Below are 144,179 nucleotides of genomic sequence, written 5' to 3' on the forward strand. Positions count from 1 at the left end.
TCTTTTTCTATATGAACACAGCCAGTATTGCATTTAACAGCTTACCAGACTCTCACGGGAACCATAGACATTTGCACTAGCACCGATTTGGACCCTGAAATTTTGTATACTACACGCTGCAGATAATACCATAGCTGAGCTGCTGCTGATTATAGATAATTATAGATTGGCCAGATAATTTCTATAGCAATTTTTAAGCTTTCACAGGAGAAGAAATGGAATAATTTCTTCTCTGAGCAAATGATATCTATTTGTATGCAACTGTGTTAAGGGTAGCTTTGCATCCAAATTAGTAGCTTGAATACAGCCTGAACTACGAGGCAATGTGAGGGATGGCAGGATGCTAGCCCAGGGAACAAAATTACATTTCTCTTTCCTTTGCATTTTACCCAGCAGTGTAATGTCTCTTACCCAGAGAATGTAATGTCTTATTCTTCTAAACAATATAGGCAAAGAAATTGCTATAGTCTGACTATCCATAGCAGATTATCTTTTGCAACTGGTCTGTGTCAAGTAGTGTACCTAGAAATTAAAATTAACCTGTTACAAGCACTTACATAAGTCAGACCTGTTTACTAACAATATGCTGTGTCTTGTCACCACACGGGTGACTCAGCATGGCATCACCTGAGAGCATCAGTATGTAAAAAGAGGAAGCGACGGGGGCAAAAAAGACGTGTCAGATGACATACTTCTGTAGGAGCATTTGCTTTTGGTCACATAAAATGTGTGGGTCAGCACGTGCGTAAACATTTCTGACAAAAGAATGCTTCTGGTATACTCATTTTTTTCAGCGCCATAATTTATTCTGAAATATGACACAGAGTCTGTATTAATGCAGAATCATCCTGGTTGAAGCTGAAAAGTTCGCACAGGAAAATTTTAAAATATCCAATACTGTTTTAAAAGATGACTAAGTTTCAAAGGAGATTGTGCATGAAATAATACCCAGGTTATAACTTACGTGCCTATGACAAAGTGGAAAAAAAGTTATGGCAGAATGGTTCGTTCCTTTCTTTCTGTGCTCCTTCGGGAGCACGGGGCAAATACCAGCAGCGGGATGTGCTGGGAAGCAGCAGAGGTGAGCACGGGATCGTGTCCTTCCGCTGCATCTGTTATCAGAAGATCTGGAAACCCCAGTTTGTGTCATTTAGCAAGCTCCAACTTCTGCTGCAGCCTTTAATTCAAATTCTTGGTGAATCCTGATCTCAGTAGCCAAAAAACTCTAGGGACACTCTTGGAATAATCCTCAGGCTGTAGAAAACTAAAGGACAATTCTTGGCAGCGCGCTACTGTATTTTAAGAGAGCCTTTCCAATATGCACAGTTTATTAAAGAGAGTGAAATTGCTATATGTTCCTTTTCCTTCAAATAATATACCTCCACATCTCTTTATAACAACTCTTTTATTCCCGCAATGATGAGGCTGTCACATAAATCACACACGTACAAGTAGGATTAATTATAACTCCAGAAATATGCTTGCCCACATTCCCACTCCTCCACAGCCCACAAACCCCTGTGGCCATTAAAATATGTGGATTATAGGTTGCTTCCCTAGGGTCACTGGAAAGCTAAGGACAGATGCTTGAATCTTCTTTTAGTCAGTAATGCTGCTGCTCTCTTAGGCATTAGTACCAAATAAATAAATAAATAATGCAGGGCCAAGTTGGTTTTACTACATTTTGAAACCTCTTGTTGATGCAACAGGACCTTGCAGTGCTGCAACAGGCCTGTGTTTGAAAAAAGCCACAGAAGTTTCACCTCATCTCAGTACCAGTCAAAGCCACGTGAAGTTCATGACCAGCAGATGTTTGGTGCAGCTCCCGAACGGGAAGACCTGCTTGTTGTGTGTTTGCCCTGGGTGCCCTCCGCACGCCTTCAAAGGGATGGGAATGGAGGACGATGAGCAAACGTTCCATGCCGTTAGAGAACATTCATACAGGGAGGGATACAAGGTAGTGGGTTTGCAAATGCAGCTGGAAATAATGGAGCACAATTAAGAAAAAGAAATTGGGTTAAAAAGTTACGGAATACTGAAAGATGAAGAATATTTTTCCCATGATAAGTTCCATTTCTTGGAATCTTAAAATCAAATTTACCCTACTATGTAGGGTCAACCTTAAAGTCACCTTCATCTTCCTGAGATGCCTCTTTTGCAGTTGTATAAGAGTTTCTCACAAGTAGGGAAGACCTCAGTGGAGGAGTAAGGAGCTTATCCTGCACCTACGTGGTAAATTGCAGGGAATTCCTGAGGTTTGTCTCTCTTTTTTCTCTACCCCTTTCTCTTCCCTCTGAAAATTCTCTCTCTTCTGGCAGCCATGTGAAGAGTGAATCGATGTCTTTGAGCCAGGAAGGGTAAAGGAGACCACAGGCTGCAAGCTTAGACAATACACAGCGTAGCCGGGGCTGACTGCCTGGGTCACATTATTGCAGGCAAGAAGGGAACAAATTCTGAAAATCTTGAGAAACACTGAATTGTAGATTGTCTCTTTCTGACAAGGAACTCTTCTAGGATTTATTGTAGAAGTTATCGTTCTTGCTTTATGGGAAGTTCAGCAATTCAGAATTCTGCAGTTGCAGATGTTCTAGTCTTGAAAGAAGTTGAAAAACATTGCGTGAAGGCGGCCTGGGAGGTGATTCAGATAGGGTTTGCTCTCAAACCCAGGCTTCTCTACGATTGTCTCGATTTTAACAGACTGGAGGAATTTACTTTAGGATCATCAGAAAGTTTAGGTCGAGGACATACTTAATATTAATGATCAGTACAGACTAAAGATACATTAAACAAATTTTAATGTATCTTAATAACAATTTTACTGTAGAAAGCAATTCTGTGTGGGCTAACAGTCCATTTTACCCCTTTTGTCTCTTTTTATGGTTGTAAACATTGTAGCACTAGTTTCGTAAAACGAAGGTTCTGGCCACTTGCACGAAAAAAGCCCTCCTAGAATTAATGATGTTAACACTGTCCCTAGTCGGTTTAAAAATATTCGTTCTACTGTGTCTGCTTTTATTTTCCTCCCTTCTTCCCTTCTTCCTGGAAGACTTGCTTTGCTTTATTGCCAATAGGAACTGACTGCTACTGGAAATCCTTCTCCCCAAAGTGGCTGCAAACAGGTAGTAAATTATGAACCCCCTTGGCTTCCATAGGGTTGCGTGTCCTGCTAACGTCCCCAAAACACTGTGTACCGCAGTCAGACCCAAATGGCATTGGATCCTTTTGCTCAATGGCACTAGACAGATAGTGCTGGAGTATCTCTGAAGAAAGCCAGTACCTTGGCACCTCCTTTTTGTTTTGGCTGTACAGTGATAAGATAGAGCAGACTCCTCTTTTTCTTCCGAAGCGAGTTGATGTCGACTCCCTCCTTTCTTCCCTGGCAGTTAGAACCTGCTAATCCTGAGCACATCCTGCCTCACAGACCTGGAATACAGATCACACCTCTCAACTGTTCTGCTCAAATAGCAGTTAGCAGCCTGAGCCATGGTGTCCCGAGGTGCAAATAGAAGTTATTATATCCGAGGTAGTAAAGTTCATGCACTGAAGTTATTTACGTATATTGGCATTATTTAACTTCGCAGGAATGCCACAGAGACTAAACAGTTGAGTTTGCCTTGAAACTCTGATATGTGGAAGAAACACTGGTGAGATTATCTGCAGGGATATTCTGTGCAGAAATCTAAATTACAGTGATGAGCTCCCGATCCTTCCTAATCCTAAACCTCTTATTTAAAAAGTGAGAGGGAGAAATAACCTGAAGAGCGTTTAGCCTTTCAGCAGCTGTCACGCGCGCGGTTATTTTGCACACCTCTGAAAAGACTGCAGGTGTGTAAGCAGCAGAGAAGCTGGCACGGGGGGTCTCGGACCACCGTTCCAAAGCCCATCTCCGTTTGTACGACACGGTCTGAACGGGGCCACTGCAGTGCTGCATCCGTGGCTTCGGAGCTGGGACCCAGGGGAGGATTTCTTTCCTCTGAAACCTAACGCAACCTGGCTATTTCAGTTGTGTGTTGAGAAAGGGATTACCTCCTGAGAATGAGTTCAAACCCACGAAGTTTAGGTCTTTACTCAGCACACCACATGTATTTTTCCACAACCACGGTTATCATTCCGGCAAAGACAGTACGTTCTTTTTTCACACCTTCCTTGCTGAAGCAGGAGGAAAGGTCACACTCCAGATTAGAAACACCTGGGGACTGATACAGTTTAGCAATTCCTGACTGTTTTTCTAGCACATTAGGAGATATTTCTACTTAAATTTGCCATCCATGAAAATAAGTATGGACTTACGTGGGAAGATTTTGATTTAGAGAGCATGGGCTCACCTCACCTCTCTGTTCTGATTCAATGTCATTTGTAATGTAAAACCAGAAACAACAGAAGGCAGAAGCAAGGAATTAATTTTGTGTGAATACCTGTCATGTTTCAATTGATGTAATAATTCCCCAGTGACAAAAACAAATGATGGCCCTCAGACCCTCTAGAGTTGCTGTTACATGAACAAACACAAGACTCATTTATCAGATGTCATGGAGTGGGCTTTTCTATGGTTCAGAATCTGAACTTCTGCCATTACTGCTGGTTTGGGGTTAGAGAGGTGAATGAACAGTTAAATTCTGTCCTTAAGAGCAGTTTTACTTTAATCCACGTTTTCAGAGTTTTTCCAATTTGCTGCAACCTGCATACAGACCATGAGTGTGCATTAGAAAGACTTTTCAAATCCCTGCTGCTTACCTATGAGACCAGAATATCCCTTATGGAGTAAGGAGGTTTATGGAGATTTTAAATATGCATTATAGATATTTAATAGGATGAAGGAGTAAATTTGCATTTAGATAGATTCTACTATTCCTATGAATACATAATCATTTTTAAATGAATTTTTGTAAAATAATTACTTTTAAAGGATTTTAAAAAGGAATTATAAGAAATAATATGACTTAAATAACAGTACCATTCTCTATTAATATCAAAGTAAGTGGTATGTAAGTGGCTTCATTCTGTTTTGCAAATAGGGGTACTGAGTAAGTGAGGTGGTATTTGCCAAGTGCATGTCAGAATGGGGAACAGGACCCAGTATTCACATTTGCAGTCTAGCATCCTGTCTGCCCCAGACCGTGGTGCCTCTAAATAGCCTGCTGGAAAGGTGTCAGAAATGTGGCATTTCTGAGAAAGTCCATGGGGAAAGTATATGGACCTTGCATAATAGTCAGTTGCTGGTTTATTTATTCCAAGTATTCAAATCCAACCACGAGTCATTTTTAATCAGACAGTGTTGACTCAAGGGATTCATACACCCATTGCAAGAATTGATGCAATCGTGCTACGGTCTTGCAACGGGTTGTGTTAATCGTTTGTGCTCCCAAGGCTCTGCATTAATGTACGTTACCGACATCAGGCTGTCATCGGATAACCATGCCATTAATATATATAGTATCCAGCACTCTCAAACCCTAAGATTTTTGCAGGAATCCACGGAGATTTACTTTGCATGATTTCCATAGCAAGCAACGAGGACCGATACATGCATACGACTTTACCATGTGTTTGAGGACAACAGGCACATAGGTTTATGTGTATAAGAAGTTATTCCAACTACAGACATTGCAGAAACGTGGTGGGTTTTTTTGCCAACTACAAGCCTGGCAAACTTAGCTTGGGTTCTGGAACCCAAGGTAAGGGTCTTTTGGGTTCCTTGCATGTGTTCCAAAAGTATAAAGTTCTAGAGGTCAGATTAGGCCCTCAAATTCATCCATGCTGTGCCTGGTATCAATGTCCTCAGGGCCCCGCTGTCACTTACAATGACTTTGTATAGGTATAATTGATTGAAAGTCAGTAAACAATTCTGTTTGAAATTTCAGGAGATGACTGTAATTAGATGTTCACTCACTTGGAGTTGTGTTAACTCTACAGTACGAGGAGTGAAAAAAACAAGTTTTTTGACTGGTCAGCTGATACGAACAAAGTACAACTCTACCAAAGAAGGCGCCCTGTGCACGCTGTAATTTCCAGAGCAGACTTGCACTTAATTTAAACCAAAGAGCATATTTACCAAAGATTATGTATGCATCTCAGGGAATTTCTCGAGCATTAACCAATTTAGTCTTTCAACACTTCTGAAAGCTAGATGACATGATAGAGAGTGTTCTGTTCTTTAATAAGGTAACGAACACTTTATGCTAACTATATCAGAACTACTTTCTCTGTTGATGTGTTGATTCAACAAGATGGGAACAGGAGGGAGAAGTAGTGGCTCAGCATAAACTATAGTTTGGTAAACAGTGTTGGTGAACACAAATACCTCCAAGAGCAAAGGAAAATCGTTCATTTAAAAGCTGGGTCTCTTGGGTCTCTCAATTTAGAACAAGGTGATAACCCACTCAGAAAAACTGCCCAAACAGCCCAGCAGGCATCTAAAAGATCTAATTCTGTCTTTCACCGGCTGGTTACCAGGTTGTCATCTGGTAATGTTAAATGTTTGGTGAGAGACTTGTTGTGAACAATTTTATCTATCACACATTGAGACTGATATTTTTGTTTTAAAAGGGGAGCGTGCTTATAGTGCCCACCACCCATCGGACTTCCGAAGGGAACAAGACTAGCTGCCAAGCAGTTCTGCTGTTAGATCGACAGGCAAGTTTACAGATGAAAAGATGAAATTCCAGCTCCACTCTGAATCTCAAAGTACTGCAAAATTCAACCCCAGTAAAATCAAAGGCATGAAGCTTAGAAACGGAAAGATGCTTTCAGAAAGGTAAGAGAAAGGACTCAGATGTAAGGCAGCTTCATAGCCTTGGCAGATGGCTACTGAAAAGTTGTTTCTGGCAGAAAGTTAAGCTGAGCCACAGTGAGATGGATGAGTTGACACCAAGGGTTCAAGTGTGTGGCAGTTTATTTAGCGTGCAGACGCCTTGATTTTCAGCCTGCTGTCTCCATCTATACGGCTCTTGTGACTAAAAATAAACCTCCACCCACAGTAAAGAAAGTCATTTACTGGCAGTTGGGCCTGATTTAAAAATTAAAAAAGAAGTCAATGTTAGTAGCATTTCTGTAGAACGCACTCAATGAGCAAACCAGAGTTCCTTTCAATCCTCAGTATGTTTAATTCTTCCTTTTACTAAGCAATCTTCCCCTTCAAGCCTCAATAATTTGTTTCCCAACAAAAGACAGAAATAGTTTCAGAACAGCTTTTACTAATGTTTACTGTGGCGTATCATGCTTATAAAATCTTTTTAATATGTAACCATTTAACTTCTCTTGGCAAGATAAATTCATGGTGATACAGATATTTTGTAAATACCATACCAACTTGGCATCTGAGTCAGAACAGATTATAAAAGAAAATAGCATTTGAAATAGACTTGAGTTTTCAATGTAGTAAAGTATATTAAGCAAAAATTTTAAGATGAACTAGAGTTGAGAGTTCAGCGTGTTCTTTATGGCGCAGATGGCTACTGTGTGCCCTGGACTTCTGTGAGAGTACTTCTGAGGTCATCAGCTATCCCATGGGGCAAATGAGTCAGCAAAAGCGTAAACGATTTCAACACCTTTGTTATAAATTCCATAGATTAGTAATACGAACTTCACAAAGGTTTTGCTAATCTGGGACCTGTGAGACTTTCCACTGAGTAACTTTCGCTTTAAAAAATTACCCGCACTGCCACAGTATTTGCATTAAAGCAGCGTTAAGGATTCGAGCAGGAACAAGATTTTGCTTTGCTGCTCTATGGCTGCGTTAGAAAACGGTCCCTGCCCTAGAAAAGGTTAAGACAAGACACAAGTAGCTATTGCAAGCTGAGTGAGGGCAGAACATTAAGAATGAGAACTCTTACTCTACTGAGATAGAAACATACAGCTATTTATACCACAATTCAAAAGTCATAGAACATTTTTTACAAAGGTAGATGTATCTAAAATGCTTGTATCAGTAAGCTTTACTAATTGGAAAGCTTATACCTCAAGGTGAAAAGAAAGCTAAAGAAGCAGTTTTCAGAAAAAAAGGTATCACAGACCTCTAGGATCTGGTGAAAGAGTATGGAGAGCAAGCATGGTTTAAACTGTAACGCTCTTTAGAAGTAAGCACAGAGATTGGTGTCTGAAGGCTGAAGAGAATTATGTTTTCAGCCACCAGTAATATAGGCAGTGAAGTTCAGATGTCATTACATGACTGTGGCCTGTTAAATGCAATGAATATCTCTTTATATGACTGCAGAATTAGAGTCCAAAATTTCAGCTACCCCCTGACAGCAACTTGCATGTAATATGAACATGTGCAAAATGCAAATATGAAATACGTGTGTCCTGGAGACCATCCATTCACAATTTTATTCTACTACCATTCTCCAAATGATTAAGTTCTATGTATCAGCGCACAATGATTCTCTGTTCACCCTGGGTGGACAGTGGTGTGACAAACCAGGAAGTTTTATCCCATTGTTCTAGGCAGCCTGTATATTAAGCTCAAACAATTATATCTAGAACAAACTGAGTACGTGTAAGTTGTTCCAGGCCTTCAACACTTTAAAAAGCACACATGTGAGCCTTCTCAGAGGTGTACTCATCAGGGTGCTCTCTGGTTACAAGCGATTTTCCCAATCCAGGATCCAAATCCACAATGCAGTGCCCTAAAGGCACTTAGCAGAACTGTGATTCTCCTATGGGATTTTGTGGGTATAACACAATGAATGGACCATATTCATCTTTAGAGGTAGTTTTCCATCTGTGACAGGTCGAAGATGTTGAACAATTCAAACATCCCTCATTTTTCTCTAATGTTTCAGGACACAACAGGATGGAAATCACTTATATGAAACATGATAAATGTTGAAAGCCAATACATTTTAGATCAGTAAATTAAGTGTGTGATTTTTATCCACTAGTGTCAGGAAAAGGACGTGAGAAACAAGATGTTTATGTATAATTTTGCTGGACATTTAAGAATATGTGTATGATTTATGTGTTTCTATGTATTGTTTTACAAATCCGAACACCAATATCTAGTAGTCATGTGACTGTCAATCAGCTTCTTCCCTTGTGATACGAAATCCAATCATGTCATAAATCGCACAGCAGGTTTCATAACACGCCGCAGCGCGATGACAAGATTGTTCGTATTCAAACACGGCCACCCATACTGCTTGGCCACATGCCTCTCTTCTGGATTTATATAAGGAGCAAAAGAATTGTAGCTTGTTGTAAATTTTATCATGTGTGAAAATAACCTCGCAGAAACACACAGTCAGGGCTCGGCTTGGCTGCTAAGACAGCTGATTTTTACTTTGTGGCAACTGATGTGCAGAAGCAACCCTGAGGCAAAAGCACAGCGAAGACCAACAACTTCAGTTCAGCCTTGAGTTAAACACACCAAGGTCAGCTCCAAGTGTGAGCTTGGATAACAGCACAGTTACATCATGGTGAAAATACAGCGCTTAGTCTTCTCGTTTTACTTCAGAATAGTTCCGACAGTTATTCATTCCAAGGTGTAAAAGCCTGCGTTCTGAGCAACAAAAACAAAGCCTTCTGGGACATGGTAGCTTCTGTAGTGGTTCATGCATTTCCAAGTCAAGTGCCACGTCAAATGCCACTCTTCCAGAGGTAATTTTCAACCTACAGCACATCCTCTGAGATCCGAAGCATTGTTGACTGGTTTTACTGCTCAGAAAAGTCCCGACCAACCGGTTCTCTCCTGTGCCAACCTCTTCAATTTGCTCGTTTGTTGTTCATATCTTATTAATATGTTCATCCTAACACAGTCACTTCTTTCAGTGACCGTGCTCATGATCAGGGTTAATATGCTTAAAGTTTTTCAATTCTTAACATAATGTAGACAGTCTTTCTGCACCATTTCCTTTTTTGCCCCCAGATTTCCAAATCATGCCTTGCTGACAGAGCCCTCACTACTACATAATGTTTACATTCCATTTGACAGACTTAGTATCTTCCCATAAAGACTACTTTAGCTGAAGTAGCGTGCCCATAATTCGCATGGAGTTTTAAAAGGCCATCCTTCACTTACCTGTCCTAGCGATAACTGGTCAGTCGACTGCGCTATGAAAGGCGTCTCCTGGATAAACCAACTATTGGTAAACTACCTCAGAACAACAGCATTGGGGTTTTGTTCAACGGATGTGAGACCAGTCATTTCTGAAGGAGTGGTAATGATCCCAGTTTTCTGCTGAGTCTGTTTTAATGACAACGATCAGGAGATAGACAAGGACCAGTGAAGCCTATGTCTCCAAGCCCGATGTTTACCTCTGAAACTTTGGTGTCTATGCCAGAGACCTCTTGTGTAGCTAAGTCAGTGCAGAACAACCAGGTGAAGATCACACATCCTCCCCAACTCCTTCAAATATATGAGATGTATGTATCCTCAAAGCCCAAGCCCCAGTAGCCTCCGTAAATCTAACCATTCTCTCCAGTATCACTGTCCTTTACACAGCTTGACAGATGGAAACAAGATTTCCCTACTGTTTGCACTTCCTTTACGAGTTATTTACTTTTTATTTTTTTAATCTGAAGCCTGGATTTCAAACACTACTGTGCCCACAGTTATAATCCTAGGGAATCCAGTTGCTAGCTGTTTGTACCTTACTTCTTGTTTAAACAAGCCCCCACCATGTTATGACTATGTGTCAAGAACTAGCCTGTTTGATAAAGTCTGGTCTATCCTTCAGTGGCAGAACTATCCTACTTTTTTAACACCATCAGGCCAAAACTTGCTGTAGTTACTGCGGTTGCCACAACAGAACGGGCAAGGCCAAAATAGGTTAAAGTACTTCTGTTAAGAAGTCTAACGACCTCTGAAAGCTCTTTGTTGTACTTTCTTTCAGAGTCTAGTCTAAGGGTTATGTACTTAAAAAGCAGCCCTTTGGTTTTAGGATTCGCTTTTTCATGCCGGTGGCAAGCCTGGTCCTATGGATCCAGTAACAGATGTGTGATAAACCTTTAGCCCAATGTTCCTTATGGCTGAGACACCAAAAGAAGCAGAGCCCAGCAGGTAATGGGGAAACGAAAAAAAGGATTTAATCTACACTTGAGTTCAAAAGGTACAGAGAGAGGTAATGAACAGAACACAGGAAGGGCAGGGACAAACGAGCCAAGGAACTATATAAAGAAAGTACAAATGAGACACCAAGCCATTAGAAGTTGTTCCCTTGGTTTATGATAGGTAATTGTTTGCCTTTGTGTGCTTGTAAATGCATTTAAAATAAACAGAACATTTCCTAGTATAGGCCATGGCACTGTTTTTTTCCCTGGTAAAAGTTTTAAGAATACCATAGGAATATTAAGATGCTGACATGCAAAACTCAACAAAAGAGCTACAAACCTTTTCCTGTTATTAAACAAACGGAAAGTAAATATTCGGGATTGGGATATATTCTGTAAGAGGATGTTCTGTTTTTTTTTTTTTATCTAAAAACGTATATAGTTTTGGCAACAAATTGATTTATTTGGTTTATTTCGGTTCTTAGAATGTGATGATTTAGGGATTTATCTTGATTTGCTTGTTATTTTGTCCTTTTGTCAGTTATGACACATGAACCTAGCCAGCACTTAGGATGAGCTCTGGGACACATTGCAGATAATATCTGAATGCAGTAGGATTGGTTATGCACTTCAAGGCAGACAGCCACAGTAAAGCACATTCCTGGATCAGGCATGGTCCAGATCAAATGGAATGACACCCAATTTTCATTTTGTGATATAATAAAAATAACGTATCCTGCTTCCTTCACATTGTAAATGAGGTAAAAGTGTTGGAGACAAATTCAGTTTTAGATGTTATACACATCTATGGGAATTATACATCACTAGTGCCTCGTTTGCATCTGGTCCTGGAAGCTGCCTTAAAATGGTCTGGTACATAGCGTTCGCTAAAACCTTTACTATTTCCTTGCTGAAAACGCCTGGGAAACCAGAAGAAAAACAGTGAAAAAAGTCTCTCATAGGTTACTCCTAGAACAGAATTCAGCTCGGGATAAACCGTGATCTTGAATAAGGCCTTCATTTTAGCTCCTTGGCGTTCCCTAGTATTTGAACTAAATCGCTGGTCTCTGACCTGTTATCAATGAATGGGTATGCAAACCACAAAAACACCCCAGAGGACACGAACCGGTACCTCTGTTCGCAGTATTACAGGTAACCAAGGCAGTAAGACTGTTCCCAATTTAGAATCATAGAGTCATAGAATGGTTTGGGTTGGAAGGAACCTCAAAGATCATCTAGTTCCAACCACCCTGCCACGGGCAGGGACACCCTCCACTAAACCAGGTTGCTCAAAGCCTCATCTAACCTGGCCTTGAACACTTGCAGGGATGAGGCAGCCACAACTTCTCTGGGCAACCTGTTCCAGGGCCTCACCACCCTCTGAGTGGGTATATCTAACCTAAATCTCCCCTCTCTCAGTTTAAATCCATTACCCCTTGTCCTATCACTACTTGCCCTTGTAAAAAGTCCCTCTCCAGCTTTCCTGTAGGCCCCCTTTAAGTACTGGCAGGCTGCAATAAGATCACCCTGGAGCCTTCTCTTCTCCAGGCTGAACAGCCCCAACTATCTCAGCCTGTCTCCATAGCAGAGGTGCTCCAGCCCTCGGATCATCTTCGTGGCCTCCTCTGGACCCGCTCCAGCAGCTCCATGTCCTTCTCGTGTTGGGGACTCCAGAGCTGAATGCAGTATTCCAGGTGGAACGTTTGGCAAGATGAAGATGACTCTAGAGCTGCTGGAGTGACGAGAGACACAGAGAGCTGTCTAGAGCTGTGGGCTGGCACTCGCCGTGCCACCGCACTCGCTGTGCCACTTTGGCAGAAGGTGAGCACACGCTTCAAGCGGAGTGCAAACCTCGCCCTTTCCCATTCCCAGAAGGCTGCCTCACACAGCCAGAGCAATGAAAAGCATCTTCAGCCAACGATGGCCAAGGCCAAAAGGCTTCCTACATACAGCTGGTTTAACATCGTCAGCATAAAAAAGATGTGCTCAGTTACCTATTTCAGTGCACACGAGCATAACTGTCCTGTCCAACACTCGTTAGATTCCCAGAAAAGTACGTAAATATTAGTCACCAATATTTGAACAGAAGTGCAATGAGCAGAGCGATTATTTAACGATTATGCAGGCTATGCAAAAAATCTGAGCCAATGGTTTAGGATTCTGCACACATCTGAGTGCAAAAAAGAACTGCGCATAGAAAACCAGACACCAAACTGCTAAAAAACCCCACTACAAATCTTGAGAGCTTTTTCCAAGTATTTATTCATACCAGTTAATAAAAAGCACATAATAATTTGAAAAATAATAAGAAAGGCACGGCTGTAAGCAACCAGAGAGCCAATATTCCATACTGCAAAGTCTGCCAGCCTTCAAGGACCTTTTTCTGAGAGCGTAAGATGTACAAAGCGAAAGGTGTTTTCGGAGTGCTTTCTGCTAGATTCAGTGCCTTTTGACACAAAAAGCCAGGTGCACAACTGCACTAAAATGAAAATCTATCTTGTATTTACATCTCTCAATGGAGCACGGCATTTTTCGTGCATTTTGCGCAGGGCAGCTACCTTCACTGAAGTCAGAATCGAAAATTGCTGAAATATGGACATCTAGTGGAGACACCTAATTATTACCATTTTCTTTCCAATGGAAATACAAGGGGAAAAAAACTGAAATGGACTTTTACTGATTATCTTACAGGAGCCTGGAGTTTTGTCCTTGCATTTCAGTGCCTGGCCCATTGCTTAGTTGCATGAAGTGAAGGTGACAGAGTCAGAATTTGGCAAAACAGAAGCTGTGCGTCATTTAACGACTTACCTAGGCGACTGATGAAGCAGAAAAACTAATGGCCCATGAAGGAACAAACGTTTCTTAAACAAAAGGTAAATAAATCTGATACTGGAGCTCAAGGGATGGGCAAAAATCAGAGGTTGTAAGTGCTCTTAATTTCCCCTGAAATTGCAAGCTTGGATTTTTGGCATTAGTTTCCATGGGGAGAAGGGAAGCGGCAAGTTTGGGGGTGTTGAAAGCCTCAATGCGGGGAAAATGAATGTTTACATCCTTTTCTAATGCATATAGTTTGTAATACAAATGGAGAGCTAGGGACAGGGACAAACAGGTGGCACCGTGCCCCGCGACATCGGCAGAGAGCCCTCGTGGCACACACCAACGCGACGGGACCTCGGTGGGACGAAACGCTTCTGTGAGAATTCCTCATCCAAGTGCGTTTAACCTCCAAGAACACAGCATTATTTTCCATGTCTGAAGTTTGCGAACTACATATTCATTTCTAATGCTCTCTTTTCTCATGCTATTCACTTTATTGCCATCCACCTCGGGATTTCTGCTATTATGGGATTTCTTACTGGGTTGATGCTTGGCCAATATTTGTCTGACTTCTCTTTTTTTGTCTCCTGTGAAAACCATCTGAAACTAAGCAGAAACTAACCTTGATTTATTTCTTTAATAAACAAAATTAAGATACTGCATATTAATAAAAATGAAAAGTATTCCCTAGTTGTTTTTTTTAAGAGTTTCCAAAAACAGACCCATATCTCTGTCAAAGTTAATGTAACCAGAATTTTCATGGGAATTTCTGTCAGTCTGGGGAAACTGGAACTGGCTAATGTAAATAACTACAGCCCGTCCTCCAACTACTGTTCGAATCACCTTGTGAGAAAAGAACGGGCTTTATTTAAAAGGAAGCATCATAGTGTTTCTTTTGCAGGCTACAACTAGGATGGGATAAGAAAACTTTGCAGAAACATTCAGTGGAAAACAGAGACAGAAATGAATCTAATGACAAACCATGACTTGAATTTCACAGGATTCTCTGCAATCCAAAATTACCTAAAGACACTACAAGAACAGGTCATTCTTTTACAATTTTACGACTAACTTCCTTGAGAGTGTTACACAGACAAATAGTTTTACAGGATGACGTTTCTATTTCTTTTAATAAGCCTAAGAATGTAAAATATGTATTTAAAGAGTACCTGGCCTGCGTGTTTTGGCTGAGATAGGACTGGGAATTAACTTCCCAACTCCCTGTAAAAGTCCCCAAACATCCAGAAAACAACCATCATGGATAACAAAACTCCCTAGCACTTTCCTGCATATGGCAACTTAATTTTACTGGCAGCAGAATCTTCACAGCATGAAAATCAGTTAATATTAGATATTAAATATTAGATAATACAATATTAAATGAGCTCTTACTTTATAACGGAACATTTCATCTAAATGATTCCAGACAAACTTTCTAATATAAGAGTTACTGTGGAAAGACAATAAACAGCAGAAAGGCTGAGTATAGGACTGTAAATGTTTACGTAGATTTTAAAGGATATTACCACCTATGTGGTCACAGAAAGAGCTTAATAAGCCTGATGGTGAGAGCATGCTTTTCCACTGTATCTGTTTTTCAGCTCTCTACCACCGACTGAGAAATCCTGGAACAACACAGAGCAGAAGCTAGTGACTTCCCCCTGGAAAGACATTGCCAGATCAGAGGGACCACTGTACATGTCGTAGTGACCCCAAATGGGACAACACCACAGGAAATTCCAGGTATGGCAATGTAAACATCAGGGCATCCAGAGTCAGGAAAGGGACAACTGAAAATTTTGCAGCAAAGGCAACCGTGTCAAAGTTTAAGGCGATGCATTTCTAGAACTGAAGGGTTACGACCAAGTTGTTCTCATCATGATTTGGAAAACAGGGTCGTATCAGTCTTTGCAGAAAGCTGACACTGGTTTGGCCCTTAATTTAATAAGGAGTGACGGAATAATTCAGCCGAGTGTCAAGAAATAGTAAGTAAACAAGGAGTCTGCATTGGAAGCAATGAATCAGCCAGAGGCAACATGAAACACTCTCTTCTCATAATCACATTCCTGAACTGAAAGACTGTGAAAGAGAAACGGAAAGCTGAAGGATGATTTAACAAATGCTGCGGGCGTTCAGCCTCTGTAGGGCAGTACAGAGTATTGCATTTTCTGCCGCACTGCAGAGATCAGAAAAGCTCCTGAAAGGATAAATCCTGAAAAATCCCCTGAAAGGGATCGTCAGTGCTTTCAATGCAGTCCCTTGTCTCAGGGCAGGATCAACTTTATTTGAACTGTTCCCGAAAGACGTTTGTCTAACCCACTCTGAAAATTTCCAGTAACGGACACAATACAATCCTCCTCGGTAAGGACAGCGTTGTCGTCACCTCACAGGTACAATGCTATTTTGCAATATAATCTCCTCGCTCCTTCTGTTATTTTCCAGTGGTCAGGCAGAACAACGTCTGTCTCCCTCTTTGCAGTGGTCTCTTTTGCCCATTTTACCTTCTCTAGGCTGACTTATTTCAGTCTTTCCTTATAGGTCACTCTTGTCACTCTCTTCCCGACTCTCGACAGCAGTATGACATTTCTGACTCACTCTGTGATTCACCGTAATCTTGAGGGTTTACTTTTCAGAGCCACGGCCTAGCCATTTAGCTGCCACTTTGCCATTTGCTGTCTCATCATAAGAAGGGAGATCCAGATATTTGTGAAAGTGTCTGTACAATTACTGATATTCTAAAAAAAAAAAGGGCATGACTCATCTTAAAGACAGCTTGTCCTTCAGATAGCAAAATTTCTGGCTGAAGCACAATCTGGGCTTATAATCGGAAATGGGAGCAGATATTTGGTTGAAGAAATGTGTGGTTCAGTTAATTGACTGAACGGCGCACGCTGCGGTTTCCCTCTCAAGGCTGTATGAAGATAAGAGCTGTGAAGGCAAGCAACTGACCTATAACTTTTTATGTTTTGTCTACTTCTCACTGTAACCTACATCTCATTATGTGTCTGCACAATGAGAGAATACAAGCGTATCTAGCCTAGATAAACTCTACCTCCATTGAAATGAGATGATTTGACAAATTTGGAAGTTTTGGAACGGAGTGACATCTTTCATGCTGGCTTGCTTTCGTGTGGTCACCCAGAATACTTTAACTCACGGGCATTTTAACACGAACCTGAAGTTACCAGGGCATTGCTGTGTACTTTGGTGACAGGAATACAACAGGGTCCTTGGTGGCTTAGCTTCAACACTTTGCATGTGACTCAATGTTCAAAATAAATTAACGCTCATTAGACGGTATATAAAGTGGACCTCTGTAGGAATTTACTGTCAGAACACCAGCTTAGTATTCCCACGTTTTGAGCTACATTGCCCGTGTGGTGTTGCCACCATTAACTGCCCTCTCTGTGCCTCACCAGCCTGTCTGGAAAATCGGAACAAAACACCTCGTAAGAATGATGTGCTTTTACAACTTTTCAGCAGTGACTTCACTGAGAGTCTGCCTCCCTGGAGCCAAAACGCCTTGATCCCTTCTCGGATAGCGGTACCTCCCAGCACGACCTCAAAACAAGCAAAAGTAGTTGCACTGTAGTTACACGTATGATTATGAATTTGATGAACACGGCTGAAAATGGTAACGGCTTCACTGCTTATCGAAACAGGAGCTATGTTTGCCCTCGCTAACTAGTGAAAATGCTTTGCATTGCATTCAGGTACTTTTTTTTAAAAAAAAATTGCACCACCATGTCCTCCTGAATGCAGCTCTGGCAGTAAGCTGCACAATTACCTGTTAACAAGTTGTGTAAGTACCAGCTGCATTAGAGAAGATATAGATAGATAGATAGATAGATAGATAGATAGATAGATATAGAGATATATAAATATATGTATCTCAGGCAGTTTCGTGAGTCACAGCCGTGTCAAGGGTTTGCTTCGGAGCCAAAACCAACCGCCTCGAGCTGAAAATTCCCTCTCCGCCTCACGTCCCACAGCTACGACATGGCACCCACCCGTGTACCTCAAACGCCCCTCGTTATTTCGGGATGGGTGTTCCACACAAAACGTCATTTTTCTCTCACTTTTACTGTTTTTAATGGCCAGCACCGGCTGCTTTGCCGTCTGTGGACACGAGTCCCGAGGGAATCCGCCCGCTCCCGCCTGGGAGCGACCTCCGCGCCCCTCACCCGCGGCGCGTCCCGCGGCCGGGGGCGACGCCACACACTGCCCGGCTGCCACGGCGGGGCGGGGACACCGCGTCCCGCCGCACCGGGAACGGACAGCCCGGCTCAGCGCCGCCCCGCCGCCCCGGGGACCGACAGCCCGGCTCAGCGCCGTCCCGCCGCACCGGGAACGGACATCCCGGCTCAGCGCCCTCCCGCCGCCGGGGCGGGGCGGGGCTACCCGGCGAGCGCGCGCGCCGGTGCCGTGCGCAAGCGCGGCCGGCTGCCGGCGGGGCGGGGTTTGGCGGCGGCCGCCGGCGCGCGGCCTCCTCACGCGGCGGTGACGGGTGCGTGCGGTGGCGGTTGCTATAGCGACGGGCGAGCGGCCGGGGCCGCCCGGTAGCTGCCGGGCCGGGCCGGGCAGCGGTGCCGCGCTCCCCGCCCGGCTCCCCGGCACCTCGCCCCAGGCGGGGCTGGGGGCGCCGCTCTGCCGGCCCCGGCCGTGCTACGGGCCTCGGTCCGCGGCCGGTCTCGGTTGTCGTGGCGCGGCCGGGCCCGGCCCTGCGTGAAGGCGGTTCCTGGGCCTGGGCGGCCGCGGGGCTTATCCCGCTCACAGCTGCACCCGCGGGCAGGGCCTGTGTGACCGTGGGCGTTACTGGGCCCCTGCACCTTCAGAGAGCCGCGGGCTCTGCCCGGGTTCCCCGGGAAAAGGGCCCCCTGTTTAAAGAGGAGGAACCCGCCAAGCCCCTGTGCTTTCTTCAGGGTTTATTCCCGTTATTATTCAAAAAGTTTATATTTAGGCACTTGTGTGCTGTAGTTTCTGCTGTGCTACACATCCCTCTGTTTATTCTTGAAATGTTTTCGGGAGTTTATGTACTTACCGTTCATCTTAAGTTTACTTTTTATATAAACTCTTAGCTAAGAACTGACCTCACCTGGGCTTCGGGGGATACTGCAGACCCCAGGAGAAAGAGATTCGCAGGTAACACCAGTGAATCGCTGCTTGTGCTTGTCTGGCATAATGGTTACGGAATGAAGCTTGGCCTGTACTGTAGGCTTTATTGCTGATTTGCTGTTGGGATGGGAATATTGCTGAAACGTGTGAAAATGAGTGAACTGTAACTCCTGAACTTGAAATGTTTTGTTTCCACTTTTTAGGAGGAAGCGTTAATATTAGGAAATGGCAGAAGCAGTTTTTCATCCCCCAAGAAGGAAAAGAAGAGTTTTTGAGACATACGTGGCTCCCTTTCCTGTGGAAGTGGGTGGGAAGGATTTCCGAATGTGCCAGGCTGAAATCATTAACAACAATGTTATTGTAAGGAACCCTGAAGACATTGAACAGCTTTATAACAAGGTGCTGTACCCTCTTTGCACAGTAATTTTAGTGTTTTAAATGCAGGTAAAGCATAATACTTGCTAAAATCTGCCTGCAGTTATGTTCTCCTTCCCCTTTAGCCTCCAGTAATTCTCCATATCTCCCTTCTCTCCTGAAATCAGGACAAAACATATATTCTGTATCAAATGTGGGAAGTATTTCATTCTTATACCAGGAAATAATTTTTGGAATGAAGTGACATTGTGAGCTAAAAAACAGCTGCAAAGACTTCATGTTTGTTATATTTACTTCTCTTTTCAACATTTTATGCAACCTTGAAAAAGCATTTTCCTGTTTTTAATGCTCAGGAGGTTGGAATATTAATATTTCATAGATGCTTGCAGAATTCTTTTGACTTCAGAGTGATTTCTTTCTGAGTAAAATAAGCTACCTTAAGCCTCTTATGCCCGAGTACCATTTCACCACCATTCGTATGCAGTAGCTTTACCCATCTTTTTGTTTTCTATTATGCAAACACACAGGTGTTTTCTTCTGCCTCTGCTTTCAAAAGTCTGCTTGGAGATGTCGACTGACAAATATTTAGAGCTGAGGAAAAGACCCAACACCCTCCACTGGTGAAATCTTTGAGTGCAGCTGTTTAGTGTTGAGCTAGTTGTCAGAAGCTAAGGGCCAAGCTTTAGGCAAAGCTTAAATGCTGCAGAATTTCAGTAATTTTTTTTTCAGCTGATCTTGGCAGTAAACATTTTATATTTGGAAAGTTCATTTTGTCTGGTGATATAATAAGGATTTTTCCTTTTCTTTGAAGGGCTATTTTGGAAAAGGTATCCTTTCAAGAAGTCGACCAGTGTACAGCATTTCAGATCCTTCACTGGTTGCTAAGTGGCAAGGTAAGTTGTGCCAGTTTGTGCTTCCGTCACTGTTCTAGTAGTACTTTTAACTTCTCTTGCCTCATTGAAGATGTATGTTTACAAATTACAGAAAAATAATCTCTCTACTGGGTCAGATCAAGGATCTCGCTCCTTCCATACCTTGTCTCTGATGATGGCCAGTACCAGGGTCCTAGGAAAAATAGAACAGAAAACATATGTCAGTAGCTCTGTAGTGCATTCTCCTAGCCTTCGGTGATTTGTTTTGTAGGAAGTCTGTAAGTAAAAGCATCATCCTTGGACTTTTCTTTGTGTAGCTGGCCAATTTTTCTTGGTTTAAATATGTAGATTTAATGTCAATGAAATCGTGGAGCAAGGATATGTGAAATTTTTAATCTGCTTGTAGGCAATTACATCTAGTCTGCTCTTGGTTGTTTATAGAAAGATTGTCATTCTTTATTCATCTTTTCCATGGCAGTTAAGTCTCAATAGACATCGATGGATTTTATATCCCTCCAAATTGTCTTTTTATGGGCTGGAGGAAAATACTGTGTTCAGTTGTTCCTCTTGTGCAGGCTGTTCCCTCCATACCTTTTCTAGTTCTGCTGTGTCCTTGAACACAAGTGGGACCAAAGTGGCATAGAGGAGTGAAAATGAGGGTAGTTACTAGGCTGCAGATTACCTCAGTGATCAAAATCACGTGTAAATATTTTTATATTGATGAAACAATGTATGATTTTTCTTTATACAGGTGCTAACTTAAACATGCCTATAATTGCATCCAAAAAGTAAGTTAATTTACATTAATTTGTTCTTGTTTTTTTATGAAACGGATTTTTCTATTTCATATTTCACTGGTTTTCAGATTGGTGGCTGTATAAATGCTGATGACTTGCTTCTATTTCTTTTAGTTGTATGTAATTTGTAAACCACATTATAAAAGCTAGAAATAGAGTAGGTGATATTCAGCATAGGTTTTTAGGTAAGCTTGCAGGTATTAATTACTGAAGAGAAGCCAAGATTGAGTGCATGTATGGGTAATTAATTCATAATAATATCAAGCATAAGGTTATATTTCTCAGCTAAAGAGTAGAAAGAGAAGTTTCTGTGGCAGGCTATTTAAAATAACTCAAATTTCCTTATTGAATTATTATAATGTGGGCTGAAGCAGCTCTTGAACTTGTATAATACATAAGTGTTTTACTTTTTGTTTTCATAGTCTCTATTAACATTTCTAGTTAGTACATTTAGCAAAACAGAGTGTTTGACCACATATTTATTTTGTTCCACTTCAGTAGTATGTGAAAGAACTGTAAGAGTATGCAAGTTAGTTACTGTTTGCTTTAATCTTATGATAGCTCTAAAAATTTCACTTTATTTGAATTTAAAAGTTATGTTCCTTCAGTCCTCAATTTTAGGCAAGACAAACCGTAGCAATCTTACTGCTGCTGCTACTACAGTTGTTGCTACTTGCAGAAACATTTGTCATTATTTGTCTGGTTCATGACTGCTTGATGTGCCAGCAGATACAGCTGAGTGTCAGTGAAAGTGTCGTTACGTTGGTGCAAAAGGTGCATCGTGATCTGTCTCAGTAGAGATCTGTAAGTGCCAATTATATGGTAATTAAATCGTAGGACAAAGACGAGTCCGTTTTTTGTAACCAAAAGTACAGCACTGAATTGTATAGTTTTGTTACGAGACGTCAGAGGGACTTATGTTTTGCATTGACAGATGAAATTTGCATTTCAGTGTCTTTGGAGTTCTTCATTACCTGGTCTGTAATTGCCGTGTTAGGATTTTGGTTTGGGAAATAAAAAATACTGTACTACAGTTGTCCATGTTTGAGTAAGGACAGCTGCACTCACCTACCTGTAACTTCCACAGAATGAATGTTAATGTCTTCAACTGCATATTAATGTTATCTTCCAAGGAGAAATAATTGAAGGAGCACAAAAAATTCTATCATGATTGAAAAATATTAGATATATTTACAGCATTCAGCTGCTATTTCACCGATAGAGTTATTTTTGTTTCTCAGGGATGTGTGGGTTTTGATTAAAACTGAAAGTTGTTTCTGCTTAAGATTTTTACACTGGTGTTTTTGCTGTGCCATTGCTGTTTCAAAGCCAGTTAAAACTGAATTTTGAAGATAGCGTTCAGCTGTATAATAGATGAAGTGTGTGAGACCTCTACGTACAAAGTCTTGTTGCATATTTTAATCATGCAAGTTCTCATACCAAGAAGTTTTTGTAGGGAATTCAGGCTTAAGGCTTCTGTGGGAGAAGGGAGTTTTTTTCCTGGTGAAATTCCTGCTTCTCGAAACTGTATAGCAGCAGTCCTTGTCCAGCATTCAGTAACGGTGTTTGTAGCCACAGAAGTCTGAAAGGCAAAGCACAGCCAAAGAAAGCAGCAGCATCTTGGTGCTCCGTAATGCCATCTGCAGCTTCCTGGAGACGGGAGTCCTGTTACATTGCACATGGTGTTACTTTGCATGGCAGTTATTGGCATGTGTGTTCAGATTTGTTTCGTGAACTGTGTTGAATCTTCTTTTTTTAAGATGCTTGTTTTTAAGATGTTAAATAAAGGACGTGACACCCTAGAACTTCTCATTTATTTCACTTGTTTACTAGGTACCAGTATCATGTTCAGTGGGCTAAAAGTATTTTGCAAAAGCAAGGATTTGATGACTGCTCTGTTACCAGAATTCTTGAAAATTACACTAAGCCTCTTGAGCTGCCATTTTTGGAAGAGGATGGAGCTGAACAAACTGGTAATAGTTGCAACAGAAAGGACCGAAATACAGAAAACACAGAACTTTCTGGACAATCTTCTACAGATACTGGAAACGTAGTAGCCCTGTGTCCTGAGGATCAGAATGAAGGCTGCAGGAGAGCCTGTCTGGAAGGAGATCCAGCGTTAGATCCTGTGGCCACACGTGGCTCTAAAGAACAGGAACGAGGTGATTTGAAAGAGCTCTCTGAAGGGTCTTGCCAGCAGCATGGTTTCCTGGTGCACTGTGGCTGCAAGGCTAAGGAGAGCACTGGGCAAAGGTCTCGGGAGGTGACCCAGTCAAGAGAGTGTGCTCCAGAATATGTACTGGTGCAAGAGGAGGAAGAAGTTAGCTTATGTCCTGAAGATGGCTCTGCTCATGGGCAAGAAAATGTAAGGATAAAGAGTATCCTAATCTTTTAGAAAAATGATATCATAACTGCTCTTCTGAGAATTCAGTGTTTTTTTTCCAGTTGAAAGTTTTAGTAATACCGTGTATTTTTCTTGTAGGTTGTCAAGAAGGAGAAACTAGTATGCAGAAGAAATCCATTTAGGATTTTTGAATATTTACAACTCAGCTTGGAAGAGGTATGATTCAAATACAGTACAAGTTGTTTTACTTTTAATCTGAAAAATAAACATCAATCTATGTTACAACATAATTTAATACCTGTTTCTGAAATACAGATTCTCTGGTATCTCCAAAATATTTTGATTTCCTTAGTCATTAAACTAATTTTTAATAACCTGCGATAATTACATGATATGGTTAAAAAAAAAGTAAGGTTCAATCCTATTCACTTCATATGAATAATGCCACTGACAAAGAGACTAGTGATAGGACTTAAGTTTAGAAATACCGGAATGAAATATTTATATAAATCCTGCTTATAAATATATTCATGTGTGTTAGTTTTAACACAGTGCCTTCAGGAGTCTGCAGCACATGCCTAGATTTTTTTGCACTGCTATGTGTTGAAATGTAAAGGTCATGAAGACAAATCTCACAACAAACTCTCAGGCAACTTATTTGTCTTGACGACATTAGGATTCTTGTATAAAATTAATTTGAGCCTTTGTTCTTATGTGGAATATAAACTACAGGAACAGCGTAGCTATCAGTTAAAATGCCTCTGTTTATTTTTTCAGGCTTTTTTCTTGGTATACGCTCTGGGATGTTTAAGTATTTATTATGGTGAGGTAAGGATTGGATTAATTTTGGATTACTGGGGATACCATTAGTTTGGATATGTTGTGGTCTAAAATTTTTACCCACTATGGCAGTATTTTATGCTGTTAATTCTGAAGGATGAAATACCAAACAAAGTAATTGGGAAGTTTTTCTTGTAAGTAATGATAATTCTATTTATGAAATACTAGTCTGAAAGTTTTGCATTTTCCAAGGCAAATACAGCTAAGCACAGTCTTTCCGTAGAGAAAGGTTTTTGTTGTAACTTAGGCAGGAATTACGGGAAAAGTATGGGAGGAATAATGTGGTGAATGCTCTCCCTTTCTTGAAACAGGAAAATTCCATGGAGTTTTAAGCACTAATTTATAAGTATATCAAGCTACAGGTAATGTAATGACAAAATAATTGAAACCTGTGCTTCTAGTTCAAGATTTATCAGATTTCCCTTTAAACAAGGGTGTTATGGGACTGATTGTGAGATGAAAAAAAACCCACCTACATGGAGCAACACGTTTCTGTCTTATATTTAGGGCTTCTGTATTTTATTGCCTGAAGTTCCTGCTGTTTGTAGTGGACTCTGGTATTTGGTATTCGGCTGTTATGCTCTGCTGCACACAGTATTCTCTATCTGCTGTAATGTTGTACAGTCATGTTACTGCCTTTGGTTGCAATTTTTAGGAGCCCCTCACTATTTTGAAGCTGTGGGAAGTTTTCAGCGACGTGAAGCCCAACTTTAAAACTACTTACATGGCATATCACTACTTCCGCAGTAAGGGCTGGGTCCCCAAAGTCGGGCTGAAGTACGGAACTGATCTCCGTAAGTAGCTTCCTTAAAACATGGAACAATTTGCCCCTGACTTCCTTCCGGATGGTGCAAACTCCCGTGCCAAAGATGAATTCAGTTGAGGAGCTGCCTGACAGGAGCAGGCTTCGCTACTGCAGTTGGCAAAAACACCTTTGGCTAGACTGTGTCAGCAGTAAAGTTACATCCCATACCCACTAGCTAAAGAGGGAGCTCAAAAAGCCTGTTTTGCTTCGTGACGTTAATAATTAATAGAGGATTGCACTGAAATTCCCTTCCCAAGTTTCCCTATCTCCTCTAAACACATTTTCTGTGGTATTAACATGACAGTCTCTGGAATAGCAGGTTTGCATCTAGATCCCAATTCACATCAAGTCCATGCATCTCATGATTCATCCTGTTTAATGGAAGCTGGACTTCTGCTGAACTTACTGCTAAGACTTGTTTCTCTGTATGGTTTTTTTTGAGAGGGGAGGACAAGGAAGGGACTTGCTTGTTTGTTAATGGTAGGGTTTTTAATCTTACAGAAATAATCAGTAATATCCATAAACCCTTTCTAAGTAATTCAAGAACTACATCCAGCTCACATCATAAACAGTAGAGTAATGCCTGTCATTACAGGAAAATGTGCCCAAAGGGAGGTATTTTTTAATGTGTGCATACAAACCAGCAGGTGTTTAGTACTGCTGCAGCAGTTTTATAGTTTTGGGGTTTGTGTATTTTGTATTTGAGTCTGCTGAGGTGGCGCTGAGCTAGTCCTTTAGATCAGAGTGTCAGTTTGGCTGAATTCAGCATCACTGGTCTGTACCCTGGGTTGTAGGTGGGGTTTTGCTATTGATCACCTGACGTATGCGTGAAATTGGTATTAGTTTGTTCACCGTTCCTTTGTGTTCTGGCCTTAATTTGCTGTTTAGCATATCACTGCCTTTGGATTGGTGCCAGACAAAGGAAGTGGATTAGTTTAAGGCCAGTAGGAGTTCTGCCTTACTCCTCAGCTCCTCTAGCTTCTTGTTCTTTGGCAGTACCTTCTTAGAACTTATATTACTGCCATTGCTTCTAGTGGATAATTTGCACATCATGGTTGTCCCTGGAATGAAATGCTAATAGGAGAACCTGCGCAAGTTGAAGCAAGTCCCCTCTTACAAGCTCATGACAAAGGGCAGAGAGGATACATAACCGCTTAGCTCAGGTACAGCAGGCCAGCTGCCACGAGTCTTGTGTGCTCTTGGATAGAGAAGGAACTTCTAGTGGGTCTGGTGAGCAGTAGGTAAGAACTTGTGCCCTTTGCCTCTCCTAAAACTTCAGGAAAATGCTTGCTTAGAACAGAAACTCCATGGCTTATTGTGATCTTTTACTTGAACTCCAGTGGCTCAACTTCTGTTGCAAATACAGTGTTAAAAGCAGGAGTCTGTCGCAGAAAAATTCTGTCCTAAACTTCTTCCCCCAGCAGTTGCTAACTGTCCGTTGGCTCTTCTACTTTATCTTTTACCTGCCACTCCGCTGACCTGAGTCACCCCGCTGCTCCCGTGGTGTTTTTTTCTCTTCCCTCTCTCTCCACTTGCTGCAACAACATAATTTGGAGCAGAATTCAAAAGTGTTGAAGTTTTGTTTTGTGTAATTAAAACTTAGAAAACATTTGAAAAAATTTGTGGACCCCGGTATTAAACTCAGCTGGAAACTTTGATTAATTTTATTTATTTATTTATAATTTATTAATTTAATTAATTAATCTGTTCCTCTTTCATTTCAGTGCTGTATCGAAAAGGCCCCCCCTTCTATCATGCAAGGTTTGAAGCTCGTGTTTCTGTCTAATTTCTTAGTTTTGAAGTAGTAAATTTCTCTCACACAAATTTAATATCTTCACTGGTTGAGCTCACATACTTCACTCAAAATACTTTGCCAGATGCATTCATATTGGGAATGCAAAAATCCTTTTAGCAGAGGTACTAAGTTACACAATTTCATTGAATTCATACAACAATAGGAAAACATTAAAATGAAAAGTTTCAATGAGCATATTTAGCATTCATATGATGAACGCACGCAGGAAAGTAATTTGATTTAGTCATACTGACTTTTAAAAATACATTGTGTGGATAATTTCTGTAATTTGAGAGAAGAAACTTTGAAGGGATGATAATTGTCTTTATTCGTTTGCTAGCCAGCTTGAGCTCCTAGATAATAAATTGGTTATAAATGTCAGGTTGGCATTCATAAGAGAATGCTACAAACATCAGCAGAAGGGTGGGGAGGGAAGGTGCCAGTAAGCATATTCACAACTTCATCTTTTCTCCTCTTGCCCTAGTAGAAAGAGACTTCAGTTTCACAACTTGCTTACTGCGTGCTGGCGTATTGTATAACACCAGTTTTTAGGCTCTAATTCTTAAGTTCCATGATCTTCCTAAAATGGTAATTTTCCTTCTGTGAATTGTCCTGTCTGCTTTGTTTTCCAGTTACTCAGTCATTGCTGAAATGGTTGATGATAATTTCGAAGGTTCTCTTCACAGACCACTCAGCTGGAAGTCCTTGTCTGGGTTGAACAGAACAACTGTTAATGCTTCTAAGGTAAGTGTAAGACGCTAGTTTTAAAATAGCTTTAAAATTATTAATGTACAGTTTGGTTCCAAACGGCAGGGACTTGGAGTGAGGCTGGAGAAAACAATCTTTCTGTTTCTAGTCCGCTGAAGAACATGTTGAGTTGCCAGTAGGCAAACAAGTTTCCTTTGTCAATATCCAGATGAATTCTGGAAGAAGCTTATTAAAGTTGTCGCCTGTAGGAATGTTAAAAGTGGTGTGAGGATCAGAAGAAGGACCCGAGGGACGCTTCTTTCCTGCTTGCCACTTCTGTTTTTAAAGCCCTCTCCATCTACCAGGATTTTCTTTTGAACGGTGAAACGGAAAGTTTCCAGAAGATTTTTCCCTGTGATAGAGCCTCCAACATAGTGCTGCCATGCTCATAGTCATGGTGCGCAGGTGCCCTGTTGTAATTCCAGTTTATCTTACAGCAGTTTTATGCTTCGATAAGGAAAAAGAGATCTGTGTGTGTTACACAGCTCTCCCCAGCCTGGTTTGCAGAAGACATCTTGTAGGAAACCTGGTGTCTGCGTTCCTAATTAATCTAAAACTCGCATAGAAAGAAATCAGTTGAAATTCATGTTTTCTGTTTACCAACAGGAACTTATGTTGTGCTATTTGATTAGACCGTCTGACATGACTGAAAAAGAGATGTCGACACCAGAATGTATCAAAAGAATTAAGGTTCAGGTGAGAAATTACTTCTCTCCTTTGCCTGGGCAGCTGGACAGCCAGCTGTAAGGGCCCCCTTGCACTGTTTGCTCTTCAGCGTGCTTTGCTTTTTGCACACCTAGCTGCAGTAAAATAAACTAGATTCTTTTGTGCCCCAAGGCACAATTGCATTGCAGGCTGTTTAAAGACTTAAGATCATCTAAATTTTTAATGTTGCTGCTACTGTGAATGTAAGCATTTGCATGGGGAAACAGGGATACCTGTGGAGACTGTAAGGTTAATGTATGTTTAAAAACGAAGGGAGAAAAACATTTTGAGAGACTCGCTCGCTTCAGGAATAAAAGCAGTCGTCTGCTAGAATTTCTCAGTGGTCTCGTAATATATGTCAATTTGCTGAAGGCTTAATCCCTGTCCCTCACTGATTGCTTGTAGTTGTTTTTTTTTTCCTTCCCACTTCCATAATAGTTGCTGTTTTTTATTTCAGGAACTGATTGTGACTCGGTGGGTTTCCTCCCGTGAGCGCAGTGAGCAAGATGAACTTTAACTGACTGTATAGGAAAAACTTCCTGTTCTTAGAACCACGTCTTGTTGGTATTTACCTGATCTTCTCATGATGAATCATTGCCTCAGAATGGTTTCTATCGACATACACAGTTGGTATGTATAAATGCTATTTAAAATGAGGTATAGTCTGTTTACTGGAGATAATTTTGTGTTGAAAAACATAACTGAACTATAAGAATGCATATGAAGGGGGGGGAAATTAAAGCTGTGTCCCAACTCAAAATACTTGTTTGTTTCCTTAAAACTTACAAATGTGTATCTTTGAATGGTGGCTAGACTGCAGTGATTAGTAACAGAATTTTTAATATTGTGACAGACCCAGGCATTAGCACTGTGTAGGCACTACAGCCTGCAGAGCCACTCAAGTCCAGAACTTGGATATCTGCCTGAAAGACAAAGCAACAAGGGGTCAAACAGTTTCTGGGAATACCTCACAGATTCTTCAGAGCTGAACTTAGGAAGTGTAAGGCCAACTGCCTTTTGTAGCTCAGCACAGCATCCTGCGTTTCTTCAGAAATGAGGACTTTAACTCAATAATCCTCAAGTTTTAATGCTTGTTTTTAGCTAGTTAAAAGCCAACAGTAATTAGAGCGAGTCAAATAACCTTTTGGGATACCTGTGGTATCATTCTTCTTCAACTAAAACCTGACTTCATAGCCTTGAGGAAGTTGCACAAACGTAGATTTGGGAGAAATCTTTGGTTGTTGTGATCTTGAGCATTGCAACACGTTGTTAGATGCCCAGGCCCTGGAATGGAGTGGCTTTATTTTCACAAGCACCGCTCAGAATTGAGGAACTCTTCCCAGAACGTGCGAGGATTTAAACTAATTCTGAGGTCTGAGCACCTACCAGCTCCATTTGGGTAAGATGTCCTGTTCCCTTGGGATTTGCAGCAGAAGATTCCTCCATGAAACTAAGGACCTGATCTTGCCCCATGACAGCAAGATGCCCCGGCCGCAAGTTAATGCCCTTTACTTTTGTTGAAGATAAGTTACTGTGCAGAAAATGATGAAGATTTGCTGAGCTAGTGAGAGGAAGGCAGTCTCTCTAGCTTGGCAAGTATAGATCTCAGTTTCTTTGCTGTTTTTTTCTCTTTTATCCAGCAATTTTAAGTCTCTACATTTATTTTCATAGTGCGCTCGTAGCTCTCTGCCCTGGCCTGCCTGTGTTGTAACACAGACTGGGAGACACCGCTGCGTTTTGTACCGCGAGGCGTAGGGCACTGCTGAGCAGTTCTGCCGTGCTGCACTGAAGTGCTGCTCTTTTCTAACCCTTCTGTAAGATTTAATCTGGATTGCAGGTTCCTAACAGGAGGTTTGCTATTGCTAAGCCATGTTGGAAAAAAACAACCAGCCAACCCACCCAGCAGGTATTCAGCTGTCTTTCAAGTAGAGCCAGGAGGTTGAAGTATCACCTACCCTGTGTTTTAAGTATTGCTGATTTATTCAGGCATTTGAATTCCTTCTTAGTGTTTGAACAATGGGCTTCCTTGCTCCCCCGTGCTGTTGAGATTTTTATTTTTTCCACCCCCGTTGTGAGAGAACATGTTTGCTACAACAGCCAGGATACATTATAGCTGGTGACAATGACACTGTTTTGGGTATTTTTGTGCTGCTTTGGGTCACTGTAAAAGGAGGTTTGCCTCCTGGTCACAGGAAATTTTCCAGGGCTGGTAAAAATTCTGTCAACTTGGACTGTTCCCACCAAACACAAAACCACAGTCTTGTTTACTTCGGCAGTTTAGTCACGAATGCAGGAAACAAGACACAAATCAGAAGTGGAAGATCTTCTAGTCTTTGCTTTCATTTAATGTGACTTCTGCTAGAAAGATGTAAAGTGAGAATGTTAATTGCATAGTAGCTTTTTCGAGCTGAACAAGTATGTATGCAAGAAGTGGAAGAAAATGGAGGGGGGAAGTGTGTTAAGTGTGGTGTGTGCAGCTAGGGAGTGTTTTGGGGGGGCAGGGTTAGTGCAGTTTGTGTATAGATGCAGACAAAACCCCCATCGTTTATGGTTACTTCTCCATCTTTGAGAAAATAGGACTTACCTCCAGACTAAGAGCAGCTTGCTTTGCAGACATTAGGAAGGAAAAAAAGCTGAAATTATTTTCTTAAACTAGAATGTAAGTAAATAAAGTGAAATTGCAGAAAATTATGGACTGCACAATTTTTGACCTCAGCATACAAATGTACAATAGGTAGAAGTGCTGTTGGAGGATCTTTTAGATTTTTTTTTTAACTGAAATTTCTTTTTGTTAAGTTCTAAAGTTTTAACTCCGAGATAAATCCTGAGAAGTCTGTTGCTTATTACAGATACTAACAGATACAGATGCTAAATTCTTCTCTTTTAATACTACCCATCTGTCTTGGTTTGAGGAATAAACGTGCAAAACTGAAGAACAGAAGAACTGCAAAAGAAATATATCTGGCAAAGAGGCTGGATTTATTTGTTGTTGTATTTATTAGCAATTAAAGTAAAGGAAAATAACTTTGCCTGTAGGGAATCTGTATTAAGTCATGGACTTTGGATTTCAGCAGCACTCAAGCACAAATTCCTTTTTTTTCACTCATCAGTAAACAAGTGTGATAGGAAAAAACATTTTGGTTTGCTACAGCTTAGGCTACCACAGTTCATTTGTTAAAACCCTTAATTACACAGCAGTTACGATTTCTGGTGTTAAGTGTCTTGGCAGAACAGAGCATATAGTGAATGAAAATAGGAAAACATTTCTCCATATGAATAGTTCCCAGAGAAATTTTCTGTAGTGTGTGCACTGTATGTATGTTGTTTCATTCAAATGCACAAGTTCAGTTTCCCAATCCTTCCATAATGTGCAGGTTAACACGTAAAATTAATTGTGTTTTTAAATACATTAGGTGGATCATGCATCTTAAGCCCTGAGATTTGGAGTTGTAAGACTTGCTTCTCCTACTACATGTTGTAGATGTTTTAGGACAGTAGCTTGTCATGTTCAGCACTGTTTTCTCCATCAGGAAGGGGTACAATGTAGAATTCATTAGCCGTTAGCTCCTGATGCAGAGTGATGTATTTGGAAGCTTTCTTTGTCTGTGGGATCACAAATTTCTCTGTAAATTCGCTTTTACTCATTTGCCGTTTTCCTTGTGCCGTCAGGACACTGTTAATGAATGCCAGCGCGTACGTGTAGCAGTTGTGGTCATGTTCTTCATACCTAGGGAAAATACCTCGTTAATAAGAGTTAGCACTAATCCCATAATTGCTGTGCATGGAGGAATATTTACTGAGTGAAATAAGGAAGCCCATGCTCTCCAAGAACCATTGCCACTTTCCTTTAATGCTGCTGCTTAAATATATTCTGTTCATCGCAAGCTGTTCTTTCCAGTCAGGGATATTAGAAACTGTGAGCATGGAAAAAGAAAAAAAAAAAAAAAAAAAAAAAGGCTGCAGACTTTACAATAATGAGTTCTTAATTTTTTATACTTATTTGGCTTTTACCTTGTTAACCTTTGCTCTTCCATGTATTGTTACTCTGTTAGCAATCTTGAAAACTTCTTCCTGCAGCAGTGATGTTAATTGTGTGCCACCACGTGCACTTCTTCAGCGTGGCATTAACTTGGAAGCCTACTTAAGATCAACTAAATTCCATATCACTACTGTGTTGATACAGCTGCTCTACAGTGTGCCAGTCAGACTCCGATTGGCAATAATTTGTGCCAGTTGTGCAAGGACAGATATACTGAGCAGGAGGAGCAGCCATTTAAAACGTTCTTGCTGCTTTTTTTTTTTGTTTCCCCCCCCCACCTTAGGAGCACAGGGCACTTACCTTTCTTTTCACCGTTAGAATGTTTCTCAGATTCTCCCAAATGTTTCATGCTGGCCACTAACAGCTTCAGTAATTTATTCCATTCCTTCACCACACAGTGCTGCTTTTTCCACTGGCCCTGTGTAACTGCATTTGACGCAGACCTGCTCAGAAGCCCGTCTGCCATCTCCCCAGTCCTCAAGCTCCTTCTGTAACTGCCTCATCCCATGTCATTCCTCCCTGTTCTTCCTGGCCCCGTGACTCATTTCTTGCCTTGTGCTGTCAGTGGCTCCACAGTCTGTGCTGCCACAGGGGATGTTCTGCGAGGCTTGCTGGTCAGCCCTGGGAATTTACCCAGTGGTTTTGGAAGATGTGAGGTCTGTGGCTATCAAAAGCAACCCTGTCACCCTGAGCCCAGTTCGGGACAGCTCACTGTTTTCTTCAAAGCTCTTCTGGTTTGATAAGGGTGTCTGAAGTGGCCTCCGAGCTCCCATTTGCTAAGCAAATGATTTGCTACGGTGTACTTACTTTACCAAAATAATGGTTAAAGAAAAATAATTACGAGTAACTTCAGGAGTGGCTATCACCACTGTGCAGTGCAAAACACCTGGGAATGACACTGAGAAGGATGTTGGGTTCCCCAGCTCAGGGCTGAGTCTGCAGAGCGCCGCAGCACATCTGGGTAAACTGTGTGTGTGTACACAAGTGCTTTCCTGAATCAACTCCACGACTAAGCAAGGCGTGTTAAACCTCTCTTTTGTTTGCAGACTATCTTTGTATTCATAACACAAAAGATTCTGTAATACCATCTTATTACCATCTGTGCCTTCCAGTTGGCATCTCACTTTGGGAAGCATGTCTTTATATCCTGACAAGCAAACCCAGTATTTTCTGTAATTTAAGATATTGTTGGTCATGGCTGTGGCCACTGTTCTTTGCTGCTGTTATATACCATCCTTCCAGTAAATGCAAAGTAATCAAGAAAATTAGAATTAGGCTTGGCCTGAACCCAGAGGAATTACAGGATTAGTTTAGTGCAGTTTCCGTCCATTGAAAAAATAAACAGAGCTAATTTAACATCTTAAAAATAAATTTTAAAAAGTTCCATTTTTAGCAGTTTAGTGGTCACTGGTTTATTTCTGGAAAAAGCAGGTCACTGTCAGGAGGCGGCAGATGGAGGAAAACCAAAAAAAAAAGCTGTAGAAGAGACGCACACATCTACCCACCTTCCACCAGTGCTTCTTTGACACCAAGTTCATTTTAGCAATAACGTCAAGGCACTGGGATTCTATTGTGAACACAAGTTCCATAGCCATTTAAAGATGCTATTCTAGGTCAAATTCCTTCATCTCCTGGTGGTGGGGAGATAACGTGTTATCTCTGAAATGTTAATAGTGAAGCACATACTGAACTGCTAAAACCTGCTTTTGATTTGTTGAGGGGGTTTTTCTTTTATATGAGTGATGTCTGTGCTCATTAACTTGAAACACTTCACAGAACTATGCTCAGACAGGCTCCTTGTTACACGTGCTGTTACTGAGGAACAGTTCAAGGACTGGTGTTTTCTTGGAGAGCAGCTGCTTTGTGGTCGGCTGGCTGCAGGGATGTGGCAGCGCGTGTTTTAGCTGGGCTGCGTAACCGGTAACACCGTCATCAGGCATTGACTTCACGGAAAGCTACAACGAACTGAACGTTCTCATTGGAACATACTGGTTTAATTCAAAATACCTGGAAATCCTTCTGTATGTAACTGTCCAAAGCAATGCTACGAACCAGGCAGAAGAGCTGGGAATGAGCCCGACTGCTTCCTGTTTCTGATCACTGACAACAAAGTCGTCATCTGGATGTACGATCTGGGCCAGGATCCCATCAGTGTTGGCAGGCTTTAAATGCAAAAACACCTAAAACTGTTGAAACCTATGGAACCTAGAAGAAATAATTACAGAATTGGGCCTGGACTTTTCTATTCCTGTACTTAGCAGCGTACTCTTAAAGGTAATGTTTCATTGAACTGTTTTTTTTTCTACACAAAATTCTTTTGTTGAAGAAAACCTCCCTAAAATGGTCTCTCATATTAGAGCTTTTACATTCCAGCAGATGAATTGTTACTTATGACTTAAAAATACTGTTTAGCAAGGCCACTAAGTGTCAAGACAGTCTGGCAGCACTGTTCAGACTGGTTTGTTAGAAACACGTTCTAAAGGAGCGGTTCTGAATGAACACCAAGCCTTGCAGGATCCAAACCGGAATAGCCCAACTTATCATCCCAGGCTAAAACTCCTATTGCATCCAGCTTTTAAACTACGTACCTGTGAGGAAGCCACGCCTCTCCTGCAGAAAATTCCTCCAGGAGCTTATCCCACTGCTGAAGAAGCCCAAACATGTCTGGCGGTACTAGTGGGATACTAATGCACTGTTCCCATCCAGTGTCATCTCTGTGAATGCCTTCCTCGTTGTAGTGATACACCACGCCTGAAAACAAAGAGCAACAGATTGTCAGGAGGCACTGATAATCAGATTCATATCCTTTTTTTTTTTTTGTGTGGGTTTGTAGGGTTTTTTTAAGCGATGAAAGCTACTACTAGTTTTCCAACCTTCCCACTTTTTCTTAGGCCAGCTATACCATGGCGTCATCAGTGGCTGCCTGTGGCTACAGAGCAGGAAACGCAGTGCTTGCTGTTGTCAAAAACCTGTCCCCAGTTTTTCTGTGTAATTTCAGATGTCTTTGGATAATGACAGCAACTTAGGGACAACCAGGCTTCTTTTTTAAACCCCCAATTAGACCATCTTTATATTCAGTATCTCAAGTGAGATTTTGCAGAGTGGGCCTACTCTAGGAGAACTTGGTATGACTTTTTCATGTGGCTTTTTTAATGTTTTGTGCTTTTTTTAAAAAATTAGGGTTATTTTTAGAAGCAGCAAGAACTGTATTTCAGTCAAAATCAAGTCCAAAACTGAAACTGCTTTTAAAAAGTAGGCTGCCTAGCTTTTTATTTCCCTGTGTCAGGACGGACATGACCTGTGGCTTCTGCTCTGTGCTAAGCGGCGAGCGGTGCGCGCTCGCTGCCGAAGGCAAGAGGAATTCTTGGGATCCGGGTTTTTCTGGCCCTGCCGGGAGGCTCTTCAGCTCCAGCTGCGATACGCGCAGCTCGCCGCGGAGGTCCGCGTTCCGCACCAGCGAAGCTCAGGTACTTGGATGTGTCCGCCCGCGGTGTAACGGGTACCGGGTACCGCCACCGGGGAAGTGGCCCCGAAATAACCGTCGGATTCCCGAGGCGGGGGGTGAGGCTGAACCGGGCACGCAGCACAGACACGGGGCACGGCGGGTGCGCGGCAGTCTGTGAGGAACCACGGAGCGCTTTTTACCGTTGCTGTTGGTTATTCCGACGTGAAGATCGGATTTCCCGTCGTATCCCCTGAAAGAAAAACAGCGGTGTCGGCGACAGACGACAGCGCTGTCCCCGCGAGAGGCGGCGCGGGGCCGTTTCTCCCTCCGCAGAGGCGCCGCCGGTCCCGCGCGGCCCGACCCACCCGAGGAAGGTGCCGGCGCCGGGCCGCAGCAGGAAGGCGCGGGGCTGCCGGTGGCCGCGGCGGAAGGGGCTGGGCAGGCGCACGGGGGCGGCGGGCAGCGCGGCGCCGCGCAGGGGGCGGCCGCAGGCGGGGCAGCGCGCCGGCGCCCGGCGGCAGAAGATGGCGGCGCCGCAGTGCCGCAGCCGCAGGATGGCGGCGTCCGCCATGGCGCCGCTCCGCTCCGCCCGCCCGCCCGTCTGCGGTTCCGGCCGCGCGGCGCGGCGGTGATCAGCGTCCGTGCGGGACGGCGGCGGCGGCGGGGGGCGGTGCGCGGCCCCGCCCGCCTCCGCCCTTCCGCCCCGCGGCGCGGCGCAGCGGAACCCCGGCCGCGGCTGGGCGCGGAGGCGGCGGGGCGAGGATGAGCACGAAGCAGGTGACGTGCAGGTGAGCGCCGCCGCCCCGGCCCGCGTCTCTCGCGGCGGCCCCGCCGCCCCGGCCCCGCGCAGCCGCCGGGGGCCGGCCCGCGGCGAGGACAAGGCCGCCGAGGCCTCCGCGGCCCCGTGCCCCGGTGCGTCCCGCGGGAGCGCGTTCTCGCCCGCCCGGGGAAGGCCGAGCTGGGCGGCGGCACTTGGCCCGGTGCGTCCCGCGGGGGGCGGTGGGCAGAGGCCTTTCGCTCCCGGGGTGCCCCTCCTGAGGGGGCGGCGAGGTCGGGCGCGGGCGGGAAACGCTCCTCAGAGTTTCCTCTGCGGAGTAAACCCGTTTTCACGAAGCTGCTCTTTACCAAACAGACTGTTCTGACCAGAACTGCTCCCCCCCCCAGGTACTACATGCAGGGAGTGTGTCGGGAGGGAAACAAGTGTCTGTTCTCCCATGATTTATCCACCAGCAAATCCTCCACCATCTGCAAGTACTACCAGAAGGGACAGTGCGCCTACGGAGCGCGGTGCAGGTAAGGACCTGACTCTTTGGGACGGTGACTTCAGAAGAACTGGGACTCATAACCGTGTGCAGGCAGCTGTGAACTCCAGGGAACCGAAGATAAGATGGCAAAGGGAATGAAATAATATATTAAATATGCGGCTTATGGATGCCATGTTACAGTTGTACTCTGTCTCAGCTTCAGCAGTTGTTTTACTCTCTAGAAATTAAACTTTAGGCTTCACGTATGTGTTTCTTACTACAGTAAGGCCTATTAAAGGCAAAAACCGGAGCCTCAGGTGTGCAACTCCACATGAAATAGTGTTTGGTGGCATGGTTTGCTTTCCGTATTACCGAAGGGGCTGGAAGCAGGCGGTGTTTCGGCAGCGCCTCACTCCGTTCTCGTTATGTACGTTCTCGTATGTTCTCCTCCTTGCAGGTTCTAATACACAATTTCAAGATTTCAAGGACTTTCAGGTCTGTCTCAGAGCAAAGTGTTTTTCTTGCACTCCCCTAGGTTTGGTGGAAAGGTTGAACAGTACCACACCTTTTCCTGAAGCCTTCAAAACTCCTTGAGAAACACTCTAGTAAATGCTACGTGTTAGTTAACGTTGTGACGTTCCACCAGAGTTGTGCCACAGGGCAGCCCGTGGCTCCTTCATGGAAAAACTCTGGTGAGGGATGAGAAGTCTGTGTTTGTACCTTCACCTGACAAGGACGGGGGATCTCAGCGTTGCTGTGATTGCAGTGGCTTAATTGTTATATTTCCGTTCCTTTGCTTAGTTCCTGGTACCAAACTTGGATCAGGAGATTGAACATCAGTGATGCCAGCAGCTAATGGAAGCTGCAGAAATGGAATTAGTGACGTATAACGTTGCTGAGGGCTGTGTTGTTGACGGGGACCACGTCATACGCTGACTGGAGCGTAACGATGGCTGCAGAGCGTGTTGGTGTTTTACTCCAGCTTATTTGCTGGAGTTCAGGGCACTCGGTGCACGTAAGCGATTCGTGCTTGTGGCACATCTGTGGGCACTAAGTACAGCACCAGAAACGGATCTGGAGAATAATTTTGTTTGCTGCTTGTAAGGGGAAGCCGAAATCACGAAATGTCGCTCCTTCCTGCAGAGCATTTTGGTGTTGCTTGTCTGAGAAATGTCAGCAAACCTGTTTGTGTGAGGGGATGACGAAGACCTGATTTAATATGCACATGAATAATGTTCTTTCAGCTACACGGAGAGTCTCTGGAAAAGCAAGAATAGGTGTGCTTACAGAGGTGTTTATTTTCTGCGACCGAGAAACCTTTTCGTCTGGCTTTGAGAGAGACTGAGCAGTTCAGTCAGTTTGTCAAAACAATCCTTTAAAAAAAAAAAGTAGCTATTCAGTTTTATTTTGTCTAAACATTCCTCGGAGGAGCTGTCCCTCCACTGTACCAAGTTTGGTCTTTGTAAGGCTTGTTCTGTCTTCTCCCTTTGGCAGGTACGATCACACCAGGCTGCCCGCCTCGGGGGGTGCCGCGGCCCCCGCGCCGCCTCCCCTGCCGTCGGCGGCGCTGCACAGCCCTCGGCACCCCCCGGAGCACAGCGCGCCCGGCATCAGGAGCAAACTGCATGAGACCGGCAAGCGGGAGAAGAAAACACTGGTGCTCAGGGACAGAAGTGAGTGGGAGTGCTGCTGCTGGCTCGTCCTCCTTGATGCTTGATAGGAGTGGGGTAGTTTTTCTCCTTTTATTACTTGAGTTTTGTGGGCAGCTGGAGAGGTGCGGTCAGACTTCTTACCCGAGGAGGAATCTTTCCTGGAGACGCTTCTGCCCGTCACTAGCTTTTAATGACAGAGTTTCCCTGACTGGTTTTTAGCCTGGTGTTCCCTTAAGGATGGGTTTTGTTCTGGGGGAGTTTTTGGGCTGGTGTTGTGTTTGATTTGGGGTTTTTTGGTTAAAATATCTGTGCCCCTCTGATCTTTTTGTGCGTTTTTTTTTCCTCTAACGTGAGGGCGTTTGAAATGGTGAGAAACCTGGCTGCTTTGTGCCAGGGTCCCTGGCGTGTGCTCTGTGGGGGATTGTGCCAGCCCTTGGGAACACGAGCACGGAGATATCCGTCTGCCCCCGCTGACAGGCCGGGCAGGGGAGCCGAGCCCCGCTGCCGCCTGCGCGCCGTTCCCACCTGGTCTCGCTGTCGCACCGAATGGGCCAGTTGCCCTCGTGTGAAATGAGAGGATTTTTTAGCCTATTTGTAAACAGAAAGCAGCTGAAGAGACATCGAAATTGGACTCTTCAGTAGGTAGTTTGTGAAAATTCTTGTGATTTGTGAGCAAAAGAGGTTTAGAGATGAGATTTCATTGAGAAAAAAACTTTTTTTAAAAAAAAAACAACCTGGTAATCATTGGAAAGAAAGTATATGGAGCTTCTTGGGTTGCGTGCCGTGTCTTGTGCGGTTCACGTTACGTTTCTGTTTCCTAAGATCTGTGTGGATCAAACGAAGAAAAGCAGAAGCCCAGTGCCACAAGCGATGTGGTCTGTTGCAGTGACCAGAATGATAATCTGGAAATGAAGCCCCATTCGTATTTGGAAGCTATTTGCAGTGGACTGGAAGATCCGGTAGCCGGAAGCTCCTGTGCTGACGGAGAGCAGCTGTGTCCTTACGCTGCAGCGGGAGCGTGCCACTTCGGAGATCGCTGCCTTTACCTGCACGGAGATGTGTGTGAGATATGTGGGTTGCAAGTACTTCACCCGTACGACCAAGAGCAGAGGAAGGCTCACGAGATGGTAATATTAACGTGAAATCGGTGTGAGATGTGCTTTGCTCAGCATAGGATTTGATTTGTTTGCTCTAAAATTCAAGGATGTGTTTTGTAGAAGAGCCTGTTGCTCCAAAGAGCTTTTGTTTTACTGTTTACCTAGCTATAAAATGATCCTAAGAGAGGTACTTAATTGATAATGATGATGCGGATAGCCTCTTAAGCAACTTCTTTTTCCCGTTTCATCCTTATGGGAAACTTGCCTGCAGCATTCTCCCAGAACACCCTAAAACTCTACCAGAAAAATATCTTTTGTAGCTTACACAATGACTCAATGGCACATTATTTACAGTGAGGGAGAGGAACTGTGGGCTGCTGGTGCCTTCTGAGACCTGCTGGTCTGTGGAGACACCTCTTCGGGTGTCTCCTGTTGGTTGTGGCTGATGCCAGGGCAGCGTCAAGTAGGGACAGACTGAACGGAGTACAAGGATTTTGGAGCTGAGCTTGAAGTAGGACAGCCGGAGGGACTGGATGAGGAATTGGTTGGGTAAAGATGGGCTTAAGGGGCTGCTCTTCTCTCTGCCTGGCTACCAGATTTGGGTCAGAGCTGGTCAGGAAGAGGAGCTCTCAAGGCTGAGGAGGAGGAAGACCAGCAGCGTTAGTAGTTACTGAATCATAAGTGTCTCTAGAATCTGGAGTAGAATCCAAGGGGTTAAAAACCTCTGCTTTTATGCTGTCAGCATATACTTGCAAAACGTGCTGCTGTAGCAGTTCTGACTTCTCCCCGGAGCTCACTGATATCCAGCAGGGTGTCCCGCCGGGTGCTCAGCTCCAGAGGCAGAGGTGTGTGTTGGATGAGAAGGTGCAGTAGTCGGAGTGCTGCTATTAATGTGGGATTATTTTGTGTCCTGATTTTATTACTGTAATTTTAAAAAGTCTTTTAAATTTATTTTACTTGTCAGGTCCTAAGAGCTTTGAAAAGCAAGAGGTAAAACCGTGCAGGTATAACCACCAGCTCACCTCGTAGTGCTCTGAAAGTGTAAGCTGGTTGTTGATTGTCACTACTGGGGTACTGTGCTGAGAAAGGCTGTGGGAAAGCCTACAATGAGAGGCTAATTCCTTAGCTAGGGTAAAGCTTAATATCCATATTATATTATATTATATATACCCAGATTAATATCCACATGCAAGTGTGGCCCTAATGCTAAGCAGAGTTCCCTGTGGAGTGTGGCACCCATTCGGGACCCTAAAATAGATGGTTTTAGGAGCATTTGAAGCGTTTCCTTGTGCAGCACCTGTTCTGCGACAGAGACACAGGAAGGTGGAAACGAAGAGTGTTCAGGCAGCTTTACTTCTGATCCTCCTGAAACTGGAGAGGACATTGAAGGGCTGAAATATGTGATTGGACTTCATATTCTTAAAATTAAATTACGATGACAAAGGGTAAGAATGGTGCTTTTAATCAGCGTGCCTTATTTTTCCTGCAATAGATCCCTTTCATAGACAGGTTTGTTTTACAAGGAGCAGGCTGGCGCAGGGGCCGAAGTAACCAGTTCTGTCTCTCCCGTGACAGATGTGCATGGCGACGTTTGAGCACGACATGGAGAAGGCCTTCGCCTTTCAGGCAAGCCAGGACAAAGTGTGCAGCATCTGCATGGAAGTGGTGTACGAGAAACCATCGGCCTCCGAGAGGAGGTTCGGCATCCTTTCCAACTGCAACCACACGTACTGCTTGTCTTGCATCCGGCAGTGGAGATGTGCCAAGCAGTTTGAGAATCCAATCATAAAGTAAGTCGGTGTTAACCAGAGTGTCTTCTCTGCGGCCTGTGTCGGTGGGACAGGCTCTCCAGTGTGCTTTGGTACGGAAATAAACCGGTGACACGGGATTCCGTAGCTGTAAATATTCACGTAGCCATTCATAAGGTCTCTGCTCAGAAAATCCTCATCCAACTGCTGGCAAATTCCAGGGCATTGGAGTGTGGCTATGAGAAGAACCACCTTCAAGGTGAGTAGGATGCCTCGGGTACCCTTTGGTAACAGTTTGGTAATGTGCCGTGGTCCTGCCCAGGAAGAGCTTGGCCCGTTGTAAAGCCCTCTCTCGTTGCTGGTGGTGGGGCAGAGCTCTGGAACAGCTGAGGCCTTCTTAACCTCTGCCCTTCACAGGGTAGTTTTTGCCCTTCTCTGGGCAAAAATAAGAACTCCTTTTTTCTACACGTGTGCTTAATGGCTGAATTTCTCTCTAAATGATAGCTGACACAAGCTAAATGTCCCACTAACCACACGTTTATCTGAGTAATGCCTTCATCTTCTAGCTATATAAAAAATGCATTCCAAACATGCTCCTCCTCAGATGAGAGAATTTAAAACATCCAGTTAGGGCAATTTCCTTTTCTGAGCATGTGTTTGAAAACTCCCTCAAGTTACAAGCATACTGAGGAAAAGGTGGGAAATATTTTTCAGTCTTCTGTCAAAATACACTTCTCTGCATAATTTTCATTATAGATTTAATTGAAGTGAACGTTAGCTCATTAGGACATAACTGGTATTGGAGTCGAGCTCCTGTTGGACAGGTGCTGAGATGTTCTGCCTACAGCTGGGAGCGTGAAGGGCTTTTGCAGAAACAGCACCCTGGGAACTGGTCTGAGCATGGATTAAATACTAACACAGATTCCTCAAAGGTGTTTTTTATGTGTCTCTCTAATGGTGAACATACCAGTCGTGGCAGAGTTAATCGGAAGGAGGGACTTGGCTTAGTTCTAAAAGCACTGCCTGCTGCAGGCACGGTGTTTCCCGGGACTCACTTACTGGGAGGGGGCAATAAAGCCTTTCCTGGGCTTGTTGGGGTACCTGCAGTTGCGTATTTGAGTCTTGATCTTAGTTCCTCACGTAGAAATCATCTCGTGAAACCACGAAGTGAACAGCTTATCCCTGCTGGCGTTTCAGAAGGCTTAGAGACCTCCCGGTGTCTTTTCCACTGGTTGGGTTTTCTGCAGCACTTACGGAACAGTTACAGTTTATTTCTGCGTTACTGGGATTAGCAGATACCGTTTACTGCTGCCTTTGAGGCAATACCTGATACTTTTGCTCAAGTCAGAAACAAACGCGAGGCAGCACGAGCCCTGACTGGTCTGAACTGGGTTCTTGCAATAGAAGGGAGTGACAGACGTGTGCTGTGCTTGTCTCTGAGGAGGGCTCTGGTGCGACAGGTGACAAACATCTCCCTTTCCCTCAGGAGGCTGCTGTTTCTGGCAAATTTATTGAGGAGTATCAGTCTGGGAAGGTAACAGCCTTGCTGTTTTGTCTCCATCTGTTAAGGTCTTGCCCGGAGTGCCGTGTGATATCCGAGTTTGTCATTCCCAGTGCATACTGGGTAGAAGACCAGGAGAAGAAAAACGAGCTGATTGAAGCATTTAAGCAGGGAGTCGGGTAAGATCAGTAACCACCACTGTTTATGTGTCCTTGGATAGATACACTGAGACTTAATCACTCCCAACGCCTCTGCTTTTAAACAACCCACTCTACAGAGAACTCAATCTCTGTTAACACTTTTATTGAACTCTGTGACTGCTGCAGAAGGGTCTGTCGTGGGATTCTGGATCAGAAGTTATTCGGACTTGCTGTGCTCCGAAATGCTGATGCTGTTTCAGTTAACTGGCCAAAATTGGCTTCGCGTGTTTTCTGTTGATCCCTTGGGCATAATTGCCTGGAAGGGTGTCAGTTACTGCGGGAAACAAATAGGAAGGAAAATGTGATAGTCTCTCAAAATATGGGATAAAAATTCACGGGACTTTTGTAACATCTACTGGAAATGGAAAATACTACGTGACTGCGTTCCTTTTATTGTCTGGTAACGGTTTGCCTGGTGCTGGAGCACCGGGAGGGGTCTGCTGAGGGGCAGTTTTGCAGCAGCTTTGCAAAGCTGTGCTTGCCTGGATTGTGGGGGGAATTCCGTAGCTCCCAGAGCGGCGAGGTGCCGTTCCGTAGGGGGAACAAGCAGAGCTGTGCCTGACCCGCCTGAGCGGTGACTGTTTTGCTGGAGGTTGTGCAGCTTTATGCTGTGATGTGCACCAACCTCCGACCGTGCCCTGTGGAGTACAGAAACAGAACTGGCCTTACTTAAATCTGTGCGTAGCTGTTGGTAGTGGCTTTTCAGCTTCTTGAGAAGCTTTGAGTCCCTGAAGTCCTATTAAGACGCAGCAGAATTGTTGAAAGCAGTACTACTCCATTAGGTGTTTAATCCAGCGTCTTATTTTACAGTCAAACAAAATATTTCAATAAAATTAATCACTTTAAACTGAGGTTCTTCAGATGCGGGTTGTTCTCCATACCCCGTTGCTGTTGTGGGTTTTCATTTTAGTCCATGAGGACCTTGAATTGCGGGCAGTAAGTTGTGCACAGAAGCCTCAGCTTAGTGCAGTTTTCCAACGGCCGCGTTCTCCGTGAGGAAAGGTTGGTGGTGGTGTTGGAACAGGTGCCCGGCAGTGTTAGAAGGTGGATTTTTCTGTTGTACAGAAGAGGATACAAAAAGGGGCTTTGCTTAAGTGCTCAGCTAAGACCAGTACCTTGTGCTGTAGATAGAATTTCTGTACCAGAGAGGTTTTCATGGACAGCTCTCTTGGCAGGCAGGTCAGCTTGAGGATTTAGTGCTGCATAGAATGAAAAAGTGCTAATAAAGGGGAGTCTAAGCTAAGAGCAGGGGTCAGGCCAGCACAAATCCACTCTGTGGGTTATATGCCAGTGCAGGAGGGAGCAGGTCAGACCTAGAGACCTGGATGTCACAGACCACTTGAGTTCCAAACCAAGAAAAGTACATTCTGCTTTTAATGCACTGACTGGTTGGGGCTTTTTTTGTTCTTGTGCTTTATTCACCATTTAGTTGCTATTTGGTAGACTGTGTCTATGCCTTAGGAACCAGTTTCATCACTATTTGCCTATTAAGTTGACAAGTTCAATTGCAATTTCCTCTGTAGTTTCCTCTTCAGCTGTTTCTCATTGTAGAACAAACCATCATCACCTCCCCCCACTCCGAGTACTGTTGCACCACCTCTGGAAGGAACACCTTTGTAACCATTTGCTACACAGCCGGAACAGCTTGGTTCAACAACAAAGCTGGTGGAAAATTAAATTAACAAAAGTATTATGAACATCCTTCACTTTCCATGTCCCAAGATACTTTAATTTTGTTTTGTTACGATGTTGTTCTTTTATGTATTTCTTCATTCACTTTCAGTAATCTTCCCTGGCTGTTTTGACTGCTGTCAGTTTGGGACTGGACCAAAACTCTTGGTGTATTTGCATCTCCAGTAAAGATGAGACAATCAGCCACGGAGAGTGAACTGTACCTACTCCCTACTGGCTGAAGGCAATAACTCTCTCTCTTCTAATTAAATCAGGAAGAAACCCTGCAAGTACTTTGAACAAGGGAAAGGAACGTGCCCCTTTGGAGGGAAGTGTCTCTACCTTCATGCTTATCCAGATGGGACACGAGCTGAGCCTGAAAAACCACGGAAGCAGCTGAGCTCTGAGGGGACTGTGCGGGTAAGGGAATACTCCAGTCACGTGTGATTAAAACCATGTTTTGAATGTAAAGTGCACTGCTGACGTGTCTCGTACCACGCGTGGCTTTGGAGACGTGAAGAAGGCATCCCTCAACTTGCCTTGAGGCAAAGGTTTGTTATTAGGGAACGGAGAAGGCACCTGTTGTTTAATAGAAAAAATTTATTATCATTTTTTTCAACCCATCCTTCTCATGGCAAACCTTTCTTCAAAGGAATTCTGCCGTTAAAGCTTTCACCTGCAGTGTTAAAAGCTCAGCTCACCTGCCTGCATGTTACAATCACACATGTTACAGCTCGTTAGTAAGTCCTAGCATAAACCCAGCTTTTGAATCTCAACTTCTGCCTTTTTTTTTTGATGATTCTCTAAGACTGGTAAGGGAAAACACTTTGGTGGGACTGTGACAAGTACTGCTTCATGCTCAATCGGGTTTTCTTCTCTTCCAGTTCTTCAGTTCTGTGCGCCTGTGGGACTTTATTGAAGACAGAGAAAGCAGGACTGTGACCAGCACAGACGACGACGTGACAGAACTCGGAGAACTTTTCATGCACCTTTCTGGGGCCGACGAGGATTCTGCTACGACTCAATAACGAGAAGGACAGGTGCTGTGTTCCGTAGCAATCGAGCTATTTATTTAGCCATGCTTTTACTTTCTCCAGCACAGTTAGAATGAATGTGCCCTGTGGTTTACTTGTGCAGTCCTGGTAAAGTTTTCAGATAGTTTTTGTACGGCAACAAAACTACTACACTATAATTAAGAAGTTAAATTGATTGCATGGAAAAAACCATCCCTTAATCCCAAGAGGGTTTTTTCACTCTTTGGCCTAACATATGTTGTCTTGTGAGTTGAGTGGTGTTGTAAATACAGCTCCTCTCTTACTATTTAAAGCTTAAGCTGTTAAAAACTGTTGCTAAGTCTATTTTGGGTGCTTTTTTTTTCCCCCCCTCACTAAATCATCAAGTAAGCATACCTCTACAAAGACCCACTGGGAATAATGGTCAGTGTAGCTTTTCTTCCTTAAAAAGGAGATTTAAGAACTAATACACTATACCTCAACATAGTAGCTAGGGTTCAGAGGCAAGTTTACTGTATTGTTACAGTGAGTGTTTCAGGAGTGGGGCCTGGGCACTGCCTGGCTCTCACCGAGCGGGCAAGTGAAGCTCCTACCCTTGTTTTGACATAATTAAAGTGTAGAGTGGGAGAAAGTGTCCCAGAGCACCCCCTGTAAAGCAAGTACAACTGTACTGATTAAGATATGCAGGCAGAGCAATGCTGGAGTCACAAGGTATATAGATAAATTAAACTTGTAGCACAAACAGGATTTTGGAAACTGTAAAATGAGACTAAGTAGTTATTGCAACAGTAATAGCTAAATTTTTCTTCAATTTAACTAGTTCAAATGTATTTAACTGGAAGGGAAACCTCAATTCAGGTTAAATGAAGTAGCCAAATTAAACAAAGTATCAAAATACTCATCTCTTCATGTCAGTGATCTTGTAGAGTTGCAAACTATAACATAAATAATTTCAGTTAAAAAAGAAACAATTAGTTTTAGCTGCCACTTTTCTTAACTATGGCTGATACTTTGGCTTTTCCACCTCCATGTATGTCTTGCACAGTGGGAGACAGGTACCCTTCTGAAGCTCTAACAAACAGGGTCTCGGAGCAGTCCTATTTCCATGTACCTCCCAGCCCCAGCTGCAGCTGGCAGAGCATGGTCCTTTTCCAGGTGAAGGAGAGCAATGTTAGAGGCCCAGGGGCTGTGAAGTACCAAGGCACATCTCTCTGATGTAACGGAATCGTTACCTAATTTTATTTTTGTTAGAGATTTAATTCTTGTTTGTGTTGCAAAAGCTTTGAGTAAAATCAATTTGATTGTGAAATTTGATAGCAGAATTAGCTTCTTAGAAGTCATTTGTGTTATTGACTATTAATTAATCATTTGCAGTTAAACTAAAAATTCAGTCTGGACACAACTGAGTAATACTAGAGTCGAAGCAGAGTTCTCAAGCACGTTGATCATCCAATCTTAAAATAAGCAGAGGGCCAGTGTCACTGCTGGCTTGAGGACAAGACTGCACACCCCTGAAAGGTGCTTGTCTGCTTAAAGATTCGAGCGTTTCAGAAAGCTCCATTGTTGAGACGACAGAAATGATTTGTATTGTGAAGCAAAGCAGATTTAGAGACACTTGTGCAAAAAACCTTATGGCAGCATGGCAAACTGCGATGGGTAAAAACCAGGATCTGGGTCACTGTCATAAAGCAAACAGCAGGAACCTTCATTTGGGATTCAGACATTTTTAAATGGCACCAAGTTAGTGACTCCAGGATTATCTGCTTCATCTGCTGGTTGGCATTTCTGGGTCAAAACTGAAGCTGAGAAACAAGAGCCGGGATGAAAATACGACATTTCTGTATGGCTTCCAACAGAAGAGGGAGGACTGCCCCATCTCTGCTGGGCAACAGTGCCCTCAGATCTTGCTTGCTGTTCTGACCTAGGAAATGTACTTTTCCACAATTATTTCTACTCTGCAGTAAGCATTGTTAAAAATAACTTTAAAGTCAGGCCTTAGCTTGTCACTGTATCACCCCTTACTCATCAGCTTCTTTTTAAAACTGGCATACACTGAAGCTTGTTACAAGCTAGTGCTATACTTAGATTTTTTTTTTTCCAGAGAGAAATATTTTCAGTAAGAAAATATACCAAAAAAAGTCAATGGAGAGGACATTCTTTACCTTAAACAAGACATTCCTGATATACTTTGCCCCAAGACAACATGAACCAGGCAACAATAGTCTGAAATTAAAGACAACTTGTTTTTCAAAGCTACTTAGGGACAACATAAAAGAAGATTTAATGTAAGAGCAGGATGACTGAGAACTTAGACCTTTTCAGTTCTTTACGTAGCAGCTTTCATCTAATTTGACATCAAGTGCTGGTCAAAATAAGCCTATTTATCAAAAATATTTTAATTTTTCAAGAGACATATAACCTGTTTCCAAACTTAGGCGTTAATGGGTTCTTTTTGGAAATTATAGCTAAAGTAAAAGCAGCTTACCATTTCTTTTTTTCATAGATTTCATAGATTTCTAGGTTGGAAAAGACCTTAGAGATCATCCAGTCCAGCCATCCCTAATCTCTCGTTAAACCATATCCTTAAGTAGTTCATCCACCCTTTTCTTAAACACATCCAGGGATGGGGACTCAACCACCTCCCTGGGCAGCCTGTTCCAGTGGCTGACAACCCTTTCAGAGAAGAAATACTTCCTAACATCCAACCTGAATCTCCCCTGACTAAGCTTATGCCCATTTCCTCTTGTTCTATCACCCAACACTAATGTAAAGAGCCCTTCCCCCTTTTGTCCCTTCTTAAACTCTTGCTTATTAAAATGAAGGTAAAATGAGAGCTAAACAATGCTTAGAGAGGGCTGCAGTTAAAAATACCAAGAATATTATTAAAAGTCATGCAGAGCTACATGGAACAGTTTCCATCAACTGCCAATTTACTGTTTAGCCAGCAAATTTTATGGTCATGCTCAATGGATTAATATTCCACCTTTTTTAGAACGTTGTAAGATATTCTGAGGTATTATTTTTTACGTGTGTGTCTGGTTTGTATACTCCAAGTTCCTCTCTTCCCTGTCATAAGCACTCTCTGGGGGTTTTGCTTGCCGCAGGTAAGAAGCTGAAATGGCTATTGTGACATCATAGGCAGTTCAGAGTTGCACATGTCCATGTCAGAATTCACAGGAAAGTATTTTACCTATCAAATTTCAGGCAGCAGTTTGGATGGAGGTAACAGTGGTTACAGACATCTTGTCTCTTCCATCGCTAGACCTCCGCAATGTGTTCAGACAGAAGCCCTGTACTTACCTGCCTGCACAGAGAAACACAATCCCAAGCTTCCATTCCCAAGAACGGAAACTTGGCTTCCTTTCTTTCCCTAATGAACATATTTAAACAGAATGCTGTTCAAAAAATAAATTCTTAGATTAAAGCACCTATTTTTTTGTCACCTGCGGAGTTCAGCCAAGACAGCAGAACACTCCTGTCGAAGTAGAAACAGGTTCACAGAAAACAAAACGCAGAGGAAGAATGGTGCAGTGAAATAGCTCGACATACATCAGTGTGCGTATCTTAGTAAGTAGATGCTGCTGAAAGGTTATTACAGTAGAAGAAAAAACATCTTGTAAAGAATGTGACTTGAAACCTATAGGTTGTCATATCAACTGTGTTTTTACTTGAACTGCTATTACCTATCCCAGTAACTTTTAAAAAATTATTCAGAATGTCATTTTCTGAGTTTTTCAAATCTAGATGTACAAGTCAGAACTACGAATTACTACATTAAATGATGACATTGAATCTTAAACCTAAAATTTAATTTATTTTATTAAAATAAGATAATCAGAGGAACCTTGGCTTACAATAAATGCATTTTCTCAGGAGCAATAAAAACAAAATTAAAACCCAAATCAGCAAGAAAAACTGTATATGCTCAGTTTCCTCTTGATAGTGCATCTCTTGGACGACAGCTTCAGATGGGACGAAGACTCCGCTCACAATTCGCCTTTTCTCAGCCACGCAAGCCTGTCTTTCCGCGCTCACCACCTCACCGGGCTGCAAGAAACGAGTCAATAGTACCAAAGAAAGCTGCTCACACTACTGCAGGTGACCACAGCAAGGCTGGCTGGCTTCCTTCTCTGAGCAGTACAGTTCAGAATATATTCCATTCTTTTGCAAGAGTTTTTCTTCTATGTGCAAAACTATTGCAAAACTATTTTGTGTTGAATTAGCATTTGAACTTATTTCATTGGCTTGATGAAGGCTCTTCGGCAGGAGCTGATTTCCAGAGGTTTGGTTTGTTGTTTTTTTTTTTTTTCCTCTTCCCTCAGTCTTGTTTGCAGACGCCCATTTCAGGCAAAACTCCCCCAGCTTGAAGTGGCTTATGGCGCGGGGCAATCAAGGAGCACCATGACGCATCACCTTTCCTCAAACGCCGAGGCAAAGCCATCCTCGCGGTAAAAAACCCCCAATTCATCAACAGATTCAAATCAATCCAGAAACACTGCCAAAGAAACATCCATCACTTCTGTGTATGGGAAAAATAAGGCTCAAGTGCATCTATTAAAAAAATAGTAATAGATCTCTTGATTTGTAGTCTGTTAACTATCCCAGTAAAAGAAACTGTAGAAAAAGGCAATGTGGAGCTGTGTCCCTGCAGGATAAGGACTGCAGAAATCCTTAGCAGCTTGTTCTTAAAACTGGGACGCAGATAATCCTGCTGGCACTGATCCTGTACACTGAGGCATTAAAAGCACAACTTCTGTTACTTCTGTTCCTTTCCCATCACTGGAGAGAACGAGGGGAGGGGAGCACGATCCTAAAACACGGGTAGCCTGGTGGATGTTAACGTGCATGAATTTATGTCCTCTGTGTGGGCGGCGCGATGCAGAGATGGTTCCGAAGCACTCCGGTTGATTTTGGGTAAAGAATGTTGCAACAATTCAATGGACGACAGTATCTGAGGGAAACACACAAAACGCAAAGGAGGATGGTTAGAGCTGCTTGTCAGCCTTAAACCTGCGTTTAGTGTGGCTTTGAGCAAATCTGCGAGTGTGCAGGCACTGAAAACACCACTCTAGGGGTGTGCTGCACAGCCTCCTTGCTCTGAGGAGTCGCAGAGGATGGGAGGGTGCTCTTCAGTAGTTTCAGTTCATTATCATCAATTAACAAGCATTATGCAAATCAACAGAGTAACGGAAAGAATTGCATCTTCTGCCTAACTGCTTAGAACACATTCAGAAAGAACACTTAAACAACAAAAATTATACTTGATTGTAACAGCAAGAAGGTATTTTTCCAAAATCTGCTAATAGTTAGTTCCAGCTATTTAAGGAGTACGAGAAAGTACCTTCATCATCCTCATAGTGACAGGGAAAGGTAAAGTAGCCTTTGTAAAAATACCAAAAATTGCTACATGAATTTAAATCCCCCAGCGGATTTTGTTTGTTCATAGTTGTGGTGGAAGGAAAGGAGGAATGGTCTCTCATTTCCCTCAAACCTGCACTAAAATAAAATGCAAATACAAAGACAGATTTGGTTTTTATTGTGTTAGGGGTGGTTTTTTTGCTTATCTCTACAACAAGGCAGCTGTTGAAAGCAAATTGCTCTAGTGCTAGTCTGACACAGCTTCAGTCGGCCGCAGAATATTTTTAACGACTTTACAGGAACGATGTACAATCCGAATTACAAACCGCCCAGGGGAGCCGGGTTATGAAAGATGCACATATGAGTGAACACAAAGTAGTAAGCAGGCTACACTTCGTATAAATCAAAACTTACAGCTGTGTAGAATGTTTTGTGTGCTAGTGGCTATTTATAAAATGCTCATGAGAGTTAAATGCAGAAAACACTCTTACTTGTGGAAACAGAGGTCGTTCTTCCCTAACCTTCTTCAAACAATCTGCTACAAGCCTCTTCATTGCTTTGGGGCAGTTCTTGTACAATTTACTGAGGTCTGGAGAAGCATACCCTCGGCCGACCATGAAAATAATCTGAAAAAGAAGCAGCAAGTAGCAGAAGACCGAAGTTGTACAAGTTGTTTCACTGGTTGATAGCTTTAGTGTCGCAAAGTGATTAAACATGAGTACCAAAGGCAAACACACCAGCACAGCCTTCTAGATTTGTCCAAATTAGTTAACCGAAACAGGAAAAAAAAAAAAAAAAAAAACCACGAAAAGGGGTTTGGTTTGGTTTGAGACAAAAAATTAAAGATGTTATTGGAAAAAACAGTTTCTGTTTTAGTCCAAGCTAATATGGGCCTCACTTAGGATTTTCATCAGACTTCTCGTAACCTTAATAGTTGACTAGTTAGTATTGCTAAGACTATTATTATCTGGTAAAATGGTGGTAGGTTTGGTTGGTTGAGGGGAGTTTGTTTCTTTGAGGGTTTTGTTGGGAGGTGGGCTGGGGAGGAGGAGTAAAGAGAAATAACTGTGCTGCTGTTTCTTTTTCAACTACTGTTGTCTCAAAAAAAACCCAAATAAAACCTCAATATAATGTTGCTAAAATAAGGTCTCGGTGGTGTTCTCCAGAAAATATTCCCTGGAAAACTTACTTGAGGAGCAAGTGTCGCATGTTTTGCGACAGTAATGATTATTAAAGCTTGCATATCATTTCAATATTATGAATTAAAAGACATTCCAACATCCCAGTTTGTAGACAACCTTAAAAATAAAAAAACCCTTCCTTATCAGAACAGGCCCCTTCTACTCAGAATACAGACTATATAGCATAATAGGGGCTAAAATTTAGCAGTTTGTCCCCATACACACACACTGCTCATGATTAGATCTTAATTAAAAGCAAACAAACAACCAACCACCAAAAAACACAAACCACAACTGAGGATCAGCAAAACAGAGATCAAAGAGATCTAACAGTTCATGCCCTACAGATGAGTTCGCTCGACACTTGCTAAGCCAGAGAAAGCATCACATGAAGAGAACAAGCGAGGTTTCTGCGCTTCTTTAGAATTACTGGTTCACCGACTTGGTAAGATTACAACTTACCAACATTCAATGCTAAGAGGTTTGACAATAGCCACTGGTTTTTTCCACTTACTAAAAAGCACAAAATCCAATCTTGCTGATGGAAGAACAGCACGTTTAACATCAAACCAAAAATTTCACATAACAACAAATATATAAACCAAGATTTTACTGATGTAGCAAAAACTTTAACCCATAAATAAATTAACAGGGCACTTAAAACATTTATAGAAAAGATATTTTTTTTCCCTTGAGTAACTGTCACTGTCAATATTTAAGTAAACATTCAATTACACAGATTTACTGCTGGAACGAATCAGGTTGTAAAAAAACATTTCAATTTTTGTTTTGCATTTGTCTTTATCTTACTCTTGACAACAAAATGTACTACGCCCAGAAATAAAATGTGGTATTCTAGAGAATGTTCCTTACCTGATCGCGGTTATTTATGTGGGAGTATGGCAACTCCCCTGTCATTAGTTCATATAATACTATTCCATAGGAGTAGACATCTGACTGAAAACTAAACGGGTTACTGTCCTGCATCCGTATCACTTCTGGTGCCTGCAGAAGGCAAAAAGAAACAAATGAAGAGCAATCACTGAAACAGAAAGCAGAGTGAGCTCCACCAAGAACTAGCGCACAAAGGACACCACAAGACCTCTGATGACTTTTACCTAAGGCTCTAGAAAAGTCCAGTCAGTGCTACTCTACATCTTATTAAAAAAAAAAAAAACCCAATAAAATTCAGAGTACACAAAAAAGCAACACTTTAATTCAACAAGTATTTCACCATTAGAAAAATAGCTATTACTCTCATTTGCAATACGTACTGACTTTTGTTACGTCTTACACACAACCGAGTCTGAGCCTCTCGCTACCGGCTGCTAAACAAGTACCAGTGTTAAAGGGGAAAAACACAAAATCGTCATACAGACTTACTCTCTTGTGAAATTGATACTAAAGCATTTACATGAAATGTGAAAGCCAAATATGAAACAGCAAATACTGAAGATGAGGGAACAAACGCAAGAGCATTCTCCCATCTTTGCAAAACAAGGCAAAATTATGAAGCCAAAGAACTTAAAACAAACAGTGCTGAATGATTTAATAAAACAAGATAGAAACCATCAAAATATCTTTTCCATTGACTAAGATTTTTTTCCTCTGAAGAAGACCCTCAGAATTACTGAGAAAAGTGCTAGTTAAAGTAGGATAACAAAAACCCTGTGAGGATTGTAGCAACTTCCAAGGAAACCTCCCCTTCTACATAATGACAAGTCCGCAAAGATGGTCTGCAAATGATTAAAATTAAAAAAACTGCAAAGAGCAAAAACAAAGGGTTTTTTTCCAAGATCTGGTTCATGTATATAGGCATACCATTATGTAAGTTAGTTTTTAAATCCTTTTATGGAAAGCTGTAAAAAGCTTTGGCTTTTTCTATTTATTTTTTTTACAGAAAAAACTTTTTCTGGTTTTCTAACTTTGCTTCAGGCGATTTGTGTATTTTATAGGTCACAAACCAACCTTGGCCAAGTACCCTGATATTCTGAAGGAACACTGCCTGACTTTTCTCAAAATACAGAATCCTTGTGCAACAGTGAAGTCTGCAAGCACAGTAATAAACAATTTTTTAAAAGGAAAACCTGTTTCAAGTAACACCTGCAGCTCATTCAGTGCTAAATATCAAAAAATTTCAGATGTGCCAATATGCAGCATTTAGCAAGTCATCTTTATTTGGTTACGCTTCCCTGAAGTACATGCCACAAACGTTGCTGTATGCCCCATCCTGGGAGCTAGAAAATACTGGTCATCAGTGTACATGCTGAATTCAAGTAAACTGCATAGTATGAACAAAAATGGGTCAAGTGAAACTTCAACAAAATATTTTATTTTAGCACTCAAATAAGATGTTCTTGCATAATTTTAATTATGCGTTTTAACCTGGCAACAGGCACTGTTCCACTTTTTCCATTTACTTTACTGAAGTCCCACATTTGAAAAGTTACTTAATAGATTTTCTCCAGGTGATTTTTGGAAGGAAAATTGTGGAACTGCCTTGTAAGTTCTGGCAGAAGCTAAACATAAAAGCAATTGTTGGGAACCTCCTCTCAGACAAGGGCTTTGCAGTACCACTTCCAAAAGAAGCTCCATAAACTTTCCAGTAGAACTTGAGAACTTTGACACCTAAACTGACATTCGTCTGCTACAGTTCTCAGCTGCCTCAAAACCTCCTGCAGCAACCAGGTGCAGGGTAAGCAGCAGCAGCGGGCCTCACAGCGTGATCTCGGTACGTGTGGAGCATCTCACCACGGTGCCGAAGACATTCTCGTGCTTCAAGGACTCCCTGTCCTCCCTGCCGAAGCTGCTGAATGTGTGACCAGCAAGTGTGTGTGAGTGAGAAGGGCTGCTGCCAAGTCCCAAGCAAGGAGCAGAGGAAGAAGCAGCTGTGGTGAAGAACATAGTGAAAGACAGGGTCTCACCAATCTCACAAAGCCACTGTTAAGCAGATTAAAGCCGCTCTCCAGCCTGACAAACCCATCTGGGACAGGCAGGATTACTGTGGGAGAAAGGCTCTCTTCGAACAGCTCCTTGCAAATCCCACCGACAGCCCTGTCTCTGCCCCAAATGTTTAAAATAACTCCAAAAGTCACGAGGAGAATCCTTAGGTGAATGGTGTCTACTTTGGACAACAAGCACTCCAGCCTCTTCAATTTTAACTTACCCTACAACTGGAAGAAAAGTCTCCATGGTACTAACAGCATATGTTGATTCATTTAGATTTAAAGCTTTAAAATGTTGTTCATCTGACAAAACATGCATTAATAGAATGAAAGCCAGCTATTGAAAAGCAGTGAAATGTTTTGCTCACCATCCACAAGATTGAACCAGTGGGCTGCTCCACCTGCTGAGATCCACTCCACCTGGATTTGACAGTTGCCAGACCAAAGTCTCCTATTTTCACTGTGAGGCCTTCATGAAGAAATATATCTAAACATTTGTTAAAGAAATTCTGTAGAAAACTTGAGTAAACAAATCTGAACTTTCTGAAACGATGACAAGTGTCTGCAAGCCAACTATCCAAGAATATTGCCGATTTTTTTTTTTAAACCTGCTATAGAAGTTGTAGTTTAAACAGAAGAAAATTAATTTCCTCACATCCACGTTTACAGAATTAACATTTAAGCCTAAACAAGACCAGACATTTCAGCATTATTTGTACATTTATCTTTACGGTGAGTTCGGATAGAAATCAACTGTGTTAATTAACATCAATGACTGCAGGAACTTAAATAACTGGCGTCAACAGACACCCAGTGAGGCAACACAGAAGTCATCACAACTCAAAAAAAGAAAACTAGGAAAAAACAGTTACAAGCAGAAACAAATATAAAATCTATCTACATAAAGCTCTCTGGCAGATGTCCTGAGATTTAACTACGATGTAACTATTTCCACTGGAAATACACAGGTCTCTAATATTTGTAATCTATATATGTTTGCCTGTTCAGAGTGATAGCTAAGACTTTCTCTGTGGGGGTTATTTTAGGAAGGTATCACTTTACAATTTAATTTTAAAACGGTCTAAGTTCAAAAAGATAATTAAGACACACAAACATGACAAACTCCTAGTTTTCATTTCCATGTCAGGAGAAGAGTTAACTTACTTCACAAAAAGTTATCGTTATCAGGAATCACAAACTCCTGACCTCCTACATACTGAAATGATTATTTTTCCTGCTTAACTGAAAATGGGAATTCCATTCCATTCTGGAGCTACTGAATTTGGCATGGTTTTTTGTGATGACACTGTGTTTGCAGCTACAATTTATGCTACTAGCTCAATGGATGCTGCTCTTGGCAATTTCAAAAGCAGGCATCTTCAAAGGCCAAAGACAGCAGTTCACAACATTTTTACTCCATATGCATTACTAAATTTATAATTTTGGAAGAAAGAGTGGTAAAAGGTTGCCTTTTATTGAGTTTAAAGTAAGATTTTTGGCTTCATTTCTGCCAGCCAGGTGAAGGTGTTTCAAATTTACTAAAAATATATGGGAAACAGTAACAAAACCCATGTGTACACACACATCAGCATTGCACATGCATCTCCCATCAAGTGCAGAGTGCAGCTTCTCTCCAATATAGCATTTGGATAACAGAATTGCATAAACACCATTCAAGTCAAATAAGAGACTTCTGGAGCACAACTGTTGCACATCTTTTTTCATTGTTACCACAACAGTGTGCTAAGCAAGCACGTATGTTCTATGAAAGTCCTTGCTAAAAAGTAACTTCTTACTCATTGTTAGGAGTTACTCATTAGTTACATACATTTGAAACAGCTATTTCAGCCCTCCAAAAAGCTCCACATTAAGAACAAATCACTCTCACATTAAAGGAAATACCATTAAGTCAGGAAAGGATACTATTGGATTTCATGTCTCTGTGGATGATATTCTTTGCATGTAAATAGCTGTGAAAGAAAAAGCAGAAAAGAGTCACTATGAAGGCTGCTCACAGAAACTTAGCTTTTCAATTTACTGATAGACTCCGTGTTAGTTTATTACATACTCAACCCTTTCGGAGGTCTCTTGCTTTCGTCAATTTATGGGATGCGTCTGCTTTGGCAAAAAAGAGAAACGTAGGAAGCGCTAGCTGACGACAAACTACTGCATTAAAGCAAGCAGAAGCAATGCAGTAAATACATCTCAGGAAGAGAAAGAGTGGCATCATTGCTAGGTAACTATATAATGAGCTCGAAACATGGATGCGGTCCTCATATGCATGAAATTTGTGTGCTATGCTAAGGTTTGCTTTCACAAACTGCAGTAATTTGCAGTCACAATGTATATTTCTAGTTTTCTGGGTGTTTGACTGGAAACCTGGGTCCTGATCTACAATACATAGAAGCACTGACAGCGTCAGCCAACGTCACCAACTTCTACGCTACGAACGTTGTAACGCGTTCTCAAAAAGAAGTGAGGTAGTTACGTATCAACTCAGACATCCAGAGAATGCTTCCAAAATTTATCTGCCTGTGTTGTGAGTCCTGTAGCTGTAGAACAGGAACAGCCATCCCCTCATCCCACAGAAGTACCATGAGTACTAATTAGCGTTTGCCAAACACTGCAATGTTATAGTAGTTAACACAGGGAAGAACGAAAAAAGTTGATTCTATGTTTAGAATAGGATCTCATCTACTGCAGTACAGAAAGGCCTTCAAGTTACAAAAGAAGATAAAATACACAAAAGCTGTTAAAGTGACTGGTGGTCTAACACAAACTAAGACAACCTATGGGGAAAAAAAACACTAAATGAAAGTAAGAATGCATAGAACGGTGCTGAATTCGGGCTGCTCAAAACCTTTACTTGGCATACCATTCTGACCCCTTATTATTTTAGCACAATTAACTCCATTATTAGGGTTGGGAGAAGAGAAAGGAAACACCATTCCAAGAACAAAAATAGCCAGCATTGTTTATCCTACTCACTCCATTCCCTGCGCTGTCTGCCGAGCAATATCAATCAGCTGGAACATTTGGAACTTGGTCTCTTGAACATGCAGGTGTTTATACAGACTGCTTCCTTCACACCACTGCGTAACAATGGCCAGATTATCTTTAGTCATGTAGCCCATAAACAGCAAAATATTAACATGCCGAGTCTTCCTAATAGAAAGTAGCAGAAAGAGAAATTAGTATCTTTATAAAAAATGTTTTCAAGTTCTTTTAGAAATGTATTCCTGGCTGAAGGAACATATTTCAGCTTTTGAGTCCAAAAACATGAGTTTCCTGCGAAATTTTTGCTAAGTGGATATGTGTGTAAAGCTTGTTTTTGAAAATAATGAAGATACGCCACAGTTGCCAATTTATAATTTTTAGATAAAATCAGCTGATATTCTGCTTTTTAGTCAAAATACTTCCTTTCAGTTCCAAGGAAGTTATTTAAAAATGAACCTTTACCAAAAGATGTCAGGAAAATTCAAGGCCTTTGAAATTAGTAACCAATATTCATGCTTGCATGTGGTATTAGAAAAAGTGATTGGAATAACAGAAATGACCCCGAAAGCTGTGAAGAAGTGACAACTTTAGACAGAAGACTAAATCCCAATAGGAACCTAAAGGGGCATTATGAACTGTGAAGGAATTCACAGATGAGAAGATAGACTGGCTCAGTTTCAGGATTAACATTACAGATAGTTAATTGAATGCTAGAAAACTAGTATTTGAAAGCAGAAAAGTTATGTAGATCAGAGCACACTTTTTTTTTTTTAAAAAAAAGGAATTATTCTACAGTTTTGAAAGGCACAGTTCAAGTACTCTGTCCAGTGATGAGAATCACGGCAGAATTTATGAATCTGCACCTTTTACTCCACGCCAAACATGATCTGAACAATCACATGTTCATATCATTTGTCTGAAAAGGCAACTTTCAGAAACAGTGAGGAACCACTGAAATACTCTGAATTATGATTGCTGTCTCTCAGCTCCACAATATTTGGAAGTGTCACTATATGCTCTGTTGTTTTGGGTTTGTTTTTTTGTTGTTTTTGTTTTTTTTTCTCTGAAGACCTGCTTTTCGTGTCCATCAAACACAGAATATTGATTGAGATGGCTTAAAGGAGGGGTAGTAGTCAAATACAGTGCCTTGGAGGAACAGAACTTAGCAACAACACAAGTTCTTTTAAAGTACCAACTTACCTTAACACAGCCACTTCATTTCTGAAAGCCTGGAACTGTTCTGGGGTTGGATCTACAACCTTTAGTATCTTCACTGCTACATCCCCTGAAAATACATTTACCATGAAAGTTACTAAAAATGCAATTTTTTTTTCCCCAAAAAATAACATTAATACACAGTATACTTAAAATTCCTGATTTGTGAACAGTACACCTCTACTAATTTGTACATAGGTGAAGATTTTCCTGCAGACATATAAACTTCCGTAGTATCAAGCAATTCATTTACCTGAATTTCAGTCTAACGAGAAAAGTCATTAATTATTCACATGCTTCCCTTCTACTTTTTTAAAAGCTATGGCTGGCTGGAATTACACGTATGCTTTTTGCAGGATATGAAGCTACTAAAATCTCAAATAGTTGTTGAAAAGGAAGGTACTCTAGTGTAGCTGCATTCTCAGCACATTATTTCAAGCATAGTCACATCAGACTCTCGGCTTCCAAACAGTATCCAAAGTTTCATCCCTTCCCCTCTTCTATCCAGCTTTAGCACACATATCTATACACTTTTACATTTTTCTATAATTAGTTTTATCTATTAAAGTTTTTACATATATATATAAAAATTACATACATACATACACATCCTTTTTTAGTATAAACTTTATTTAGAAAGCAAACTTTCCAGAGTTAAATTCTGCTAAATTTCAGGAATGAGAAGGATAAATCTTCTATCCAGGAACAGCAGAAAAATCGTGAATGATATAACTGATTTTAGTATTTCAGTAATGAATTTGGGGACTATGGAAAGCAGAGTGAGTATCTTACTGTTCTTTAAGCTGATACATTATAAAATTTTACTTAAAAGCTTCATCCGAATTGCTTTCAGTGTCAGTGCTTGCTTTAAATTTCAGTATCTGTCAAAGGGTAATACAGAGAGGAATATATGATGATCCAGTGCCATCTGTTTAGAGAGCATTTCCAGAGAACAAAGTTGTCAAAACCTTTACTGTGTACATCCAGAAAACAGTAGAATTGAACTGATTAAAAAAAAAGTACAATAGTGGAATGAAGCCGACTGGTCTAACAAAGGTGAAAGCACTAACAGCAAGACCCATCGATGCCTCGGTGAAAGAAATAAATATCATTTTAACTACAGATGGACAGCGTTTTAGAATTCAAGAGGGGGGTGAGCTTGCCTTGACACTGTCACAGGAAGGTAAGAGCACATGCAGTAAAAAGATTTGAGAGATGCTATACTCCAACACTGGCTTATCCCATAGTTTAGCATTACAGAATCCACCTACATTATATTCTAGACACAGGGATTTTTTTTTTTAATCATCAACTGAATACCTTAGTAATACTAACCACTCAACTGAAAACAAGTGTTGCCAACAAAGTATGAGAAGGACATGCAAACTGGTACGTGAAAGTTTCAGGGTACTCTGAGTGAACTGCAGCATCTTCCACTGTAGTTACCACTTGCTTAATTTGCTGCATAATTTGAAGCCACAAAGATGCACAAATATTAATCACATTATGATACATTTCTATCTTCTTCCTTTAACTTCAGTAAATGCAACATACTTCCTATTTCATCCTCTAGCATCTTCATAAAGAGAACCACCTCACTTTTGCAGTCTGCATAATGTTCTATAACTTACAGATCTCTCTGCTTACAGGCCAGAACTGGAGAAGATAACTGGTAGAAAGATTCCACTTTCACATGACTACCAAAATCACAGGCTTTGGAGCAGCCAGTTCCTACTGCAACTCCTGCTGCCACACAATGCAAGACCAACAGACGGTCTACCAATACTTGAAGTATACTGCTATGGGCCAGGCCAAGACAGAGCAAGGATGCAGCATCTGCTCATTACAGGCCAAACGATTTCAGATTATTTTTCAACATATTCTCCATTATGATCCTTGCTCCATGGATGAAAAGATATTTTCAACCTTACACTGTTCTTACTGAATCAGGTGCCACATTTTTTTTTTTTTTAGGTTTGATGGCATTTCCAAAGCAGTTTTCTCTACAGAAACAAATACACAATAGCACTTGTTTTGTTTAGCAGCAATCTGAAGACAAATCAGCTTCCGCCACCCCCCAACCCCCAAAACCCTAGAACTAATTACCAGGGTCAAAGGGGAAATGTGAGTGTTTATGATAGGTAGTCTTCCAACCCATTTAAACTGCCTTGGTTCTCTTTCCGCCTTTTAAATTTAGAAGCATGCTACAGGACACTACAGGATCCAAATGGGGTCTGTAACAGAAGCGGTGCAAATACGAAAATTAGTACTTAACCATCAGAACAATCTGGAAAAATATGGAAGTGCAAGACACCTGTTCAACGAGACACACGCTCCTCAGAGCAAGACTGTCCTTGACACTTCATTTTTATTTTGGAAGCCTAAATCAGGGAAGCTTATTGGAAATCTGGTACGGTTTGCATAGCGTTGTACACAATCTTCCACAGGTTTTCTCCAAAGGTTCACTGCAAACAGCCCTTCATAGTTGGGCACGTGAGGAAACTCAACACCTCTAACTTAATCTGGAGTTTCTACTTAAGTTTGCAGCAATCTGCCCATTTCAATTAATTTCATTTAGCTTCACCAATACATTTTTATTGCTGCATTTGTACTGTCAGAATAAGTTACTACAAAGAAGTCTGCAGTTCCACTAATTTGTGCACTGTGAAGTCCCAGTTTCTTTAAAACAGCTAAGACTTGCAAGAAATATAAACCCTTTAAGACCACCTCACAAATGACAGTTACAAAAAAAAAAAAAAAAGAAAAAATTTTTACTAATTTAACTCCAACTTTCCTGAGAAACCCGGAGAACTATAAACAGTAACCACGAATAAGAATTTTATCAAGTTAGGTGACAGATATACAGCCACCTTGTGCACACAACTGAATATTTTTTCTAAGTACGGAGCTCAACGTATTTCCTATTCAACAGAGGAAGAATCAAGGTTCTTGATACACAAAGAGTACTTATTAACATGAAATTCAGGTATATTAACAAGAAATTCACATTTTTTACCTTTTTTAGCGAAATCTTACTTAACCTATTTTTCCTCTTGATTGCTGTGTTCCATTTCACTCATATAATAAAAATCAGTTTAACAGCTCACGGATATGACTTTTAAAATAAGAACAGTTCTTTCATTGATGCTGACAATATTTGGGCTTAAAGACATGGAAATATTTATTTTTAAAAAATAGAGAGTGGAAGATAAGTTTCCAGATTTTTTTGTCAGCTTATTTTATGACAATAATGCTATTTAAATTAGAGCCCGGAGGGTTTGTGTGTGTTTCTTTTTAAATCATAAGCCCTGAATTTGGAAACTAATTCTGTAGTTCTGCAGTGTGCCTCTTTTCAAAGTATTCCAGCTAATTTTACATCATAAACTCTTACATCAATCATTTTTTCCTTAGGAAAAACTCCACAGTAAACACAATTTATGTTTATTTCCTTTCCCTGTCACCTTGAATGTAAGTATCCTAATTAAACCGGAGGTATTTAAAAAAAAAAAAAGGTAAATATAATTTAGCATCAGGCTGTGAAATTTCCCAGCTAATTCTGCTAATTGGATCCTGCTAATGGAAAGCAGTATCTTTTCTGAAAACAAGCTGCTGTAGAACACAGTAACAAGAAAACTATGCTGACTCTAATATAATGAACATGTAGATGGCAGTTGTAAGATCCAGATTTTGATGTCTGTTCTTTGCCTTAATTTTCCCACTGCTAATATTAGGAAATTAATATTTATCACCTAGTACCTTTGCTGGTAGATAAGCACACAGCACCATTAAAACAATTTTACCTTTTTCTGGATTGCTGTCCTACAGTATGAACATTTTGAGAAGACAGTAACACTTGCCAAGAACTTACCATGCCATTTGCCTTTGTAAACTGTTCCAAAAGAACCTGACCCTATTCTGGTAGAAAGCATGACTTCACTTGCTTCTATTTCCCAGTAATAACTGGAATCTCTTTGTCCACGAGGCCTCTGGAAGAAAAATTGACATGGCTTTACTCAAAGGATTTAATCAAATACGTTATATACACACACACCAAGAATGAAACAATTTCTTTCACACAAATTTAGCAGGCACTGAAACCTTGAGGGGTTTGGACTTCTGTTTTTCTCCTCAATTTGTGAGGGGTGGTGGGTGTTTTTACCAAAAAAACATCGAGATCTTAAGAGGAAGAAATATTTTATAATCAACTATTTAAAAGACATCTGAAATACTGACAAAACTTACTGACTTTTTCAAAATTACAATACTGAGACTCAGGAACTCATTTACATATTTAAAAGGAATAAACCAAAAAGATGAGAGCAGAATTCTCAAATGTCTAAGTGTTAACAATGGTAAGTCTCACTAAGCAACTGTGCTTCCATTTTTAAATCTTATAAGCCCTCAAAAAATTTGAGATATTATTCATTATTATTCTAACTTTTCTTCCCCTTGCCCCAAGTTTAAATCAAGCTTTTGAGGGAAAACTTGCATTTTGTTAAATCTGTTTTCCCCTGAGACATTTTGACTAACTTTACTACGAAAATGACAGCATTATCAGTATCCATTTCCTATGGAAGCTATGGCAATGCAGTTCAAACAGTTTTAACAAGGCTAACTCTAAACATATTAAAAAAAAGAATAAAAAGAGATGCAGCCCTAAAGCCCTGCTGTCTTTCTGAAGTTAGTCAAAATTATATTGCTACTATATACACACAGTGCAGAGCAACCCAAGATTACCACCAGCTTGTATTGCCTTTTAAGTACAGAAATTTATCCCAACAGACCACTGATCCCAGCCTAGTTTAATATATTTTAAAAAAACTCAAACAAAACAAATATTACCATACTTACAATTTTGTTTTTTTCTTGTGTATTGGATCCAGGGGCTCGCTCTCTTTGGGCTGGGACTGGGGTTTTGGGCTGAGACCAGCCAGTGGGGCTCATATTGTTAGGGCTTCCAGACAGAGCAGAGGGTGAAGCTTAAATATAAGAATAAACATAAATATATTTATGAACCAGAAAACAAACACAAAATAATACTATATATTATTTTATTTTTGGAAGCCATACCTGATTCACTATGGCTTCGAATTGCATCCTAAAACAGAGGAGACAGATAATAAAGTTAATAAATATACGAGAACATACAAAAGAACAAGCAGGAACAGCATTGAAATAATTCCTGACAGTTTTGGTCAAGTGTGATACAGCATTGACCAACACCCTCCAAAAGATGACAGCTTAGTTATTTTCTAGTTACAAGAATCCTATATGCTAAAAAACATGCAATTTGTGAATTCTTACAAAACATTAAAAATACTCAGAGCATATTAATAGGTATTACTACCAAAAACGGGGGGGGGGGGGGGAGGGGGGGGGAGACACGGAACAAGAAGAAACACCAGAAATATTGTCTGCATTCCCATCACTGGACTGTTGTACATGCTTGTGTTTCAGATCTGAACACAGCTCCTGTGATAGTGCTGTATCTCCAGGGGACAAGTTCTCAAAAAGGTTTTGGGTTACAAGTAGGAAAACTTTTAAAAGCTCCTAAAATATTCTAAGTCAATACGCATTTGGAAACGTCTCTGCCATACTACTTTATCCCAAAAAAGGCTACATCTTGTGCCCTAATACAAACCCATCTAATTTTCCAAACATTTTTCCACAGATTAAAGTTTGACGATGACATTTGAAAAGCATGTTCTTACACAGTTCACTAGCTGGTACAGTGCAACAACTCTCACCTCATGCCACAGGCACTTTACACCACAATTCTACAGCCATGCACAAGATAAACTAAGCTCTGACAAACATGACTTCACAACTTTTCTCACCTGCTACGTATTATCCCAAAGTACATACAGGGAAGGTAAAATATCCAGGTACTGTATAAGTACAAAGCAAGAACATGCACTACAGAAATGTTAAATACTGACAAAGTTAATAGAAGTCAATTCAAGCTTTCTAATTAGTAGAACAATCAACGTAAGATTTCATAGGAGGACAGAACAAGCCTACATTCCAGCACACAGTTTTCAAATTAACTTAGTAAAGATTCATTTATGAAACACATCATTTTAGCTGGTTAGTTGCATTCTCCCAGGCTTGACTCTGTACACACAGTATTCTTGCAGAGCACCTCTACTCTTTGCCTGAGTGGATTAAAATCTGCATAAACTACCAATGAAGAACTCTTGCAAGTTACTGCTACTGTCCATTTTGAGGATAACAAAAAACTTTAAGAACCTGAACTAATAACAAGTGATGGTTTTTGTACATCAGCCTGAGAATGTAACCGCTTTCAAGTAAGCTGGCAAAGGATAACTGAAGACTTTAAAATTGTTCTCATATTTATGTATACGTGATTCTTATTTAAGAAAAAAGTCTTTTTGCACTTCAATCCTGATGTGAATATTTTCTTTTTTGCTTATGAATCCTAGAGCAAATGAACCAAACTCAGCATTCTTCAGATTTTTTCTTACAACACAAATAATATCATACACAGTGCTGTAGTCTTGTCACTTTTACTTTGGTGTGAAATAAAAATAGTACGTCGTGTTGTTAATCTAAGGGTTCTGTACAGTTATATTCAACAAAATAGTTTCCAGAGGTAAAAAGCCACACAACAGATGTGTTTGAGAAGGTTTTACTCTAAAAACTCACATCAAAATCACATCAAATTTCGTAGTAGGATAGATTCATCCAGCTAAAATAAAAACAAAGCTCTTCTATCAATTTGTCTCTTCCAGTTAGTGTCCTCAATATTTGAGTATAAACATGCTATAAAGATTTTCATCAAATCAACTTCAGATTAACCATTTCATGTGGACACTGCCATGGCTTGCAAGTTATAGCAATCCTGTTAATGACAAGAAAACGAAAGGCACCAAGAAAATACCTACTCTTCCCCTCAAACAAAATCGTCTGCACCAGGAACTGGGAGAAGCATTCAGGCTGTTATTCTAGGCCAACACAGTAAGAGATAAAAGAAAAGAACAGAGGAAGTACAAAAAAAAATTAAAAAAATTAAATGTTAGGATAAATGAAAGAAAAAGTAACCCAATTTGTTTGATATATGATAAGTAAGTGCAGTAAAACTTCGAAGCAAGCATTCCTGTTCAAACTCAGAATTTCCCTAGTGTCCATCCTTTGGTAAACCACTTTATTAGAGTGGTCTTTCTTGTGTCATACTAGAAGGTCTCTACTATTTTTTTTTTTGTGGTGTGCTTTTTTTGTTTTAAACTTTTTTTTTTTAAAGCCTTTTAGAAAAGCAACTATTGCCTTTAAGACACGACAGCTATTTTTTTCAGTCCCTGTGATATTAAGAAGCAGCAGAATAGAAAGCACTTCTTTCTTTACTGCTGTGCGTAAAGGATAAAGAAAGCAATGTCTCCTTAAAGGCTCATCTCACAACAAAGTCCGATAATTGATTTCTTTCTTGAGTGCTTCATTATTTTTCGTGCCATAAAAGATGGTCAGCCAGGCTGCTACAGCAGTAAAAAAGGCTGTAAGCCTAAGAAAGAGAAAGAGAAAGGGAGGGTACCTTTCCCCCATAACACCCAGCTGCCACAAAGCTTTTAACCACAAAAGCTTCATGTGGCTGCAGTGCCCTTTTCTTCAGTTCCACCAAAGGTCCAGAGGACTTTTCTAGCACATTTCAGAGGTTTTCGTGTTTCATAGAAGCCTATAAACTACCAGCTGAAGATGCAAGTAAATTCGACAGTCAAAGGCTCTGGCTTGGCCCAAAGAGTTTTTAAACTATTCCGGAGAAAAAAAAACCAACACAACAGTGCTCTCTCTGAAGTCCTGCAGTTCAGCACTTTCTTGCTGCAAGCCTTTCCTGCACACCACTCCCTTATTTTGTTAAAGTTATCACAAAACAAACAAAAAACATTTTAGGCCTGACTTCAAAGAACAGTCTCTCACTACTGCCAGCCTAAGGTAGAGAGGAAAAAAAAAAAAAGAAGGTGCTTGAAAGCAAGTAACAGAAATATTCTCAGACACAGATGGCTTTAGCACACAAACCCGGAACTGCTGTTAATTCCATACAGGTGTAATACAACACAGATTACCAGTAAGCTTTGACTTGAGTATTCCAACTCAAAGAACTACATCCAGACTTACAGTACCTGAAGTCTGATTTAAAATAAACACCAGCCCCCCCCAACAAATTCAGATTTGTAGGTTTAAAAGAACACTTTTAGACATGCCTAATAAGTATTTCTTCAGCAAAACTGAGCTTATTTTCTTTTCAGATCTGTGCAACTTGGTGGTTAAGCTCCCCCACATCTTTACAGACACCAAAAATGTATCTAGAACTTTGGCGAAGTTGATGAAGACTGCAAGACCGAACTATTAACTTTCTAAGCAAATGTGTCACCTTTGTTCTTCATCACTCAGCCTGCTAAGGCAAACAGTAAGCTAATGACAAAGCAAAGAAGAAAAAGCAACCAGTGACTATGAGATTGCCAGTCACGATTTTAGTTTAACTTTACTCCATTCCCTCCCTACAGACATTACCTCAATTATCCGGCTGTCTACAGGCATTGTAGTGCTAACCATATGGACATTTGGTGTGGAAGTAGATCGCTGTCTTTGGGAAAGGGAGCCCTCAGAGGAAGGATTTGATGTGTTGAATGTGAAGGCATGAGGTGTAGAATACCTGTGCTGGGAACTGAGAAGGAAAGAGAGAGAAAGGAAAAGTTATGGATATTTTTTTCTCCTCTAGCAGTTGAAAAACATTCTTCAATGTAACCTGTTCAAAAGCAATATAGACAGAATTCCAAACGGAAGAAGATGGGATTTACATGCTAACTACAGTATTTGGTCAGCTGAATCTTTCCCAGTTTAACTTAGGAAATAAATTTAAAAACTTGAAGCAAGATCTTGTCAGTTCACACACTTATCTAGCGTGTTTAACGTACGCCTGTTTCTGCTGTTATAAAATCCACCTCAATCCCCATCAAATCACAGTTAATACGCTGATAACATACTGGCTCTGCTGGACTAACTCAGGTCTGTGAAATTTAAGCAAACCACTCATTTCAACCCTGTAATGCGTAGCTTAAGAGCTACTTTTACTGCTAAGCCCTGAATTTGTAAAGGTTTGCAAGACTGTTCAATGGTTCGCACAGAACAGCCAGCAAGGAAGTCATGAAACCCAACACCAGTTAAAAGGAGGCCAACACTAAAGTCCAGTTCAACACAGTTATAAATCACAGCTAAGGTCACTCAAGCCCTATTTATCCCAAACCACGAAAGTATCTTAACTGAAATCAGCCAGCCTTTGCAAAAAGCTTAAAAAAATTACCAAGTTAATGAGTCATTGTTCGACAACACTGGAAATAGAGACAAAGGGAACATAAGATCAATTTTTGACGACGTTCTGACTAAAATAAATACATAGAACCATTTGCAAGTCAGCTACGTGCTCTGTGTCTCATTCCTGAATAGGCCAACGTTTTTCAAAGGGATGTAGAAAAAACAAAAGATGGCCTGCCCTCTTCGGCCTCTAGAATTTCAAGGAAAAGAATACAGGCACAAATTAGGATCAGAAGACAGGACTCTTTGAAAGGAAAGCAATTTTTATTCTATCGTTTACAACTACATGAACATTCTCTTTAGAGTGTTCTTTTAGAGGAGCGTATTTTCAGTTTCCATTGTTCTCTCTTTAAACTCTTATCTGTCATCGTAACATCAGAACATTATTTTAGTTTACGTGTGCGAGTAATGCAAAACGAGTCATGAACCCTTACATCTATACTACCTGATCAAAGTAAATACAATTAATTCACAAAAACACAATAAAAATTTCTTAGGCAGGAAAACAAAGGTCTCCAGAAAACCTTTAATACTCTTCCTTAAAATCTTAAGACTAAAAATTAAAAATCCAAAATCAATGTTTTGCTTGAATCTAAGAACAAGAAAGGACACTGTATATTATCTATGATGAAGTGGTGTTGCCTTCTTGCACATTTGTCCCAACCTTCTATATGATTGTTCCATTTTTGAGGACTCAGGGGTGTTTGGGTTGGTTTGTTTGTTCTGGGGGGAGGGTGTTTGGGTATTTTTGTTTTCTTTTGTTTGTTTAAATACAACTGTATTTCCCAAAACAGAAATGACAGGAAATACTAGCTTACCTAACAGGTATCCGGGAGACAGACTCCCGCATCCGTCTCATTGTCAAGGGAGGTAGTGCAGGGACACCACTGTCACTGATATTTGAATTTGGGAACAATCTGAAATATCAACAAAAACAATTACAATTTCAACTGCTACACTACCTCCTGTACAATGCTCTTGAAAGCCAAAAATTTAAAGGGCTGTTTCTTTTCAGCATCATTACCTTCATGAACACATAGCTATCTTTACATAATACTTTTCCTCTGTGTATGGTATGACTAAAAACTATGTCTTCAGACTCCCCCAAAAAATTTCCCTGTGTTCTTTCTAAATTTAAGATACAAGTTTACATCAGACTTCAGGTTTTCCTCAAAGGGTATTCAAGACCAGATTTTTTAAGTTCTATTAAATCCAAGTAGCACAAGTCATCCTACACTCTAACGACTAGTCACTATAAGAAAATGCATATATATGACTAAGTTTAGTTACCAAAAACTACAATCACTAAGACAGACACATAAAATCAATGGCAAGTTTAAACACTTTTGCATAAAAGGACTACCTCTAACATAACGATTTTCAACTTCGTCTAATCAATGTTAGAAAAGTATTATCCTTCACCAGTTTTCTCACCATTCCATACATTTTCAACTGGGTGTCAAAAGGTGTGGTAGTTCTGAACACTGATGCTTTCAACAGCTAAAAACCAACTGAATCATGACCTTTTCTTCTGCTACCAGAAGTGTTATGCAAAAGGAATTACTATGCCTTCCCCATGTTGAAACAGAGGGCATTATAACAACTACCTGGTTGTTTAAGGTACTTCTTTGCTTTTTCCAGAATATTAAAATTTACAGCAAGAACAAAATGCATTTAATGCAAACGGCCTTCTTCACCTGGGAACAGACAATCATTGCTGGCTGTTTTATGACATCAATACACACGTTCTGCATATTGATGAAAGTGACTATCCTTCCCAACAATCCCAGTTTATCTCTATCATAAGAGATAAAAAAAAAATGATGCTTGTCTGTCACAGGGAATTACTGTTGCTACGAAAAAGGAACAGTCCTTACAAGAGTTGCCTGATATTGCTCCAGTCGACACACATGGTTGGAACTTTAGTGCTGCAGTGTTCGTGGAACTTATAACCACATGTCTGACACCGAAACCCATTTAGCAGGAACTTCTGGCAGATGTCACAGAAAGCCAGCTTTAGAAACGTCTTCCGAGCCTAGAAAGCACATTAAATGATTAATCCAAATTACTAGCTTCCCTTCATTAGCCGAGGTCAACATCTTCAGAGCTTGATATAAAAAACTGCCATCTTAAAATGTTATCAGTGTCCCCTTCAAGTGTGACTGAACTTAAAACCACAGTGGAGTATTCTTGTATATGTTTCCAGTTTGCTTGGAAATCTGGAAAGCTTACAAAGCTTACAAACATTTAGGACTTTGTTTACCTGATAATTTAAAAAAAAAAAAAAAAGAGAAGTGTTCTGTCAAATTCAAAAGCACTGTTTTGTGCTCAGTAAGGTGACAAGAGTTGGGTGGGCCAAGAATCCAAGAATTGAGTTTTTTGTTTATTCTCACAAAAATTCAAGGAGGATCAGATCATAAGAACCATCTCATTATTTTTTTTGTTATTTAAAACGCTTGTTGTGTTTTTATGACTAACCAATACCTCTTGCATAAGAAATAAATTCCTTAGTCAATTAAATAGCTTAAGGAAATACTACTTTTTTAAACAGCATCTATCGTTTTTTTAAAGCTTCTGAAATACAAATAAAGACTAAAATGAACCAAATGGTTTCTTCCTCCAGAGCATTCTGTGGAGGAAGGCTCAACGTTTGAGCTTCTTCCAGATCTGGAGAAAAATATCAGTTTTCTGGTGACCAACTGCAGGTAATTTTATTTGTAGTTTTCTGAAAATGTAAAGTAGAAGCAAAGCTACTTTCAGCTTTTGTATATCAATCCTAACATTTCTAATGGATACAAATGACAATCCTTTAGTTTTGCCACTTGGCACAATATGCTTCTGGGACAAAACAATAAAAATGCTAGAACATAGGAACAGAGTTCCTTCACACAGAGAACAAAATAACACAAGTAAAACTGTTACAGTTAAGAGTGATCTCTTTATAAAAAAAAACAAAACACCTCTATTTATTTGCTCTATACTGAGCAAATAACACATTTTTGAGAAGGAACTGTAAATCTCAAGTCTTGCATCCCCCCAAAAACACTCTCTCAAATTACAAGGCAGCATTAGCTCACAAAACATCATGACCTTGCTGAATTAACAGCACTCCTCCACATTCAGTACAATTACCAACAGTCCAACAAAGCTGCTGAACTTATCCAGCCTTTTTTGACAGGGGAGCCACAGAAAATGGAAGTTATCTCCCAGTTCTGGACTTTAAAGACATGGTATCTTAATCGACAGTTACAGAAATATGTATTTATATAAAATAAAAATGGCAATCATCAGACCTCTGAAGAATATGCTTAACATGAGCTTTTAAAGACTCTGACACCTGGGAATCACTAAACATAAATAGAATTCTGGCATTTCATTGCCAATAGATGTTTTGCCAATCTAATTTGTGGGGAGAAGGGGTGCAGGAATCAATCATCACTTCTGAAATCTGCTCATCTGTTTAGAAAGCCAAAAGGTACCTAATGCTTAAAACACTCTTTGACTGAACATATGGGTCAACTGACAAAATTTACATCAAAAAACAGACAAGGAAAAGCTTACAAAATTGTGTGTAGTGAGTGGAACATGATCAAGAAAGTCCACTTGCAATTCCTCTCCGATCAAGGAGGCAGCATCTGTATTCCAATCCAAACGCACTTTTTTTCTGAAAGAAAGAAAATAAGGACAGCAAAATTACTTAGGAGATAAGAAGTCTGGCCTAATCAGTGACCTACATTTTGTGAGTTTTCTTGAGGAAAATGAAAACAAATACAAAAAAGCGTGGCTAACCTCTCATAGTGAGCTATATTTCACTGTCTTTCACTTAAAAAAAATGAAGCAACTTTGAAGCCAGAGCGATTCACTTCTTTTCCTGTTCATTTTTTAATAGTAAGTTGTTTAGATATATAGATTATTTGAAATAAGACACCTAGAAGGTGCAATGGAGTCACAGAAATACCCTTATAAAAAAAAAAAAAAACCATAAGAAATCATGAATGGCAGACTTAGTGACATGAAAGCCATATTACAGCATGAAAATTACTGGTGACCCCAAAATGGACTCAGTTACATAAAGATGTAAACCCACAAACAACTGCCTCACAATGGGGGCTTAGGAGAGCTTTAAGCCCAAGCCTTACGGGGTGTGAAGTTAAATGTATTAACTCCATGAGATACCTTCACTCCCTCAGCTCCTAAAAGAATCATTTGGTTCTTAACAGCAGCACCCCCAGTCCTACAAAAAATAAGGAATATCTGAAGCGAAATTTAAATCCAACATTGAAAATTTGTAGAGAAACACAGAGCCTTAAAACTGAGAACCCAGAGGAAACGTTCATTTGAGGTGGCTAAGAATCACTTACACTGAAGTCTACCAACTATAAACGCAGAATAGAAATGCACTTCAAAAACGAAGGCACATCACATCATTTCATCTAGATCATGACATAAACCTCTGTAAGATGCTACAAGCACTTGAGTGTACTCCTCAATTTTGAGCATTTTCAATATTTAGCTTTAAAACAAAAATAAAATTTTTAAGACCCAGGAAGCTGAAGAGGTTGACCTAGAGGAGGGTAATGAAAGCAACATGAAGTGTTCACAACCAAATTGCACTTTTAAAAAGAAACTAGCAAAAGAGAGGAAGAAAGCACTATTGCTGCTATTCTAAAACCAAGATTTTTAACGCTCATTAGATGAAAGTTTCACACCTAACATTACAGACTCTTACCCTTTTGGTTCAGTAAGAAGTCGAAAAACTGCACAGCATTCTGGCTGCAGACCTCTTACTTTAAGCGCCTTCATAAGACAGTCATGTAAGGTCATCCCGTTTCGCACATTTACCTGGGACGGAAGGAAAAAACATTAGTCAGTGACTGCAGAATTTGTTTAAGTTGGTGATTTGTTTGTTGGTTTTTTTTTTTTTTTTTTGCAGGTGGGAAGTAATTTTTTCTCCTTTACTTTAGAAAGTTCCAGTAAAACTACACAGCTGTTCACTTTTTAAGTTAATAAATAGGTAAATAAAAATTACTTGCATGGTGTAACAGACGGCTGCGTCTTCTGATTCAACTCACTGTATGTTCAGCCAACCTGTCAGACTGGCACGTTTTCTGCCACATACGTAACTTTTGTGTACTGGTGCAAAGGAAGTTTTGGAGTAATTTTTCAATTTCTCCATTTCTTACAATTACTAAGTTTCTGTGAAACAGGAGTTTATACAGCACTCATACAAGTAGGTAGCTTGTAAAAGTAACAGAAACGGAGGTAAACGGAGTTACCTTAAGTACAGAAAAAGGCTTAATTTAGATTTCAGGGAACTTTGTGTAAGACTATTATTAGTACACTTGGCTCCAAGAAATCTAATAGAAGTGTTCCCTCAAGAAGTTTCACTTCAGCTGTAACTACCACACTTCACTGTGACGTCCAAGTGAAGAGAATGGTGACAGAAATGACTACATGTTTTACTTATAATCATAGAATGGTTTGATTGTACACAGACATCATTGTTTAGGTCAGCCAACTACTGTCTTTTCATGTTAAATATGTAAGCAAAGTATCTTGTTCACGTATACTGGAAAAACACAGCACTGAGGTAGAGAAATACCAGTTCTCAAAACACAGATACACTGTTTTCAAAATATGTCCTCCAGAATTAGCAAACTGATGACAACACACTTAATCACAGTAAGACCTTTTGTGAAGCTTGGCATTTCTCTTGCCAGATACACGTCATAGTGTCAGCAACAGGAACATTTCTCACATAAAGGCAATCTAGACTTACCACTGTGCGCTGCTTGTTGGGCAAGAAAACACGAATAGTATTACTAGTTTTAGAAGTATCTGATATTTTGCCATCGTCAGATGCTCGGCGTTGATAACCAAACTGCTGGACGATAGTAGGTGAAATACAGTTTGGGCCATCAAAGACAGAATCCTTGAGTCCAAAACCATTACTGATAGTCTTCCAAGCTCCCTGAATGTGCTCCATTGATGCTGTCTAAGAAACAAAAATTCAGACAGTCAGGGAAAATTAGAAAATTACAATATCCTTCACTATGAAGTGGTGCTCTCTCTTCCTGACACAACAGACCTCACAGCCTCTTTTGAAAGCATCTGAAAACTGCACTGCCATGATCAACCTACACATCCACAGTACAGTTCACCCACATCTGCAAATTAGCTTGAGTCTTGAAAGCATTTGACTTCCTGCACATGCACAGACTGTCAGTAATATACGTGTCATTTCTCTCACTGCATCTCTGGTGTCACAGGAGCAGTTTACCACGTTAATTTGGATAATCAATGCCTGAAGGACCTTCAGAAAGGTGGCTGGGTGCTAGCTGCAGGCCAAAAGAATAGTCTTGTAAGCCAGATACGGTATGCAAGCATTAGGACAGACTCTACAGTTAAGAAAAAGAGGCCCAACATAAAGTATAATAAAAAGCATTCGTGGAAGAAATCCTATTTTTATCAGTGATTTTGGGGCTTTGGTTTGGGTTTTTTTCTGGGGGTGGGGTTGGTTGTTGATTGTTTTTTTAAAAAAGGGTAACGAGTTTAAAACTGTTAGTATAGAACAAAATACTCAACATTTTAATACTGTCACAATGTATGTAGTATAAAACAGCAAAAAAAAATCTAAAAACCCACTCACACTAGGCTCAGTTACATTTCAGCATAAACCTCTCCCAGTGCAGGGACACGAACAATCCGCTGCATACTTCCAAATCAGCACACAGTACTATTTTTGTACACTCAAGGACAAAGATAAAGGTAGCTGGTGAAAAAAATACACTGAAATCACAATTCCAACACAGCTTTACATCCAAATTATACTTCAAATGCATCTTATTCACAACTAAGCAAAAACAGTCTGAAAAAAGTTTTGAACAGTGAAATGCACTCCTTGCTAAATTTCCAAGTAGCCACATTCATTACCAAGCTTTCAGAAAGAAAAAATAGGAATAAAAAAGAAACAGTGAAAATAAGCACAGTAGCTTATTTCTCCCATAAAACTACATCTTTCTATAAACATCTGAGAAACTGATGCTCAGAACTACAGTGCAAGTGCAATTCTTTTGCCATGTGCAAGTAGATTATTTCCAAGTTAACCTTGAGTGGTTGTGCATGCCCTCTACATTCCTGATCACCTCTACAAAAGGTAAAGAAAGTCGTATTAAAGCTGCAAAGTCAAAAAGCAAGTCAGTCAGGGAGTGTCAAAATAAAGGTCTTCCAAGCAATCTTAATTCTGTCCCCTTATGGTACTGGAAAGACTTACATGGAAAGACCGACATCGTTCCCCTGAAACCACTAACAACTTGATTCAGTATGTAATACCAAATGCTCCTTTACTGAACACCTATCGGTATCTATCAAAACCTCATTTCATGCCTGGTCCTGTGCCTCCTTTGATGCAAATTATTTGAACCCTCCAATTCATTTCTTCATTTTTTTTGTGTAGCACCCATTTAAAAAAAAAAAAAAAAAAAAGAGAGATAGCACGCACACACTCCCCTCATCCCAAACACTCACATACTAACATCAGAGAAAAGATAACGTTTGTTACAGCTGAAGAGCTAAAGTAATAGAATTCATGGAAAAAACACCTCCACTCGTGTTAAGCGTGCATTTTGGGATGTCCAGAAGGATAAATTTTGAGTTTCAGTGTTTCACTCACAGTACAACTCTGAAAAATCTTAGAGATCTGTAAGCACTCAGCATTGCTACAGACCTAAACCCAGACCTGACTAGTATCGAGAAAGGACACGCGTAACAACAAACTTAAAGAAAAAGTTTGGTTTATTTGAAGCACCTACTGTCGCATGCAAACTCTGCAGCAGAAGAGCTGGAGGCCTCCTACACTCTCAGCTACAAAGGGATCTTTTCGGTCAGTTCACGAACATGTCTTTCACTGACAACATACACATCCTCATCCTCTCCTTCCCTCCTGCCATTTGTCGTCATTCCTGCCTCAATGCCATCCGTTGTGCAGGTCCAGCTGTCCAAAGGTTCAAAATATTTAAACAGCAGTAAAATTTACAACTCAATCAAAAGCTAATAGGATTTAGATACTTCGAAATTATAATTACGCTTTTTAATTTACGGCACATAAACGAGAACAGTCATTTGATGTAAAAAGAGAACAAGGAATGGGAAGACACAGAGATGTTCTGAAAAAGGAGGGAGGAGCAGAGATAAAATTGAGGAATACAGCTGAGTTCAGCATGCACCAGCAACTAGGAGTACAACAATCCCTCAATTCATATGCACTGCCCTACTGTCAGGAATCAGAAAGGTGAAAAAGAAGTGAAGTACAGTTGCAACAACTGTATTATGCATATCGATAGCTAAAAGAGTAACTAGTGAGATGGTAACCATAAAAACAGAGGGGAGATAAACCTGTTAGGTAACAGAGGTAGGACGAAACCCAGACAGCTGGTTCTCTCTTCCTCTTAACTCACCCACTATGGGGAATTCTACTCTATTTCACCCTTCCAGGTAACACTTGAGACAAAGCAAGAGTTCAACTGGATTTCTCTACTGAGTAAGCCGAGATAAGGAATAGCAGGGCAACCATCAAAACCTCCTTGTTGTCACTGCGGAGTAAGTTGACAACACCCTGACGTTACAGCCTTTATATTTAGTATTTTGACATGCTGCCAACGTTTCCTGAAAAATTCAAGAGAAAACAGGAAATGACAAAAAATTCAAACTTGCACCTTGACAAAAGCTAAGTTTCATAACAGAAAAGGTACTTCCCTGCTCTAACGATGTTCTCTCATCCAAATACGAAAGGCCTACTGCACACCGTAGAACAGTCTACTCTTGAACATGACAGAACCACATTTTGAGGTGGTTGTACGCACAGAAAAACATGGAGACAGCAACTGCTATCAGCCTTCTGTACAACACCAATGTCAGTTGTATCTTGGATTATGCATTTGCATCCTATTCTTTCCAAGGATCTTTGCCTCAAGAAAGTTCTGGACATCCTCAGGACTGTGTATGTTTGGCATAATCCCCTCTTCCAGCAGTGCCCTGCTCTCTCTTGCCACCATGCTTCATCAGTGCGTTTTTGCCATCTTTTTGGCTGCTGATGATAATCGTGTCCCTGGCAGCTTGGGTTCACTCCCAGATGTTGAGAGTTCTTTTTCTAGAAACCAAAAATACCTCCTCACCTCAGCAGGCAAATTTAAAACATGCCATCCTTAGCTCTCCTTCCTGCCTAAACTGAAGGCTATGGGTTCTACTCACACACTTCAAGAAGGAGCCACCACTAAAGAGAGAAGATAAGAACTTGGCTCATACCTAGCCTGGAGTGGACAAAGACCTGCCAGTGGCCTGAGAGTAGGGGAGAAGAATGGGAAGTTTATAAAATATTCCCAGTCTCCTGAGGAGAGACAGGGAATCCACGATGAAAAGCTGCTAAACCTGCTCTTGGCATCCATGGTACTAGGGCATGCAGTTGGCAAGGTGGGGCTTGTTGAAGAAACAGCAGTAATCCATTGTCCTGCTGCTGACTTTTGCAGCTGCTCAGAGGCAACCCTCATGTGGGATGACAGGAGGCTGCAGCTCCTCAGAAATACCTCTTCACTCAGGCCAAGAACACTTCGACTCCGATACTGCATGGGCAGCTGCTGGACACGTTCACTTCTGAAACCTAGTTGCTGTTCATATTTCCAATCATTAGAAAGAAAAGAGACAGTCATAAAACCTGCCTCTTAAGAAGTAATTTAGGAACGATTTACACCTTTCTCCTGCCCTCTAGTGTAAAGAAAGCCAGTTTAAAAAATTAGATGAATATATACAAAACAATCCACTTTGAACTCAAACAGCTCACTGCAGACATAGATACGAGGCAAGAGAATCAGCATGGCCACTGCTTGATCAGCTTTGAACTGATAAAAAAAATAAAAATATATGTAATCACACAACATAATATTGCACGTACACACGTGATTTCTAGTTTGCAAACTGAACACAGAAGCAAGCACAGCAGCAGAAGACAACTGACACACTATTTCACCAGACACAGGTTCGTTGCATCTCTGGCTACCTTAACAGGTAAGACATGGGCACGGCATAGCTTAACTTCCAGTGTCCTGGAACCTGTGCCCTAGCATTGGTTTGTTTATTCATTTTGGGTCTTCTGCTCCTAACAATATTTGATGAAAGCCATTTTCACTAAAACTAGATTAATTTTCTCCAACTCCCTCAAGATCCACGCCAATTCACTCCAGTGAAAAGATGTTTGATATGCTCTAAAGAGAAACTTAATTTAAAACAAAGGAGGACTTTTCAATGCTGGCTTCATAAATGAATAATTCTTAGTTTGTCTATTTCAGAAAAACTAGTTTTTCTTTCTTTAAATGAGTTACAAGCATGTTTCTGAAACATAATCATTCTCAGATATTAGATTTATGTTTATGCCATGCCATTCACTGAATGTTTCCATGCATCTTTCTAAAATTTTTCTTCCTGCAACTCTTAATTTTCATGAAAATTACTTCAAACATTTTGTCTACAACTGAAAAACTGCAACAGCAGCAGTCAAAAAATATTTTAAGATATTAAAGTATGAGCATATCAGTCCTCTTGTAAATCCAGTACCGCTAGAAAACTGACACTGATTTGTTTCATACTCAACATTCAATTCAGGCAGAAAAAATAATCTCATATTCCTCCACCTCCCACAGGTATTCTGCACACTGTGTCCAAGATTGCACTTTTAATTAGTACTTTCTGCATAGATTATAAATTTTGATAGTCATTTATTTGAACAAGCATGAAAACCAATCGCACAAAACAGTTATGCAATGTGCACACCTGACTAACAAATTCCTAGAGATCATTCACTCATATCCACTCAGATCATACACTCATATCACTCATTCATATCCAAAAGATACTTTTTTCCATGACTAGCAAAAAGTATTTAGTCTGAACCGTTAAAAATTTCCGTCTGCCTCCCTAAGGAATGCTGAAACTTGTAATGACAAAGCCTGAAAGTTCGCAGGATATAAAGCTGAACTCTCAGCACACAGTTTAGGTGTCTTGCCCTTTCTTTTATTTCTGAAACAAACACCAAAAACTTTTAAAGAAAATGTAAACACAGTTCCCCCTCCCAACACATACACATGCTGCCATTTCTATCCACATAAACAATCAGTAATCACGCTCATGTTTAATGAAATACATACACAAAGGCAAAACGCCAGAGACGAAAACCCAGAATCCATTTCAAAATGAACACTTTTGTTAGAAAATACAAGCTTTAACAGTTGCTTATAAGAAAAGCTTTCATCTCTGACACAAAAAGATCAATAATGTATTTAACTGGTCTTTTCTGGTCTTTTCTCAGTTCCCCTCCCATACAGTAATTCTCAATTGATTTAATACTGCTGGGGAAAAAAAAGAAACCCACATCAAACAAGCACCTATTGTGATCTATAGCAGTATATTTTAAAAGTGGCTTTTCATAGCAGTAAAAGAGAAAAATGGACCTATTCTTATACTAATAAAGCTGTGATCAATGTAAACATAAATGCAGGGCATGAGTTAGGATCAGTCTAACAACCCCAGCAGATTTCTCATACATCTACAAGGTTGGGGTTTTTCCTTTGCATGTCCTTCATTTTAAGAGATCAATGCCAAAAACCAAGCTCCTCTCTAATAGAGCTGAGAAAAAAAAAATATTAAAAATTAACAGGAGGAAATGTCATTGTTCAGGGGGAAAAACAAAACAAAACAACAACAAAAAAACCCCACAAAAACCAACACTGAAAGATTGCATACAATTTCTGATTCAGTTGTTCTGATCTTGGACGTATCTTTTCTCACTTTTTCCCCCTATTTCTCCAAACCATTCATTTCTTAGTTACTACTTCAGCCATTATGCTGCTAACGTAAATTTAAAGTATTCAAGAAAAAAAAACAACATTGGTTTTCCAACCACTGGTGTGTACAGTAAGGAGGGCACAAGGAACACAACTCGCAGTTTGACACACTTTCAGACTGATTAATCCTTTGCGAGATTAACACCTTTCCGTATTTAAGAGTAACTTTCAGCGTAAAACTTTGCTTAGTAAGCAGAAAGCAAGTCATGCTACTTGGCTGTACCAGGCTGTACTTTGGGCTCTAGTTAGCAGGTATTTGTCACCAAAACTATCTGTTCCTGTGGCTGCTCTGTGCCTACTCTCCTCTGATCATTAGAGGAGCTCCACGCTACATTTCCTAACCAATTTTTAGGATTATCTGTTTGTCCCTTCCCATGTCAGTCACTCATTTCTTTCCACAACAATTTCAACTACAGAGCTCTATAAGTTTCCCTACAAAACCTGAACTCTTTCATCAGAGAAACAGAAGCACTGCTTGTATCTAAAAGAGCACAAAGGGTTATAGAATCCAAATCCTTCCCTTTTCCAAAGCAAAAAAGCAATCTCAGGTAAAAAGAAAAATGCAGCAGCTACTTCCAAGCAACTCAATCAGAACTTTTTTAAATTTTAGTTAAGTACTGCTGCTGAATTTATACAGATTCACAAAAAAAAACTGTAAAATTGTTATTGAAACAGCTATGAAAGGAAAAGGCAAGCAAGGAAAGTAGACAAATTTTGCACGCACGTCGTATGAGTTTTGCTAACCAAGCACCAGAATTCTAGGTCATGGAGTAAAAGCTCCACCTTTTTTTAGTATAACAATGCATAATTTTTACCTTTATAATCAAAAATGTTAAATATTGAGAGGTGGTCACTCAATGCTTTAAACGTGTTCTCTTAACATTATGAAGACTTTTAAAGCTGAAGTGATATTTACGACATGCTGATTTTTTAATTCAGTAAATTCAAATGCATTACTAGAAATACAAAGCATACTGAACACTGTTTCCTTATATCTGATTGTATCAGAATCACATCATATGACACACTTGTCACGCTTGGACTTCTGGTTTCTTCACCATAATGTTAAATTCTTCCCAGCAGAATCCTCCAAAGAAAGACTTAGAAAGAGAGCTATTTAAAGCAGCCCTCGCATTGCAGAAGTGGGGCTATGAGTTTACATGTGCACTGACATTACACAGGCAAGGCTTTTCAGCCAAGCACTTTTCTCCCCAAGTCTTTCTGTCAACTGTACATACATTCTCAGACACGTGCCTATTTGCATTCTGAACTTGCTCATGCTTGAATTGTTTCAAGTATGGATGAAAGCCCCAAACTGTGTTTACAGTTGCCTGGAAGTCATCCACTTTACAGCAAGGATAAAAAAGTTTCTCAAATGTCAGCAATCCACTAAATGCCCTTCCCACACAAATTTTCAAGGATTAAACAAAAGTGACTGAGAATCTCAGCAGAAAGAATTGCTGGTTCTGTCCTCCCTCAGTTGCACGTAGTAAATGAAGTAACATCGAGGACACCACCACTGAGAACATATCAGTCTTTAAACCAACCTCGGCTCTGCTGAAAAGGAACATAAGATGAGTTATTCAAGTAACTGCTGGGAGCTGTTAGTTATGCAGGCTAACTGTACAGTTCAGACATACCACAGTTACCATCAAAATACCATTGCAAAATACCAGACTAGGCCAGATTATCTGTGCAGTGAGAACAGGATGCAGTGATCCAGCTAACTCAAGAGTTAGGTGTTCTCTGCATTCACTCGGGGCAGCTTTAAACTAATAAATTTGGTTTAATAAATGTGGGCTCTGTGCCAGACCCAGCAGTGCCATGAGGAGATCAATTCTGCAATTCTAAGAGTCCGAGTATGGAAACAAGGTACAGATCAGGGCGGCAGGGAATAGGGGCAATAGCACCAAGAACGGCTTGGAAGAGGCCTCTAGGTATTTTTCCGTGAGAAAATAGAACAAATGATTCTCCCTCTTATTTTATAATAAAGTGTGCCTGGGAATAGTTGAACATATGTTTCTGCAATATGAACTAAATCTAACATGATATCACTCAAGTATTTTAGTTACAAACTGCCTAGACAGCTCTACTAACTTTACTTTTTCCTATGCGCCAATATTTGCAAAGAAGCCTACATAAAATGGCAAATAAAAACTGCATGTTATTAGAAATTACAGTTTGTATACAAGCAAAATTAATTGGACTACGTCAAACATTTACCATCTTGAGTGCCTCCAAAAATAAAATATGCTCCATTTTAATTCTGTCTCACATTATCTTACTAAATACATCCATGAAATTACTGTTCTGGTTTGAGTGGTTTTTTATTTATTTAACAAAGTGCAATAACAGACTTGTTGTTTCAGAGGTACAATCTCAGAAAATGAAAACAAAACAAAACAAAACAACACAACCACCACAAAGATAATGTCACAGATAATGTCATTAGGTCTGGATTATTCACAACAGATCTGTAGTTGTGTGGAAAGGCAAATGCTATTTGGAGAAGACAGGCAAACATCAAGATCTAAAGTTCTAAACTGAGGAAGGGCTTCTCCCCTGCAGAGTAAATATCCACACAGACTGACTAAAGCAGAAGCTTAAGTTAAACACACACTTCTGATAAAGCAAACACTGTGGGCATCATATCAATTTTGTGGAATTTCTCAAAAAACAAAGATCAAATTTGAGTAGCAGTGAAGGAATACAAGCACAGAGCTCGGTTGCAGTAAGTTTCTCTTCCCCCAGGAAAGATCCAGGGACCTCAGAAGAAAGAATGGGGCAGGATAAGGAGGAAGGGAAAGAGTTACTTATACCTTTAGTCTTCCTTTAAGTGAATGAAGTCCTATGACAAAAGGATGAAGTACATCATCTGTGGAAGATAACACACAAAAAAAGAAGATATTTACTATTTTAATAGACAAACTTAAACACACAACATAGCAAATTAATAAAAAAATTATTTTGTGAGTTACATCAATAGTAGAGTTCACTTGTCATCCTACTGTTAGGAGTTTTCAGGGCCTTCCTAACCTTTCAGTATTTTAAGCAACGTTTCAGTGACAATGACAATCATGACAGACTGCATGATAATCAAATGCTACCCCAGCTCAGCATCATCTCATTCTTATTCAAGAACATCATAAAAATCTCTCACAGCTAAGAGGTCACTAAAGTTAAAATTAAGTATGAGTTGAATACTTTCTTCTCAGACACCAGTTCTTTACTGACACACAAAACCACCTTGCTGACTCACAAATGTTATGACAAATCTTAGATCCAAAACAACCAAAAAAAGAAAGCCATAAGAAGCTAAGCCTCTGAAGGCTATCTTGCATAGAAGCATTAACTGTATGAGCAAGAATTCCTCATTCAAGAAGTCTTGACTAAAAGTCTGGAAGCTCAGATTAGTTACAGAAAAAAGTGTAAGTCAAATATACAAAAATATTCACTAGATACTGAATGGTAAAATACATTCTTACCCAAAGTTCCCATCCTAATTAGCAATTTCTAAAACAATCCCATCGATTATAGAAGGCAAAGATGCAACGTAGTCACAGTCACTGAGGCTGGAAGGGACCTCTTGAGATCATTTGAGAGTTGTAGAACACTGGAACAGGTTGCCCAGAGAGGAGGTGGTGGATGCTCCATCCCTGGAGACGTTCAAGGCCAGGTTGGATGAGGCCCTGAGCAACCTGATCTAGTTGGAGATATCCCTGTTCCTTGCGGGGGGGTTGGACTAGATGACCTTTGAAGGTCCCTTCCAGCCCTAATGATTCTATGATTCTATGATTTAGCTCAAACCCCTGCTGGAGCAGGGTCAGCTACAGCCCAGGACCACATCAGTTGTGTTTTGCACATTTCCACAAATACGCACACCACACCCTCCCTGTGCAACCTGTTCCAGTGTTTGACCACCCTCACAGTAAAAAAAAAAAAAGTGTTTTCTTGCATTCAGATGGAGAGTCATGTGTTTTAATTTGTGCTCATCACCCCTTGTGCTGTCACTGGGCACCAGTGAGAAGCCTGGTGTCCTCCTGTTCGTTCTCTCCTCTTACCAGTGTATTGGTAAGATCCCCCACAAAGCTTTCTCTTCTCCAGGCTGAAAGTCCCAGCTTCCTCAAGTCTTTCTTTATATTAAAGACAAGAATGTAGAATGTACACATAAAAAAAAATAATTGCAAGAAGAGATCTTATATTGCTAGCTCACTTTTGGTTACAAGTACCCTCTCTCCTCGATAGAGCAGGTAGGAAGAAAAAAAAAAAGCTGAAATTATTTTACCCAAGACAGCAAATTCCCAAAGACTAACAAGAAACCCGAACAATGCTTCGGCATATCCGCCTTGAGCCACTCAGTAATTTTAAAACTAAAATCTACTTACAGTCTGAACTGTATATTCACCCTACTTACTAACTTGTGTACCTCTGTACAGCAAACATCTTGAAATTTAACATACAAAATGTTGTGAATATGGTTTCCATCACGGAAAAAGATAAGCAAGGAGACTGGGAAGAAAGGAGGAAGGAATGCTGTCTTTTGCACACCAGAGGAAGCACTGAGATCTTTAGTTCTAACAGAAGACCTAGTCAGCAATAATGACATATTTAGGAAATAATCCCACTGAATCAAGGTGGAGGAGGTGTTGTTTGTTTGTTTGTTTAACAGATTACATTACTAAGGAATAAGGTGTGGAAAGTGCTATGACCAGAAAGCATGTGGGGGCCAGAAGCAGAGAAAAACAGTGAAGATCAAAACCACCATAAGAACCATAAAGAATATGCAGAGGACCAGAGAAAAACATCTTTATAGGAACCAATATAGGCATGGGGGCGTGAGGGGGAAGCGTTGGGTTTCTGTTTTTTAAAAGTAGTTAGGTTGGCAATTAGCAAACTGATAAAAACAAGGATACAGTTATGATCCCCATATTTAGATGGGAGGTCAAGAGATTTGTAAAGACTGGTTCCTGAGGAAAACGAGAGCTAAAAACTGGGCTGAAAAGAGCCTGGGACGAACGTTGAGAAAATTAATCTAGTCAGTACAACTGATAATGTTAGATGAAAAAGAGGAGAGAAAACTGATCGGGAGGGGTAGAGGTTTTATAGATTGAAAATCTAAAGTGTTTTTATTGTAAAATCAGCCAGAAGAAAAAGGAATTTCATATACAAATCAAGGAGAGAAGGCATAGTATAAAACAAGTGTGATGGGTTAAAGAAGCAGCAGGTACAATACTTCTACCTGCAACCAAAGTAATAGCTGTAAGGGAGTAAAAGTCATGTATTTTTCTTGGCACATAAGAATACATGAAGAACAAAAACCAGTAAGAAACTCTGCTAACAGAACAGGCAACAAGGAGGGTTGAAGCAACAAGTGAGTCGACAAAAATACCAGCTGTTATTGCAGATGTGAGATTCAATTAAACCTGAGAAGCAGAATTGTTCACCTAAGACAATGGTAAAGCCAAGGGAGAAGAAAACCACTCTGTACTGGAGGAAGTTGGCCTACTTGCAGGATTTCCACCTGAGACACTCCAGAGTGCAGGAGGAGGAGGAGGGAAGCAGGTGTTCGGTAAGGGCAACGCTGAACCTGCACTAGTTGGGCGCTGATCACACCTCAGTGTCCAACCATTTCTTTTGAAAAATTAAAACTTCTGCGACAAATACACACCTAATGGCCCAAACAGGCAGAACGAGAGTTTGAAACGGTTTCATAATGATAGGTTTGTGTTCCAGTGCTGTCAAGTCAATTAAATTCATTTTCTATTGTGTAAGGAATCATCAACTTAAAATCTAATCAAAACCAGCTAGGCTTTTTAGAAGTAATGACAAAAACCTGCTACTACACTTATTCTTGGGCTACACTGTTAATTCCTTGCACTAAAAGAAAAAAAAAAAAAAATAAAATCACATTGCCTATTTAAAGACTCCAGAGAAGAAACTCTGACAGGCAAAACACTGAATATACAAAGGAAAACAAAATAAAAAAAAACCTTCTGCCAGACATAAAATTTGCAAACAAAAGTGAAAGAATATCTTACAGTTACAGCAGTATTATTTGTGGTGACAGAAGAAAAAATATTCTCAAACATAAGAGAATTTTCGTTACAATCCACCCGATAATTTTATTGAAAATTTTCTTCAGAGCATACAGCACTTCTATAAAACTAAATAATTCCAGGTACCGTCCTGTAATTTAACATCACAAGGGCAGATCTTACTGGAATAGGTAAAAATAGCACTAGTGAACATGCCAAAGGAGAGTCTTTCCACTATATGGCCAGCGCTTATTAGATTGCAACATCAGCTGGCTCGCTTTTTATAACCTCTTGATTGTCAGTGAACGAGCTACACAGTCAACTTAAAAGGTTTGAGAAGTCCAAGAGGAAGCTCTGGAACTCACTTTCAGCTGAAATCAATCCACCGTACCACCCTGCCACGCACACTTTGTTTCAGCATGCTGTTATTGCCCGTGTAAGCTTTATACTTGCTTCTAAAGCGTTTAACACAGATGAATGATGTAATTCAGAATACGGTTTCTTTTTTGTTAAATGTCAGCATAAAATTAGAGGCTTGCACACTTTGTTGTTTCTTTTGGCTGAAACACGCTCTGGAAGCTCCTTAACTGACTACATTCTCTCGCAGCCGCGCACGTTCCATCCCTCCAATGAGCCTGTTTTGGCCCGTTTCTGCAAATGCACCCCCTCAACTCCAACCACCCTGGCACCTGAACTCCAGGCGAGGTTTCTTCCATGTTTCCACACAAAAATAACAGCCATCACAATACGAACACTTAAAACTGCCAGACCAGAGATTAAACCGAGGCAGTAACGTTATTTTCTCAAAGAAAATCATGCTGCTTAGCCAGCAGCCTGACTTACAGTGACTGAAATGGCTTAGCTTCCTAATTAGGGACAAAGGAAACCAGTACCCTCCCCTCTTCAACACCACAAACAGGTTTCTGCCTGCTCGTGCCTACAGACTGGTACTGATCAGACATGGCTTTCAAAAGTTATCAAAGAGGGAGACAGGGAGGGAAAAGAAAGCTATGAAAAAGCAGGACATCACTCAGCTTGCACAGTTTACTATTACATTTTCTCTCTCAGTCTAAGAAAAGCTGAATGATCATCTACACATTGAACTCTCTAAGTTTGAAAGCGCTGCCATAATCAAAAATGCAATCTTATTTGCACGTAGTAGCCGCAATACTGAGTGTCTATATGAAGAAATATACAGAGATCTCATGCCAGTTTAAAAGCAGATGGAGTTTAGACACATTTGCCATGCTTAATGCATGAGAATTATGATATGGGTTTTACAAAAAAAAAAAACCCTCATAAAATTACAACAAAATGTTCCCAAACAAAGAACTAATTCCAGGAAAAAAAAAAAAGGTATTTTAATGGGCTTATAAAATAGATTAGATCTAAAGGAATTAAAACTCTATCAGAAACTATCAAAACAAGAAAAATATTTACCTGACATTAATCTTGGCATTAACAATTCTGAACTTCTGGAATTCTAAAAAAAGGTTTTATAGAAGCTGAAGTTGGAGTCATATCCTACATCACAGAAATGATCAACTTTCAGTGAAACTTGGAACAAAGTTTCTAAAACAAAGTTTTTCAAAAAAATCAAGTTGTTACTATATAGCAAATACACCTTTTCAACTGGAAGCTAGAGAAGTAACCCCAGACTCTTTCGTCTCCACATTAGGTGGAATTAAAATCCACCTTGCTTTTTCTTTTGCAATAAATTTATAAAAGATTTACTTTCTATGATAATCATTTGGGAATAATGTAAGCAGCATTTTTTGGGGGTAGTAATAAATTAGGAATTTTAAAATAAATTGATAAAATATTATTAACTAATATTTTTTCTTCCCCGCAACCTCGCCATCACCGAAGCTTCCAGTCTAACGGTCCTCCCTATATATGCTCTGTTATTTTTCAGGACTATCCCTCTGCGCTCCTACGTTTCTGTAACACTTCCATGCAAACAAAAAGGAGTTCACGTATCTTCACCTGTTTCACTATGCTTCCTTCAGTTTTACCACAAAACTCTTAAGTAAAATCTCACACATCATTTAATCTACACAGGGAAAACTATAGAATAAAGCAAAAACAATGATAATTTACTTGTTAGTCCAACAAATAGGCACAGTGGGGTAGACACACTTCATCTCTTCCACAGGTAGTAAGAGAGTAAGGAAAGAGCCTTTTGTAGCTAACAGATGGAAAAGACCACTCTAGAAAACATTGAAAGTATGACCAGATTTGAGCAAACACTGTTAAAACACCATTAAACACTGGAATATGGAAAAACTAGCTCAAATTACTGACAGAGTTGACAGAGACATATCCTGGAAACAAATGACTAGCAAAATAAAAGATGTTTCAGAAAAATAAAGATTAGTCATATATCAAAATTTATCAATATATACCGAAATGTTAGCTGTACAAAGGCATTAAAGACATCTTTCTTCTATTTAAACACTACCTTGCATCTCCCTCTTGCTAGTCTCTCCAGCTCAGGTGTTCCTGAAACACTCATTTTCAAAACTCTAGTTTGTTCTATAGTGAAAAAATTTATGTAACAGAAGACTATAATGGGGGCTCTGAGCCATTTTTTAAAGTCTAAACCTCTGAGCCAGTTTAATTAATATGGTTAACCCCACGCCACACCCAGCTGCAAGTTAGTGAAGCAACCTCCATCCAGCTTGTGAACTAAAAATACACGAGATGTCTCAACTGCTCTTAACCGATACTACGTATTTCAATTGGAATGCACTTTTAATTAACACCCTTTTGTCAGCTGTTTGTCAGAAATGAAATATTTTAGGGTCAAACCAATCACGAGTATGCAACGTAAGCTGAAATCTCAAACGAAGTTAATGTAAATGCAGTAGTGAGAGAAAACCGGCAGCGCTACCGTAATCAGCTCAACATCTGCAGAGAGCCACAACACAGCAAGTGAAACGATTCCGCAGCGCAATGAAACTGAGAACAACAACAACAGCAACATAAAAAGGGGCTTATATCAGAAGAGCTGGAGATACAGGTCCCGTTTGCAGATTTTCAGATAGTGCAAAGAAAGCAAGGCAGAGCCACTTACACGCTCACCACATGCACGGATTATTTGCAAGGCAATTCTAAAACTCTTTTGCCTGAAGTGAAAACCAGTCAGCTTTGATTTAACTGTGCTACTGCTCTGCTCCATTTCTGCAAGCGTGCAGGATGCGTTTGGAACACGCACAGGAGAAATGGCAGAACACAGACACACCTGCGACTGCAAACAAATCCAGTGACCTGCAGTCGCCACCGCATTGTCCTATACGAATCCAGGGTTTTTCTGCGATAAAATCTTAGCTCCAAAAAGCTAAGGGTTGGTCTCTTCTCCCACGTTATGAATGACAGGACGAGAGGGAATGGCCTCAAGTTAGGCCAGGGGAAATTTAGGTTAGATATCAGGAAGAATTTCTTTACAGAGTGGGTTGTGAAGTATTGGAACAGGCTGGCTAGGGAGGTGGTGGAGTCCCCATCCCTAGAGGTGTTTAAAAAAACATGTAGATTTGGTGTTGAGCAACATGGTTTAGGGACCCTGACAGTGCAGGGTGAATGGTTGGACTCGATGATCTTGAAGGTCTCTTCCAACCAGATGATTCTATGATTCTGATTCTTTCCCCATAGGCAAGCAAAAACACATTGACTATTTCACTTAAAACCCTGAAAAAACGACACTCCTTTATGTAAACATTCTATTTATTAATTATCAGTTATAATTCTTAGCTCTGAAGCCTACCAAGAAAACACTTTACTCGTTTACAAATGACTCAAGAACAGCGCTTTGTTTATCCTCATCCACTGTATGTGCCGCAGCATTTCAGTACACAAGATGACCATATTCTATTAAACTGTAAAAGGTCAGCACACACTGCTGCAATAAAATCAACTTTGTGTGAAACAGATGATATTTATAGTACAAACACAGTATTCAAGTCATTAAAGGCATAAATGTGCGCCAGCTGCTTTTCAAAGCAAAATTGTTGTTTACAAAAAATAGTGTACGCAGCAAGAGCCAACGGAGCACTGAGAATTATTCACAGAACTTTGTCCAAAGCAGACTTTCTTTCCAGAAAAACTAGGAACATCACTAAATATGAATTTGGATGACCCATACAGAAAACCATATACAGAGTAAGTTGTATCTGCTTCACGCTGTCTCAAAACTCGTGAGCTAGTGCATGTTCATTGCTAAAATACCTTCTTAATTTGTCATTTTCACCTGATTTCCCAGTGTTACATCTATTCCTCTTTCCATTAATTTCTAGAGCTGACAAAATGTTTCCACAACCTTGTTCAATACACAATGGATATATTTCATACCAGAAAATACTGAAGGGTTTTGCATAAGCAATTACATAAAATCAACCAAAATCAGTACAACACACCTGCTCATTTACGAATTAAAGTTATGTGAAACACTGAAATTGTGCTTAAATTACCATGCCTGAAATTTTAGTTATATCAAGTTTTACTCTTGCTTTCAGTATTTTTGTTACTTCCCTAAATAAAGATAATTTTGACTTATGCAATTTGATGTTTTTACAAGAAATAGAATGCTCACTTCTATTTCTCTTTACACAGAGTCTTTAGATTTCTGCATTTTAAAGTTAGAAGATGGCCCAGGAACTTCTTTCTTACAAAGCAATCCTCCTTTTCAATCAGTCATTTGTTTCCAGCTGAATTCGCATGGAAGTTTTGGAAATTCAACTGCACAAAAACATGTTACTCTTGTTTCCCAGGCAACTGGTCTTAGGTGATCATGCCACCCAGCTGTCCTTCTGCTTCTCCTCCAGCAACTATTGGACATATTAGCTTATTTCAACTAAACAGCTAGGTAGAGGCATCAAGAATACGAAATTCCCACAGGCTATGGAAATAAGACGCCAAAGTATGGAAGAATCCTTCACCCTCCTGGCCTCTTCACCAGCCAGGGCACCACAGCACACACCTTTGGCATGCCAGCTGCAGCAGCACAGCACCACGTGATGAAACCCAACAAACCAAGGAGGTAGACAAGCAGCATAAGAATAGAGGGAGAGGAGGAGGAGGAGGAGAAAAAAAAGTCTGGAGGGTGTTTAAGTAAGGCAACATCAAAAATGGGGAAGCGAGGGGTGCTAGAGGTATTACAAAAGGGTAGCAAAGGGAATGGCTGAAGGTGTCATGGAAGAGAAAGACAGCATGTCTGCAGCAGAAATGGTCAGAGACCCAACTACAAATCTCTACTGAACTAGACTTTGTTAGTTCATTTGTTCTCCTAACTTTACTAGTAATATAAAAATAATTTAAACATTCTGTATCCATAACATGAAAGTGAATTTATCAGCCCAACTCCTGTATTTAAAACTGATTTTTAGACTTCTTTATTCATAGTAATTTGAACTAACAGCTTTTTGTTCCCATCTCCTACAAAACTTTTAGACCCAACAGCTCTTGCCATCTCAATTTAATTTGTTTTCAAAGACAGAAAACAAGGAAAACTTGTTTTTTCCTCAACAGTGAAGGAGCCAAACAAATAAACTGGGGGGAGGAGGGAAGTATATGTCCCAGAAGAAACTAGTGCTGATCTAGCATACCAAGAAGTGCTGACCAATGATTTCCGTGGATCATATTTGTGGTTTATAAAATATGAGTTATTTTAATAAGTTGTAGTAAGTTCAGGCCCTGAGACAGCAGTAACTTCATAAGTAATTTGAATAGACTTTGTTGTTGTTAAAGAATAAAAAATGGTAAATTTTATGTACACTCCAAAGTCATTCAACTGAATGAAAAGAAATAAAGTTTTATATCTTCTTTGGAAAAAAAACCAGATATTTTCTGTGCTACTTCCAGATTTTCTTTCAAAGCAGGTTAGTCAGCAGTGTTGCACAATAAGTCATCCAGTCCTGAAGATATTAAGCATGGCAACAAACCATATGAAAAACACATTCCAGATTTCTGAAAGCACCACTGCTCCAACCCAAGTCAGCTAGTTCACATCGGATTTAATAATCTAAGATTAAATTGCTTACCATATTAATCAGTCATCCATTTCATGAACATATATACAGATCCATACCTTTTTAATGATTAATTGTAGCCTTAGGGTTTACCTACAGAAAATATTCATTAAGACAAGCTAAATTAAAGCCACTTCCATTCTGAATGGGTGTCCACAGCACAGATTTAACTGAACTATCTAAAACTAACTCTCACCTTCACCAAATCAATCTTTTCTTCTGCACCAACACTGTAGACATGTCCTAAAGGATCAGCACATCCATTCAAATTATACCCTAGTTTTACCCAATGCAGTGATCCTTTAGGCAATACTTGTAGCCGAGTTTTCCAGAAGCACTAAAATAAAAGACATTTTTAAAGTCTTTTCTACAAAACTGTTCTCAGATACTTGAAGTTGGCTTGGGTTTTTGAAGAACCTTAGTTTTTACTCCATTACAGACCTTTCTTGTTTTGCATACCTACAACAACCTACAATTGCATCTGGAATGCACACTGTGCTGCAGCAATTCCACTACAACTGGTTTTGAGGTCTCATTGTCCCAGGTAAGGTCTCTATATTTATGGACGTCACTTACATGCTAAGAAGAAAAAAAAAAAATCTACACAAATTATTTAACCTGACGTATGCAAGACAAACAATGGACAAGAGACATGCTGCTGTTAGCACGGGCAGGTTATTTGCGTGTACGTTTAGACTGTAGATAAAAAGAGTCCAGAAAAAGTGCAATCTTTGAGCCCTGGCTCCAGAGTAACACCATTTATACACGGCGAAGTCGTAACAGTTTAGGAGAGACTGGGAAGCTAAAGAATCTTCAAACGCCCTTTTTTAAACTGAATCTAAGTAAAAAAAAAAAAAAATCAAGCAAGCAGCTCAAACCAAGAATGCCTAAGCAGAACACATTCAGTTATGCTAATACAACTTAAACGCGTTTTCCGTTCCCGGTTTAGAAGACCTTAGATGAAAGAAACGGAAAGGTTCGGGAGTCGCCGCTGGAAGCACCGGAGGGACAAAGCTGCCCGCAGCGAGGCGGAGACCCGAGGAGGAGGGCGGGCGAGCGGAGCCACCGCCGGGCATCCCCCCGCGCCGAGCGGGGCACCCCTCCCCGTGCGCGCTCCCGGATGCCCGTCGCTCATCCCTCCCGCTGGCCGCCGCAGCCCCGGGCAGGGCCGGGCGGTGCGGAGCCCCGGCCCCGGGGCACACCCGCCTCGGCCGCGCGTTTCCCCCGGCGGGGCGGCCCCGGGGCTCGGTGCTGACAGGCGGCGGCCGCGACACACCCCCGCTCCCACCTGACCCGCCGCAGCCGCGCCGGGCCTCGGCCCCCCCCCCACCCCCAACCCCGGGCTTTCTGGCACCTCCCCAGCCCCCGGGGCCGCGCCGCCGCGCACCCTCTCCCGCCGAGGCGGGCGCCCCCGCGGCACGGACGCCGGAGGGGAGGCGACCGCAAAGGACTCCGCGGTGATCCGCGAACCGCAGGTACGGAGACGGCCGATTCCCCCTCGTTCCCCGCCCCGGTCTTTGTCAGGGGGCGAGCGGGCTGCTCTCCCCCGCCATAGTTTCCCTCACAGCCGAGGCGGCGGCCGGGTCAGTGCGCCCAGGGCTGAGGCGCCGCTGGGAGCAGCCGGCGCCGCTCCAGGCGCCAGCGCCACGGAGGGGAGAGCCGAGGAGAAAAAGGAGGAGGGGGAGCCCTTCTCCCCTCCGTTCCCTGCCCTGTCGCCTGCCGCTCGCCAGCCCGACGCCGCTCCTACCTATGTCACTCCCTCCCGGCGGCTCCCTCCAAGCTCTTGTCCCACTCGGCGCTGTTCGTTTCGTTCCTCATCTAAAATGGCGGCCTCACACTCAGCGAGACATTTATCCTCCGCCCATCGACCTGTCGGCACTCAGCTCCTTCCCTTCGCCCGTCTCTCCTTCTTCCCCCGTCCTCCCGCTCCCCGCCTCTCGGCCTGACCGCGGAGCGCCGAGCTGTCGATAGAGCCCGCTCCTCCCCGCGCTCCCGCCCCCTCTACCGGCCGCCATTTGGGACCGCGGGCGGTGGGGCGCTGCGGGCCGGCAGCACCCGGCCGCGGAGGGCGGTGAGGCGCTCCCGCCGCCTCGCTTCTCCCCGACTCCTTCTCGGAAACCGGTCTGGGGGTGGGGGACGAGCTCTACCGCTGCGCCGGGGCATCTGGAGCGGGCTCTGCCGGGGCGGCCGAGCTGCCTCCCCTCAGTCCCTCAGAGACGCCCTCAGGGCTGCTGCCGACCCGGCGTTACAGCCGCCCCCCGCTCGGCCCTGCCCGGGCTGCACCTCTTGGTTGTCTGATAATTAATTAATTAAGCGAGGCACACGGGCAGTGAGTTAGCCGGCGGGGCCCCGCGGGCAGGGCCGCCCCTTTCCCGGACCGCCACCTGCCTCAGCCGCGCGTACGGAAGAGCCCGTAAGTCTCACCTGTGCCAAAGCAAAGCCTGTTTCTGAAGGGAACAGGCAGAAATTCCCAAGGGGCGGTACGTGCTGAGAGGGGTGGGGTGTGAACTGCTGGGAAAGGTATCGAGATAAATTTAAAAAAATTTAAAAAACAGGCAGCAGGCTCTTTTCCTGGAGGGGACAGGGAGCAGCTGTCAGACACCAGTCCCCTGCGTGTCACTGCACGGCCCCCATGGCAGAGTAAGGACACCGAAGGACTCGGCTGTCTGTGGAGGTACTGCACAAACTAACCTGGTTTAGGTCGGGCTTTGGAAACGGATAGCGCTGCACATTGAAGGGTAAACAGTTAATTTGTCATCCCAACCCCAGACTTCTAAGGATAGCCTTTGCAAAGTGAAACATTTCTACTAGAACTGTTTTTAAAGACCATACACGTTTGCATTTACAGTCATATAAATTACATTAATTGTTAATTAAATAAGCACTTCTCTAAATAGAGCCTCCAGCAAAATTCTTTCAGCCTTATTTGGGATTTCTTTACAGAAGAACGTTTATTCTGATATAAACCAAGGCTTGAGTTCAGCTGAAATCACATTAACCTCACAGAGGCATAGCAAGGGCACAAAAAAAAAAAAAAAAAAACAACACACAAAACCCAAACAACAAAACGCACTATTGGGCTTGCCTCTCCTAATCACCAAATAAGAAAAAAAAATATAAAGTTTTAGCTACTGGTGACCTCTGGGAAGAGGTGTCATTGCCAAGTAATAAGAGAATGAAATGAGGATGGTAACCAGGAGCTCTAGAAGGCTGACACTGACATTTCCATGTCTCTAGAATACTGTGATTTGGTATTTTATTCCCATATGTTTAGAAGTTATCCACTTATTTCAGTGAAATAAGGCCTTCAATTTAGAGGATATAGCTAAAAAAGATTTAACTAGACTTTTGTAGCACTCTCACAAGACAAGCCACATGGAGATTTCAACCCTTCTATTGGAGAAAATGCTTACTCTCTTCTTCTTCTCTTCCCCATTGCCATGGGCTCAGACCTACCAAAAAAAAACCAGAAAAAAAAATCCAGGCCAAGATGGTATCTACCAAGGATAAAATTTATGAATGTGAATCATTCCTGTCAAATTCTTATAGAGTAGCTTTTCTCCTAAGTGTCATATTTAAACTGAAGGAGTCCTCTGATGCACATACACAGTTTACTTGACTTCAACAAAAGTAATGTTCATGTATCTGCAAGAGATAGCCCAGGAGAAACAAATAAACTCAAAACAGCGTGTAAAATAAATACTCACGTGGCTTAAGGCTAAGCATATCCATGTTATATGGTAGACAGTAGTACACGCTTTGGCAAAATGTGCAAAAGGAGCTTAAAATATCATAATATAAAATACGAATAAGAACATGCCATGAGAAGCTTAAAAAGAAAAAGGGAAGGAAAAGAAGGATAACCACCTCAAGAAGAGGTGGTTTTGACAGAAGACCATTTGTGAAGTTTTAAACTTCTTTTAAAAGAGCAGAAGGATCAAGGATTGTAGTCATAGCACAAATGAACACAGACACGGAGGAAAGCAAGCCAAATTTCAGATAGTTAAACAATTTAGTACATGCAAAAAACACAGTAATTACAAGAAAGGAAAAGAAAAGCAAACAAGGAAACCCAGCAAAGAAACTCAAACATTACAGCACTAAAGTAGAAGGAAAACAAAAACTGAACGAACTTTCCAAAGTAAACTGAAAATTATTAGCATTCTTCCTGAGATTGATCTGGATTATGTTTGTGTTTAGTGGTTGAGTTTACAGTATGTTTAACATGTGGATGTCCAGGTATTAGACTTTAATTTGTCCAGGTATATAATCAAATCTTACATTTTCACCATCTGAAGTGTTTTCTACCTCTATAAGAAGCAGCCTGAGGAGTGATTAGAAAGAGAATGAGAACCAGCGCCCTGAGGGTGGGCTAGTGATGGTAACCACTATCTTGAGGCAAATCTGTCTAGTGGTTGTAGACTTGGGAACTCCCTTTCATCCAGTGGGTATGTCACACAGGCACAGCCATCTCAGCTTCACAGACTGAAGCTTTCTCATAGGTAAAAAATGGGATGGATGATACTAAGCAACCATCTTTGAGAAGACTTTTAATATTGACCGCTGAAAAGAAGCCTGTAAAAGTTAAACCTGTTCTTTATCTGTAGTGGTTCAGTTTGCTGTGTGCAGTATTTGTGTATTCCCAGTCTACTTAACTGGTTACTTGGGGAGTCTCAAAAAGTATAGTGTTTTAAGTGGCATCATGTAACCTTAATTGCATCTTAGTGCATAAAATACCTATAAGCCTCAGAAGAATGAGTAGCAAGAATTAGGAATGAAATGCTGGCTGGGAAAAGGAAGAAATGTACATACAGATTTTATTATGGAATTTTGGGTATCAAGTCTTATTCTCTTACTCCTCAAGCCAAAGGTTGCTGTAGACGAACTTCACCATTTTATCCAGGGTATTCAACCTAAGCCACATTCAAAGCATTGTACTTCTGCATGTTATTTTGATATATGCTATAAATTATTCTCTTATTCCCCCATAAGATTTTTCCTTTTTTTTTTTTTTTTTCCCCTCGAGTAAGAGAACATTGCTTAGGAGAAATTTAAGTCAAGTTAGACACAAAAGAAGCCCAACGTACAGAGGCCATGAAGAAAGATGGCCTTGAACAAATCAAGCAAAAGCAACCTAAAAGAGAAGTACTCCAAATAAGGAATATCTTATTTGTATGATGGTGCATAAACTATTTATATTTTATAGTTCAGCTGAAAGACTTTATTATTTCCCCATGTCACTGAAGTGATCAAAGAAGAGCGATGGGAATGCAATTTATAGTTTGTTTTTTTTTCCGTGCATTGTAGAATTTAAATTGCATACATCACTTTACAACAATAGGACATCTTATATACAAAGCTGTTAACAAAGCAGTAAACTTGTTTTGCTGGAATGGAAACTGTAGCACGGTCCGTTCACATTAATTATTTTTGTTGTTTTATCCTGAACAAACTCTTAGCTTTTTATTTTATCCATATCCAACCAAACGTGGTTGCTATTGGGCTGGCTACGGTGCATACCTCTCTGCACTGTGTTCAGCATTTCTTCAGCCAAACAGTGAAGCTAAATCTTGGGAGTTTTTCTTTTCCTTATGAAAATAACACCTACCTTCCCAGAGCTACAGCACAAAAGACACCTCCTTCCAAAAGCTTCATTCTTTATCATCAATCATAGATCAAGCATGTAGCGACTTCCTGACTTCCCTGGAAAGGCTGGATTTTGGAAGCAGATCCATCTAACCAATTCGTGCATTCAGAGACCTCGGGGGAAGTCAGTCAGGCTATGAAACAGTGTCAAGTAGGCTTGTGTACCTGCACGTTCCAGCCCCCAAGGATTTCCTTCGGCAAGTCTTCCTTTCAATGTGAAGTTAAGTCATGTAATTTATGATACAGAATGGGCTCTCCAATACAAACCTCGTATATGCCACGATTACTTCATGCTTCAGTATCTATTTTTAAATTCACTTCAGTTTATTTACTTTAAGGTGCTTTAAGGCCCTTAGCAAGAGCTGTCGTGCAGAGTGTCTTTTGTTATATTTTGTACACGTGCACACCTTGTGAGACACACTGCCTGAGGTAAATACGTTGTGTCATAGTTGCCTCCACAACACTGCAAACAAGTTTTGCCTTATCTATTGACCACTTCGTTCTGTACATAACTAAGTATCTTTATTTTTTCCTTCCTTTCTTCTTTTTTACTGCTTTATCGCTTTTGTTTGAGAAACATGTTTATGTAAAAAACATATACAATTCCTTGTAACATCAAGGACTATTATCCTTTACAGATTTGTATATCCTTCCAGAATCAATTCCATTTCTAATACTATAATCCATCTAATAGGTCTTCATACTTACATGATTCTTGAATTGTCCTTATATAAACTTAACAATAAAAATATTTGATGAAAACATCAATTGCAACAGATTTTCAGTACAAGTTTGAGTGGGAACACTTCAGAGTAAAATTGAAACAGATTCTTATTAAGCCTTGCAGTAATAAATAAATTATTCTGAGAGAGCAGCTCTGTAAACAATAAACAATAACCTCTTACTAAAAAAAAAAAAAATAATATTAGCCCTTATTCACAGATAATCTTACATGAAACATTCTTAAATTTTCCAACAAACTCTCTACCAGTTTTCAGTCCTCCATGTGCTCCTACTGTAATTTATGGTATTATAGATATCCAGTGTCTCTGAGCTTGTTATATGCAGCGCAGCAGAGAATTTCTGCTTCTCCAATTTCAGTGCAATGCAGTTTGCTTCTAGGAAAATTCAGAGGCACTGCACTACCCCATCCAGTTCTCTCAGACTCTTCTCCAGACAGTCAAGAGGAGTTAAGTTGCTTTCCTGAATTTTAGATACTCATTTGCAGTACTTATTGCCAAGATTGAATTTTCTTCTAGTGTGAAAAGAAATTGTGGCGCGTAGGACTGCTGGCCATCCCTTTGAAACCCGAGATTTAAAGCAAAGCGCAGGTCCTGCTCACAGACTATTGTCCCTCCTGCATGACTCAGCCCATGGCCCCATGACTTATGTGCTGTTACTGACCTTGGCTCCCCGTTTATTTGCAAGCGCAGTACAAGCTGGCTGAAAAACATGAAAGTAAAATATCGCAAAGCCACGTGGTTTCAAAGTGATCTCTGTCAAATTGTGTCTGATGGGTATAGCTGTATGTTATTAGGTAACCATAGCTGTGGTTTTTCCCTGTAGCTGGAAATGTGCTGCAGGGATAGCAGGTAGATTCCCAACAGAAGGACTGAGAATCTGGGTAAAATGCCTTTTGTCGCACACAGAACTTGGAAAGCTTCAAAGAGAAGCATAAGATAAATGTGCTAAGTCAATTGGTATACCACCGTGTGCTACGAATATCGAAGCATGAAAATCATTTTAGATAAATGTTTTATAAATTGAATGTGGAGATGCTGAACTGATTGGTGCCACCTGCACAGTGAATAAATACTCAGTCTGAAGAAGCATTATTGGAGCTCCAATAGGGGGAATAATTAAAAAGCAAAATCTAGGCTTTAATTTGTTGCTATTTGAACAGTCATTCCTACTTCATAGACAATAAATACAGCACTTTGATTTATACATGTATTCTATTTTTGAAACCTAACCAAACTGGTTTATTCAGTTTATTTTGACTTTCTGAAAAAGTCTAACCACAATAAAATCTATTCAGAGCTAGGAACTACAGTTTAAAAATAACAAAGCATAAATAGCTCTTTTCTGACAAACATTTTTAGAACCTAGCCTGAATATATCATTTCTCAGCTGCAGAAGACTTTTTATTATACCTGATACAGAGCTGCATAAAGAGACTGATCATCTGGTTTGGCATAACCTCAAGTTATACATAATTTTTCCTGTGCATGAACAATTTCTACTGTGTGGTAACTGAACTGCATTCAGTGCTTAGTTTCTCCAGAAGTTATTCATTGTAATAATGTACACTAGGATGACAGCAAAATTTCAGTGTTCTATGAAGAGTCACGAGTATTGAATCAGGGTAAAATAGGAAGATAGGTGTAGTCAGATACATTGTGCATATACACACGAGTGTGTGTTTATATATATATATGTTCGAAATACAGGGAGAGATGACAGGCAACGAAAGAAAAAAATTATAAACTTCTCTCTATCTTTTCATAAATCCTGTCTGTTGTGTGATTCTTTGTAAAAAAGCCAAGCTTTATGTTTTATGGTTTTGTTGAGGAACCTGTTCTTGCTGTCATAGGTTGTATTGTGTACAGAAGCACTCACTGAGATTGTTTCTGACATCACACTTGGTTTTTATCAAAGGTATATTCTGAGAGACAAGGGAATCAAAAGCAGCCTAGCCAGAGTATCTATCCAAGCTGCTCTCCAGCACTGCTACTCCCAGATGAAGCCAGACTAATTAGAATATAGGTATAAGGTTATGCATACCTGGCATCATACAAAGGTTCACTGTATCTAGCAAGAAGACAAATTAAAAGTCCATTTTAGCTATGTGCATACGTTCATGTACTAAGAGAAATGGAACTCTCATTTACTGGACTCTATTATAAAAAGCTATGTAAAGTAAGGAAAAAAAAGTGTTTGGCTTTCAGCACAAGGCTATTTATCCATTGACTTTCAAGTTCATCTCAAACATTCAGATAAACAAAGATAGGTGATCAAAGGCATATGCTACCTTTGGCAAACGTACCCACGTTTTAGCTAGCCTTTGATACTTTGTACCTCCGTGCCATCTATAGCAAATTGCGCTTAGAAGTGTACAACAACTAAAAACTATGTTGTAAGCACATAACTTCAGAAACAGTGCATAATTACAATATGACAACGGTGAAAGATTTCTGATAGTAAGCTGATTAAGCTTGGTGGCTGTACAAGTGCAAGTTCATGACATGTTTGCATAAAGCATGCTGCTACATAGTTCTTGGGAGTGAGACTAAAGTGCTCTAGTGAAAATTTCAGTACATGCTAACGCACCACATCTCTGTTACAGGTACCACCGCCACTCTTGTCAGCAGCAGAACACATCAGTAGCTTTCAGCGTGTGAAGCTCTGTAAGATGACACACCAGTGTAGGTATGCTATTAAAAAAAAAAAAAGAAATATGTATGTATATGGCTAATTTAGTCTCCGAGTGTAAAGGTGGGGGATGTTTTTGTCAGATGTTCCATGTCATTTGTTAAGGCTTTGTTGTTGTTGCAAATTCATTTATCTTAGACTGGACAGCGGTAATTGCGTTGATTATATGCGTCAGGATATGCTTCTCCTCCAATGGAAAAGTCAATTTAATTGTGTTTAAAGCTTCGAATACAAGATGGTGTTCATTTTGGTCTTATTTTTGTAAGAACTTTTTAAAGTTTCTTCTTGCAAGATAATAAAAACCCCAAACAATGCTATGAGCAAAACAACTAAATTACTTGAACAGTAATTAGCAAAGACATCAGGTCAAAGGAATGCAAACATACAAGTCTCTTGCTATGCCTCACTCCAAAACTCTCGTATGCTGTGTTAGTAGATTTGTTAAATCTTCCAGCAATTGCAGAGAAATGAGTATCGACATGTCTGGTTGTACCTGAGTATTTTTAATACTTTCAGGATGTATATCTAATACTTAGATGCATTCAGATGAATTTATTCAGACATTCCTTAACTTCAGACTCATTTGTGGTGGAGACAGCAGCTTTCTATTAGCAACAAATTATGTAAGCCTCTCTTCTGCGTTTCGCCCAAATGGAACAGTGACGTAAGAACTTAAGTAACTGCTAAAACGTTGCTGCTGAGACATCAGTTTTATTTGATAGTAAGGCCAAATTAAAAAAAAAAAAATCTTTTTTGAGGAGTAAAGCCCTGTTTTTCACAAAGTAAGCATTGCTAACATCTGTGTGAGTTAGAGTAACCTGGTTCTATGTTCACACACTAACTTTCAGATAGGAAATAAAAAAAACCCACCACACCACTATTTTTTTCCCTAACATACATAAAGTTGAATGAAGGGAAAGGAATAGCAAATTCTTGTTGCCAGTATGTAATATATATTTACTTATAATTCTAACTTGCATGTGATGACTTCAACATACCACCATTTTAATTCTTTCATATATGCCATGCTATTACCTTAATTCTAAACGGAGTATTGCAGTATTATAGGGTCAGTGGTACTTTATGGCGGTTCTGTAATTAAAATGAAGTTAAATCTTTCCTGAGGCAAGGAGGGTGAAACTCAGAAGCATTATTGCTATCTGAGGAGGATCAATTGCTGAGACATCTCCCCAGGACATACTTGACAGACACACCTCTTTTAAGGCCGTATCTTTTGCAAATAAACCAAGGTGGATTTTTTCTCCCTCTTGTGAAGGCCATAAGGTGAATAAGAAACAGTATGACCAAAGATATCTTGCAGTGGTGCATGCACTCTTCAGTTGCTTTACACCAAAGCCTCTTACGCTTGACCCAACACTCTCTAGGAAAATTCTGACTTTTTGTAGCGTCCAGGATCACAGACTTCAAAATTGGCTATTTTAATGAAGGATTTGGGTGAAACATTCAGTACAAAGCAACAAAGTTATTTCCCCAAGTAATGGATTTTGATTTATCAGGTTTTCAAGTAGGATCATGCTCTTAGCTGACAAGAATGCAAGCAAAATGATTTGCCTCCCCCCCCACACACCCAGGCTTTGTTTGGCATTTGGTAACATACAGTCAACTGTGCTTATTCTTAAATATGTATTGGTGATAATAAACACAGTTTTGTTCAAATTAAATATTGCTTATTTTTATAAGCAAGTTTTAGAATATTTGAAATACAGGATACCTTATATATATTATTATAAATTAAATGTATTATAAACTAATATTTCACATTTGCTTTGTTTATATCTAGGAGAGTTCAGGATATTTCCACTGAAACCAGAGGTCTAACCTTAGATTTTTAGTGCAATCATAGTAAAGCATATTACTAAAATTATTTACTTTTGAAACTTTTTATATAATCACTACACTTCGCCCTTTAACCTCTGCAATTGTACTTTCCTACCCATCTTCATATAGCTCCGAGAGGTGTAGAAAGCCAAGATTTAGTGTAGAATTTTGAGATAGGGGATAATAAAAACTCCAAACCACACAACAACAACAAAAAACAACCCACAAAAGCAAACCAAACACAACCTTAGAACACATAAGGATTAAAAAAAAAAAAAAAAAAACTTTACCTGTCAGTATCAGAGGACAGGATTTACTATATTTAGGAAACTCCCAGTTAGTGAATTGACTACAAGAAAGAAAAGTCGTCTCTTCCAGATGCACCTGGCATTCTGGTTTGCTTCCAGGTTCTCTCCAAGGTGGGCCATCACTTTTAAATGCACAAGTATGTAACAATATGTGCCAAGCGTTAGTTCAACTATGTTTTCATTTGAACACACGTTGGAGCAAAGCTTTAGCACCGTGCTCTACCGTAAGTGTAACAGTTCGTCCTTGCACTATTCAAAGTGGTGAAATTGGAAATTAAAATATATCCTGATTCCTCTTGTATCAGGAGAAAAGGAGTGAGCGTTACCACAGTAAACTCTTAACTTAAAGACATTGAGTTATTGTACACATGATGTTAGCCAGTGTTTTATATTTAAAACATGGGATTTAATAAGCTTCCATTTATCAAAAGGAATGAGAGATGGCAGCTAGTTCATACATTTGAAAAACACACCGAAATCTCACATCTAAGAGGCCAACAGATAAAACAGGCCTATTCAAGAACAATTTCCTGTTCTGTAGCAATCCTAGGAAATCTTCAGGTGTGGGTAAGAAATAGGATCTATTCTCATATTTGACACAACATAGTTAATATAAAATAATAGATCGTAGGTTTATTTATTTTAACGCAGGTCATGTAATTCATGTGAGCGTTTAACTTAAACATGTGGAAAATCCTGGTTTCTCTTAGGGATAGGAAATAGATTCAAGTGATTAAAAATCTTCTGGTTACTTTTCCTGGTAGCTTTTTGTTGCTTGTTTTTGTAGGAAGTTAAGAATTCTCTGAGGAAAGCTCCAAGATGTTTGTGTGGCTTTGTGAGTAATGGAAAGAATTTACAACAAAATATGCTACTGCTGCGTAGTGATATGGAACAATAAATAATAAAATAGTCAAGAAGTAAGGATTGCTAGGACTCCCTTTCTATAAAATAGCTTTTCCTAGAGGAAAGAAGAACTTCTGTAGAACAACTTTTATGAAACATTTGAGATGATGCTTGCCAAGGAAGCCTACCTTGGAATTTGGCAAAAAGCCAATACATTCTTTTTACCTTTGCTTTGCAGTTCGAGTTCTTGGTAAGAAAGCCCTACTTGGAAGCAGCCAGCACTGTAGGATTTGATCATCCTGAGTAAATCCAATTGTTCTGCTGGGCCAGAAACTAAGCGGTCTTTCAAAAAAAAACCAAGAACATACCGAAAATAATGTTTTATGGAAAAAAAACTTGACAAGGATATAAAATGCTAGGTAGCCAAAATTGAGCAGTAGTATAAATAATAGGTAGGTTATTAAAAATAACAATTATTTTCCTATGAAAATAGGTAGTTTTCACATTGAATACTGCATTCCTCACTTAAAGAAAAGAAAGAATAGCAGTTTCAAGAAAACTTTTGTCATAGAAAATAGAGAATATAGAGTAATGCTTTCATGACAGCTTAATGCAGTAGAAAACTTTCAAAGCAAAAAGCCATATAAATACTATTTTTACCACAACTATTCAGTGCAAGACGTAACACCCTTGGTCTTCATTAGCATTTTAGAATAAATGAATGTCAGTAGGTCATACTGAGGCAGCTGTTGATATGCTCTACAGATACTAGTGTAACTGAAAGCAACTATCTTCAAACAGTCTAAACTGCTTTATTTTTAAGCTTAACCTGAACTTGTGATTCTGATTTCCCATCGATATTACAAGAGTAAACAAAGAGCAAAAAGGCTGCTGTTACCAGGCAGCCTTAATCACTCTCTGCCTTCATAAATTTTTCTCTTCCCCCGCCTTCACTGCTGCCCCCACTTGCATCACCTGCACTGCAGTAGATATATGCCACTCATTGTGCTTGCCCCTGAAAATACCACCTGCTTTTATCTATTTATAATTAAGAGGTTGCAGGGGGCTTTTCAATTCATAGAAGTTATAGAATTGAGCTAAAAAGGTTTTTCAAGTTATTCTTGCTAGAATTAGACACTTATCAGATCTAACTGAGTCAGTCTTTATATTTCATTAGAGAACTTTTTGGGTTTTGGCTTAATTTCCTGACACAAGCTTTCAATTCCAGCATAAGCAGTGTGAGTACTAACCTGCATTAACTCACAGATTATGTGCTCAAAGCAAGGCACAGGTCTGATAATGTGGACAACATTTCATGGTTTTTGTCTAGGGTTACAGCATCACACAGCATCAGAGCATTTAGGCTACATTCAAGACTGTCACATGCAGAAAAATTGAGGATTTGGTTAAGTTCTTTGTACCTCAGGTTTCTCCTCTGTAAAGAAAAAGTAGGAGTGCTGCTATGCTTTACGGCTTAGGTGCCATTTCACAATACCTGTAACACTGCCTAATTATATGCTGCTCCAAAGGGATTATCCCTTTTTCCCCTTTCAGCCCCAGTTGCACGTTTCTGCCCTTCTCTCACACTGGATCTAGTGGTCATGGCACTGCATGGTGAGTCAGATTTTTATGTTTTCATGCCTAATCTCACAATCCCAGCACTTCTTGATCAATGCAAGGGAAGGAGCAGGAAGGCCCGACTAGTGGATGAGGTGTGCAGAGACTGGAATCTCCCCATTTGGCAGCAGCCCACAGATCCAATTGTTTGGTTTGTGGAATTGCAGCCTAAGTAGTTAGAAACTCTGTGATCCCAGCAAAAATATCTTTTTACGTATGCAAAGCATATGTCAAAGGCTATGCCTTCTTACTCATCTGTTTATCACACGGACATAAGCAGCAATACTATTATATACAATGAGAGCTGAAGGTACTAAATTAGGGGTTTTTTGTCTATTGTTTATAAAGTCCACATGTTATAATGAATTTACCCCTTACACTATAGCTATTGTCTGGTTTGACTTCTTCAAAATTATAACAAAAAAGAACAATAGGAGTAAATTGAAAGGCAAGAAGTTTTGCTGATAAAACCCAATATTTCAAGTTAATTGAGACTAAAACACACACATACTGAAAAAGCACAGTATTAGATTATGAAATAGTAGATTAAATCTTATGCAAGTGAGTGCAAAGCAACAGTCTAGGAAAAGACAGCCTACATCATATGTAAACAGTAAGGGGTTCTGGTTTAGCTCTTGTCAACCAGACAAAGAGATATGGGATTTACTGTGAATAGCTCCCCAAAATGCCAGCTCAGTGCTCAGCAAGGGTTAAGACAAGAAACAGCGTTAGGAATTTGGGATGAGAGCTAAGAACAAACCAGAATAGAGTACTTATTGCATCGTATAAATCAAGGAGGTACCCACATTTTGAATGCAGCATGGAGATCTGTTCCTGTGCCAGAATGTATGTTTAATAAAATTAAATGAGGAACAGAAAAGGGCAGCAAGGGTTTGTAGAGATATAAACCAGCTTCCACATGATAAGCAGCTAACTAGGATAGAACTCTTCAGCTGGGAAAATAAAAAGATGACATAAAGTTTTTTTTATAAGACAAGTACCTCTCACGTGCCTATATAGTCACCTCATGGGGACTGAAATGATAGATTTGAGTAAGAATTAGGCCAACTCAGAAAGTAGGTACTCTGGTGTGTATGTTTCCTATCCTGGGTTCTCACAACATTTCCTCATCATCTGTGCCTGGATTCATTGTTGTTTGTGAAGAGTACTGTAAATAAACAAACAAAAAAGGTTTTTTTTTCCCTAATGTGTCCTCCTCTGTTATAGCAATCAATGTAAGGTTTTCCTGAATTAGAGGCTGATTCTCTGTTTCTGTGCATTTGAAAATCTTCTGTAGTTCTATGCTTTCTGTGAGTTGCCTTTTGGATTTTGTGTTCACTTTACTATCATTTTATATTTAAGATAACAGAGCCAAAGGCTTTTAAATTCTCATTCAGAAACAACTTACACTTTTGGACAAACGACTTCTGGCATCTAATAGTGCTCCTTTGTTCTGCAGTTTGTCCTTCTTAGGTTTGCAGAGAGAGATCCTTTCAGCTTTTTCAATTTTTTATACTTTTTTAATTGAAGTCAGTAGATAATGTTGAGTCTCTAGAATAGTATCTTTAAACTCTTATGCGCCTGCAAGCATTTTATCCTTTTAGCTGTTACTTCAAAATGAAAAGAGACTGATTTGCCTAACTTACATGCATCTCTGAGATCTTGAAATATAGATCTGATACATATGTAGCAGGTGTATGAAGTATGATAGAATTACACAACAAATCCCCTGCAAAAAGATGTATATACAGTTGTTTTGAAATGAAATTCTACTTTTAAAAAATGCAGCCAATATTACGAAAATATTATCACAGTTTTTCACTTTTAAGTGACAGCATCTCCATTAAGTAATTGCAAGACATTTTTATCCTTTTCTTATTTCTGATCCGTGCTGATCTGATTCTGCTTGACTTCCATCCTGAATGGCTAGTCTAGTGCTTTCGTCTTAGTTCAATCATGCACATTTCCTAATTTGAAAAGGATTTAGGACACAAGATTTAGATCCAGATCTATTCTTTAAGTGCTCTATAAACACTGAAATCTTGATCTGCTAGTACAGGACTGGCTAGGCTTTTTAGAAAAATTATGGTTCAGATTTAGTGATGCTCTTGTTCCTTCACAAAATCCTCACAAAATTTTAGAGAATGCATGTTTTGCCTTGCTTGACCTTTTTTTAGTTAAGTAGGATAAACACAAAATTGTTTCTCTAACACCCAGAAACTGAAGGAAAAAAATAGCAATCTGACAAAATACTTGGAAAAGTATAATTTAATTTAATGGGTTAAAAAGCTGTTCTGTATTTACAAAAATTTTGCAAATAACCTGAAGATCCTTAACAGATGTCTCGTAAAAAAACATCTGGGGTGTTAGCTTCTGGAATAAAGATATAGAGAGTATATAAAGAGATGACGGTCTCAGAGTTTTTGTTTATACATATACAAGCACTTTTCTTGGCAACAGAGCAGCATTAAAGTGTGCGGCATGTTTTAAAAAAGCCACTTTAAAGCACATAGGATTTTCATCCCATACTGCTCAGAAAAAAAAAAAAAGGAACTCTGCAGTCAAAAAAAATACAGAAGTTAACTAACTAACTACATAAGCATTCACTGTTAAAAGTTATCATCCTGATTCTAGGAACTAAGTGATATGACCACAGGCTACAAATATAGCCACAGAAGGAGTCACACGGAATGACGTAATGTAAACATGTAATAAATCCTTGCTTTTTTTAAACTGGAAAATTTATATTCAGTGAAACTCCAGGAAAAACACAAATCACCAAAAAGGTTAGCCCTAGTGCACTGAACCAGGTCAAGGGCATCTGTATGCATTTGATGCTTACATCAGTATCCCGTGGTAGAAAAAAATCTTACACTAACCTTGGCATAATAGTGCCAAGCACTACACAGAAGTAGCAGATAAGATCTTCATTTCTGGAAAAGTTACTCTGCATTAAATGCATCATTATATAGCCACTTAATTTCTTCTATTCAAGGACAGAAATAGATACGGGAGTGTTGAGCAAGCCCATTATGAGGTTGTGTTCTCGTGCAGGAGGTTCATAACCTCTCAGAGATGAAGGATTTGGGGTCTGTCACTTTTCTACCAGATGTTCTTGTAAATAAAGGTACCCAGGAAATCTGAGATGCGGCAGAGGGCAGTGGATTGCGTTTCGGTTTTGCCAGCCTGCACTCCTCTAGTAATATACTCCAGGATGAAGTTTTCCAAAGTCTGAAGTACTTTGAAGAGACTCTATTAAAAATAGAATCCTAAAACATTTCTAAGGAAGCCAGAAAGAGAAAATAAAACAGCTTTCAAGATTTCCATTGGAATATCTTGGAAAACACACACCACAGTGCTGAGCTGTGAGTGGCTAAAGAAAATGACTAGCTGTATGCAGTGTGCTAATACACTAATGCAAGCAAAGAGTGTCATTCCATGTGCACTGGTGCATGAGATCATTGGCCAAGTGGCTGGGTATTTCAAACCACAGGAGACGAGCGTTACTCCTTCCAGCATGGAACATGGCCAGAAAGGAAAAAAAAAATAGAATCTCCTTTAAGAAAAACAAAACAAAACAAAAAATTAGCCCTGCTATGAGCTGCACATGACTTGCTAGGTCTGCCTTTCAGAACTGGTCTTGAATTTAAGTTAGCCCACAAGTAGATTCTGTGTTATCTTCTCTTTTTACCACACCGTAACACCATTGAGGAGTTCAGCAACAGACTCGTTTGGCTTTGGAGCCTGTCGTAGCTCCTGATTGTTGAAGTTACTCTTATTATCCAGTTCTCTTTTCTTCTAGAGTTGAATATTCAAATGTGATGCTCTATGCATTTAATTCTCTTCATAGAGCTAGGTGTTAATAAGGAAATCATGTGGTTTTAAGTTAAAATGTACAATAAAAATATATACAACATTATTATAGCAAGTTTTAGATTATAATGAGTAACAACTCATTCCTTTTTAAAAGGAATTGGATTTAAAGCAGAGAAGGGCTTGAATCATGGCTCTACCAGAAACTACTTAGTCAATTCACTTAGGTGAGTAACTGAAATATGCTTAAGCAGATGTTAAATGCTTTACTGGCTCTAAGACTAAGTTAAACACAAGAGAGAATTTTCAAGACTGCCAAAATTACTTTGTTAGTGAAAGTGCATCAGTTGGAAAAAATTGTGAAGTAGCAAGGCAGGAACAGGGAATATCCATTGTTAGCCACACCTGTAGCTTCAAAATCATTGAATCAAAAACTGTGATATTATACACAAACAAACAAAAAAGTCCTGTTTAAGGATTAGATGTGTCCTTTGGAGAGGTTGGTTTATTTCTACTTCCTCGGCTATCCCCAAAAGATAAGGGGACAGCATATGCTATATTACTACTACCATTCTCAAGTTTACTTGACCTCGAATTCAAGAACTCTTTCACACCCCCACGTCTCACTCTTCTGTCTGACAGGGGGTTAGTTCTGCTTCTTGTCCTAGCCTCGCTCTTGCCACTGCTTCTAGCAGTACAGAAAGAAGGAAAGCAGCTTTTCAGAGGAGTTCTGTCCTGTGGAGGGCTGAAATCCACAGTGGGGCTGGAACTTCTCATATCCTCACAAGACTGATGCCAGTCCTCCCCAGGCTCACATGATTCAAGGAAGTCACAGGACTTCACAACATTGAACTAGAAAGACCGAGGTGAAATCAGCAGCTCTGTTGTGAGTTTTGCACATGTCCATGTACTTGGGCTACATCTAAAGGGCTCCAAAAGAGCCACATCCAGAGCAGCTATAAGCACAACCCACCTGAGCACCCATACCTGCTCCCCTTCTGGAGGCTGCTAACCCACTGCATGTTTACCAGAACGTGCTCCAGCCATGCCCAAAGCAGTACCAAGAGGTTCAAAGCCTCTGGAAGATAGGTCATGCTGCAAAGGCCATCTCAAAAGTTGTCTCTGAGACATCAGAGACTGGTTTAGTCTCCAGTTTTCAGTCTTGCTCTTCGTTCTTACTGTATACTTCCATACCTCAGTGAGGAAGGATGAAGCAAAGATAAGCTAAACATCACAAGGCTTTTACTGTAACGAGGACTCAGTTCTAAAATTTTGGAACATTTTTGGAAAATCTTTTGTTCAGTAAGAGTCCATAGCCTCTTGATGCCTCAATTTTTCGTCCTTAATAAGAAAACACGTGCTTCCACTTCCCTTGTTCTTTCAGCTGTTTATGAGGCATCACCATGGGCTATATGTGGGATACACTCATTCATAAGCCAGAATTCCTGCTAGCATTGAATGTAACTGGAATATCAACAAGAAAAATATCTCTAATGCCTACTAACACTGGAAAGGTACAACAAAAATCCCAACAAACTGTATCAGTGAAGACTGAGGCACTGGAAAACAACAAAAAGCCCTTTTAATACTTTGAACAGAAAGAAAGATTAAAGAGCATACTGGAATAGAAAACAGAACTATTTACTACATAAAGTTCCCACTTCAGCCATGAATCAGCTATGTAAGGGTTATTCCACTTCTGGTGGACGAGAAGCAAAGTGTACCATGGAAGTCAGGCATTCCTGGGCCAAGCAGATGTAGGTATAGGTATAGGTCTCCAAAAATATATACAGGCATATCCTTTTCTACTAGGAAAAACTGATTCTCATTTAAGTTTGTTGTTTGGTTTTTGTTTTTTTTTTTTTTTTCCCCCATTCTTACCAGTCATAGCGCTTGTACGTTTTTTTCTAGACATCTATAAAATCTCATATGACTACCTGGGAAGAGTTTCACTAGCATGCTCACAGCATAAACAATCTGCTTTTGCTGCCCAACACATAAACAGAATCAAAATTAGGAGTGACTCACTTCACAGCATACTGAGATGGCATTATAATGTTATGAATATTGCACTTTTCTGGCTAGCAGCCCCATTTTCCCCATGGCCTGTAGAAGAAGGAAGAAAATTAACACTCAGCTCATGTTGCAGTAGATAGAGATCCCCATGTGCTCCCCGACATTGTTTTATAGAGGTTATTTGGGCCAGAGCTGCAAGTGTCTGAGAAGTATCAAATGCAAATGCCATCACAAATCAGCAAGTTCCCTAAAGAGTAAAGGTGATGATCCCTTTGTTTCCAAGCTGTCCTGTGACATGCAGTTTTCTCTTTACTTTGACTCATCTGTAACGGAGAGGACAATTGAACATGTTGAGATATAACCTTCCAGGAGTTCTGGAGAATAGCAAGTAGCATTGCTTACAAATCTTTTTTGAAAATGTATGAAAACTTCCAATGGGAAGTTTAAAATAAAAAGTTATGTGGCAACAACTTATCTTGAATTCTCTGGCCACACAGAACTTTTCATTCGCGTTAAGCTCCCATCTCCTGAAGCCAGTCATAGAAAAACAACTTGGTGTTTAATCATGCAAAGTGAAATCCTTCCACATATGGTTAGTGGTATGGCTCATCCATGATATCATCTTGGTCTGGCTTGAGGAACGGACTATAGTTCCTGACCAGTTCCTTTGAACTTTGACAGTACATTGGTGTTAATTCTCATCATTCTACCAAGAGTAGAATGATTCCATCCTGTAGTCCAGCCTTTTGGAAATTCAGTGGCTCCAGCTCTCACATCATTTTCAGCCCTGCCTGTGAAAATTTCCTTTGACCATCTGCTACTCCTATCTCCTGGGGCAGAGCATCTAGGTCATTACTTCACAAGGCAGATGGACCTTTCTTTCTCTCCTTCAGTACCCAGTATGGTTTTGTGGTCTTTTTCAGCTGGGGTTAAATGGGAAGCAGACTCATTAATTCAGCCCTCATAGGAAGAAAAGAAGCACAAAGTGTCCAAAAGTCCAGGCCAGCTCTTGTCCCTCCTCTCTACCATTCCTGCAAACAGTGGGTCATCTGGGCTTTGCTCTACCTCTCAGCATGGAGGTGGATTGAAGAGCACTTGGGGTTTCCTCTGTTTGACTGGAGGACTCCAGTCTAGAAGCCATCTCAAGCCTGTGGTAAAAGCAGATGCACACTGCAACCCATAAGGAACAGAAATGTGAATAAGGGCAACAAAACCCTGATTCAATGAAAGCTGGCTACCCTAAGTATTGATGAGGGATGTTGTCGTCAGGTGAATCACTAACTGGTATAAGCAGATAGGATGGTGGAACAGAATGTGACATGTTACTGGAAGCCTATCAGGCAGTTTCAAAATTTCCAGTACCCCAAAGGCAAATTGCATTCTCTACATTTAGGAGAACCAGCAACATCACAGACTCAGGTTCGGAGTGCTCAGGAAAATCAAGTAGATACATACATACAGTCCATATGCTTTTCTTGGTTTTGTTGTTGCTGTTGTGGAAGTTTTCTTCCTCGTGATATTTTGTGATCCAGCCTGTGCTTTTTGAGGTTAATTCTACCAATACCAGCACCAAATTTATAATTGAAGATATAGTTGAAGATATTCAACACTGAGAGCCTACACACAGCTAGTATAAAGAGCGCTAGCTGAAGGCGAAGTAATCAAAGTGCAGAAAGTGGCATGAAGTCATAGACATAGAACTCAGTCGTTAAGATGTAGGAAAAGAATTCAGGAAACAGTATACATGTTGGTTTTGGTTCTTCTTCATTCTCTCCACCCCCCAAAAAAAAAGAGAAAGGTTTAATCTCTCCTTTTAGTGATGTCTCCAAGACTAGACCATGAGGGGAAAAGAGAAAATAAGTTATGATCCATTTGTTTTCCCAGCACAAAGCATACTAGAGGAATCTGGTCTTTTAGATTCTACTTAGTACGAAAGGGGATCGTGCTATGGGAGAATGAGCTGTGTACAACACGCTCAAGTAGGATGCTTCTGCTTTAAAGAAAGTTAATTTTATTTCTTTTACTACTTTTGTCTGAAGGGAGGAATCCACGCTTATTTAAGCTGTAATGATAGCACATCTCCTACTTCCTAGCTTGAGTCCCACAACAGTGCAACTGTGTTTGAAATCTGCTAAAGAGCTCTTTCTGGATTAGAAGTTTCTTAATGACAGAGTGGAAGTGTTCTCAAAAGAGTCCCCTAAGGGGTTTTAGAGGATAAAGTCAAGACCATTATTGAAGCTTGTCAATAAAACAAAACGAACATCTTATCTACATGCTAGGTCATCAGGTTCTGCCCTAACCAAGCTGGATACCCAAATCCAGCTCTGGCGGCTGTTCTCAATAGGTCCTTCAGTCTCTCCTGATAGAACTAGTTTACTTCATATAAATACACATGAACAGGAGCAAAATCCTGGAATTTATGTAGGCCAATTGCTTGGGACAAAATTATTTGATAGTTTGGAATGAAGGGATGTCTTATCTAAACCAGAAACTTTGTCTTGGAACACTGAAACCTTTCCTGACAAAAAGCTTCACCAAAATAAATTAATTTCCATGCAAAACTTTTGGCTTCAAATCTCGTTTTCCAGTGAAAAAGCATTTTGCTGAAAGATTCTTGATGAGTTCTCTTTCTGAACAGATACATTTTGAGCAATCACTGTGTAGGACAAGGAAATACTTGAAAATCATGAGCTTCATCAGTGTCATCCAACAGACACATTTTTGCATAAGTAATTAACTTGAAAGAAATATACATAAGCATTCTCTACTGGTTTGCAGTTATTTTCAGGATATAGCAAGTAATCTAACACTGCATCTGAAAGCAGCTGCAATTTATAGATGAGTCTTTGCATATGAATAGATTTTGATCTGTGAATGACTAATTTCTACTTCTAAGAGAGATTAAACATCTTTTGCTTCCTGTTAGAATGCAATTACAATTCACGTGGACAATTCGGTATTGAACACTACAGTTAGAATAGAAACTGTATTTCATTCTCAACTTCTTCAGTTACTTTTGACATTACCCAACAAACTCCACTGAAGCAGAATCTTAAAGCCCATCAAGTGATAATTTATGAGACTCTAAGCAGTTAAATTATATAAACACAAGAGAATCTGAATTTTTTGAGTTATCTTTGTGCTTACTTCAAGCCAGATACATAAGTCTTCTTTTTTCATTTGAGTACTTGCAATATATGCTACATTGCAAGAGAAGACGTGATCACAATATATCCATGCCAGTTGTAGTATAGGTAGAACAAGTAAAAATAACAGTTAAATTATTATGGATGTCAGCCTAGAAAACAACTTATATATATATATATTCCCTGAGGGCTACTATCAGTATATGTACTTCAGATAACTCCAGTCAGTTTTATTGACCTTTAGACATGTAACAATATTAAAGAAAGATGTGCCTACCAATCCTCTAACACAACCTTCACTGGGAGCATTGATAGACCCTCTGTAGGTAAACCAAGTGCAACATTTGAAGAGGTTTGATGTTTATGATATAAGAACTGTTCAAGAAGTTAGTTTCTGCTAACAGAATGTACTGGTCATTTCAATCTCTGGGCATTGTTACTGGCACTAAGATTTTCTTAGGTAGTCTCTGGTCGCTATTTGCACAAAAGTTACTGTAAACAAGACAAGCATCACTGTAAATACCCGGTCTCTCGATAATTTTTTCCTTCCCTAGGTGAAGACTGAGTTGAATATTCTATGTCTCATTACTGAAGTATAGAAGAGGGACCACCAAAGCTCTGTTAACATGGCCAGTATCTTTTTGTTTCCCATCTGGCCTTTTTAAAAAACCACCACAATATGGATGTAAAAGCCACCAATATTACATTAAGATTTCCTCAACTGTTGAAAAGACTTGTAGAATGCTGCATTTTGCTTTTTGAATAAGCAAAATAATTTTAATTCACTGGTACTTGGAGACACTTAAGCAATGAGATCATATCTTTTTATAATCTCAGAATTAGCATGTAGTTGAAACCAGGAGAACAAAAACCAGTCTTTTGAAGAGAAAATGTCTCTATTGAGTATACATCAACTCACATTTGGAGACACAGGACACAGAAAGGTGGGACTTGGTGCAGTTTGTCGTAATCAAAGGGGCAGGGTGCAATAGCATAAGTGACATTTTTCATATAAATTGATAGTTAATATCAGTGGGTGTGGAAAATAGGAAGAGGCAAACAGTGGATAAGAAGTATTAATATGAAGGCTACAGTGGTACTTCAAGCACAAAGCACTCATTTCACCAAGCTCTGTATCAAAGAATGATGGTCCTGCTGACTCCATGGTTCATCTTTAGTGTCTTTGCCTGTAAATAAACACTTTAGTCAGTAATGTCTCTCATTTGCTATGATCCTGATCAGAATATGAGTGCTTATTATGTACCATGGCATCTATTTAGACTTAAGAAAAGTGGTATAATGTGGTATAACAACCAAATTTGAATCTGGACAATTATATAAACAATATTGCACCAGTCTTTGATTAAGACCTAAACGTGTAAAACGTGGCTTTGGTTTATGTAGCAGTTCTTCATCAGCTCACACTCAAGAATTTGAGTAATTTTTTGGTGAAATAATAAATTTTCCACAAGCCCTTTTTAGCAAATAAACTTTCAACAGAAGTAGCATATGCTCATGTGCGTTAGAAATGCATAGATTCACCAGCTCTTTGAACAATATTAATTGCTTGCATACTCCTGAAGGAAATTGGACTTTCATAGCATTCTTTCAGCTTTGCGTCTGTAAGAAGAACTGAGTCAAAGAACGAAGGAGAGAAAGATAGGCCAAGCATTTATTTTGGGTTTTGAGACTTCGAGGAAATGACTGTGAGCTTTTGGCAACACGTGAAGAAATCCAAATGCAAATCCTGTGAAAGAAACCAGATTCAGAAAGGTGCTGGAAAACACTTTGTGGGAGACACTCACTCGCAAGATCAGAGAGAGCAATTAAATCCAGGAAACTGTCAGGGAGAGTGAGGTGGGTGGATTTGGTGGAATTGAATCAGATTTTAGTTTGTTTTTCACAGCACTACACTAAGCTAGTTCTTACAGCTTCGTTCTGGCGAATGGATATGGCATTAATCAGCAAGACAGGATACTATAAACCTGATTTTGAAATTGAGGGCTGCCTATCTTCAAAAAGGTAGCTATTAGCATCCCTCACTTTTATAGCCAGAGGAAATGGTTCCTTTACGTTGCAGCCACATTCTACAATAGATGCTCGAGTCTCTTCTGGTTCAGTTGCTCTCTTACATCCTTTGGCTACGATTTCCTTCTATACGGTAAAAAGTAGCAGCAATGGGGAAAAGAACATAGCAGCAGGGTACTTCTAACTATCCTAATGTGATCTCAGAGATCTGTGTATTAGAATGTGCTCAGAGAAAGATTTTTTATTGATAGAACAGAGAAGTGATAGGGAAGCTATTATTTCCTTTGCATTCACTCACATACATAAAACTACACTAATCTGAGTTCTAGATAGATTTGAACTCCTCAAAGAATTGAATCTTGTGTAAATCTAATAATAATAATGAAGTAGCATATCCTTAATTTGAGCATTCTTACCAGTCTTTCAGATACAAGTTCCTTCAATTACATTAGGAAAGAGGAATAATTATAAAATCTGTGGGTTTTTTTTAATCTCGGTACATAAGATCATTGACCTCTGTAACGAAATGTAGTGGTATTTTCTCAGGAATAAAATTGCTACAAGAATCCCCTCTTCTACATGCCCATACAATCCCAAAGCATCACCTGCCATTCACAGTACAGAGGTATGAACTTTGATGGGAAAGAGTTAATCTGAGCAGAGAAAGATAAAATAACTAGTTAGGCTGCACATCCACTAGTTTGTAAACTAACTGCAAGGACTGTGTAAATTCCTGAGTTCTGGTTGCTCAAGTCAGAGTTACCACATAGGCTGCAAGATCTGCATACTTACAAAGTATTTCCAAACAGTATTTATTTCATGTACGAGCTGAATACATTCAAACAGGACATAAAACTGTCAGAAGGGTCTCTCATGTACCTTGTGGAATCAAAGTATTAGAGCTGTCTCCAGTCCTTATGTAAAATTAGTTATGGTATTTAAATGCTTTTCTCAACTAACATAGTACAAGTTCATCATGCATTAAACACTTAGCTCTCTCAGGACAGTAATATTTTTGTACTTAGTAAGCAATAGATGATATACTTTTCAAAGTAAAACCATATCCACAATTTGAAACTCTTGCTCATGACAAAAGAACATTTATACAGGTATAGCCAACTTCAATATATAACTGAAGAAGACCAGAGCTGCTTCTGCACCTTGAAAACACTATCTGTGATTAAATGGTGATTACAATCTTCCCTCAGATAAAAAAAAAATACATGTGTGTATATATGTTTATGTATATAATTTCAAAATCAAAGCCTTGTACTTACTGCATCTTCTTCTGCATGTCATCTGATGGCATTGGGAACAGATCCCAACATCCCAGAATGCAGCTTGGCTGGTATTAGCCTCCTGCTTATAATGGGCTCTCTAATTGCCATGCATTTTTTTTCCCTTTTGAACTAGCTAACTAACCTGTAATTTTTCTTAGTATCTGCCCAAAGGTAAATGAAGTATCTGATACACCCCAAGGAATTCCTCATCTGCTACAGGTGACTTCAGATTGGGAGCTACCATCACCAAATAAGAATGAATCTACATGTAACCAGGTTTCAATAATATCCCCAGGCAAGGCAGATTGCCCATGCTTCCATTTTTATACTGTTTATTAGTTCTTATAAGAAGAACAGTGGAGCCTGCATGCAAGTCTCCTCCCCTGAGCTCCAACACGAGATTGAAGCTGAGATTCTGATCATTGAGCAAGTATTGACTTGATTTAATAAGGCAAGAAGAACCTCAGCAAGCAATTGCAATTGCTGCTGCTACCCACTAGCTTCAGGTGCTTAGCAATTCAGCAGATCAGCAACGAGTGCACTTAAGCTTGACCCACTTTTTCTTCCCCATTTTGCAAAATCAGTGTCGTTCTTGTTAGTTTGCATTTGGCACTTTGCACTTAGGCAAATGCATTACAATCAACTATCTTCCACTGTCTCCATTTGAGAAGATTCTGCTATTAATATGTCTAGCTGTTCAAACTCAATGCATATGTAAAAGTGGGGAGGAGGCTGCAGAATTAAATGCAAATTAGTGTGCAGTGATAATGGATGTAGGGCAGGGGAAGAAAAAAAAGAAAAGGCTTGAAGTAAAATACTAACTCTTCCCTTTTCCTCATTCTGAGAAACACTGAATTTGTCCTGCCTTTCGTTTCTTCAGCTGGTCCTATAGCCTCTTCTTCCTGCTGGCATCCTGAGTGGCAGATAAGAGACTTACTGTCCTTACCAGCTGCCTCTTTTCTCCAGATGAAGACCGTGGTTGCTGGGCGGCCTACCTGTCTGTCAGTGGACAAAAGTCTGCCCTCTCACTTAGAGAGCAAACACGCAGCTTCTCAAAGAGTGGAACCACTGTGACCAGTATAGTACTTTTTCTTCAGCTCTTTCCTCTGTTGAAGATCTGTGTTCTGCAGTGTAGCAACTTCATGGACTTCTCCTTTCTGCAAGAGCATAGAGGGGAGGCAAAGGAATTGCTGTCTGTCTTTCTTCTTTTTTTTTTTTTGTTATCATGTTCATTCTTTCATTGTGGCCTCTGTCTGGTTCCACATGTGGGAAAGTAGGCAAGAATCCTGAGAATACTATAGGACAAACACAAACCAGGCTTTTCACTCAATATACATGAGCTTTGGGTAGAAAGAAAGTCAGTTCTCTTGTGAGGAGATAAAATGTTTCCCTAAAATGTTACCCATCTGGTCTACTGGGCAAGATAAATACTGTGCTAGAAATACACAGCCTTCCCCCAGTAAACTGCTTCCTTTTATTTGTAGTCAGTCATTAGATAGGCCCTGTGTATGCCACTGTATAGTGTTGTTCTGCTTCTGGACAATCCTTTTTTTGTACTACTAGCAATTCTCCACGTACCACTGCAGGTGTATATTCATGCAGACTCAAATTTAAAATAACACAGTGCACCTAAACCAAATGCAAAATGCTGCAGTGAAGAAACTAGATTCAGAAATCACGTGCACAATCTAGACAATGCGGAATGAATGTTGCACAACACGCTAAGACAACAGCTGCCATGTCATTGCCTTTCTCTGAAGCACAATGCCATTCCAACACACAGGTAAACTTAATGACATTTCTCTTTTAAATTTCTGGTAAAGCATTCACCTTCCTAACTATGATTCTCATCAAGAGATCAACGACTTTTACTTATATCTGTAAGTACTTTTTTTTAAAAGTACATTAGAAGGTGTAGGATAGCCTTTACTCTAGATAGCAGCACTGCTTTCTCTGCCTGAAGTTTCAAGCTTCTGTATCCAAAACTGTTTCATATCATGTAGTTCTCGTAACTACAGATTTCCTAACAAAAAGGTTGAATAATTTTCCATTTGAGAGAATCGTAGAATCATAGAACCGTTTGGGCTTGAAGGGACCTTAAAGATCATCTAGTTCCAACCCCCCTGCCATGGGTAGACAAAAGGATAGACAGCCTGTCTTCATAGGGGAGCTGGGGAAAGATACTCAGTTTTAGCAAGCTGTTTTAGGTACTAGTGAATTGGTAGACAAACAGATTAAATTCTAGTCTCCTAGTAAAAATAGGAAAATTATTCCCACGTATGTGATAAGAAGTAAAGTGACTTAAGTAAAGTAACTCAAGCAAAAGTGAGAAAAATAATCTGGTGGTTGGGAAGACTTAATTTCAGTTCATCTTAAGAAAATATTGTCCTGGTGCCAATAAATTTGTGGGTTTAATTCAAGTGATTTTTCTCCATTTCAGTTCACACTTGGATTATAAATGATACACCATGCATGAACCGTGGGAAGCAGGCTGTGGTTCAGAAACATGCCAGGCTTGGAAGAGCTTTCAACACCAGTTGACATGTTTGGGACCTCTGCTTAGGAACAGCTTAAGCCCTGCGTTGTCCACCTGCAGGTTCCCTGTTTTTAGAAAGAGAAAGGACATTGAATTTTTGTGGATGTTCCAAAGCAGAATCATTTGTTTCAGATAGCTTGTTGTCAAGGATCTCTATGAGATGATTCTTTATGTATATGGTGCCGCTTTGATCGGCACGTGGATACAGTGGGAAAGTTTAAAAGATTGCAGGTATGTGTTTAGACATTTTACAAAAGCAAAAACAACCTACAGGTGCAGCTAAAAATGCCTCTGCATAAAATTCAGTCAACTAGTTAAGAAAGCTAGTGAAGTTCCAGTGTCAGAGATTGTGAACTGGTCACCACTCAGTAAAAACGTTTGTTTTATTTTTTGCTTTAATACAATTACTTTAATCGCTATTTCAATAATGACATACTGTAAAAGGTGGAGATTTGGGGCTTAGCTTCTATAATGTGGTTCGGCTTTTAGATTTTTTCCTCCAGACTTCTGTGTACACAGTTTTATTTGTATGCAAACAATATTTGTGCAGGTGTCTACCTGGTGTCTGGGGCATGCAAAACCAGGGCTTGCCAAAACTTTGATTTTCTTTTTTTTTTTTTTTTCTTCTAACCGAACAATCATTTCACATACCAGAGTGTTTGGCGCCAGAGGGATGTGTCCTTCCATTTCAATAAAAGTTCACATTCTTTATCAAACTACTTATGCTCTCTTCTCGTGCTGCAAATGAATAAGGGTACAAGATGGAGCAGAGTAGAACCTTGTGACAGAATTCTGGAATCTTTCTCTGCTGCCTCCAAAGTAAGAAGGTTTCTGTCTTAATCCCCCAACACTTGCTGCAACCTGATACATTCCAGGGTAACAAAAGCTGCTTCTCGTCCAATTTGAGGCAGGGGAAAAGAGTGATCCCTGGTTGGAAACGTTCAAAGCAGAGAACAAGCCAAGGATCCTCAGACATGAGGTTCTTTAAACAGGGATTTCTGTACACCCTCTGGAATCAAAATGAGCACAGATTAAATTTGAGTATCAAACTGAGTCTGCTTGTATCCAATTGATTGTAAGAGTTAGTGTAATTCTGAGTATCCAAATGAACAAGTATTAAATTAAACTTCCAGTGCAGTATGATTAGAAACCGAACACATCTTTTGTGGGAGAACTGCAAGGATCAGTTCAGTGGCAAAGGGAACGCAGTTCATTTTCTTGCAAATGCTGGTCCATCCTTTGGCTTTGTGTGCAGCTACTGCTCTTGGTTGTAGGTATGGCACCACTACTCTCATCTGGCTTTCCCTGTAGGATTGACATAGTATCTTTGTGCTTAGGAGGAAAAGTGCAGTCAATATTCTCCTGTTCCCCCACCTAGAGAGAGGTACTGGAAGGAGCACAGAGCACCCCAGCACACAGCACAATCCATACTACTGGAATATGCAAAAAAAAACCCAAAAAAAATATAGTATTTGGGCTTCAAAAATGAAGTAGGTAGCAATCACATCAACTACAACAACAGAATCCAGACTAGCTAGCAGCTGAGGGAGTGCTGACTTAATCATGGTATGCAGAGTAGATCGCCAACGATATTAATCTAGCATACTATGAATGCCCAGAATACTCATCCCAAACTTTTTGCTTCAGATTTTGAAGAAGCATGGGATATCTGCCAATGAAATGAAACAGCATAGCTTTGGAGCTTAGAGGGAAAAAGTACAGTAACCTAACATTCTGGAAAAAAAAATCGTACTACGTTTTGTTATTCTTTCTCCTACAGCCTGATTAATGGTAATCTGTTAATGATTTGGATTCAACTGAATTGAAGTTGGGAATATAAATAGACATTACTGTTAACTTGTAAACTCCTTTTTCAAAGCAGATGACAAACAATATGTGCTTCGTTGTCAAAAACACAAGCATGTATCCCTGCCAAGGACAGGGGCAAAGGGGTTCTGATGGCTATTGTTTGGCATAGGTCTATGTTTGTAAAAAAATGCACTTCCAGTCATTTGGGTGTGGGGCTTTTCATGGAACAATCTTGATTAGCATGCTTTCCTAAGGAGAGGAAGCTTATGTAATGGGTCAGTCTATCTCTTGCTCCAAATTTCAACATGTTTGACGCATGAGCCAAGGTCTCAAAAATAATGAAATTTCTACAAGTTTCTTGGAAACTAGCAACTGAAGACAGAAGAAGGAACCGTATTCATTCCCCAGTTGAAGGAAAGAAAGATCTGGAAAACCAACCATGGCACATGATACTGTTTACTATAGCGGGCTGGCCAGTCACCTTTTACCTAAAGCTGAAGTAGCCAGAGCATGTGAGGTTTTTGCCCTGCACAGGTGACACTGAAATGAGAAACACAGTTAAGATATCCTTATTTATTATAGCGAGGGCAACGCAGCTTTACGGATGAGACCATACAAATCTGGAGTGAAGCTGCTTTTAGTTGTGCTGCTCATAAAGCAACATCGTCGTTTTTTCTTGGAATGTACTCCAACATTCAAACCACAATAAGCATAGTCGTCTTGTTCTTACAGAAGCATGGAACAATACTTGATGAATTGTACCATAGCTGAGGCACCAAATAATTAAAATACTGGGTGGAAGTATAGCCAACATTTTAGCCCTTGGCTAGACGACCATCGTTTATTTCACGGATAAATGGACAAGGGTGGGTAATAAGTTCTGATCTGTTGCTCTAAGATCATTTTGATTTACTCACGTTGCCAGAGAATGAGAATCTGAATGTAGCTGCTGTAGTGGCAGTATATTGACTCAGATTTTTCTGAGGAATAAAAGCAATGTAGTGATATAACTGTGCAGGAAACTTTGTCCGAAATCATAAAATGCTGAACTTTTTATTCCTTATAGCACAGCCCTGTCTGTGTCATTCCTTTCTCATTTGTTGTTCTCAGCCTGGATTCCTTAGATAACTTTGCTAGAGACTTGAGTTTTATTGTAGATATGGAAAACTGCCTAGAAGTTTTGCTCCTTGGTTGTTCTGTCTGCTTGCCAGCCTCGATAATACTCAAGATGCAACACATTCAGCTTGCTTCAGCAATCATTCTTTAAAATAAGGCAAAAAATAAAGGACAGTATACAAAATGAACTCTGCTGCTATCTTGGTTAATGACTTCAGAAACCAGCAAAAGTGAGTTGTGACCAGGATCATCAGAGGGCTGGTCCTAACTCTGCTAGGCTGGTTACGTGGGCCTAAAAGATAGCAACAGATAAAGGTGGCAGGGTGAGTGTAGAGGTCGATAAATGCTACTCAATACTGCACATCTTGAATTACTAATGTTTCTATGACCATCCAATAACCAAAGAACTTTGGTAGCACGCTGCAGTCTGTGCACACATTTAAATTGTTCTCAGTGCCAGTCTGGTTAGCACCTGCTGCTGACATAGTGAAAATGCACTTGGAGACACCTGGATTAGATCAGACCACTCTGTTAACAAAAATTTAGCTGACTTCTGTGAAACATTTATGGCTACATACAACTGAAAGAAAAAGCACAGAATAATAGATGGAGTTACATGAGGCATATGAAGACAGTAATCTAGATTTAAAAGCTGTTTGAGAACATGACACATTGTATACACTATACATCCAAGTGATATAGATAACCATGTCCACTTGACATTTCCAAACATAAAATCCTGATTTCTGTGGGTTATTAGTTTGCCAACAGATTATTTGGACTGTAAATTTTCATGCTGGGTCTCTACCCTAAGGTGATATCGTGTACGTGTCCATGTGGATAAAATACCAACAATCAATTGCTCGGGAAGGAAAAATAGTAAACTTTGCTCTGTTAAGCATTTTCCAACTGTTTCTTTGAAGCTGTAGTGTGCCCAGCCCTTCAAGCAAGCAATTCAAATTTGGTGATTTAGTTGCTTTGGTTAAAGATGTATCTATTGACATCTTGTAGACTGAGAAAGTTCCCCTTACTGGACATCCATTGGATTTAATTACAGGCTAAATCACTTGTTCATTTACAGTCCCTAGCAAACTGAAATAATTAACAGCGTGGGCTTCTACATGGGCTGCAAGGGGCCAAGACTGTGCCCATTATCCTTTCTCACGGCAGAAACAGAGTTTACATGTTGAAGCCCTGAAACATAAAACATCTGCATCAAACCTCTCAAGAAGCTTTAGCATGTTGCCCAGAGCATACCCCATGGTCACTGTTTGTGCTTTCAGAGACATGCGATTAATGCTGAACACAGCACCCAGGCTTTCCATGAGACTTTTAACACATTTAGTCTTTACTTCCAAGGTACTTCAGAAAGAAGATAAGGTGAAGAAAGAAGATAAGCGATAGTCCTACCACTTGGTTTTCTCACTTTGTTGAGATCTGGGACTGTGCTAAGTGTCTTTCAGGTTTCTATATTTCGTTTTTGCTGATCTTGCCCTTCCTTCAGAACTTTCTCTTTCTGCCACTCCCAAACATCTGTCTATTTTGACATCATTCTGTCCTACAGTTACACTGGATCTTTCTAGTACAAAAGCCTGCTTGTCTCTTCCTCTATGCCACTTAGAGCTTCCTGTGAGCTTCAATGAGTCCATTTAGGTTCCCTCACCACTAGTGTGAACTGTGTGTCCTTGAGCGACTGACTTAGGCTCTGCCTCAGTTCCCCATTTTGGAAAAGAGGAATTGGTATTTCATGCCCCCTACCTTTTGCCTTGACCTCTGTTTCAATTATAAGGAAAGGTAGAGTAGGGCTTCATACAACACATTTAATAACTTATTTTTACTGAGTGGTGAGAGGAAGGATTTCACAAAAACAGAAGGAGAGATCCTGGACACTCACAAGACTGAGGGAGTTAAGAGCAGTTACGATTCTGAGGCAGCTGAAGAATTTTCAGGCAGCAACTCCAGACCTTCCTGTGTGCTGAACGTCCTGGCTGACATAGGCTTTGATAAAGGAGGATATTATTGCTTTTCTTGCCACTTCTGACCTGCTGCCAGATATTGTCCAACTGTGGACGGTCATCAAAAAGCTTGGGATTTTTTTTTTCAATCAGAGGATATGCATGACTGTTATTTCCTTAAAATGAATTCCAAATAAATAGCTGTAATATGTTAAACCTCAGACTATCTAGGAAAAAAAATGTAAAACCTAAATCTTCGGGGTGTGAGTTTAACAGTTTTCTGTTCTAATGAGAAATTCGAAGGATTTGTTCTGTAGCTGAAACAACAGTTGGAGGAGGTATCACGGGAGCCCAGCAGGGCAGAACAGCAAGAAGGTGAATCTCTGCTGCATGGTTTTGGTGCCTGGATCAACGGGGTTCAGATCCTGCCTCAGCCTTCCAGCTATTTCACACCGGCTGTGAGTCCTCACCCAAACTCTGCCTTGAGTTACGCTAAATTAGACTCACCGACTTGGTGAGTTGCGTAGGACAATAGAGGCGGGTGTTTTGTTCCTTTGTACTCGCCGCATCTCTCACTGTAAGGTGCACCTAGTCAGCTATTAAGCTGCAAACCCGATGTGCTGCAAAACTATGAAGGAGTCTGCCATGTTCATATACATAAATAACAGGCATTTTGCATATTTATTTTTAGATGGTTTTTGTTTAGAACACAGGCAGCCTGAGACATGGTGAAACAGCTTCAAATGCCTGCCTGATGGTTCCATTAGCTTTTCTTCTGCTGTAAATTAAAATATATACGTCTAAATTTCATCTACAGAGTTAATGAGGGAAATGAAGCAATGTAAATTAGCAGTACAGTTTTTAAAATATTTGGATTGTGTCTTTTAAATTGTTATATGTTATTATAACATGTCATTTTAGCTGTATTAAGAAACAATTAACTTGCATAAAATGCTGCCTATGAAGTACTTTCAAGGTCACACAGTTGGGACAACAGAGGTTTTGTCTCAGAGTATTAGAAGGAACCCCAACAAAAACACCCGTGCAATTTTAAACATCCACTTAATACTGGCAGAAGATCACTTCTAGGTTTCTTGAGAAAGCATGGTGTGAGCTGCTCTACTTAAGACCAAGAACCAAAGCAAATAAAAATTTTGTAACACTCAAGGCCGAGGAAGTCAGGTATTGAGTCCTATTGCTTCATCCACTGCAATAGGCTCCGTTGCAGCAACGCTTTAGGAAACTGAAGTAAGAGGTAAGACGAGACATTGCAATATCTCAGCAACATGAAACAGGGCTGGTTCAGGTACACACAGCTGGACTTTCAGTTTGGTAGGAAGGAGCAGAACTTCACGGCTCTCATGACTGCGAATGAGTCCCATGACTAAACTGTGGCATACTTGCAAAATGCAAGCCATATTACATACAATCTCAATCATCGTTTGGAAACTTCTGACCTATATGCAAACCTCCAAGGAGCTACCATTGCAGATACACTATCGCTGCAATTATGGGTAGCCATGGAGCTCTAGTATTGTGTATATATAATACATTGTTATGCAAACACACATCTACTTTTAAACCTCAGTTTCACAGTCACCGTGGGTTTAATTTCAAAGCAGCAAAAAGGAGGCAGGAGTAAAGTCTGCTGCAAATAGACCTCGATTAAATCTAGAAAGAACTTTTACAAACAATTCAAGCACAGGCAATCTGAAACCCTAAAATGGAACTGTGCTGGTGAGGAAAGGACAGTCACAGCAAATGCTGCACTTCAAAATGCAACTTTGGACTCGGTAAAACTTAATTCTTGTGCTGGTTTAATATTTAAATAGGAAAAGACAACTTCAAAGATTATTAGATTTTTTCCTCAGAAAAGAAGGAAATTACCACCAAATTCTTTGTATGAGATTCATAAAATGCCCCTTAGAAAGAGCACTTGGGCTTTTCTTATCTGATCTCAGACTAATTAATTTAACCTTGCCAAGCAGATCCATCAAGTATTTAACCCTGACCCTTTAGCCTGGATTCACAGATTCACTGATCTTCCATATGTCACTGTACAATTAAACACGCTGCAAAAGCTGTGAAAATCACATTCCCCCCAAGCCATCCCCCCTGGGACTCACCAGAGCCCGAAACTTCTTCCCGCACCCAGCTTGCCCGCTGGCACCATCAGTAGCGGTTTTGATCCGAAGGAGAAATCCAAAGGCTGAGACGGGAGCCGGCTGGGAGGACGTGTGCGAAGACAAACCAAGTGCACCTGGGGTTAACGGTTCTTAGGGAGAGCAGAGGCAAGAAGCTGAGACAGTCCCGAATGATTTGCCTTTCCAAAGGGCTCTAATGCATTCTTTGTGTTAGCAGAAATACCTGGACCCACAGGCTGAACTCGAGTGTCACATGGGTGCCAGAGCTAAAAAAGGCAAACCCATGGGCTTAATTTAAACTCCCCCAATATGTCAGTGTTTTCCCCTGAGGCTGCTTATGTGCCTCTCCCAAACTTTTCTACAATTTTCCTGGAATTTTAATATCCCGCTCTCTTTGGTTTCGTGCTTTTTCACTCTTTTATTTTTAGATTCAGTATTTCACAGTGATCTGCAGAGTCTGCTTGACGCCAGCAAATGTAACTGGATCCCAAGTCCCTGCAAGCCAGGAATTGCAGCCACGATCAGCACGCTGCCGAGAGCGCAAACCTTGGCACTGGTCAAAACCAAATATCCTGAATCCTCTATTTATCTTACGGCAGGGCTTGGGAAAGGAGGCAAGAAGAGTTCATCAAAATGTAAAGAATAGCTGGGAAAGGTTAGGGGTAAGTAAATAGAAATCAAAAATGCAAATAGGTCTCTTCTACAACAGATTTGTGTGACCAGACTCCCAAAAGCAAGAACGGGGATTTACAAAAAAACAGAGATATTTCATTCTCTAGTAACCTAGTAACAGGACAGGCATGCACAAAGCAGATTGCCTTGAAAAACGGCTGGTGTCAGCAAGGTTGACTTTAGTGGAATAAATAAGAATGGGCTGCTCGGCAGCAGGTCACTGCTGACGATAGTCTCACAGGTCAGATTTTCCAAGTTACGATGGCTCGTTTGATACACACATAACTGCAACTGCCAGTTCTGTTCGGGATTAATAGGGGCCACCATCTTCCACCCAGCCTTTGGGGAGTAGGTGTCAGGTATGTACCTTACTCTTTCACGGTATGCAAATGGAATAAATCTGGTCTCGGGTACTAAGGAGCTGAATTACCTTACTTGGACTTACTTTTTAATTTTCTATCACTTCAGGCCCTCTCTTCCTGTAGCAGAGAACAAAACAAAGGATTGCCAGTTTATCTGATTGAGAAATTGGTCACCCTAACTATTCTGTAACTGTGGTAACCAGTGTCTACAACAGAGTGTGACCGCTTCACGGAAGAAAAAACAAATGTATTGAGGCGGTTATTTCCCAAAGGTGACATGATGAGTCAGCACCAGAGCCCAGATTAGAAGAGAGTGTTCAGACGGCCCATCCCATGCGCAGCTCGCTAAACCACTGAGCCTCCTGCAGCCTCCAGGGAATAAAGTTCATGTCGCTGGGTGGTAAATGCTCAACTCCTGCCCTCGCACTTCACCTTGTTGTTTATCCAAGTTTTGGCAGGCTTCATTGTTTGTTGCCAAGAAAGAGCGCGTATCGAGAAAAACAGAGAAAGCGTTGGTCTTACCATGGAGCAAAGGACACCGCAACAGCAAAACTCCGCTTGGAGAGAACAAGAACACTGGTCTGCCAATACGTTGAATATATAGATTGTAGGTAACACTGAAATGGCTTGAAAATGAAATTTTTTACAAGGCAGCTTCTCTGTCTCTTCATCAGTAACAAATGCAGAGTAAAAGAACTGTAAAGCAGAGATCTTGAACACAGCAGCTAATGTTATCTGTCAGTTTTCTCCACTGCATAAAGAAGGTTTTCTATTTTTTTTTATTCCTTGCATATTTAAAAGTGGTTTGGGCAAATTATGTAACATTAGCATAGATGGTATTCAGTATTCATATTTGCTCAACTAATTTGAAACTTGGACAGCCAGTCTGAAGTAGTTCTGCCAGCTGCAGGCAGTGCCACTTCACATACACGCAAGAAATGTTCTGCCTTCACTGGTCTGCTGGGGCATGAACTGGGAAGAGATTGCAAAAACGTGCCCTGTGTAATCTCCTGCTGTATTCTCGTCCTCTAATTTTTCAGTTACTCTTTGTATCACAGTTCCTCTTGGTTCTCCTTAATCCTTCTGGTTCGTGGTTAACCCTTCATTCTCATTGTCTCAGATAGCAAACTCTTAAAAGAAAACACACGAAAACTGATATTATTTACCTCTGACAACAAATATCACCGTTTAGGAACTGCTGTTGCTACTGTGATGCTTCAGTGTCTTGTCATGTCAAGTATAGCTAAAGTGGAAAACTTGCTAGTCTCCCATATTGCTGCAACTTTTCTGTAGGCTTGTTCTTCTCATCAAGATTTTTCCTTAAATGATCATGGCTTAATGATGAGTTGAAGATTCTTCCAATTTGCCCATTGGCAATTTGCCCATTTGCTTTTTTTTCTTCTTTTACATTGGTAAAACAGTAATGTCGATTTGTTAAGGGAGTTTCTGATCTGGTTTTGGTTTTTTTTTCTGTTTTCTAACATTCAGGACATACACAGATGATGTCAGACGGTGTGAGCTGACACAGCAGTTGTCAGAGAGCTCAGAAGTGTTAAGACTGTCTCAGAAAGCTCTCTGCTTGGTCCGCAAGGCTTGGAGAAGGCGCTCAAGGCAGAAAGTCCAGTGAATGCTGAGAGTGGGCTTGTCTCTGGAGAACTGGAAGCAACTATGGACAGTCTACCACCAAGGAGCCTTTTGAGGTCAGCACAATCTGAGATGTAACGAGCATTATAAAGCAGGTGTGACCACCGGGATAGAAAACGTGTGACACCCCACTGGGCTTTGTCTGCTCCTCCATGAGAAAGCTTGGATAGCCGCAATACAAGCCTTTATAATGTTGAGACCCCAAGTATAATTTCAGGGTATATATTACGTCCTATTTAATAAGTTACCTCACTAAAAGTGATAAGTGTGGTATGTGTTTGTATACAGCTTTCGATGTACACTGCAGTGCTTTTTCTATGATGGATGGTGCAGAAATGTTTGTGCTGCGCAGAAAATGCAGCCAGCCAGATGTTCTAGGAAGCCTACGTGGTAGCCTAAGGCAGTTATACAAAGAAAATGGGGTGCTGCTTAGATGACTTAACACTAGGGACTGAGTTACCACTACTGGTCATGATTCATCGACTTCTTGCATTTCTGTCACCAAGAAATATAGAGGAGCGAGTCCATGAGAGCAGGACTCACAAGAAGCCTTAAGCTCTCGGCGTGTAAATATTTGTAAAGCAGATAGTTAGTCCTATGTTAGAGTAAACATAAATTCTTCTGTTTTCTTCTCAAATGCGAGTGTATTTTATTCAAACCCTGATCTGTGTGCTGTGTAGCTGCCACTAATAAACAGTTTCTTTCCAACTAATCTCTAGAGAAAGATTGCTTCCCACCTACCCTGACATGTGTCTTGCAGGCACGTTGCTCTTTCCTTCATTGACTTATTCTTTCTTTTTTAGACATGGTAAAAACTGTTAATCTAGGAATCCGAATTGTGGAGAAGGCAGATTTTAAAACCGGTGACATGGAGATAATTGTGGAAGGCATAGATAATTTAAGTTCAAAGGTTTTTATTCAGTCTCGTAACTTTAAAGAGGCAACCTTAATTATGTTTTTTGAGAGGGGATGAGAGTATCCATGCAGCCTAACTTGCAGTATCTAAATTTGGAGTCTCTGTGGAAAGAAGTGGACTCTCTTTTTTTGTTTGAGTTACTTTCTGGAATATCTTGTCTCTCTCTTTTGATTCCAGTGTGTGCCAGGATTAGCAGAACCAAACCTTTTTACGTTAATTCCTTCAGTGTGAGGATTTTGCTTTAGATTGAGGAGGCTGTGATCTCCTCTCTCCCTCTCGTTTCACTGGGAGTGAAAAATTACACATCTGTCAAATGTTAACCAGATTCAGATCTCCAAGCTCGAGTGCTGTTTTGCTCAATGCATGGTTTTCATTGACACATTTTTTAAATGCAGTTCCAAATCATGGCCGACTGTGCCTATTGTTTATGCCATCAGCCAAAAAGATTAAAAATCTACTTTTGTAAGTATTTCCTTCATAAAGGGAAAGAAGCATACCCCTCATTTCTTATGTATCGTGATCTGAACTTATCAATAGACTGAACGTTCATTTATAACGTACACTTTTTACTTCCTTTGACCTAATTGTTCGTGTGCAGGGAAGTTATCTGAATGAGCTGTAACAGGTTCGGTGATGAAAAAACATTATGCAAAGAATATTTTCAAGGAGCTCAGTTTGCTGGTCATCCCATTCTGTTATTGACTAGGACTTGCTTCTTGAGTGTTGTTACAGTATTTTTACTTTGTTTCTTTCTCACTGTTTTTGGGTATGATTAATGGTTACAGATCAGAAACCCAAGCCCAAAGGAGGCAAATGCTTTCAAAATTGCAGGTATTCAGATTTGGGCAGGGCAGGCAAGCAGATGCCTGGATGTCTGTAGCAAATAAGAATCCTGGCTATAGTTAAATACATCACTACTAAAATAAGCAAATATGTTATACCAAATAAATTATTTTTTAGATGATACAATTCATTACAGTGCTTAAAGATATTTTTTTTTTCAAAATCTAAGTAGACTACCCTATCTGATCGTTTTTTACATCACTTTTATCTCCTGATAGACCTACTGAATTCTCCCTACTGACTAAAATGTGCCTTATGCCCTCATTCTTGTGGGTTAATACTCAACAAAATTAAAACCAAAATAACATGAACAAAATCCTGGATTTCTTAGAGAAATTTCTGTACCTGGCCACTTTTATATTCTAAGATGATATAATAGTTAACATTTTGTTTGCCTTTCCTACGCGAGCTCTCAATGCCCTTGAAATCTCCATGTAATATATGTTGCTTTATAGATGGAGTCATTGAAAACCAGGAACCAAATCTGAGCAGGGGAGTGAACCCCCATATGACTATTAGGTCATTTAGAAGTATCACCAGCCTCTCTCTTTCTTAGAAGAGAGCAGTCACACCATCTTACTAAATAGAAAACTAGATTTCTTGTGCGTCTGGGACAGGGCTGAGTCTGAAAAAATGTTAGCCTAAGACAATGCAGAAGTAATATCGTTTTGGAGAAAAAGAATTCTCATTTTGCTTACCTCATAAAACTGATGACCAGAATAATTCTGATAATTCTGGATGAGCTAGAGTGTCATGAGTTCATTCATGAGTGCAGCAGGAAGCACTAAATTGGTGGGCTTCATGAACTGCCCTAATACCAATTCAGCATCTAAGCAGAGGCAAAACCAGAGTGAGGACGCCAGAGTCCTCTGAGTCAGCAGTTATAACTGAGTTACAATAAGGACTTGTAGGAGAGAATTCTGCATTTTAGCCTCAGACATCCACCATCATGTAACTATGGACTAATTTCTCCGTGATGCCATTAATAACACAAACAAATAATATAGTATTGGATGTAACACTATCGACATGGTCAACATACCATCCAAACTGCATAGGGCAGCAGTAAATATACATAGATAATTAGGATTTTGAAAAACGTGTACTTGCTGTGCATATATGGTAGATGTAAAATATTATCATTAGCGGTCTTCTAAAGTAAGCAGGAGTTTCGTTAAAGACAATGTTGCACAAAGAGTGGCATACATACTTAGCCTAGGCCAGGATTTCAACTGAAATTGTTGGAACAAGATCTGCAGACTTTCCTGGCTGTTTGTTCTTGCTTATCCCATGCAACAGACATACATAGGAAACGCAACCATAAAGCATATTTACCTTCATGATACAGGTCAAGAGCCAGGATGAGAACAAAGACACTCCTTGGTGCTGATAACGGCTGCTTTGTGGTTGAAACTGGATCCTTGATGTTCAGCACCTTGTTTTATGTGGTAGGGCGGGAGGAGTCCCTGGCCTCCATGTTTTCCTCTTATCAGCTGGGAGCAAGTGCTTGAGTTTCTCTCCTGCTGCAGACTGACTCCTGATGGGGCTCTCTCTAATAAGTACAGAGAACTAAAAAAACTTCTTGAGTAAGTTTCCTTTGTGAAGGAGTTTGGATACAGACTCCATCTATCTGGATACAGATAGAAAGAAGGAAAAACAACAATAAAAATCAAGTCAATAAAACCAGCTTTTTGGTTATATATATAACCAAACATATCTATATACACACACACACATATATATATGTCCTACATGCAATGTGGCACTTAGGGACATGGTTTAGTGGTGGACTTGGCAGTGCTAGGTTAACACCGGGGCTCGATGATCTTAAAGGTCTTTTCCAACCTAAATGATTCTGTGATTCTATGATTATTTGCAAACCAAACACAACTGTGCAAAGGTATTGGTAAGTGAAACTCAGTAGATACACATTCTGTTAATTGATCTCATTTCCCTCTCTAGAAAGAAAATGAGATGATGGGAAGTCTAGTCCAAAGTAAAATTGCAGTTAAATTTCAGATCTAATAATTTCACTACTCAGTAACAATAAGAACTTTATTTTTTGGAACCATGTATTTAACCATACAACCACAGACAAACCCTTGTTTGCATAACGAGACAGTCAGGGCCACCCCTGACATCTATCTCAGTGCGCTGTTTCTTGCACAGATTCATGGCCAGAGAATTTGGTACAAAGGCACAGACCCTTTATTTTTTTAGTGTGACCTTAACGAAGTGCTGTGTCTTGCCCAGTACTTTCCTTAAAGGCACCAGAAGGTGGGAAGTGAAGCCTTTCAGTGATGAAAAATTGTGGGGAGGGCGGACTGTACTGCAAGAGCAGTATACAGACAAGAAAAGGAACATTTTGCAGCTTTCCAGTTCAGATGAGCAACAGCCTGAACTTTCTCAGGTCAATCCTTGCTATTTACCATATAAAAAGTAGAAGATCCTGGAAAATAATGTAAGAAATACTAATTAGAGTGAGCTTTCTCTAAGCTCCAAGAAGAAGAGAGCAGCAAACCAACTTGTGACATGAAAAGCCTCTGACCATTTTTAATGTTTAGATTACTTCATGCTCGTGACAGCTTGATATTTCTAACAGTGACTATAACTGTAAACTATGTCTTCTGGTCTCATTGTGACGCTTTGAATCTCTCTGCAGGATTTCAGTTAAGTCACCTCAAGCCATTCCTGAAGTTCTTCAGATAGATGAAGGGTACCTATGGAAGCAGCTGCACGTGTGTTCAGCCATGCCAGTTACTTTCTAGTAAGAAAAGTACCACTGAGTTAGTAGTTTCCGTCATGGGTAGGGTTAAAGGAGTTTCACTTACACATCTTCAGTCGCTGTCTATGAAGTATGAGTCAGGAGGAACCCTGCGTGACTTTTGCCTCTCTGGGGAACAGGCAGACTTGGCGGTTCAAGGAAAAACTTGTTTGAAAAATGACCGAAAGACAGGCAGATTGAAGCAGCCCTCCACAATGTCACTTCTAGAGTCACTTTTAAGATTAGCAATGCGCTTGAGTTGAGCCTGTCACCTGCTCTCCAGTCTGTTTACTGTACACATTACCAAGTGCAGTTAGTATTGCTTGCTCTCTTTCTGCCATCTGGGTGTACCTTTTCAAAAGGCCGTATGGAAAATGCCTAATGTAAACCTAGCTTGCTCCTCTGGAGGCCAGTCAGCTTTCTATCTATTGTTCAGCCCAGCACTGGTTATCTGACACTGCATACTGGGGAGGTTAAGTGAATGTCAGCTCCTTTAAAGGCACAGGTACCTGAGCATTGAAGATTGAGTCTGCCCTTCACGTGTGGTTTTGTGAGGTCTTTTTTAAAGTCATTATCTGTGACTCATTATATTGCCTAAACGGTTTTGGCTATTTCAGACTGGGTCTGAATTCCAAATGACACCTACCCCTAAAGCTTTTTATATAAAGGTACCTGGGCTCCTGCATATACGGTAAAACATGCTGATCTGCTTTGCATATTTTTCTGCTCTTCAGCCAGTCTGTGTAACAAGGCCAAAGGCATGCTGCTGACTCAGGCCCAGCATCTCTTACAGTTTGTAGGAGTTCTGTGTCTTCAGCCAAGTATCCAGAAGAGACACTCTGTAATTCACTGGGGAAAGAGGCGCTGCGAAGTACTGAGAGCAGCTACCAAACTAGAAGTGAAATTTTAACTTTAGTTCAGTATTACATCGGAAAACTCTTTAACTCCAGTGTTCCTGCATCTCTGAATCTTCCACGGTTCATATCCTGTATACTTTATGGTATATGCAAAGAGCAAACAGTAACCGTTGAGGTTAAGAGCCAAGTTAGCATGAGAGCAACATGACCTTTAGAAATTCACCAGTTTTTGTTTGCACAGTCTGTTTGGTTTAGGGGACATTCGTATTTCTCCCATATCTTCTTCTTCACACAACTGTAGAGATACTCTGATGGGAGAGCTTTTGCACCATCTTGAGGAAGGAGCTATTTGGTTTATATATCCAGATTCTCTTTTGTACCGATAAGCTCAGTGCAGGAGTGCTGACTGTGCGAAATCTAATCCCCTGTTCTTTGGGCACGTTTGCACTGACCCCAATAAAGCTAGGAGAATCTCTGAAGAGAATGTCTCCCAGTGCAACTTTAACCAGTAAGGGTGAATCGAGCGTCACTGAGAGCTGATTCTCCTCAGCCCAAACAGACTTCTGAAAAGATGGCTGAAGTTGTTTAGAAATTTTTAGTAACCAGAGGGCAGCATTTCTTATCACATTAAAGTCTCTTTCTTTCCTACTCCCACTTTTGAATAACTCACAGCTGAAAACTCATTTCATTTGGTCTTTCAAACATGAAAGTTGGCCTTTGATCTGGAACTAAGCAGGGAGAGCTTTGACCCAAAAGGAATGTATTTATTAAAGCTAGAAACAATAGAAGCAAGGGTTTTAAACTGACTACCAACACTGAGTTTTTAAAGGCTACTGCCTGAGTTTGCTAAGGTTATGTATAAAGCTTCAACTTATGGATAAAGTATAAAATATTGTGTTTATTGGAGCTATTTCTTCTGTGCAGTTCTTCCCAAAATCAAGGGTTAAGTAGCCTAATCATTTTCATTTATTAACAGCTTTTGAGCCCCTTTGCTCCCCTTGCCAGTGAGACTTCTGTAGCTGGCTAAGAAGTGTCCTAGGATGTAGGCAGCCAAGGTCTGACACTGAGGAAGCTCCCAGCCCCTGCATTGTGTTAGTCGCCTTTGAACTCTCCCAGAAAACAGGGGATCCTATACAGAGGGAGATGCCAAAAATCTTCAAGGGAACGGTTTGAGATACTGATGTGCAAATCATCATTCCTACGTCATTAGACTCCACTGAAGATTCAGTGGTGTGACTGTACAAATTCAATGTGGCTCAAACACTGTTTCATCCCAGGGCCTCAGTCAAGTTAATTTACCTCTGGGTTTCCTTCTAGAACTGAAGGGAAAGCAGGGGACATTTTCAACCTTGAGAGACGTACCGTCCATGTAGAACTTTGTTCTAATACTACTCTAGCAGTTCCTATGTCTTCAGATGCTTAAAGGCAGGGATCTGTACCTTTGGTGTCTTCCTATAAAGGCACAACTGCAGTAGGCTGCAACACAGGCAACTCATTTCATGCATTTCCAGCTGACAACAGTAACAACAACCTCAGGAGAACCACACAGGGCCCAGAGCTGTGCAATGCAGACTGGAGCCACTCTGCATCAGCTGCTTAAGGAACTCGGATTCTTTTCCTGGTATGATGCATAAAGAGTCTCTCCACCAGCTGGACACAGTCTGGCACAATGTGCCGAAGTTTCTGTGCTACTGTCACAGCCATTCCCGTCTTCCTGCCGAGAACGCGGAGCAGCACAGTACACAGTGCTGTACTCAGCAGGAATCAAGTTTAGAGCAGTTTTGCATTGTTCAGTTTTACAGTGAAACTGGTGTCTTGGTATTAGTCCTTTTTTTATTGGTTGTCTATTCTAACGGGATTTGTGTCCATCACCCATGCTGTCTCAATGTACAGAGAGCCAGAAAAATCAGGAATTGACTCCCTGACATGACAGACTCTCTGAAGTTGTAGTCTCAATGCTCCAAATAGAGTCTGCTGTCCCCCTTATTCTTAATGGTTATGTTAAACATCATAAACAGTCACCAAGTGTAGGACAGTGTTGCACAGAATGAGATAAAATTAAACTGTCTGACTTGTAAAGCCGTACTAGTTTAGCTGTAGCATTTCAGTGGAAATATTTTTTGGCAAAGGACTTGATATCTGGTCTTGAAAGAGCTTCCAGTTCCCTGACTGTGAAGCCTGACCTATGGCCAAACTCAGAGCCCCAAGTATCCAGCTTCTTAACTTCAAAGAATCATTCTATGTATGCTTCACTCTGACAAAGCAGCACAAAGAGAAACATGGAAGACGCTCCTTCCAAAGGAGGAGATTGCTTGTGGCAAGGCCAGAACACTAATGAAACAAGCCTGCTGAGCCCATCCTGCTTACCTCCAGTTACTCCCTTACAAAACTGCCACTGCTGGGCAATAGTCAGTGCATTTCCTAACCACCACCAAGTGACTCTGGGCATATGATGGCAGTTCTGTTGAACGTACTTTCTCTAATCAAACCAGACGAGTGACAAATACGGCATATGGGGCATGAGAATACTGCACAGCCAGATGTGACTCTTGGAGCACCGCAGGAAAATGGAAGAAGCCTCTCTGAAGTAGGTTGTGGGGCATATACTCAACGACAGTAATACGAGTAGCTTCCCATACTCTCTTCAGCTTCCTCATTCTTTGCCTGTTAGCTGTAATCAGAATCGTAGAATCAGAGAATGGTTTGGATTGGAAGGGACCTCAGAGGTCATCTAGTTCCAACTCCCCTGCCATGGGCAAGGACACCTTCCACTTTAAGACAATCAAAGGTCTTTAACAGATAAATTATGCATTTGGGGACACTGGCCTACTTGCACTGACATAAAATTGGTGGTAACAGCTTTGTATTATTCTTTGTTGTTTAATAAAGGTTTGAAGCCTATGTATGGTAAAGTACTTAGCAGTGAATGGGTACTTTTGATACTCAGAATAATCATTAGAAATCAGAAAAAAAGTAACTGAAAAAGACCTTCAAATCACAAGGATTCAGTATGGATAAACTTCAGATTTTTTGAGACAGTCATTGCTGAGACAGAGAAACATACATCCGTGTAAGCACAGATGACTTTAACGAGGCTGCACAGCTAATCATAGATTGCCTCCTACTAATGGCAAAGCTATAATTAAGCTAAAATACAAATGTTCCTATTTTCTTGTCCAACAAAAGATATAAGATACTGTGCTGATATGTCAGTACCACCCAGTCCACTCAAATGTCTTCCAAGATTATTTTATAGATGTTTCTCTGACTCCCTGGTGAACAGATTCTTCCTTGGGAAGTCTGAACAAGGCTTTAATTTCTGCCGAAGATAAAACAAGTCAGTCTGGGATCTTGCATCGTATTCTCATTGTTGCCATATTTCCTTTCTTATTCACATTAGTTAAAGTGTCCACAGCTTGTATGGGAAAAGCTGCATTCCACAGACAGACTCATCAGAGTTCGACCAGACTTTGATCCCTTAAGGCAATCTGCTATAAGAACGATGTGATCTGATGAATCCGGTCCCAGCTCATCAGATCCAGGATGCAGCGGAGGCTGTTCAAATGAACAGGGACTACATGCTATCCTGACCGTAGGCGGTATCATTTTGGAGGTTGTATTCATTGTCTGACTTAAAATATGCATTCTGCATGGATGAATATTTTTTCCAGTGGCATAGTTTCAGACCTGAGCTTGACAAGAGGACTAGCAAGCGTAAATCCTGCCCTCTCTCCCCACGACTCAAAGCAGTGGCAACTTCCCATGGATTCTTACATTGAACATTCAGAACACCAAGAAGGTTTTTTGTTGGTATAGGCCAACGATGTGATTTTGGTTGTCAGGAGCTCTTAAACAAAACACTGATATTCTTGTATTAATCTAAGATTTCTGGCTCACTTTTGGATTACAGACTGACCTGGAAAGAGTTAACAATAATTTCTCTGCGGCCCTGCAGCAAGGCTGTTCTCCTGCAAAATACCTACAAGTAGCTAGAAAAAAGTACCTACCAAGGTACAGAAGGATGGAGGCATCTGAAAACCTCTTCTGCAGCTAGCAGGCAAGCAGTAACAAGTTTCTCTTCAATGGCTGTATGTAAGGTTAATAATGGTTGTGGCACTGTTGGATGGAGAGAAAGGGTTAAGAGGTTGAATATCTGAAGCCAGTCTTTCAGATCACTTTATTCAAATCCCAGATCACGAAGGTTCATTAACACTTAACTCTTCCTTAGATCATTTTTTTAAAAAGTAATACTAGAGTCTCAGTGCTGCATTCACTGGCAGTATGTGATCGCTGGAGCTGGCATGTCATGGCTCTAGACTAAAAAATTCCAACTACAAGGATATGAAGAACATGTGGAAGCTTCTACAGCCAAGTGCTTGCAATCCACAAACCACAAACTGTATCTGGGCTTGTGCAGATGAGAAGCACTGCAATTCATTAGTGAGCACAGCTGCACATGCAGATAGAGGACTCTGTATCTGAAGATGTTTTTGGAGCCTGTGTGACTGTTTCGTGCATGAGCCATTGCCGTGGTACGACTGGCTGAGCTGTTTTGGGAGACATAGATGCTGTTCCAAGCCATTGCCATAGTTGTGCTTATTGAGCTGTAGAGTCAAAGTGTGTGTATTTGTAACGCGCAGTGAGATGAGGTCTGGGAAACAAGCACAAAGATTTATGCCTTTATACCTGTTCCTCAGCCAGTGTAAAGAAGTAGGAAGAAAAGTCATTATGAAAAATTGAGCTGCATTTCATATTTTGCTTCTCAGCTGCGGGGAGTCAAGCCTGACAGAGCAGCTGGCTGCAAAACAGCTAGACAAAATAAATACTGGCCAAAAGAAAAGTACTACCAGTAAGCAGTTAACATCTAATTCTAAATCAGAGCTTCACTTCTTGGAAGTCATCTGTGAACTGTCCCCTCAACAGAAGGTGACAGTGTGCCTGTATATGATGTAATTGTTCTGGCACTAACAGCCTGCTGCGAACTAACTCTGCTGGGATTATTTCATTCACAATAACTGAGTTACTGAGTTAATCTATGGTGTTGTTCAAATTAGGGCATAGAACTAGAAAGAAATTCGTTAGACCTCAGGTCCAGTCCACCTCCTATCACAAAAAAATTGCCCATTATCAATTGGGTGATGACCTGCCACATCAAATTCATTCTTTTTTGGATCCTGCCTGACTTCGTGGGGAAGCCTGAAGGATAACCTAGGAGTAGATGTATGAACAAGGCTATCACCATTTTCTCTGTGTCAGCTGATAAAAGATTTGTTTGTTCATGAACATCACCCAATCGAAAATATAAAATTTGACTAATTCATTCTTTTGCTTTTTAGACTCTCTTTAATATTCAGATGGAAATACGTTCATTCAGCTGGTGAACAGAAGATAGTGAAGATGCAGAGTACAACCAAGTTGTAGTGGCTTTACTTTGAATTACACAAGTATTAGTAAGTATTTGAAAACAAAATTTTCACATATTTTTGTAATGGGAGCCTCCATGAAGTATATGCTGAACGGAACCATTCTAATACCTAAAACTCTTAAGTTTTGTCCATTTACATTTTCTCTCATTTGGTCTGTTCCAATGAGTCACACAGCATAATCAGATTTAGAATTATATTAAACTTGAAAAGCCAGTGATCATGAGCACTTGGTATTTATAGAATGGAGAAGTGATAACTAGTACTTTCAATGTAACAATTTAAGCTTGCTGAAACTTTTCCAGCCAGGACAGTTTTCCATCAGAAAATGTTGATTCAGTGGAAACTTATTGGGGTATTTCTGGTCGATCCTTAATCTTAGCATCTCTCTTTATGCTGATGTTGAAATGTATCCTGCTTAATCGATACTGGGGATGACTCCTTCTTGTTCATTGCCTCCTTCAGCTCAGACCCAGTAAAACTGTAGGTCAATCTTTGGCGCTCTAGTGCTGTGCTGGTAAACATGTAGCAATAGGACACAGGGGCAATGGTTTTAAAATGAAAGAGGGGAGATTTAGATTGGATATAAGAAATAAATTCTTCACTCTGAGGGTGGTGAGGCACTGGCACAGGTTGCCCAGAGAAGTTGTGGATGCCCCATCCCTGGAAGTGTTCAAGGCCAGGTTGGATGAGGCTTTGGGCAACCTGGTGTAGTGGAGGGTGTCCCTGCCCAGGGCAGGGGGGTTGGAACTGGATGATCTTTGAGGTCCCTTCCAACCCGAACCATTCTGTGATTCTCTGATTCTATGTAGGTACAACTTTTTATTAACCGTAGCTTCAAGAACTGAAGTTGGTTTTTTTACTCAGAAGAAACTTACAGATATGAACACATGGCTGTCACTGCTACATCGCTCCTCAATCTAGATTATTTTCCTCCATTTACATGACATGACCCATGGTGTATAAATTGGATTATCGCCACTTATATCACCAGAGTCTCCCACTGCCAGGTGACTCCTGTGCATTCTAGGAATATCACTGTCCAGCCTTTCGCTTCCAGGGCACCTCTCCCTGTATTTTGCCTTGCTCAGAGTAACTCCTAAACGTGCTGAATACTGCTGCCTGACTTCTTGTGAATCCGAGCAAGGTCAAGCCACTCTTGTCTTCAGACTTTGCTAGCTTCTGTCTGCTTAATGTTGTAGCTGAAACTTCCCTTCTTATTTTTAAAGTTACTCTTCTTGCTTCAGATTGTGTCAGACTTTACTCTGCCCTGCTGCTCACTTCTGCTGCAGTGCTAGTTGCTGTGTCTCTCTTCACGCTCACATCGTATGGGATACAATAGCTGCCTCCTGTGCAGCCTTCCTGGGCCTCATTAACTCGTGCTGAAGTTTCATATTTCAGATGCCAGTTTAAGGCTTTGGTCATAATCTTCAAAGTAGTTAATGGATCAAGCCTTAGCTATATTAAAGGCTGAATTTTGATCTGTGAACCATCATGACAGCTGCATTTCCTTGGGGCAATTTGGATTACAAAGCCTAGAAGGAAGTGTATGAAAGGGAGGAACGAGGCAATCTTAACTGAGAGAAGCAAGTGATGGAAAAAATATCCAGAAGAGATTCTACAGATCCAGACCTTTCAAAATTGAATCACTCTGAACATTGATTTCCCCCTTTATCCCAGCAAACAAAAAAACCCAGCAACACCTCAGCACTGTCATTAATACAAACTTTGAGTAAATTTTGTCTAGAGAGCTACCAGAAAGTCTGCTGCAAATTGTGCTTTAAATGCAAAGTTTTCAAATATCCAAGTGCTAGAACATCTTTTCTCCCTTGCCTTTAGTTGTGTCGCTGCGTTCACAGAACACCCCAATGTTATGAGATTGTTCATATGAAGGAGAATCAACAACAAAAATTAATGCAAAATATTCAAATAGAAACAATCAAACACAGATGAGTAGTCTCTTCTTCAAGAGGGACTTTCTGTGAAGCTGATGATGAATATAGTACACAGTTTACTTTTGAAGCTAAACCAGGCTTTCTCATTCCTTTTCTAAGCTAAATTAGTTTATTTCAGGCTTAGTGTTTATCCAAACACAAAAGTCCCACTGGTTACTCTTCCACGGAGGTTTCAACCAGTTCAGTTAAACTGGTATAAACACTTCTGTAAAGACTCTTAGTTTAGTTTATGTCAATTTAGAATCTGTTTATGGCAACCCAAAATAAGCTATTCTTATACTTGACTACAAATGTCAGCCAACTTCTTGCACCGATTTTGACTAAACTGATTTAAAATAGAATCTTAACGTAAACTAGTGTGACTTTCCTGTAAACTGGAAACTTCTTTGGAAAGCTGGAATCTTCAGTGTACTGCATCTCACGTCCTCCCTCTTGTGG

The 144,179-nt window shown here is 40.4% G+C and overlaps 4 protein-coding genes across 7 annotated transcripts; 2 read left to right on the plus strand and 2 right to left on the minus strand.

The window, feature by feature from the left end:
- The first annotated feature begins 19,128 nt into the window (after positions 1-19,128).
- TSEN2 (tRNA splicing endonuclease subunit 2) lies at positions 19,129-28,923 on the plus strand. The gene is made up of 11 exons (XM_009987051.2): positions 19,129-19,317; positions 20,105-20,186; positions 20,917-20,953; positions 22,796-23,327; positions 23,445-23,522; positions 24,084-24,134; positions 24,802-24,940; positions 26,676-26,712; positions 27,379-27,490; positions 28,100-28,189; positions 28,656-28,923. The coding sequence occupies exons 1-11, from the start codon at positions 19,144-19,146 to the stop codon at positions 28,713-28,715; spliced, it is 1,392 nt and encodes a 463-aa protein (XP_009985353.1). The 5' UTR covers positions 19,129-19,143; the 3' UTR covers positions 28,716-28,923.
- A 2,217-nt stretch (positions 28,924-31,140) lies between these two features.
- MKRN2OS (MKRN2 opposite strand) lies at positions 31,141-36,253 on the minus strand. Its single transcript, XM_086618936.1, has 4 exons — positions 36,048-36,253; positions 35,883-35,932; positions 34,826-34,988; positions 31,141-31,925 (listed from the first exon to the last, which is right to left on the minus strand). The coding sequence occupies exons 1-4, from the start codon at positions 36,251-36,253 to the stop codon at positions 31,685-31,687; spliced, it is 660 nt and encodes a 219-aa protein (XP_086475062.1). The 3' UTR covers positions 31,141-31,684.
- A 161-nt stretch (positions 36,254-36,414) lies between these two features.
- Positions 36,415-49,045, plus strand: MKRN2 (makorin ring finger protein 2). Of its 2 annotated transcripts, none has more exons than XM_086618935.1 (9): positions 36,415-36,470; positions 36,847-36,975; positions 38,421-38,599; positions 39,401-39,705; positions 41,251-41,465; positions 42,993-43,103; positions 45,071-45,215; positions 45,680-45,835; positions 49,013-49,045. In XM_086618935.1, exons 1-8 carry the CDS (start codon positions 36,445-36,447, stop codon positions 45,821-45,823), a joined length of 1,254 nt encoding a protein of 417 aa, XP_086475061.1. In that variant the 5' UTR covers positions 36,415-36,444; the 3' UTR covers positions 45,824-45,835; positions 49,013-49,045. The 2 variants fall into 2 exon arrangements, with proteins under 2 accessions (XP_086475061.1, XP_086475060.1); XM_086618934.1 differs by lacking the exon at positions 49,013-49,045 and adding an exon at positions 47,183-47,220.
- Positions 49,046-50,605: 1,560 nt separating this feature from the next.
- On the minus strand, positions 50,606-95,221 carry RAF1 (Raf-1 proto-oncogene, serine/threonine kinase). Of its 3 annotated transcripts, XM_086618933.1 has the most exons (19): positions 95,202-95,221; positions 83,539-83,594; positions 74,608-74,823; positions 73,558-73,670; positions 72,390-72,492; positions 70,706-70,863; positions 69,647-69,745; positions 68,028-68,181; positions 66,410-66,469; positions 64,575-64,602; positions 64,356-64,483; positions 63,373-63,490; positions 59,490-59,574; positions 58,281-58,457; positions 57,216-57,262; positions 55,661-55,779; positions 53,221-53,352; positions 51,658-51,792; positions 50,606-50,759 (listed from the first exon to the last, which is right to left on the minus strand). In XM_086618933.1, the coding sequence occupies exons 3-19, from the start codon at positions 74,812-74,814 to the stop codon at positions 50,619-50,621; spliced, it is 2,004 nt and encodes a 667-aa protein (XP_086475059.1). In that variant the 5' UTR covers positions 74,815-74,823; positions 83,539-83,594; positions 95,202-95,221; the 3' UTR covers positions 50,606-50,618. The 3 variants fall into 3 exon arrangements, with proteins under 3 accessions (XP_086475059.1, XP_086475057.1, XP_086475058.1); XM_086618931.1 differs by lacking the exons at positions 66,410-66,469; positions 95,202-95,221 and having other exon boundaries at positions 83,539-83,570; XM_086618932.1 differs by lacking the exons at positions 66,410-66,469; positions 69,647-69,745; positions 95,202-95,221 and having other exon boundaries at positions 83,539-83,570.
- Between the last annotated feature and the right edge of the window lie 48,958 nt (positions 95,222-144,179).

Source organism: Tauraco erythrolophus, chromosome 12 (genome assembly GCF_009769465.1).
Source record: "Tauraco erythrolophus isolate bTauEry1 chromosome 12, bTauEry1.pri, whole genome shotgun sequence".
NCBI classification, from domain to species: Eukaryota; Metazoa; Chordata; class Aves; order Musophagiformes; family Musophagidae; genus Tauraco; species Tauraco erythrolophus.

What these genes read in the sequence shown, in the direction of transcription:
- TSEN2 (XM_009987051.2), top strand. Translation starts at nt 19,144, where the DNA reads ATGGCAGAAGCAGTTTTTCATCCCCCAAGAAGGAAAAGAAGAGTTTTT. An exon ending in CCTATAATTGCATCCAAAAA is followed by an intron (nt 20,954 to 22,795) that starts GTAAGTTAATTT and finishes CTTGTTTACTAG; the next exon opens with GTACCAGTATCATGTTCAGT. An exon ending in TCAAAAGAATTAAGGTTCAG is followed by an intron (nt 28,190 to 28,655) that starts GTGAGAAATTAC and finishes TTTTTATTTCAG; the next exon opens with GAACTGATTGTGACTCGGTG.
- MKRN2OS (XM_086618936.1), bottom strand. Translation starts at nt 36,253, where the DNA reads ATGGCGGACGCCGCCATCCTGCGGCTGCGGCACTGCGGCGCCGCCATC. An exon ending in GGCGCCGGCACCTTCCTCGG is followed by an intron (nt 35,933 to 36,047) that starts GTGGGTCGGGCC and finishes TTTTTCTTTCAG; the next exon opens with GGGATACGACGGGAAATCCG. An exon ending in GAGGCGTGGCTTCCTCACAG is followed by an intron (nt 31,926 to 34,825) that starts GTACGTAGTTTA and finishes TATTTTCCCTAG; the next exon opens with GTATGAAGAACATGACCACA.
- MKRN2 (XM_086618935.1), top strand. Translation starts at nt 36,445, where the DNA reads ATGAGCACGAAGCAGGTGACGTGCAG. An exon ending in ACTGGTGCTCAGGGACAGAA is followed by an intron (nt 38,600 to 39,400) that starts GTGAGTGGGAGT and finishes CTGTTTCCTAAG; the next exon opens with ATCTGTGTGGATCAAACGAA. An exon ending in GCATTTAAGCAGGGAGTCGG is followed by an intron (nt 43,104 to 45,070) that starts GTAAGATCAGTA and finishes TAATTAAATCAG; the next exon opens with GAAGAAACCCTGCAAGTACT.
- RAF1 (XM_086618933.1), bottom strand. Translation starts at nt 74,814, where the DNA reads ATGGAGCACATTCAGGGAGCTTGGAAGACTATCAGTAATGGTTTTGGA. An exon ending in CAGACAGCGCAGGGAATGGA is followed by an intron (nt 57,263 to 58,280) that starts GTGAGTAGGATA and finishes TTTCTTTCACAG; the next exon opens with CTATTTACATGCAAAGAATA. An exon ending in CTGGTTCAATCTTGTGGATG is followed by an intron (nt 53,353 to 55,660) that starts GTGAGCAAAACA and finishes TGCCTTCTGCAG; the next exon opens with GCACCAGAAGTGATACGGAT.